This window comes from Dreissena polymorpha, chromosome 13 (genome assembly GCF_020536995.1).
Source record: "Dreissena polymorpha isolate Duluth1 chromosome 13, UMN_Dpol_1.0, whole genome shotgun sequence".
In the NCBI taxonomy this organism is placed as follows: domain Eukaryota; kingdom Metazoa; phylum Mollusca; class Bivalvia; order Myida; family Dreissenidae; genus Dreissena; species Dreissena polymorpha.
In genome coordinates, this window is record NC_068367.1 from 21,783,617 (window position 1) to 21,927,795 (window position 144,179).

At 35.0% G+C, this 144,179-nt stretch overlaps 4 protein-coding genes and 2 long non-coding RNA genes across 15 annotated transcripts; 3 read left to right on the plus strand and 3 right to left on the minus strand.

Moving 5' to 3' along the window:
* Window positions 1-2,639: 2,639 nt before the first annotated feature.
* Window positions 2,640-10,231, minus strand: LOC127855040 (uncharacterized). The gene is made up of 3 exons (XR_008037328.1): window positions 9,764-10,231; window positions 3,408-3,520; window positions 2,640-2,936 (listed from the first exon to the last, which is right to left on the minus strand). It is a non-coding gene; the product is annotated as an uncharacterized LOC127855040 (long non-coding RNA).
* LOC127855038 (protein YAE1 homolog) lies at window positions 9,179-17,016 on the plus strand. Of its 2 annotated transcripts, XM_052390375.1 has the most exons (4): window positions 9,179-9,328; window positions 11,542-11,663; window positions 13,384-13,572; window positions 13,615-17,016. In XM_052390375.1, exons 1-4 carry the CDS (start codon window positions 9,248-9,250, stop codon window positions 13,895-13,897), a joined length of 675 nt encoding a protein of 224 aa, XP_052246335.1. In that variant the 5' UTR covers window positions 9,179-9,247; the 3' UTR covers window positions 13,898-17,016. The 2 variants fall into 2 exon arrangements, with proteins under 2 accessions (XP_052246335.1, XP_052246333.1); XM_052390373.1 differs by having other exon boundaries at window positions 13,384-17,016.
* On the minus strand, window positions 15,843-34,743 carry LOC127855039 (UPF0538 protein C2orf76 homolog). Of its 3 annotated transcripts, none has more exons than XM_052390376.1 (6): window positions 34,596-34,743; window positions 24,352-24,495; window positions 23,633-23,683; window positions 22,405-22,442; window positions 21,218-21,299; window positions 15,843-17,971 (listed from the first exon to the last, which is right to left on the minus strand). In XM_052390376.1, the coding sequence occupies exons 2-6, from the start codon at window positions 24,485-24,487 to the stop codon at window positions 17,895-17,897; spliced, it is 384 nt and encodes a 127-aa protein (XP_052246336.1). In that variant the 5' UTR covers window positions 24,488-24,495; window positions 34,596-34,743; the 3' UTR covers window positions 15,843-17,894. The 3 variants fall into 3 exon arrangements, with proteins under 3 accessions (XP_052246336.1, XP_052246337.1, XP_052246338.1); XM_052390377.1 differs by lacking the exon at window positions 34,596-34,743 and adding an exon at window positions 29,617-29,741; XM_052390378.1 differs by lacking the exon at window positions 34,596-34,743 and adding an exon at window positions 26,943-27,084.
* Window positions 34,744-34,831: 88 nt separating this feature from the next.
* Window positions 34,832-71,564, plus strand: LOC127855037 (transcriptional repressor NF-X1-like). 3 transcript variants are annotated; one of them, XM_052390372.1, is made up of 25 exons: window positions 34,832-34,924; window positions 36,931-37,974; window positions 38,618-38,788; window positions 38,834-38,948; window positions 39,277-39,405; window positions 40,228-40,470; window positions 42,851-42,953; window positions 43,586-43,657; window positions 44,332-44,471; window positions 45,132-45,222; window positions 49,079-49,287; window positions 49,768-49,899; window positions 51,615-51,700; window positions 54,186-54,294; window positions 55,288-55,407; window positions 56,021-56,100; window positions 57,843-57,947; window positions 58,374-58,502; window positions 60,144-60,220; window positions 60,960-61,064; window positions 63,689-63,823; window positions 65,512-65,578; window positions 66,264-66,409; window positions 67,159-67,266; window positions 68,448-71,564. In XM_052390372.1, the coding sequence occupies exons 2-25, from the start codon at window positions 36,943-36,945 to the stop codon at window positions 68,725-68,727; spliced, it is 3,984 nt and encodes a 1,327-aa protein (XP_052246332.1). In that variant the 5' UTR covers window positions 34,832-34,924; window positions 36,931-36,942; the 3' UTR covers window positions 68,728-71,564. The 3 variants fall into 3 exon arrangements, with proteins under 3 accessions (XP_052246332.1, XP_052246331.1, XP_052246330.1); XM_052390371.1 differs by having other exon boundaries at window positions 36,928-37,974; window positions 38,618-38,948; XM_052390370.1 differs by having other exon boundaries at window positions 38,618-38,948.
* A 1,572-nt stretch (window positions 71,565-73,136) lies between these two features.
* On the minus strand, window positions 73,137-73,988 carry LOC127854481 (uncharacterized). The gene is made up of 2 exons (XR_008037086.1): window positions 73,827-73,988; window positions 73,137-73,537 (listed from the first exon to the last, which is right to left on the minus strand). It is a non-coding gene; the product is annotated as an uncharacterized LOC127854481 (long non-coding RNA).
* Window positions 73,989-78,538: 4,550 nt separating this feature from the next.
* On the plus strand, window positions 78,539-117,908 carry LOC127856203 (oocyte zinc finger protein XlCOF7.1-like). 5 transcript variants are annotated; one of them, XM_052392272.1, is made up of 8 exons: window positions 78,547-78,720; window positions 89,013-89,073; window positions 94,176-96,319; window positions 103,448-103,531; window positions 104,153-104,210; window positions 105,426-105,846; window positions 106,162-106,340; window positions 114,004-117,908. In XM_052392272.1, coding segments are annotated over exons 4-8 (2,019 nt in total). In that variant the 5' UTR covers window positions 78,547-78,720; window positions 89,013-89,073; window positions 94,176-96,319; window positions 103,448-103,529; the 3' UTR covers window positions 115,363-117,908. The 5 variants fall into 5 exon arrangements, with proteins under 5 accessions (XP_052248231.1, XP_052248232.1, XP_052248227.1 ...); XM_052392267.1 differs by lacking the exon at window positions 103,448-103,531; XM_052392269.1 differs by lacking the exon at window positions 103,448-103,531 and having other exon boundaries at window positions 114,221-114,378.
* Window positions 117,909-144,179: the final 26,271 nt, after the last annotated feature.

A 144,179-nucleotide genomic window follows, 5' to 3' on the forward strand; every position in this document is an offset into this window, starting at 1 on the left:
TTTCCTCGTCTATAGGCAATGTAGTAGTAGTATCTGTTTGTTCATAAGATGGTACATATAAATGTAAGGAACCTAAGGATAGTGTTGGTAAACAAGAGCACCGCATAACGGGTGCCAACGCTCGGCTGCGGGTGCAGTTTTTATTAAATGAAAGCTTGTCAGAATTTTTTTTTCTAGAGGTCACAGTGACCTTGACCTTTGACCTAGTGAACCAAAAATGGATGTGGGGTGTCCAACTCATCAAGGTGCATCTAATTATGAAGTATCAAAGTTGTAGGTGGAAGTACTTCAATTTTAGAGCAAAATGTCATGGTTTTAGCACGAGGCCGGCGGACGACACGACGAGCTGGCTATGACCACTGGGGGCTGACGAGGTATAAGCGTAGTCCGTTTCGCTACGACGTCGGGTATATGTTTTACTACGAAAACATTTTGTAAATACATATGACATCGAAGAACGGATTAGTGGAAATTTGTGTTTAAAACAGGTAAGATAATGCTTTTGTTATAACAAAACTCTGAATTTAAGCACAATGACATTTCAGAGATCTGTTACATCAAATTATGATTCAACATGTGTCTGGTTTATGCGGTTAAACATTAAATATACCGCTGATTTATCAAACTGAAGTCAAGTTTCACTTAAAAAAAAAATGCAATTAAGGTTTACAACTGTGTTTAATTGACACAGTTTTACAATTTCCATAATGATGTATGTATCGTTAAGCCACTTGCGTGTTTATAAATGTGTAGGCTGATCCAGTTATCAGAAATAAAGGCTAAATAGTATTATTATGCATGATCGTGTCTCTGACAGTATACGTATATGCCTCGCTACGACAACGCTTTTGCGTGTATGCGTTTCTCACAGAAGACGTATTGGTTATCTCTCAAAGGCGAAATAAAGAAAAAATAATAATTCAGAATCATGGAGTGGCTGGATGTTTCCTTTTCGGAAGAGGTAGTAACAACGACAAAAGATGACCCGAAGCGCACAGTCGACATGGTAATGCACATTATTATCGTTTTATTAAATTCATGACTAGGCCAAACGAAACGATCAAAATCGAAAATCCATATTTAAGACGACAGTTGAGAGTCGAGAACCTAATGTCGTCGGTCTCAATAAAAATTACGCATCTTCACCTTGTGACAATGCCTTATACGTTCTTTTGGATAGAGACCGACGATAGGTTTTTAGCATACGGTATTCTTTATCAAATAGCATTCGTTTGATCCTCGTTATGTTTAACTCGCTAATCTCGAAACACTGCTTATGTCAAAGTAAATCCCATGTCCCAACTTCGATCCTTCTTTATCTCATACGGATTTTGATTTTTACATTGTATATATCAAAGCGATTTTCTTGAAAATCTGTTATCGCCAACTAATTTTGAGATGAATTTCATGTTAGTATACATGATTTTAACTGTAAAATCAACACCTGTAACAGCCGTAAGGTGTGGAAAGTAGGACCCCCAATGGCACAAATCCGCAATTGCTTAATCAATGTAATGTTATAAAGGTGTGGCAGTGGCTTTCTGTCACAGGTTATTGTTTACTGCGTACACGACGGCCGGTAAATTTACCTCGTGTTACAAAGCGGTTAAAGCCAACACTCACTATGATGCCGGCGGAGCCCCGGTGCGTGATCAGGAATCTACCTGGATGAACCGGGGCCCTAGCGGGATACCGATGCTCCACCGGGATGAACTGTGGACGACCGGGGACAACCGGGGCTCCACCGGGAAAGTATAAAAATGTTTAATACCTCCGGGATGAACCGGGAGTCACCGGGAACGACCGGAAACGACCGGCGTGGCACTGGGAACAACCTGGACTGCACCGGGAACAACCGGGAACAACCGGGACGGCACCGTAGCTCCATCGGGGCCCAAACAGACCCCGGCAGACCTACGGCGAGCCTGGTGAATGCCGAAAGAGTCCCGGTATAGCTACGGTACATAAGTAAACCGGCGCTCTGACGGTGCCGTTTCGGTTGTTCCCGGTGCAGTCCTGGTTGTTACAGTGCCAAGCCGGTCGTTGCCGGTCCTTACCGGTGACTCCCGGTTCATATCGGAGGTATTGAACATTTTAATACTTTCCCGGCGGAGCCCCGGTTGTCCGCGGTTAAACCGGGGCGTTGCCGAAGCTCTGCCGGTGTATGATGCCGGTATAGCCCCGTTGAGTGCCGGCGTAGTGACGGTATACCGAGGCTCTGCCGGAACGCGGCCGGCTTTCACCGGGGATCAACCGGGGCATTACCGGCGACAACCGGGACTCTGCCAGGGCTTCACCGGGATAAACCAGTCCGGGGTTGACCGGGACTCTGTCGGGCTGTTGACCGGCTTCAATCGGGGCGGCACCGGGAAATAGTGTGACCGCGTAAGAAAATACCTAAGAATCATCCCGGTTCTCGCCTGTCGACCTGCGTTAGCAAATCGGTATGGACCGGGGCTCTACCGGCAATAGTGAGACTTGGGCTTAACTTTCGATTTCCTTTTTCTGTTTTCGTCTGCGGGTTTCGTCGAATGTTTATCTCCAACTCCAGATATCCCCAACTATTTTTTTATGTCGTTACAACTTCGATATAATGAGAATAATATATTAATAATAATAAATAATCTGACAATGGACATATTGTGCTGCTGTGTTGATTCGTGATATCTTTCGCACAGGACTTTCTGTGACTGTAGATTTTTTCGGATTTATCAATTTGCCAGAAACTGGATTGAATGTAATATTTTCAGCATACTTGTTTATGTCGCCACCCATAATATTAAACGTGCGATTTCTGTATTGTACACCTGGTGCAGTGTCACAAGGCATCTCCCACATAAAGGACACCTTTCCGTTTGGATGTGCATGCGCACAATGAAGCAATGCATCTTTTGCACTGGGAAATGGCAGTCTGCAGTAACTGCATGTGATATGTCCTGAAAATGATACAGAAACTTCGTTGAGTAACCTATACATTATATTTGTACTTCGTAGCACAACCAATACATACTCTGTGCGAAACCTATACATAAAGCGACTTGTAATTTCCTTCGAAACAAACCATTTGAATAATTAAAAAAAAATGTTCGTAACCTGTTTTTGTACTTCAAAATGTGTAATGTACTCTGAGTCAAAGGAACATGAAGTTTTATTCAATTTAAGTTACCGTAATTGGCTATTTTAACAGAATAACCACCTTATGCATTGCTTCAAATCAAAATATTTCGATATAAGCTCAAAATAAATGTAAAGGTTGCAACTACGCACAATTGTAATTAGTTTCTTATTGAAAATAAGTACCTACCATTACTGGATATTCCGTTCTCTAATCCATAAATACCACAAAAGATGAAACTCGCCTGATTAAGTAGTGGATTTACACAATGTTTTCGTAGTAAAACATATACCTGACGTCGTAGCGAAACGGACTACGCTTATACCTCGTCAGCCCCCAGTGATGACAATACCTCGGGTTTCCTCCGAAAACAGCCGAGCTTAAAACCAGGTCAGAGAAGGCGTCCTAAAGCAGAACGATCAGCAAATATTAAACATAAATGAACAAATAAAATATTGTTCAACTCCATTTTGTAATTTAAACATAAATGTTACTTAATAATGGTATTTAAATAAGTCTGTGTGATTGTCCAATTTTAAATTGTATCCATCATTGAAAATGTACTTACTTACTTACTTACTTACTCGAAATTATATATTCAGTGTGTAAACGACTTATTGATTCATCGTTTTGTGTTGTACTTTCCAAATACATGTACCATGCTTATGCCTAATAAATCTCATGTTATATTATGTTATGCTATTTAAAATATGCATTTTATTAATATTAATGTGCATTTCACATTTTCATGAACAGCAAATGTGCTATAGTGTTATGTTGTGTTATTCCGTACTTGTTACATCATATGTCGCCATCTTAAATTTGACTGTAATACACCAATTTTATGTTGCTCTCATTGATCTAGAGTCTACTGCAGTAAATAAGCAGATTGTAAAGCGAGTAGTGTTGCAGTCCACAGTGTGCTCTACAAACCCTGGACATATGTAATCACACCGAGTATACAATGACTGTTATTTAATTATTGTCATTTAATTGTTAATTACCTCATAATTACTTTAAATGACAAAACACCATACATTAAAACGCATATACATGATCGTGCGGTTCATAATGTGACAAAAATTGAGTATTTGGGTAAGTCTCAAGCGTATTTGGGTAGGTCTCGAGCGTATTTGGTTAAGAATGTGGGTTATTAAAGTATTTGCTTTAAAATTTTTAATTATCCTCATTATTACTTTGAAAATAACGAAACCCATACATTAAAACGCATATATTAATATATATGATCGTGTGGTTCATAATGTGACAAACACTTGAGTATTTTGGGAAAGTCTCAGGGCGTATTTGGGTCAGGTCTCGACGTATTTTGGTTCAGAATGTGGGTTATGAAATATGTCTCTTCATTTTTATTACATCATACAATTTCTTTAAATGACAGAAACGTCATACAGTTACAAACGGTAGTGATAATATAGATTATATATTATTATAGAAATATATATAGTGAGCATATAGAGATTAAGATAGAGATATATATATTATGAGAAAGATGATAATATATAGATATATATATATATATAATATATATTATATATATATATATATATATATATATATATATATATTATATATATATCTAATAATATATATATATGATGTGTGGTTCATTATGTGACAAAACATTTAGTATTTTGGTAAGTCTCAATTTAAGCGTATTGGCGAAGGTCTCGTGCGTATTTGGTTAAGAATGTGTGTACGTGGGATTGTAAAATTGAAAATAATTAAAAAATATGTATCAGAATATTTTTATAAATATACAACTTTTCCAAATAAATTAATAATTTCTTCTAGACCAACAAAAATTTATTTAAAAACAAACAATTTACCGCGAAATTACCGATGACAGCATTGTTCAAGGTGGCGGCAGGGGTCATAAATTTTGACACTCATTTACAAGCGGTTGTTGTGTTTTGAAACCCAACTTTGATTGTAATTTATGTCCAAAAGTGCATTTTATTAAAAAATATGTAAACAATGTGTAAGGCTGGCAGATTATGCAAAAACATTTTAATTGAGTGTCAATTTCCGCGAGAATAGGGGAGGGGAGATACAGCGACCTACTGATAGAATCAACTAAGCCAGACATAATAATCGGCAAAGAGACATGGTTATCTAATGAAATCCAATCGACCTACTTCTATAACCCAGCACTAGTCTTCAATATATATCGAAGAGATAGATCAAACGACCCTCATGGCGGGTTTTTGTTAGCAGTGAAAAATCACATAGAAGTATTGGACATTCAGCGTGATAATACAGTGGAACTTATAGTGGGCAGCATCAAAGTAGGACAAAAGAAAATGGTCCTGGCAGCATTCTACAGACCCCCAAACCAAGTTGATGTGAAATACCTACAGACAGTTTCTCAGACATTCTGCAACCTGAAACAGACATTTAAGAAAGCCATTTGCATAATCGCGGGAGATTTTAACTAACCTACTATAAACTGGAAAAGTAATACTGTGACCAACAATCACTATGCTCACCGGGTTAGTGAAACATTCCTTAACATAGCCATGGACCTTAGCTTGGAACAAGTTGTAAACTTTCCAACACGCCAACAAAATACACTTGACCTCGTGTTCATGCCACACCCTAACTTTAAAATACGATGCAAACCCTTACCACCAATAGGATCTAAGAGTGACCATGACATTGTACTACTGGACACTGCGTACAAGCCATTTAGAGCAAGATTACCAAGACGAAAGATTTTCCTTTGGAAGAAAGCCGACATACAATGCATCAAACAACATCGCTTGCACATTCTTCGATTCAGAAACAGGTTCTATTGAAAATGAATGATCCAAAGTCAAATCCGCAACAACATCAACAGTCAACAAATTTGTTCCTTCCAAAATGTCAAGCACACGTCAAACACACCCTTGGGTTGACACAAACCTCCGCCGTCTAACAAGAAGGAAACAGCGAGCACACTGGTGAGCCAAGAAACAAGGGGAAATATAGGGATTGGAAACGATATAAACTATAAAGACCTCCAAAGGATTGTCCAAATAGCCTCACGACAACCAGAGACGTCATACTTGCAGAAGGTTGTAAGTGAAGACCTAGACAAGAACCGTCGGCGCTTCTGGTCCTATGTAAAGAGCGGGAAACAAGAAAATGAAGGTGTATCATCTCCTGTATGATCGACCAAGAAGGCGTCCTACAGAGTGAAAGCCAGAAGAAAGCTGAGATACTAAACTAGTTGGCCTACACTAGAGAGAATACTGACCAATTACCATAACAAGGCACAAGCCCACACTCCACGATGGATAATATTGTAGTAACCATCCCAGGCGTTATCAAACTACTGAAGAATTTAAACCCATATAAAGCAGGTGGACCTGATACCATCCCGACATTCATTCTCAAAACAGCTGCAGAAGAACTCGCCCCAATAATAGCAATGAAATCACTCAACACCGGCACAGTACCTGAAGACTGGAGGAAAGCCAACATCATCTCTATCTTTAACAAAGGCGATAAACATCAAGCCAGCAACTATCGGCCAGTCTCCCTAACATCTGTGACCTGCAAGTTCATTGAGCATATTGTACACAGTAGCATCATGAACCACTTCCAGAACAACAACATCCTCTGCGACAACCAGCATGGCTTCAGAAAGCAACGGTCATGCGAGACCCAGCTGATCACCACACTCCATGGAATAACCAGCAAGCTTCGAACTAGACAACACCAAGTAGATGTGATCCTACTGGACTTTTCAAAGCGTTCCCCAAGGTGCCACACGAGCGACTACTGCACAAACTTCATTTTAATGAGTGAGAAACAGCGCTCTTCGCTGGATCAGGGCCTTCCTCAGCTACAGGAAGCAGCAGGTTCTCCTGCTGGATGGTACCACGTCCTCACAAGCGGACGTCCTGTCTGGAGTCCCTCAGGGTACAGTCCTCGGACCCCTATTGTTTCTCGCATTCATCAATGACATGCCAGAAGTAACAGCATCAGAGACACGTCTGTTTGCAGATGATAAACTCCTCTACAGAGAAATCAGGACAGCGGCTGAATCAGCTGAGTTACAGATGGACCTGGATGCCCTTGGAGATTGGGAGACAAGATGGCAGATGCACTTTAACCCCGAGAAATGCCAGGTCCTACATATGTGTACCAACAAGCGGTTCCGCAGAAAACATTCGTACAACCTTCATGGACACATTCTTGAGGACGTTGACAGTGCTACGTACCTGGGAGCGACACTTACTGAAAACCTCTCATGGAAACAGCATGTCGACAACACTGCAACCAAGGCCTCAAAGACACTCGGATTCCTGAGGAGAAACCTGTACAACTGAACCAAAAAGGCTCGAGAACGAACTTACCACTCCCTTGTTGTACCAACCCTCAACTATGCAGCAGCTGCATGGGACCCTTACCAGGCCAGAGACATCAACCAGCTGGAACAAGCCCTGAGAAGAGGTGCTAGGTTTGTTCACAACAATCTCTGGGACAGATCACCAGGCTGTGTGTCACATATGCTCAATGATCTTGGATGACTGCCACTACAGGAGATGAGACAGGACCATCGTCTGACTCTCCTTTACATGATACAACATCACCTTGTAGATGTAGATCCCGGACCTATCCTATCACGGAGCGACACAAAAACTAGAGGAAAATCAAGATTGCAGCAGGCAACCCCACAATCTACTGTCTATAATAGCTCGTTCTATCCAATTACTATAAGTCAATGGAACCAGCTACCGATCCTTGTCACTGACTCCACCTGCCTAGAAGGGTTTAAGACTGCTCTTGTCCAGCTCAGAGCCTCGCCCTCTAGGACAGCGTAACCAGCGAAAGCCTTACATTGTTTAAAATTTGTAATGCTCACATAGTCTTTTAGATTTTAAATTGGTAGAGACCCAGTGGCTGTCTCATCCCTCAGTTAGGTCAACCGTACAGTATATCAAGACTTATGACCTTTACCGGAAGAAGAAGAAGAAGAATAGGGATAAAAAGTATACGTAACCGGCCATTTCTGACTTCTAATCAGCACAAAATAATTATTTGTATGACCCCTTTCGAAGAAAAGGGGGTATATAGTTTTCGCACTGTCCGTCAGTCTGCCAGTCTGTCACACTTTTCGTGTCCGCTCTCTAATTCGAATAGTTTTCATCCGATCTTTACCAAACTTGGTCAGAAGTTGTATCGAGACAGTATCTAAGTCAAGTTCGAATATGGGTCATGCCGGGTCAAAAACTAGGTCACGGGGTCACTTAGTGCATTTCAATAACTTCTATCAAAGCGTTTATCGGGGGCATATGTCATCCAATGGAGACAGCTCTTCTTAATTCTTAAGATACCACGTTTTTCTTAATATTGCTTCACTTGATTAAAACAAGTCATTTGGGTATTTTGAGCGGTTGTATTTGAGTGTATTGGGAAAAATCGTGCCAACCGCGTTCGTGAGAGCAACCGTCAGAACAGCTAAAGTCTTTCTTACCCATTGTTGTTACCCTTAAAACATCATTTGATAGTCCAATTTGATAAAACAATATATATACTGATAATATTCGTTCAATATTCAAGACAAATAACGATATATTTAACTTAATCAGATTTAAACCATACACTACCATGTTTTCTCGTTGTAAACACAGTGACGCAATAACGCTGGATCCCCGCCCCCCTTTCGCAGACATGTTTTACACTTTAAACTATTATTCGGGTTTTATCTTTCGGAGATAATGGTAGGGCATAAATAGGTGTTCACGACCGAATCCCTGAAATATGATAAACTTGGAGACTTTAGTAAAGCCTTGCACTGAAAAAGGTTACATTCCACTAAGAAATGACCGAAAAAAAAGTTGCAAAAACAGTCGATTTTGATTCGTGTCAAGTTCTTTCTTGGATTGAACATGACCTATCTTTTTTATTGCATAAATCGATTCCGCTTAGAATTGCCTTTAAGAAAAGGTATGGTTATTGGGGTCTCTATGTGCAAAATGTTGCATTTATTTTCGCTCAAAGTTGTCGCTTTTACATTGAATTATATAGGAAAACTATTTAGTATAATGTGACCTAAAGTCGAAATCGTGAATATCTGGTGGTAGTGTGTAGCCGAATGTTTGGTGTACTATAACCCCACACAGGATGTGCGACGATTTCGATTCAGATGGTGAAATAACCACAGATGATCTTTTGTGGAATAAAATAACAGCCGATCTAGAAAAGGTTAGAATAAAAAAGTAATGAGCATCTTCCCATATATGTGTTTTTATGATAAACTTACCAGTATTTTTTATTGCGCTGTTGCGTGTGTAATACCACAGGGATCGTTAGGTAAAAAAATACTCTATTATACTATATACATATATACAAGGGATACAACTGTCAAATTTTCTGCACAACATCATGGTCTGAACAATAGCAAAAAAATCGCTTCCAAAAGCAATAATTACACCAAAAAAACTGTATAACAACAGCTCAGACATTTATCTATCAGATAATAACTATGTGTATAGCAGTAAAAGTATTCATAGTTGTGTTTGAAACGAAAGTTTCATGAAAAACGGTAAAATTTTCGAAATGCGACACAGGTGTGCACACCCACTTTGACACATTTTGTTTCATAATTTAATAATTACAGAGAAGTTGAACAAATTTTACCTTGTTTAATTATCCATAGACACTTTATTCATCAAAGTAGACACCTTCCATAATTGCATGTAACTGCATATATGTAAAACACCGTAAATATTAAATTTGTTTACATTTCTACTATCTTCAAGGATTTGTATGCAATTTGTCTGGTAATGTTACGTGGAACGTGAATGGCTGGATTTATTACTGCAGTGGAATTTAAACCAATCAAATCGCATGTTAGAAATACATGTGAACTATCCAAAATGAAAGTAAAACATTGTCATTGTGAAATTGAAGCAGATTGATATGAATTTCTAGCAAAATGTTCTCACTAAATAGTAATTATGTTCTATTTTACTATGAAAAAAACTATCCAAGGAATATGTACCAGCAAAAGAGCTTTATAACAAAGGAATACGAAAATTACTTCTAGAACTCACAGTTTTCAGCTGTGCACACCTGTGTCCAAGTAAGGATTTTTGAGCATTTTGAATGAAACTTTCTCTCTTAGTTCAATGAAAAGCTTGTACTTTATTGCCAAGTGTATTATTTTCTGAAAGATAAATGTCTTGGCTGTTGTAATACAGTTTAATTGGTGTATTTATTGTGTTTGGAAGCAAATTTTTCGCTATTGTTTACACCATGGTTGTGTGCAGGAATTTTCACAGTTGTATCCCTTGTATATATATGTAGTAGAATAGAATATTTTTACTTAACGGTCCCTATGTGTAATACGATGCCATCAAAATTCACAGGTTAAATTACACTAAGATTAACTGCAGTCAATACTGGTTGGTATTGATATGCTGAAGCCCCTCTCGTTTGTAAAGCCAATATTTTGTTTTTATTTATCTTTCCTATTCTGTATTTCTGTTTTATATAATTACATTGATGATGTTTACATACAATAAAACTGTATTTTCATTAAAATGCCTCCTGCTGTTTACATTTTCCTAAGGCAGATTGGAAAGGGACATTATTTTAGACGTACCAATAGATGAATAATAATAATTTTACTGTGCATCTCTTTATTCAATTGTTAACGTCAAACATTTACTTAATGCAGGTATTTCCATTGACTGTTAAGCAAATGAAAGCATTTATTATGCATGACGCAAAAATAACATTATGTTATTGTTTTGTATGTACATAAAGGGTTGTCATTTATAAGGGTAGCAGCATTTATAAGAGAATATATTGCACATGGTTCATAACCATTCTTTCAGACTCAGTGAGTTGGGCCTTCTTTTCAAATGATGTAAATGACACACCCAGGCTTTCAAAATTTATATTGCTTTACAGGGGACCCAAAATCTTGCTCTTAGTAGATATATGCCAGCTTGTCAAATTTTGGTCAAGCAGACACAAGTCCTTTTTACCTGGACTCAATCCTGACATGTGCCAACCTTTCCATATGCCATGCCACTATATAAACTTAATTCATATTGTATCACTTACCAAAGTGTGATCACATAATCCATGGATGTGCTAACTGTAGGGAGGGTGAATATTATGGGCAGTGTTTGTCCAGGGTACTGGTAATGTATGTCCTGGATGACAGATGTTCATCTGTACTAAAAATATCGACAGACCATGTTGAGGAAAGCATTTTCTGGCTCCCATTTTCGAGCTGTCTGTTTTGGAAAGTGTCATTTCACACTTGTCTGTAAAATGATTTTGCGTGGTTATTTAATTTCTAATTGATTTTCAATAATTAATGTTTATTGCAATTCCATTTAATACTGTCAGTTATTCACTTGCTTGTGCATTGATACTATAGGGACTTGCAATATATATTTAAGGAAGGCTACAGAGATGGTTTGGATTATGGACAGGAGGGAAGCCTTCAAGATGGCTTTGATGCTGGGTTTGCCAAGGCAGGGGAGCATGTGTATCCAGTGGCGGCATTGAGGGGAAGAATCAGGTACTGCAAGGACCTGTTGCTACAACAGTTGCACCACCTTTCTGTTTGTGTAAGGTTATTTAAATTGAACAAATATTGATTGGATTCAAAATTGGTTTTCCTAATAAATTATCAAATAAAAATCCATAATTGGCCAACTCATATATTATTGATTGACAATTTGCTCTTGGTAAATAGTTTAAAATTGGAATTGAAAGTAAAGTGCTTTTATTCTGGCTAATTTGCACCAGGTACAAATAAAAATGATCTCAACCTGTTCACTTATTGTGTCAGTGTTGTTAGAATATTTGGCGAGTCAATTTTGTAGCTATCTTTATTTTAATGGAGCAGCAGCTTCATTGCTTATTTTTTGCAAAAATACTGCTCTTGACATTCAAAAAGAATGTATAGCGAAAAAACATATGCATATAGTTAAGTCACCAGTAACTGTTTGAGACTGGATTCTAGGGCTGTCACGATACGCCATGAGCGTACCGCGGTATATCGTGGTACGGCAACACTGTATCGCGGTACGTACCGCGATATTTTACAGAATATGTATCTGTGAAGAAAACAGCAGAATAACAAGTTTCACAAACTTTATTAAGCTCAATAATCAGAAAACACTGGTATCATAGTATGACTAGAAACTGTAAAAGAAACTGTAATAAACTTGATAGAAGTAGTCATTGTTATTGTTATTCGCGTCTTTTTCTAAAATGTCCGCCATGTTGTTTACAATAGCTGTGACTGTGGTCTGTGTAAATCGAACGCTTCAAGGGCATGTTTAAAATGCGGAGTCAGCAGGCCCAGTATTGAAAATCCGTAGCGTTCTGACTCTTCCTCGACTTATTCAGAATCTTAAGATAACATGATTCGGAAGTGCCATGCTTTGAACGATCGATATACTAAAGAAAGAAAATAAGAAATAGAATAAACATTTTTTGGATAATTATGAACTTATTTGCAAAAGGAAATTCCAAATCTGTCCCTAATTCCAAAAAAGGTACGGACCCATACATCGCCGTATTTTAAACGTGAAAGTTAAACATCTACCAGTGGAAGTGCTTGCTTGACCTGGATATTAACGAATTATTTATTTAGCCCTTTTGAATCGCTTCTACAGTTTTCAAAACGATATCTATATCAAAATAATTATGTAATGTATTTATATCTGTGCTAATATAATAATATTAAAAAAAAACGGTGCGGCAACGCCGTACAGCGGTGCGATTTTTTTCACGACATGCACCGCGATATACCGGTATACCGGTGAATCGTGACAGCCCTACTGGATTCCTCATGAAACACCATTGTATATTGAACACTGAGCAGATAACAAAATTAGCACACATATTTAATAACATGCAAAGTATTTTATAACACACAAGCATTTAGATTCAATTCATATACAATTATAAACTGTTAAACATCTGGCAGATATTACTTCAATTTTCCTGAATACAGAACACATACCGGAATAATTTGACTCCTAAAAAATGAAACAATATTGATTTTAGTCAATGCTTGGAGTTTAAGACAGAAATAGCAAGAGCTTGATATCAGTATTAACTTTCAAGCAAGCAATAGGCTGTGTATGTGATTTTATAAATTTAATATACTTAAGTTAAAAAAGTTTTAATCAATAATCACCAACAACATGCTCCATCGACGTTCCTAAGTAAAAGTTTATTTGCATAATTTTGCATTAAAGATGTATGCATTACGTAAATCGTTTCAGCGGGAAGCTGGCATTCAGTCTAATGGTAGGAGGTAACTTAACATCAGAACAGACATCTAAGCTTGAAGAATTACTTGGAGATGTTCTTGATTTGGAAACTGAGCTACTAGACTTTTCATCAGCGTCACATCTTTCAACAGTAGACAAGGCTGAATGCAACATGTCTTCTTCATGTTGTAAACGTTCTGATGGAAGCCATTCAGTTAGTGATAGGGCAAAGGATATCCAGCTTCAAAGATATCCTGCAACAGAACTCATCGACAGTCAAACATTCAAAAATGAAGCAGTTGGGGACAATCTGTGTGATAATGAAAGTGTTGTTGAAAGCGGAAAGACAAGTTACTGTAATGGTGCAAATGGTTTATTGATAGGTTCTGGTTTTCTGGCTCATTCAAATGATGACCTAAATGTAAACTCCAAAACAAATATTCAGGGAATACCAAAATGTGATGTGGTGCTAAAACAAGTGGCATCACTGGAAAACAGGTTTCATGCAATTCTTAGTATGACTTGAGTACAAACTGTTTTTTATCAAGACTTACGATTGGTTGTTGGTTGCATGACATTTCTCAAGAATGTAAACTCTTATAAGGCTTTTTTTCTCACTTTTATTAAATTACTTGTCTTATATTTGTAAAAGATTTTAAATGAATAGCAGAATCTTACTTGAAACAATCACTTTAAGCTAAAAATAAGATTTATCTTGTATTAATTAAATAACACAATGTAAATACCATTAATATCAACAGCAAAACTTATTTAAATGAACTGGGCTGACATAACCACAGGAGTTATCCATGGTCTTGAGCTGTCTATTTCAAGAATTTTGAATGATCTACTACAGAGCTCCAGATAAGGGTCGTATTTTCGTAATTACGAATTATTTTCAAGTCCGATACGTATTTATTTTAAAATCTTGTCGTACCATTAAGAATTACAAAATCAAGTTACGAATATTATTTTTACATCGGTTCGTATCGATTTTATTGAGTTCTTTTCGCGTATTAAAGATCTTTGCGGTGCTTATATAGAATGGTTATCGGGTTTGTTTAACAAAGCGCATTTTTTCCAATAAAAGCGGCGTTTACAGTCTATCTGTCAAAAAACAATGGCGGCGCCCAGAGAGCGTCCTAAAAAACTACAAAGCGTCCAAAGCACGCTTTTAACATATTGTACGCAAATTGAGCCGAAGTTCAATGTTTAGAAAGACATTATAGAAAAGATCTTATACGATGTTGTATGTTCAGTTGCCGACACAGTCGGAAAAGCTTAACAAAAACGCGACACGACGGGTCCAAACTTAAACACACAAAAAAACATTGAACGAGTGGAAGGGACAAGTCCCGTGGCCAATCGTTGAAAGATTGAAGGGGAGACCCGTTTTAATTGTAATATATGTAAAAATTCATCTAAGGCATGCAATCTAAGCACAGTTTGGGCATATGAAGGTATTTGAAAAATAAAATTGTATAATACTGAAAAGACACTGTTGAACTCGTATAAATAAAGTTGCTAGTATGTTTATTTTGATTTTATTTGCATGAAAATAACCATTATTATTTATTTTTAGGTCATTTAGAAAAAATAAGAATTATTTTCCAAAACTTAGTAGTAACGTTAAGAATAAAATTTCAGAGTTAAGAATTCTTTTTGAAAATCTGGTAGTAATTTAAGAATTTCACAAAACCTTATCTTGAGCTCTGTACTACAATATTAATATTAAACCATCAGATAAAAGTAGAATTATTAAAGATTCATATTTACAATGTTCAATATAAATATGCCGTGTTTATAAAAATTGTTAGTACAATACAACTGCTATGTTGTCACTTTTGTACTTTGTTTTAATAAGTGAAGAGATATTTAAGATAATGTGTTTAATATAGTAATCGTATATCAATTATGCTACTAAAAGTATTGAAATTCTTCTGTTTGAATAAATGACAATGAGGACATATCTCCTGAATCATTTGAAGCTATTACAAAGGCGGGAAGGATATGCCCTTGTCAAACAGTCCCTGCACATTTGTGGATTAGTTATGGAGGGTAAATTTCAATGTTGCATAGGCTTAGGGGCCCAAAATGTTCTTACGTAATTGATAATCAAATTTAAGGTGGTAATTCTCTACACAAGACTTATTGATATTGCTGGGAATATGAGAATCCATCCAGCTACAGTAGGATTTTCAGTTATTGATATTGCTGGGAATATGAGAATCCATCCAGCTACAGTAGGATTTTCAGTTATTGATATTGCTGGGAATATGAGAATCCATCCAGCTACAGTAGGATTTTCAGTTATTGATACTCAGAGGTAGAGCAAGGATACTGCACTGTACATTCAATATCAAAGTGTTGTTCTTTGTAACTAGACAAAACATGCTATTGTGCCCTTTTTGTTTTTTTTTAGCAATATTTGCAGTAAAACTGTTGTACAGAAATTGAACATTTAACACAACTTATGTTTATTATCTTTAATGATAAATATCATTCAAATAAATACAAATTTATATTTTACAATAACAATCAAAATAATGGATATCAAAACCACAAAAACAATAGCTTATTCATACATTCATTTTTCATTTAATGATAAAAAATGTTAACTAGAGCTTGTAGTGATGAATACCTCGGCAGTGCAAGTCTTAATATCTTGAAGTTGTAATAATCATCACATTTCAGAAAAATAATAGGGGAATATAATTTATAATTTTTTAAAGTATGATGATAAATATTGTGGACTGCAAACTTGATTTCATATGGCACAATTAATTCAAGTTTTCATGTTTTAGGTTGAAATGTGTTGGATTACTTGGCTGGACAAGTAGTTTGTGTCTATTACAAGACAGCCATCCATAGTGATTCAAGTAGGGATATAATAACCCTGTAATTGTGCCAAATCACACAATACACTAGTACTGGTATATATGCATATACCCCATTTACTCCAAGGTTTCAAACACTTTTTTAGAAAATAACTGACGTCCGAAAATTAAGATTCACAAAAATACCTCCCTTTGTCAGTATCCACAAATTTAGATACACCTTGAAATATCTATTGCATTGACATTTTGATATTCTTGTGTATTATTGTATAACATCAAAAACAGTGTATGCTTGTAAATACCACGTTGTTAAGCATTAAATACTTACAGTAATGTTTGTAATGAAATAAAAACACTTATTTAAGTTGTTTAAATGAAAAATAGTACATGTACGTCTAAATGACAAATAGTACATGTACGTCATGGTTCAACTTTGAACACCAAGTTCAAAGATTGGTATTTATGAACTGTTGTATGAAACTTAAATTAATAAAATTAACACAAATTCTACTAAATATACTTTCCTTAATGTCATAATTTGTTAGTTTATTCACAAATAACAAATATAAAATATACATATATGTCACACTGAAGCCAAAATACTTGATTCCTTTCGACCATCATTTTAACTGAATATCCACATAGAGCTGTAAGGTAAAAATTATCAATATCAAGTACACCCTTGTTATTTACACAAATAAAGCAAATGTAACAGTCACCTGACTTCTTGCATTCATCTGAGAGGTTTTATGACCATAATTCAGTTTTAAATGCACATGTGTGATGTGTCAACAGATAAACCAAAATAGCATTGTCCGAAAAACCATTCATGATCGAGGCAAATCTGAGCATCAGAAAAATTTAAGCTACAAAAAATAATTATTTTGGCTAAAAAGGACGGTGTTAGAAAACTTGTTAGTATCAAAAAACAAAGAGTAATTATGGTACATATATTTACCATGTTTCTTTCAAAGTAAATGCAATGTACTTATTTTTGCATAATCATGATAATGTATTAAATTAAAAACAACAATGGCCCTGTATTGAACAACATTATTCTTGAACTAAAACTCAAAGAAAGAGAAAACTATTGTTATGAATGCTGATAATTTAATTATTGGTATTAAACCACATAAATTACAGTATTCTTTCATAGGATTAATTACCAATGTATTTTTTAATGACCATAGGCTCATTATTGCTCAATACGTGCTCATTATCCCCCCCCAAAGGCGGAGGGATAATTTTTTTGGCGTTGTCCATCCGTACGTCTTTCCGTCCGTGCGGAGCCATATCTTGGAAGTGCTTTGGCGGATTTCATTGAAACTTATTATGAGTATATATATGGATAAGAGGATGATGCATGCCAAATGGCATTGTACACCATCTGTTAATAATGGAGTTATGGCCCTTTGTATCTTGAAAAAATGCTTTTTTTAGTGTCAAATATAACACTTTTGTGTCCAGAAGCATATTGGCGGGGGATATCAATTCAACGAATTAGCTTGTTTTATTTGGAATCGCATTAGTATTTTTAGGAGATGAATGTTCTTAATAATTGCTCGCCAGTCTGAAAATGAGTTAGTGACCGTGAGTGAAGCAATCAGAATGTACATGTAAGGATGAACAGCACAGCTGATGTGCATGTTTTTCACTGGATTTGTCCATCAAGTGTCGCATCAGGGTTCACCACACTAGATGAGGGTTCTTCTGATAGGCCCTATACTCCTCCATGTTGAAGAAGGAGAGCTCTGTTTCATTGACTGAAATAAAGTGAATACTGAGCCAAAGTTGTTCAGGGAAAAATGGGCCTAAAACATGGGGTTGTCCTAGTTTAACCTGTGCAGTTGGCACAGGCTAATCAGGGACTAAATTTTACCCATCACTGGATTTTCACTAAGAAGAGAAATCATTTACCAAAAAAAATCATAAAAGCAGAAACAGTTAAGTCTGTGCAGACTACACTAAAACTAATCTGCGATAACACTTAACACATATTTGAAAGCCAAGTGTTACCAGAACGAGGCTCATTAAAAGGCTCATGACTTGCAGATAAATGTACTTTCAAGTAACAACCACTCAATAAGTGCATATGTTTCATGAGATGAGTATTCATGTATACAAACTGGTGAAAATTAACATTTAACTACCACCAACATGACTCAAAATCTGCCTTCGCTTATGTCAGGAGACATGTACAGGCATGATGGGCATCATCAATATGCAGATTGGAGGTATTAAGGGGTCTACATTAAACAATAGGAAATTACTCTGTAAACTAGTCCAGGTAAATTTATAAATATTTCGCACTGCATTTTCTCTATACAAAATTTGATATTGGTATCTACAAATGAAATAACAGCCAGAATCTTAGTTTTGTCATGCATCTTTACGAAGATGCTCCCTTCTATCAGAAATGTCTCTGTAAATGTTCCTGATGCAGGCATACTTCTCATGCATTACATGTCAAATAATAAAACGAGAATATCAGTAAAACTGATGGATGCTCCATTATGATGCTTTATCGATATATGGGTTAATTGTGTGGAAAAGTGTGACCTTGAGAAAATCCTCAGTGACATTGACCTTGACCCCAGTGACCTCAAACCTCATCAAAAGGTAGAGGTCCATGCAAGGTACCTACATGCCAAATATGTAAGAGATCGGTAAAATAGTGAAGGCGCTATGAGAAACTGTAACAAAAGTGTGACGGAAAATTTATTGTATGCATCTGTGACCTTGACCCCAGTGACGTCAAACCTCATCAAAAGGTAGAGGTCCATGCAAGGTACCTACATGCCAAATATGTAAGAGATCGGTAAAATAGTAAAGGCGCTATGAGAAACTGTAACAAAAGTGTGACAGAAGGAAGTACGGAAGTACAAACTGGCAACTATATGCTCCCCATATATATATATATATATATATATATATGTGGGGAGCATATAAAGTATAACTCGTATGCACAACTTTCTGACTGGCATTAATTTATCCAAATTTGAAGCTTCAATATGATATCTAAAAGGGCTATACATCAGGATAAACAACTTTAAAAAGTACAAGGCGCTCCCCTGAGACCCAAAGGAACTTTACTATTCTGGGAGGGTGGAGTTTACAAGTACTTTGTGAAACATAAATATTTAATTTCAAAGCACTTTTTTATTTCCAAACGCTGAGATATCATTAAAGCAAATGTTTTGACCAAGTTTCAGACAGATTGGAAAAAATTAAGCAACTAAGAGCGTTAAAAGCCTTGTTTTTTAGCTCACCTGAGCACAACGTGCTCATGGTGAGCTTTTGTGATCGCCTTTTGTCTGTCGTGCGTCGTCCAATGTGCGGCGTCAACATTTGCCTTGTTAACTCTCTAGAGGCCACATTTATTGTTGAATCTTCACGAAATTTGGTCAAAAGGTTGGTCTCAATAATATATTGGATGAGTTCGAAAATGGGTACATTTGCTTGAAAAACATGGCTGCCAAAGGGCGGGGCATTTTTCCTTACATGGCTATATATGGCTAAAGTAAAATCTTGTTAACACTCTAGAGGCCACATTTATTGTCTGATCTTCATGAAACTTGGTCAGAAGATTCATCCTAATAATATCTTGGACGAGTTGGAAAATGATGCCGGTAGGTTGAAAAACATGGCTGCCAGGGGGCGGGGCATTTTTCCTTATATGGCTATAGTAAAACCTTGTTAACACTTTACAGGCCAGATTTATTTTCCAATCTTCATGAAACTTGGTCAGAAGATTTGTCCCAAAAATATCTTGTTATCTCAGGTGAGCGACTTTGGGCCTTTCAGGCTCTCTTGTTTATTTGCCCTAGTGATTTATATTTTTACCTCACATGACCTAGTTTTAAACTCAGGCCAGATTTCATGGAGACAAATGCTCGGACCAGTGACCAGGTTACATGAAGATTATACAAAACATGTGGCCTATAAAGCGTTTGCAGGGTAAATGTTGACGACACACGACTCACAGAAAACAACAGACACTAGGCTATCACAAAAGCTTACCATGAGGAAGTTGTGCTTAAAACACAGACAACAAAATTATTGAGCCAGATCACAACCCTACACTTCCGTTGGGTGTATACAATTATATTTCTACAAATATGAAAATGCAACAAGGCCTAAATCTTAACAAAACAGTGGTCTAAACCCTCAACATTTATTCAATCTACCATAATTTAAGCTAGTGTCAAATTAATTTCATATAATTATGAAACTGCTTTGAGGAAATTGTAATCCCATATTGTTCCTACTTTGTGGAAACTTATATTCCCATAAATTTAGCCCTACCTAATTTCCACTACAATCTCATATTATCCAATCTAATGGCAACCATAATCAAATATATAATTAAACCTAATGGCGGTTATATTATAATCATGCATTGCTCAACCTTATGGCAACTTAAATCCCACACCATTATTTTCAACCCTCGGGAAACTATAATCACATAATGTTCAACTTAATCGCAACTTATGTTTAATATTTTTCTATGTATTGGCAACTTTAATCCCATATTGCATAATCTAATCGCACATAAATCTAATATAAAAGTTTTGAATTATGGCAACGATATATCTTTATTGTCCTATCGAATGGCAACTTTATTCCTCATCGCTGTGGTGTAATGGATATGGTGTCCGCCTAGCGACCGGGAGGTCACGGGTTCGATCCCCACAGAGAGAGCATTCTTTAGATCTCCCCCATAGACACCAAGTACTGGTTCTAGGCCCAGGAAACGGACTCGAGAGCGTTTATATAAGCCTTAGGCTTTCGATGCAATTGAGCTAAAATAAATAGGTTTAAACTAACTATATTCCTAGTATATTGAACTTTCGAACAGCAATTCTAATCCTTTATTGTACTAATTAATGGGAATGATATTTGTTGATTGTCCTGTCTAATGGTTATTATAAACCTATATTCATTCTTATGATGCCTAATGGCATTTATAATCCAGTACAGTCCTTAGCTATATAGGACTCTCTTCCTACCTATGTGGGACTCTCTGAGAGTTTTGTCAGGCTGTAACATCAGCCCCTCATCATTGTCTGTGTTGATCACTGGGTCTGAGGTCTGCAATGAACACATGCATAGTATTCACCAGGAAGTTTGTGAAAAGGCTAATAAGTTCTACAAAAGCCATAAATATTAATTCAACCAGAACGTTTTTTTTTTGTTAAAAATTGAGAAAGAAAAATTAGATACATGTCTTACTATAACTGTTTTTAAGTATAATGATGTTGATCATATATTAAGACAGATCATGATAAATCAATATTTTGGGGAAACGGTTTTAACGAGTGTTCTATATTATTGTCATTTTCAAATTAAAAATTTCACAATTCTTGCACACACACAAATGTGCAAGCAGGCAGCTCAAAGTTTAAACTTGCACTATTACTTTCCTAGTCCCTGGTGTTGGATAAGTGTTTTTCTTTAATTAGATGGAATGACACACTTAACATTTCACATTGTCTAATATGCTTTCACCCACTACCATAGCAATCTTTCTGAAAAGTGGTTGTCTTGTTACATAACCAATCTGACTTTGAGTAAGGTTCAGAATGTTCAAAATATAAGTCACATTGCTATCAATGTTCAATCATCTTGTTTCAAATTGTGTTATATGATTTTTAAAATATCTCTTACAGAGAAGCTCTGCACAAGTCATCTATAAATTTTACTCGTTATGATTTCAATAATCAATAATTAATGTAAATGGAACATATGAAATTATGTGAAACACAATCTTGGTAATCAACTATTATATGTCCTTAACAGTTGATATGCACTGGAAAATACAAGTATTAAATAGTTGATATTCAGTTGTATTAATTTAAATACGAGTTGTGCACTGGAAAACCCAGGCTAAATGAATGAGCGTTAAGTATCGTCCCATATTGAAGACTGAACAAGGACGCTATTTTCTGCGACCTAAACTGGATTTTTGTTAAAGTCATTTATAATAAACACATTTCCATAACAGCAGAAAGCATCATCCCTAATTAACCTGTGCAGATGGCACAGGCTGATTTGGGATGACACTTTTACATGCATGCATTAAGCCCTGTTTTCCTAGAGAGTGGCTCATATCTTTTAAGTATCTGTGTGTTCAGTAACAGCCTGCCTTAGAACAGCAATACCTTAATATGCTACTGACTTGTAATCATAACAGTACCTTGGCTCCAAAAGGCTGATGTGAAATTTTCAGAGTATCTGAAAATAAAATAAAAACTTCATGTGCCAGTTCTTTATGAACAGTTAAGTGCCCTCTTGCGCCAAGTCCAATCTGTTATTTTAAAATACCAAATAATCACATTAAAGAAAAAGGGAATATTTTACTAAAGAATGAGTGAAACAAGGGACAAAATTGTAAAAAAACCAGGTTTTCAATTTGAAAAAAAAGTCTGATAAAGGGAGACAACTAAAACTGAACAGATTGTTTATAATTAACCCCCTTTGATTCAAAAAAAATATATTTTTAGTCGTGGCGACCTTGACCTTGGAGATATTGACTGTATTCTTTCATGTGATACACCGTCCAATGATGGTAAACAAATGTGCCAAATGATTTTAAAATGTCACAATGAATGACATAGTTATGGACCGGACAAGCTCATTTATGGCCAATTTTGACCTTTGAACTCAAAGTGTGACCTTGTACTTAGAGATATCGACGTAATTCTTTTGCGCGACACACCGTCTAATGATGGTGAACAAATGTGCCAAATGATTTTAAAATATCACAATGAACGACAAAGTTATTGCCCGGACAAGCTTGTTCCGCCCGCCTGCCAGCCAGCCCGCCCGCCCGCCGACATTCAACAATCTAATAACCAGTTTTTCTTCGGAAAACCTGGTTAAAAACAGCTAATAACGCCATTTATTTATTCTTATAGGGGACATATGGTTATAGCAAATAGTATACAAATTAGTTTTTTATGATAATGTGCCCATTAAAATTATTTCTATTTATACACATGTATGTATATGTAGTCCATTTCAATGCAAACACATGGAAACCAAAATGTTTGTCCACTACTTAAATAAGACAATAACTCCTCTCCTAAAAATTAATTGTGGTTTCATTTTACATAGCTTTCATGAACCTTTTAAAATTTATAAAATTGGAAGTTTTGACAGTATTTTGTGAAAGAAGTCCTTTGCTTTTTAGATTTGATATGAACTTTAAATGCAATGTTTTGTTTAGAGCTTTAATTTGTTGATAAGGTGTCTATGTGCCAAATTTAGAGGTATACATTTAGATGATTAACTGTTTTTATTATCACTTCATCGCTGCAATTACCGGTACAGACGTTGTGCAACAAAAATAAATCATGGCTAAACATCTCCCAAACATCGATCTGGAAACCCTGATAATAATGTGGACATTTATAAATACTCACCAAACTTGTTGTTCTTAAACGGGGGAGGAAGTCCTGGCCTTGTTTTCAAATCTTAAATAAAAATGAATAAGAAAACATAGCATATTGTTTTCTTTTATTTAACACATCGATATTACATTTTTTTGTTAATTTATAAGAATAGTCTCTGTGTATAAGTATGTAGGAGACACTTTTGGAGACTTATATGACAATGTTAGGCCTTATCATTTTAAGCTTTTCTTTAATGTGATTGCATTGAGTCTGTGAGAACAAACTTTGATTGGGGAATTAAAATTCCTTGCTACAAAATAAAAATTTGTGATTGAAACACTATAACTTTAAATTTACTGATACTGTTTGCAAGATATTTTGGACATAGTGGTCTTAGACCTATAAAACTCCAATAACAATAATTACTACATTAATTCAAATGGAGTTATTACGTTGTCAAATATTTATAATAAAGTGCTTTTTAATCATTGCAATACAAACATATTTTTAATTTGAATTTAAACAAATTTTATACATTCTTTTAAATCAAACACCTTGTGTCAGATGGTATGCATACACAGTTCAAAGGTTACTGCAAAATCAACAGTAATGGAAATAATTGGTCAAATACAGATATTTTTTTTACAACAAATCATTACAACCAGCAGTGACAAAGCAACAATTTCAAACAATTATGCAAGATTGTGAAGAAAATCAGCAAAATATTATGAATTCTTTTCAATATTTACCAATTAGCAAAAAGCCAATGAATTCAGCAACTGACTGGTCAAGCCTGATGTCTCGGTAGACCACGTGTTTTATGTTCCTGTGCTCAAAGGATCGTATCAGACGAACAGTGACCACCACAGTGTCTTCAGAACTCATTGCACAAACTGTAAATACAAAATTAACAACATAATATTACATCACAAGAGCTCTACTGAGACAGCCATCTAGACTATTCACCCACCTTGAAAGTATATCTTACTGTTTCTGTCATTTACCCAAAGTAATTCTTTATTCAAATCATTGAATAGACCCAATGAGCTGCAGAAACCATTCTTCTATTTTTAGAGACCATGAATCAGCTGGACCCAAATGCCATCCTAAACTAGGTATGCATGTATGTTACCTACAAACAAGAGATGTGTTTGTCAGAAACACAATGCCCCCTATTGTGCCACTATGAAGCCATATATTTGACCTTTTACCTTGAAGGATGACCTTGACATTTCACCACTCAAAATGTGCAGCTCCATGAGATAGGCATGCATGCAAAAGATGGAGTTGCTATCTTCAATATTGCAAAATTGGCCTTTGACCTTGAAGGATGACCTTGACCTTTCACCACTCAAAAATGTGCAGCGCCATGAGATACACATGCATTTTAAATATCTAGTTGCTATCTTCAATATTGCAAAATTTGACCTTTGACCTTAACCTTGAAGGATGACCTTGACCTTTCACCACTCAAAATGTGCAGCTCCATGAGATACACATGCATGCCAAATATCAAGTTGCTATCTTCAATATTTAAAAAGTTATGGCCAATGTTAAAGTTTTTGGACGGATGGAATATTTGACATTTGACCTTGAAGGATGACCTTGATATTCACCTTTCACCACTCAAAATGCTCAGCTCCAGGAGATACACATGCATGCCAAATATCAAGTTGCTATCTTCAATATTTAAAAAGTTATGGCCAATGTTAAAGTTTTCTGAAGGACAGAATATTTGACATTTGACCTTGAAGGATGACCTTGACCTTCACCTTTAACCACACAAAATGTTCAGCTCCAGGAGATACACATGCATGCCAAATATATAGTTGCTATCTTTAATAGTGAAAAAGTTATGGCCAATGTTAAAGTTTTTGGACGGACAGAATATTTGACATTTGACCTTGAAAGATGACCTTGACCTTCACCTTTCACAACTCAAAATGTTCAGCTCCAGGAGATACACATGCATGCCAAATATCAAGTTGCTATCTTCAATAGTGAAAAAGTTATGGCCAATGTTAAAGTTTTCGGACAGACGGACAGATGCCATATACATGTATTAGACATTTGACCTTGAAGGATGACCTTGACCTACACCTTTTACTACTCATAATGTTCAGCTCCATGAGATGCACATGCATGCCAAATATCAAGTTGCTATGTTAAATATTGAACAAGAGATGTGTTCGTCAGAAACACAATGCCCCCTATTGCGCCGCTTTGAAATTTTTATATTATTTTTTTTACCTTTGACCTTGAAGGATGACCTTGACCTTGAACTTCCACCACTCAAAATGTGCAGCTTCATGTGAACGCCGCTTTGAAAAAAATTAAAATAAAATTGACCTTTGACCTTGAAGGATGACCTAGACGATGAACTTCCACCACTCACAATGTGCAGCTTCATGAGAACGCTGCTTTGATTTTTAATTTTTTTTTACCTTTGACCTTGAAGGATGACCTTGACCTTGAACTTCCGCCACTCAAAATGCGCAGCTTCATGAGATACACATGCATGGCAAATATCAAGTTGCTATCTTCAATATTGAAAAAGTTATGGCCAATGTTAAAGTTTTCGGACGGACAGACGCCATATATTTGACATTTGACCTTGAAGGATGACCTTGACCTTCACCTTTCACCACTCAAAATGTTCAGCTCCAGGAGATACACATGCTAGCCAAATATCAAGTTGCTATCTTCAATAGTGAAAAAGTTATGGCCAATGTTAAAGTTTTAAGACGGACGGACAGACCCCATATATTAGACATTTGACCTTGAAGGATGACCTTGACCTTCACCTGTCACCACTCAAAATATGCAGCTCCGTGAGATGCACATGCATGCCAAATATCAAGTTGCTATCTTCAATATTGAAAAAGTTATGGCCAATGTTAAAAGTTTTCAGACGGAGAGACACCACATATTTGACATTTGACCTTGAAGGATGACCTTGACCTTCACCTTTCACCACTCAAAATGTGCAGCTCCATTAGATACACATGCATGTCAAATATCAAGTTTTTATCTTCAATAATGCAAAAGTTATGGCCAATGTTTAAGGTTTTTTCCCGGACGGACGGACAGACAGACTGACATACACACATACTGACATACACACATACTGACATACTGACTGATGGACAGTTCAACTGCTATATGCCAACCAACCGGGGGCATTTCCTTAGCAAGAATGTAACTTTTTTCAAGGTTACTGTACAGATTTTTTATTTGGATTATTTATATATCAAATGAATGATTTGTCAGTTTTTTTTTAATGATAAAATTATCATTTCTTTACTGTACTAATTTGTGAATGGTAGGGTTTATTACATACCTCTGGACTTATTTCTATAGGTACATGATGAACTCTGGCTATGATCTCTTTGATAAACCACAGGCCTTGGTTGTCAGTGATGTCTGACTTGGTCATTTTGACTGTCTACAGATCCCCCTGGTTGGATTGGACAAAATCCAAGGGAAGTAATAAGCTTTAAAGGGAGATGATTTCTATACCTGCTAAATGATAAATAGAAATTTTATTTCAAAGCGGTGCAGTAGGGGGCATTGTGTTTCTGACGAACACATCTCTTGTTCTATTTTTAATTACAGTGATCTCTCTGGCCCCAAACACAATTGTCTGTATGTACCAGTAAGCTACCTACATGTGTACACAAAATTACTGAAATATGCATCCAGTCAAAGTAAGGTCATCAATCCAAAAAATACTATTTTTGTATTTTTAGCAACTGTTATCTTAACCACACTGGCCCAAAATCCAATCCCTTGGTAGATGCCCAAGTAAGCTTATACCAACACACATCTCCATCAAATGGAAGTTGTTTAGTGCAAACTTTTTAAAAACAAAAAAACTTATCTTGCAGGTCAGAGTTATGGAGACCTCACATGATTATAGACACAGGATCATAACACAGGTGGTTAGCGTGTGGCTATGATATTAATTAGTTAAAACATCATTTTGAATAAAAAATAATCAATTTATAACCAGCAAGGGAAAAATTGTCACAAAACCAGGTTTTCAATTTGAAAAAAAAGTCTGATAAAGGGAGACAACTCAAAATGAACTGATTGTTTATAATTAACCCCTTTGTTTCAAAAAAAATATATATTTAGTCGTGTTGACCTTAACCTTGGAGATATTGACGTAATTCTTTTGTGCGACACACATTTCAATGATGGTGAACAAATGTGCCAAATGATTTTAAAATGTCACAATGAATGACATAGTTATGGCACTGACAAGCTCATTTATGGCCATTTTTGACCTTTGAACTCAAAGTTTGACCTTGACCTTGGAGATATCGATGTAATTCTTTTGCGCGACACACCGTCTAATGATGGTGAACAAATTTGCCAAATGATTTTAAAATCTCACAATGAGCCACAAAGTTATGGCCCGGACAAGCTGTTCCCCCCGCCAGCCCGTCGGCCGACATTCGCCAATCTAATAACCAGTTTCTTGCTTCGGAAAACCTAGTTAAAAATCAACTTCTCTGAAAAAAAAAAAGATTTGATAGTGATTTCTTTTCCAGAGAAGTAGTTTCAGTTCTCATTTTTTATGTTCTCTTACAGATAATGCACTTTTGGAATGAAATTAACTAAATTCCTTCCTTTTTGAATGTTTGCAGACAGAAAATGGGAATTTTGTAGTTTTTCCTCAATTGAGAAAGTCTCTTTAAGGGTACTTAAGCTCGATTGGTCATTTTTGGCTCGGGTACTACTCATATAAACCCCGGGTACACTCATACTTACATGTACCGCAGGTACGGTAAATATACTAAAACCTACCTGAGAATATTTAAGCTAAATCGGTCATTGATGGCTTTTTTTTAAATAAATTAATTATGTTCATATCATCATATGTATGTCCATTTCTGTTAAATGGCCTCTATATTATCGAAACTCGTACTCAAAAAGCATGTTGATGCAGTTTTTTTAAATACAAGTTTGTTTCGAAATTATGGTAATCTGTAGCACGTTTTTACGACATCGAACTTTGGGCTGGAATAAAACTTGGGTACAGTCTAATATCGGCCGGTTACGTTGTTGTATATTTACCGTACCTGGGGTACATGTAAATATACTTACATGTACCTGGGGTACATGTAAGTAGTACCCGAGCCGACAATGGCCCATCTAGCAGTACTTAATAAAGAAAGAAACAAGAGCTGTGTTTGTGAAACACTAATGCCCTCTACTGCGCTGCTTTGAAGCAATATATTTTACCTTTGACCTTCAAGGATGACCTTGACCTTACCCCACTCAAAATGTGCTGCTTCATGAGATACACATGCATGCCGAATATCAAGTTGCTATCTTCAATATTTCAAAAGTTATCGCAAAACCTTAACCAAGGTTAAACTTTTGGGACAGAATGACAGACAGACAGGCCAAAAACAATTAACCCCCGATCATTTGTGTGTCTGGGGGGTGGCGTGAAGTGAAATACGGTCACTGACAACATTCTTGACGCGGTAAGAGTGCCTTACTACCACTCTGTAGGTCTCGGGTTCTATCCCTCACTTGAGCTCAGGATTTTTCACTTTATTTCATCAACAATCGATGATGTATCGTTTGATTTTAATAGAATGTTAAATAGCTCACAATTAGGAAATAATTATTCGAAAGCGGTCTATAATTCAGCATCTGATCAATTAAAAGGACCTTTTCACGTTTTGGTAAATTGGCAAAATTAAAAAAATTAGTTTCAGATTTGCAAATTCTCGTTTTAGTTGTGATGCGTGTGAGGAAATAGTAATACTGAACATTTATCATGCTCTAAAATATCCGTTTATACGGGCAAAAGCCCGCGAAGCGGGCGTTGACCGTTCATACATATGGAAATTTAGACATAAAATTACATAAGAATACCACATATGGATACGTCTCAAAAAAATTTGCCACGCGACATATATTTTCGCGATGCTTTTTATGAACTTGAACAAATCAAAAACACTTTGACATATGCTAAATCACATGTAAATACATACCTTAGAAAAAGTTATATCAATGACATCATAATTGTTTAGCGAATCGCACTAAATATTCTCGCATTATTTGTTTTTCTTCGCAACCGTTCCAGAATTAGGTCATTACTCAATTATCTCCCCTGAATGCTCTTCTTTAGTGGGTATAAGCCGAAGACTGGTTCACTACATATAGTAACAGTCTTCACCGAACACAATTTGGGGGAACATAACCCGTCTTTAATATATTGCCGAATCTCCGATTTCTGTCGAATTTATTTGCTTTGATCTTTTCGATATCTTATTGTTATTATTATCCTGACAAATCACAAACGCTTGTTAAAATGTTATTTGCTTTAAACACTATAGTTGGCATCTCTATTCTTCAAGTATTCTCGCGGTATTTCAATAACGACACCCTACTGTTTATGTATCAGAATTTGTGACGCATTTTCCATTCGCTCTCAGAAAGAAGTTTTACGTTTGATCATGAGCAATATTCTGGTAAGTTGTCGTTGTTACCCAACAGAAACACATTTATTCATAAATTTTTAAGATATTCAGATCTAACTTTTTAGTCTTTTAGCTTTAATTTTTAAAGTATTTTCACCTCGTCTGCTCGCTCTTTACCGATATCCCAAAAGGTTACATATCACTATAAATAGTTTAGGCCTAGAACCACGAAATCCGATACCGTTGGAATTTTCGTACCACAATCTAACGTAAAAAATCTTCCAGATTCGAAATCAACAAAAAACAAGACATTTATAAATTGTCTGCATTATTGATCAAATTTTAAGATATTTGTTGGTTTTCCGTTTTTAGAAGCTGCTCTGCCAAGGCAAGAGCTGGGCATTATACAAGCCATTATATCCAGCAAAACTGACAGTTTTGGTTTACAGAAATCAACAGAGGAGGGATTCCCGAACTATCAAAATTTCCAAGCTATACACACAGTTATTATCTGTGGTGATCTTTATTGGTTCTGATTGATTACTTGGATGGAACATGTGTGAACTTTTATAGAACTTTGAAAAGTCTATATATGTCTATCTATAAACAAAAATCAGCTATGGTATAATAAGATCAGATGTGCAAACAATGTCAAAGGGTTGTTAAATTAACAATTTGAAGGCAATTATGCTGAAAAAATATGAAAAGTTTCCATGCAAATTTTGTCTGTATATCGACAAGTGTCTGCCGATTATTGTCAAACTAGTAATACAAAACTTACCACAAGTATGTAAAAGCACTAAGTACCAGTGATCATTTTTAGTAAGATAGTGTAATTCTTAACAGTAGCATATAGCTTGTTTAGTAAATGCATAATGCAATTAATATGATTTCCGTTCTATTGTGTAATTAATAAATTGGTTGTTACTTGCTAATCCATGATAAATGTTTTATGGCTAGTGCAAAACCAGCAATGTTAATTTTGTAAAAGGTAATACAATAACACCACTTTGTAATTTCATATACGTAAATATTCTTGAAATGTAGGTTGATGAGTTTTACTTATTTTGTAACTATTATTTTATGTGCAAATAAATGATGTGAAGTGTTTTGTATATCCACTCAATACCACATATCTTTTTATATATGTACTGTATTATGTGTTATTTGAATGTTTAAATAAAAAAATATGGATGATATAACATGATGCATTCTAATATTTGCATTCAAATTGTAACTGTAAAGCTAAGTGAATGCAGTTTAGACTGTGATTTTAGAATTGCTACAAAATGGCTAGTTTTTTAGTGGCGACACAATTTAAACTATTCAACAATAGTTTGCGAAAGAAAATTAGAAACCTGCAAGATACCTGTATTTATTAAATATTTTAATTGCGAAACAAGTATGTTGTTATGCTGTTACACATAATTATACATTGATAATAAATAAGAAGACAATTAGTGGTGTTTACGTTTCCCAACAGTAGAAATCATTCTTCTGATGAAGTCAGTGGTATACAGACGAAAGCTCCAGGTATGGCTTTCAATACGTAGTGTGTGTTATTTGGCAGTCTAAAACTTATTGGATTAAAAAAAATCCTGTCAAATTTGTCAATCAAAATTGATTTGACACATCACATGTACTGTATGCTTAATGCAACTGCTTTAGCAAGCTGTCAAGTTGAATTGAGACATTTGATGAAACAAATTGGTTCCTGGGTAGGACCAGTACTTAGTGTCTATACGACGTACCATGACGTCGAAAGTCTACAAGACCTACTAGGTAGAACGAGAAATGTACTTCGACGTACAGTTTTCACCGACCCTTGAGTGTTAGCCAATCAGAAGACACCTTACATCTGTTGCTTTTAGAGATATCTGACATTGAAGTATTATTATTATTTATACCAAATTATGCGACTATCGACCGCTTACTCAAAGATATTGTGCGTATTTATTAAACATTATTATTATTATAATTTATACCATATTATGCGACTATCGACCGCTAACTCATAGATATTGTGCGTATTTATTGACCTGGCGTGGCGGAATTAACCTCTGACTTATGCAAGTTATGGTTATCACAAAATACGACCCACGGAGAGGTCATAATACATTATTTATCCTGTTAATGCTTGGTTACTGTTTGGTTACCGTTGGGAATTTCCTACACAGTAATGCACTGGACGGTCTTGATACTCCGCCCCGCATGATCAATAAATACTCACAATATGCTGAATAATTTTAATTTTAAAAAGGTAACAATTGAATCTTCTTCAAATTTGTATATAATCTATTTCAATGCATTAAATACTTGAAACTTCTATGCGTTGTTTTTTTGCCATTCTGATATTTTTATTCATTTTGTCCTCAATTAAAAAAGAGATTTTAAACATTTATTATGAATAAATCTGAAGGAAAAGCGGCTCAAGAGACTAGTGTTTTGATTGGCTGTTCAAAAAATGTGTACGTCGAAGTACAAACATGTATGTCGAAGTACAAATTGTACTTTGACGTACAAATATATACTTCGAAGTGTATTTTATATTTATGTCGACGTACAATTATTGTACTTTGACGTACATTTCTCTTTTTAACTTGTAGGTCTTCTTGACTTTCAACCCAAAAGGTACGCCATAGTATGTCTTTAGGGTTATCTAAAGAATGCTCCCACTTAAGAGATCAATACAGAGACCTCCCAGTGACTAAGCCAGTTAGCAGACACCCCATCCACTATACTACAGACACCTAACCAGCTATAAATTCCTGTGGCTAGAAAACAAAAAATATATGAGATGCTAGATCTTTAAGCTTGGAACATGTAACTTGTTTTAAGATTGATTTTTTTTTTGGATGCATTAATTAATTATTGCAACAATTATAATATTTTGAACAAAACAAAAAAACTCAAAAAGCTTTTGCCCGTAAATTAGGTAGCACCTATAATCATATTACAGGGCTCGAAATTAACACTCGCACACTCGCAAAATGCCAGTGAAAAATACTGATTAGGAGTTAAGTTTTAAGCCACTAGTATTTTTTTGCGAGTACATAAATAGTGGGAAAAAAACTAGTAATATAAATGCACTCGACGTCATGAACGCTAAACCGTACTACGGTAGGTCAATTTATAGAACGTCTGAATACCTGTATGCGGAAGCGCACACCTTGTATGTAGACTGGTATACTTATAGTACAGATACGAGGATAGTATTGGAACAAAGAACGTGAAACAGTTGACTATTCACATTTGTTCATTGAACTTGAACAGACATGGCGTCGAAGCCAAACATAATTAGTTTCTTTTTGCCTACAGACGGAAAAAAAATACGAAAGATGAAGTAAAGTTAACCGTTGATTTGTATTTTGGTGACGTCGCACTCAACACACGATATCATAGCTGATTTTTTTCAATATTTGAAAAGTTTTAAACCCATTAAAAATATCCCAAACTGACACTTAAACTTTGTTTTCTGAGTGAACACGACACACTTATATTCGAAAACAATGCCCTTATGGTCCAAGGAACTGATATATTTGTATGATTGCAGAAATAAAATGTGTATGTTAAGAACTTTTGATTTTGTTTTAATAGTACTAAATTAATGTCCGAACTTTTTTATGTTTCCTGCAAAATTTGCGAGACTGTTTTTGATTTTGCGAGTTGGTATTAAAGCAGCTCGCAATGTTTTGCAAGTAGAAAAAAAAGTTAATTTCGAGCCCTGTATTATGCATCTTTTAACGATTTGAAAACCTGAAAATTATAAAGCGTTGCAATGCGAAACAATTGAATAATTTGGAAAGTTCTGTTGTTGTTGTTACATTTTGGGAAACTGCGAGGATTGCTTATAAAGGTAAACAAGAGCACCGCATAACGGGTGCCATGCTCGGCTGCGAAAGCTTGGCAGAATTTTATTATTTTAAAGGTCACAGTGACCTTGACCTTTGATCTAGAGAGAACTCATCAAGGTGCAGCTACATGTGAAGTTTCAAAGTTGTAGGTAGAATCACTTTGATTTTAGAGCCAATGTTAAAAACCTTAACAAAATGTTAAGGTTTTAGCACAAAGCGGACGACATGACGACGTACACGGACACGACGAGCTGGCTATGACAATACCTCGGGTTTTCTCCGAAAACAGCAGAGCTAAAATAACATTTGCTCATAACATGAGCACGGATGGTCGAGTGGTCTAAGCGGGAGACTTTTTACTACAGGACTCCAGGGGTTCAATCCCAGTTGAGCCTCAGCTTTAAGGTTAATTTTGTTTCCTTTTTTTAAAATGTGTTCTTGGTTTTTTACTAGAAATGTTTAGGTCCAATGTTAAAATTTATCAATATAAAGCATTTCATGACAAGCTTCAATACTTGCCAAAATCTGTGAAAAGGCCCCTTTAAACTAAAGTAGCTGCACATATGGTCGCGAAATTATATGATAGTCAAGATTTTTTCATCAATATATATAGTGTCACAATCATACATCGATAGCGAGCATATTCAAAAATAAAGTACAACAAATCAAAGTGCTAAAATCCTCGTGGTCACGTACTTTAATAAATTAACTGATAGTTCTTTATTTTAATCCGAAACTTGTTTCATCCGACTTTCTGATTCATTTTTTATGAAAATAATATCTAAGTTAGATATTGCATTTTACATTTTTTATCGTTAGTTTAGTCGATTCAAATATGTTTGTTTCATATGGTGTTCAGAATGTTCCATGTGATCGATATTTAATATGTAGTACATTAAAATTTTAAAATAATTTCGTTTCATTCTGAATGTGTTACTTTCAGTCTGCCATGAAGTGAAGAGTTGAAGTGAAGAAGAAATTGAACAAGTTGCACAACTTGTGTGAGATATTTCACATATTCACCGGTATATATATAAACTGTTATGTTGGCGTTTACATTTTCATTCTCAATATTTCTTTTTGATCAATACGGGTAACATCTTTTGAAAATTCTTGCGATTGATTTTCTAAAAATAAAGCAAAGATCCAAGTCGGACATCATGAACATACTTGTAAGTGAAAACAGAGTGGAAAGATTTTGGGAATTTAAGAAGAAAATGAAAGTTGTATGATTTTATGACATATTGAACAAAACGCATATTTAACTGTACAAAGTTAATATTTTATCTATTTATTTTAGTGTAGTAATCGCCTGGCACGGTTTGATGAAATACCATATTTTATAGAAAAAAAACATGCCATATTTATACCTTACTAGTATGAGAAGCATACAGTAGTGAAAAAAGTGAATGCTTTTTTAATAGAGACACATTTAACTAATGAGACTTGGAAACCCTATCAAGTTTTCATGTTCAAGGTACATGTTTTGATATTATTGTTATCGTATTCTTTTCATATCTGTCATGTACCCACACAATAACACTAACAGAATTCAATAAGGCAGTTCAATAAGTGAGATGAATTTAGCGATACTTTATATATTTTACTAAGTTTGTTGTAATTCTCATTTACTATGTTTTTTATGTTTTTTATTTATTATTTTCAGCTCAAATGTAGCCCCGTTCCCCTTAAGTATATTTTTCGCCAAATTTATTTTACATATTGTAAAGTGCAGTTATTAGATGGAAACCAGACATTTTGAATTTTCATAATTGTTCATCAATTTTGAAAGGGCTCACACAATATGTGAACTTAATTTACTTACTCCAAACCTACCAGTACTGTTAATACATTTGCCTTAAATTACGAATGTCATTGAAACATCTGCGATAGTGTAATCTCTTACAATGATGTACAGGCCACATATTTTTTCTTTAATAGATGTACAGTTAATGTCTTAACTAATTGGGTTATGAATATGATAATAAATGGACTGAATCTTTCATATATGCCAGTGTTTTTTATGTCCCCGGTAGGGTGGCATATAGCAGTTGAACTGCTAGTCAGTCCGTCATTTGGCATGCATGTGTATCTCATGGAGCTGCACATTTTGAGTGTTGCAAGGTCAAGGTCATCCTTCAAGGTAAAAAAAAACAAATCCAAGGGAAGTAACAAGCTTTAAAGGGAGATACTTTCTATTTTTCATTAGGCATGTACAGATCATTTTTACAAGGGAAGTAATATTTTTTATTATATCCCTTTGAAAAGTATTACTTCCCTTGTAAAAATTATCTGTACCTGCCAAATGATAAAAAAATTAAATAAATCAAAGCGGCGCAGTAGGGGGCATAGTGTTTCTGACAAACACATCTCTTGTTTCATTCAAAATGTGGTCCGGTAATGGGACCCAAAAGAATATTTTTTTTTAGATCTCAATATTTTGTTCATCTCCCATCCATATAAGTTCAAGCTTAGTAAATATAATACTGAAAACACTTGTATTCTAAATTTTGAAGCATTTTTTTTTTGCAACAACACTAATTTCCCAATTTTAGTCAAAACACTGCAAATTTTCCAAATCCAAAAGGACTGGGTGCCATTCCCAATTTGGTGAAAAAAACACACTGTATACTGGTAGTTTAAATTGTGTTGTATCTTGCTGATAGTTACTTTAAAAAAAAAAATTTGTGTCAGTTCTATTCAGGTATGTAAATTTATCAAAAACTAGTAAAGAAATGCTTAACATGCTAGTCGGCACGTCAATATGATGACACAAATCTTGTGAACGCTACTCACTAGATAGAGATCAACTCATTCTTTCCACTTACATGTATTTGATTCTTAGGCTTTAGGGTTCCTGAATCACTATCACAATATATATAATAAAATCTTAATATTGTCCACAAAAGCCTTTCTAGTAGTGCTTTCAACAGGGTTTAAACACACCATTTATCAGATGGGGTGTCAGTTAATTAATTCTAGTATGATTATGGTTTCTTATACAGTTTTTAATGGTTTTTATTTCAAGCAGCCGTTACCCCGGATGGAAGGTAGTGATTATTCTGCTGGTAACGGATACGGGTATGATGGCACTGAGATATACTACCCTGACCCCCAATATCACCAGGGTTATGGATATGGGCCGCAAGGCCCCCAGCAATATAATGGTAACTGGTATTGGTCCCAGCAGGCCTATGTACCAGCCCACTTTAATCAGCCTGTATTTGATCCGTATCAGGCACCCCCTATGGGATATGAATACCAATATGGTACCTACAACAATATGGCAGCGGTGAACCAGCCAGTATTTGAATACGCTGGAAATGATGCAAGTGGTGGTGGAAGGAAGAGTAAATATTCTTACTCCCAAAATAGGAATAGAAACAGACAGAAACAAGAGTCGAGACAGAATGGGGACTCTTGGGACGCTCCTGAAAAAGGTCCTATTGTCAGTAAAGAAGGTCAAGCAAAAGATGAAAATCAAAATAATAGCGCTTCAAATGATGTTCCAGATAAAATACCTGATTCAATTTCTGAAGTTTATCATTCCAGTAATGATAGTCAGTATCATGATACAAAAGATAAATCTGACAGACGACAGAACAGGGGTGGACGTTTTCAAGGTACTGATACACGGTCAAGGTATTATGATAAAGATATGAATGCATTTGAAAGGCAAAAGGCATATAACAGGAATTATACAGCAGATAGTATTGAAGTCCAAACTGGTACAAAAACAACAGAAAATGTGATTGCACAGACTGGTGATGAAGTTAATCACAACCCTTCTCAAGGAACCAGGCCTAAAGAAAGGGCTAATGGAAAACCTAGCGGAACTCTCAGAAGCCAAGGACAGGATTCTTCCTATAAGAAAGGTAGAGGAAATGGAAGATCTTTTGACAAACCAGAAGGAAAGTCACAGTCCAGAAGGATTCAAGAGGGCATTGAAAATAATGTAACAAAGGAATCCAAAGAGGCAGACAATGGGAAGGACATTGAGATTATGTCAACTGATGATAGACAAATTTACCAGACAGAAGGTCGTGGTGGAAGAAGAAAGAAAAAGGAATACCAGGTAAGCTGACTAACCATTGAAAATATGACATTTTAAGTTAAGTTATACTTAAACATATTGTGTGTCTATGAATGAAAAAATCTTCACTAGAGAATGTACCAAGTAAATATATGTTACAGACTGTTACCGTGAAATCAATATATATTGGATTTTTAGACAGAATACCTGAGTAACAAGTCAACACAAATCGAAGTGTCAATAAAACACCAGCTACATGGGAAGATAGTCATTATTTTAGGGAAAGCACACCAGATTGGGAAAAAAATGAAAATAGGTCCGTGCTTTATTCCAGTCAATAATTTCATTTTTAGCTTGGCTATTTTCGGAGAAAACCCGAGGTATTGTCATAGCCAGTTCGGGGTCTGCCGTCCGCATTGTGCTAAAACTATGACATTGGCTCTAAAATCAAAGTGCTTCCACCTACAACTTTGAAACTTCATATGTAGGTGCTCCTTGATGAGTTCTACATGCCACACCCATTTTTGGGTCACTAGGTCAAAGGTCAAGGTCACTGTGACAAGCTTTCATTTATTCAGAACTGCACCCACAGCCAAGCGTTGGCATCCGCTATGCGGTGCTATTGTTTAATGTGATACGTTGATTTAAAAAATATAATATTATTTATATTTATCAAACACCACAGATCTTCACCACTAGTCCTCGAGATTGGCAAGGAAAGAATAACCAGTATAGCACTCACCAGGACTCATACGATCGGTACAACTACCGAGGCCAGGACTACAATAAGAGGCACAAGGAGGTGAACCTGTCCAACTTAGAGCGGGGAGGGGATCGCAATAAGAGGCACAAGGAGGTGAACCCGTCCAACTTAGAGCGGGGAGGGGATCGCGCCAAGGAGGTGAACCCGTCCAACTTAGAGCGGGGAGGGGATCGCACCAAGGAGGTGAACCCGTCCAACTTAGAGCGGGGAGGGGATCGCACCAAGCTCTCTGAAGGCTTTGATGTGCCTCAAGGTGAGAAATGTATCCAATACGTGTTGAATATTTTCAGCGCTATCAAGTTTTGCACAAAGTATTTTTGCACACAAGTTTGATGAAATCAACAAATAACTAGAACAATTGTGTAGATAGTCTAATACCCGGTACTTAGTAGTAAACAAAATATAACTGATTGTGTTACAATGTGCAAGTTATTTGGTATTTGCACTGTTGTGATTAAAATTGAATTTGCATTTATGTAAGCCCACACTTGTCTTTTTTGAGAAATTGAAACCATGATGTGTATTGCTTTCAATATCACATATGTTAAATTCAAACATCTAATATGTGTGATTAAAAACAGGCACAGAAAAATCTACCGGCAAAGAGAGTTCAGATCAGGACAGGTCCAGCAGAAATCCAGGCAACTATAGTGGCCAGAACAGAGGTAGCAGGCAGAAAATCAAGGTCAAGATTGACGAGAGTCAGAGAGGTTAGTGTTTGCTTTTTGTTAAACTGCGTAGCATTTCAACCGAAATAACAATTACCATATAACAGGCTATTATTGCATACTTGCTGTTGTGTAAAGACCAAAAAGTGGCATTACTTTTGATATTGATTTGCTCATTGGCTTGTTGCTGCACTTTTAGTATGTTCAATATCACAGTTAATGTGGTTATGAGGCAAACACTAGTTGAAAGCAGAATGATTATTTTCACAGTTGGTAGATCAGTGGAAGAAGTTCAATTTTACAAGTTTGTACAATCATTAATTGATACCTACATACTTTTATTTATGTTTAGGATATTCTCTCCATTTAAATGCTAAACATTGTTTCATAAATCAGTATAAAATAAATTGTATTGGTCTGAAAACAAACTAGGTTGGTTGTTGTTTGAATATATAAATGGATTAACTTAAATTTGTTAAGTGTCATCTTGGAGTAGCCTAGCCTTAGTCTTCACTAGGTGATTTTAACCTTCAGTAGATATATGTTGAGAATAGACTTCCATGACAAAGTAAAATATCAGGGATAAAATGTTGGCCTGGATAATCACAAGCATAATCTCTGCTTCTTCTAATAAGCATGTTTGAACTTAAACTGTTGTTCTCAATCTGTCAATTGTTTATATTCATACCGTGTGGTAAGGAGCTACCCTGACCTGTAATATGATGGCTTAACCCTCTAGACTTTATAGCATACTGCATAGCAATTGCTCAGTAAACTTGTCTGGAGTTAAACTTTCAGCAAAGGTATTAAACCCATTTTGAATGATGCGGCTCAAATATTGTCATTATTTGATTGTTGCTTAAGGAGTCTTGATAGAGCAGCTGACCAAGGGTACCTACGAGTGCATGGTGTGCTGTGACACAGTGCGGGCCCAGAACGCTGTGTGGAGCTGCACCAACTGCTACCACCTGTTCCACCTGGGCTGCATCAAGAAGTGGGCGCGGTCTCCCAACGCCATCGTCACGGGAACGGAGAAAGAGGGCTGGAGATGTCCTGCTTGTCAGAATCTGTCCTTCAGTTTTCCCAATCAATACAAGTGCTTTTGTGGTAAGCTTGTAAGAGTTCTTGTAAGATGGGAACAAAATATAACTGTTTCCTTCAAAATAATTTGGAGGATGAATTCAGTAGCTAAAGTATTTTTTACTGGGTTGGTCTTTATTAATGTATTCGGTATTGATTTATTATCAATTGACATGAATTCACTCTGACTTTTCTAAAACAAACAATTTTATAGTTTGATGCTTTTGAGTATATTTGTCATTTAAAATACAAAATAAAGCATAATGAGTGATCATATGGTATATCTTACTCATTATAAGTGGAATTTATTATTAATTACTCATTTCAGAACATACTATGTATTCCTCGATGATAAACTAATAACTTTATTCCCTAACATTTAATAAATGCAATTCCTAAATACCAAGTGGCAAACGTTTATGTGTTAACAACTTACAAGACACTTTGTAAAACAATATAAGACGACAATTTTATTATTTATGGCTTGTTTTGGAAAATACTGGGCTTAATGAATTTGCAGGTGAATATTTGATTAGGTTCCATTCTTAATAAAAAAAATATTTAAAAACGCAATTAGTGAAGCAGTGTCGACAGACCTTTTATCAGTTTTGTTAATGTCAGACGGACGTCAACCTAAGCTGGGCACGACCTAATGTGACCCAGATCGCGATTATGAAGGCTTATTTGACGCACGTCAAAACCTGTGAAGAGAACACCATTACGGACATAAATACTTGTTTGATTATGTTTTTTTATTTAACTTGATTTAAATGATTTTTTTGCGTTGTTTCATTGTATAAAGTGATCATGAGTGGCTATTACATCAATTCCAAATCGTAAGTGACTTTATCAGAACATAAAGTGCGTAACGGTGTAAATACACATTTTAATTACTTTTTACAACTTTAAGAATTTCTATAAATTGTTTGGGTACATGTTTATATACTAAATTCTTCGTTCATTGGACACCTTTTTGACGACTTTATGATGTTAAAACACGTTTGCAGTTTTTGTTGAATCTTAATGTATATAAAAGTCTTCTTTTTATGCGGTGTAACGGTGTTGTCACAATTGTAACGGTGTGGACAGATTATCTTATACTTTCATATTCTTGTTAATTCGCATTGTGTTTTTTACAATAAATGTATGTCAGATAAGTTCCATGTACAATTTGCAATGTTGTTTGAAAGACAATTGGCGATATGAATACGAACTTTATTCACACCATATTGTGTGTATAAATTTGTCAACACCGTTACGATGTTGTGGACACCTTTTATCATTCAGCGTAACGGTGTGGAACGTAACGGTGATGACATTCAGGAATTCTGACAGAACTGATTCCAATTGTATTCATTCTCCAATTTTGTCTTATAAATTCCATGTAAAATTTGCGATGTTAGTTGAAAGACAATCAGCGATATGAATATAAGTTTATTCACACCATAATGTGTGTATATATTTGTGCACACCGTTACGATGTTGTCAATACCGTAACTCATTCAGCGTCACGGTGTGGAACATAACGGTGATGACATTCAGGCATTTGATCATCCACAAACAGCATGCTACTTGTCGCAAAAACACATGATGCACACATTATTTTGTGGCACCTAATAATACATATTATTTGAAAATCATAAAAGAACAGAAAGTGAATATAGCAAAGAAAATGGAAGAACGGTGTTGACACAGAATAAAAGTACGTTCAATATTTTACTGACTTTTTGATGATCTTCACTTTTTTCGCGCTTTGTTCATGGCTTCATTATGACGTGAAAGGTTAAAAGAATGTTTACTTTTCGGAAGAAGTTGTATCCCCGTATCATTCCCGTGCGGTAGATGAAATTTTCTTCGTAACGGTGTCAACTTAAAAAATTACGGACAGAGCAATAACTGACCATTAAAAATTATTCTGCATATAAAGCTACTTAATGTAACTGTTATTAAGTTAAGTTTAAATATATTTAGCTCCCTATGGTTGGTTTATTTTATTTTCGTTTGACATTTTTTTTATAAAACAATCAAGAAAATTACCTTTTAAGAATTCGGACAACACACTGTTACTAAAATACATGGGGGTTAGTTGCTTCGACAAAGCATAAAACTGCTTTAAGTGTGTGATCTGCTAAGAACTCTTACCTAATATTGTTAACATATTATTTAACATTGTTATTATGTAACTAATCTCTGTTAATGTCTACCATTTAGATAATTGTTGAATATGGACACTAAATGGAACCTAATCAAATATTCACCCGTGCATAAAATGTAAACAAAAACTCCAGTTTAGGCGGAAAGTGTAGTTCCTGATTTGCTAATGTCGGACAACATTTTATGCAAAAAGCCCATTTTTTTAAGAACAAGGCTCATATCATAACTCGCATTGTTCATCTCACGTCCCCAGGCAAGATGAAGGAGCCTACCCCCCACCGCATGGACACACCCCACAGCTGTGGTGACGTGTGTCAGAAAGACCGCGGGGAGGCATGCAAGCACCCCTGCAACATGTGAGTGCTCCTAAACCCTTGCCCAGCTCAGATACACATTTTTACGCTTTTGTAGTCCCTAAGAATACATTAAAGACCTTTTTTTTACTAGATTACAAGTTACTTGCAGGCTGTTCTGGTTTAATGCTGGTTGCATTTAGCCATTTGCACTTTGTGTCTGAGGGGAAACTTCTTAATGTTATTATTATCAGAGCAATAAAATGGTTTTACATTTCCAAACATCTTAAAGCAAACCAACACTTTAACATTTTGATACTGGATTCAGAAAAAACACATTTTCTTCCAGTAGGCATGTTACCAAATAATGTCTATTAAAATAACGAAAAAATCCTTGAAATAAGGAATAGCTAGTCGGGACTGCATTTATCCCAGTTTTCCAGCACTTATTTTTACTGAAGCGATATCAATTTCTTTCTTACAAGTTGCCCTTTTGACTTGGAAGTAATTTAAGCATCTTCTTTTCTAGGCATAACTGATAAGTATATGCCTTAAATACGAACAAACTGCTACACTTTTCCAGCAAAATTGTGAGCAGCCTAAACCATTGTTTTGTGTATGAGTGTAACACTGTTTTATAGGGCATGAAATCATGAACAACATAATTGCAAGTCACATTTACATTTGTGTTACAGTCTGTGCCATCCTGGTCCCTGCCCTGAATGTACTGCCATGGTGACCAGGTCATGTGACTGTGGCAAAACCAAGTAAGTTCAACATTAAAGCTGTATTTAAGAGCACCCTTTAAAAACTTGGAATTATTGTTTTGCGTCAGTAGATTTTCTGACTCATAAATAACTCACAAGTAAATATGAAAAATTACAAATACAGTCTGTAAAAAAATTGTCCAATTTGTTTGTTGGTTTCAACTTTTAAATGTCCTAAAATGGGAATATCTGCAGATCTAGGAAGGTTACAAATAATATTAGAAAATGTGGATGTGATAGTTTTTTGTTTTTTTTTGCGTCAGTTGCCTACACTTTTGTAAGGTGCTTTAATATGGAAAGTCCTTAATATTTTTTAAATCAAGAATACAATTTAAATACAGGTTTAAAGCTTGAATATATTATCATTATTATTAATTCTAAATAATCAAATTAACCCTTTACCACGTAGATACCTATTTTCACTCCTGTGTAGTCCCTTAGAAAATTTAATTTAATTATAGATCTTTCTTACTAGATTAAAATTGTTAAGTCTTGTTTTCTAATCCTTAGATACTGATGAGCAGCAAACAGCATAAAACCTGAACACACTGCGAGTTACTCACAGACTGTTCTGGTTTTATGCTGGTTGCAAAAAACATTTTCACTTTGCTTCTTATAGGGGAAAGGGTTAATATATAACATATTCTCCTGTTTACCCCTTAATGATGTTTCAGACAGACTACAAAATGCAGCAGCACGCTGGCTATCAAGTGTGAGCAAACTTGTGAGAGGCAGTTGAACTGTGGGAAGCACTTTTGTCAGGCCAAGTGTCACTCTGGGTCATGTGAGAAATGTGAAGTGGTCATCAATCAAGGTATATCTAATGATATGTATTATCTGATTAATGTTTGGTTTGGTTTTAATTCTGTCTTAGATTTGTTGAGGGGTTTGTGCTTTCTGTAGATGGGGTCAAATCAAGGCTAATTTTTTGTAACATGATACCATTTACCTTAAATTTCAAGTTAGTAAGGAACATTTTCTCATTTTTCTTAATTTACCAAATGGAAGGCATTGCCTTTTCTCAAAATCAAGAAAAAAAAACATTTGAACACATTTGAAATTTAGTTTGCATTATTGAAAAAAACCACATTGAACTGAGGTTGTGTGGGATTTACGCGTTAGTAATTTTCAACTATGCTACAGCTTCAATCTGGTATGATATAAATCCACTCAACATGAATACAATTGTATTTACATAGATCTGAAATGTCCTGCCACTGAACCAGTTGTGCTGCAGTCAGTAATAATATTGGCAACAGCTGTTAAATTTTGTATCAAGTCAACTCAGTTAATTTAACATTTAATTATGTAGTATTTCTAAATAATTACCCAATATTTGACAAAGTTGCTTGACATTGTGATATTGGTATTGACTTCTTAAGTTAACAGCTTGTGATAGCTGGCTTTGAGCAACTTGGGTAAATATATGCCAGAATAGTGCTTGAAACAGAATTGCTTATTATTTTATTTTCAGAATGTTTTGGCAAGCATGAGTCTAGGACAGTGTCATGTGGAAGTGAAGAGTCCTTCACAGAGTCCTACAGCTGTCAGAAAACATGTGACAGGTAATCACTGTTGATCAATATGTTAATTATTTAAATGTTTATGATAAATGATTTAGAAAAAACTTCTAGTCAAGAGTCATTCACAGAGGCATACAGCTGTCAGAAAATATGTGACATGTAGATGCTGTTAATTGTTCCATGAAATCAGTTCTTTTAATGTTAACTATTTATGAAAATAATGATATCATATAATGAAACAAATTTCTTTCTCTTTCCTGAATGGAGTATAAACAGTGCAATGAACGTTGAATTGCGCTGAATTTGTCTGTTTGCTGAATATGTGAATGGGCTTGTTGGTCAACAAGTTGACTTACTTGTTATCACATGAGAAGTACATTTATTTAAACATAAAAATGATTAAATAAACTAGTCCTGACCAAAAACTGACACAAGTCTAGACCAAAATGTTGGTGTTACACTCAGTTGTGAAAATCTTCGATGAGTGCTCAAAATAAGCTTCTTTTTTTCTAAAATAAATCCCAATAGAGATTTGATTTCAAGTACATCCTAAAATATCATCAACTAAGTAGAATACTAATTGTTACTGCATTGTCTTTGGTATTTACTTTATGTGAGTAATTTTTAGCTCACCTGATTGCTCAGGTGAGCTTTTGTGACCGGTCTTTGTCCGTCGTCCATCTGTCCACATTTGTTCGTAAACACTCTAGAGGCCACATTTATTGTCCGATCTTCATGAAACTTGGTCAGAAGATTTGTCCCATTGATAACTAGATCGAGTTCGAAACCGGGTCATGCTGGGTCAAAAACTAGGTCACTAGGCAGTGTTTTTTTTCACATATAGGGGAATGGTGGCGGGGCCCGTCCAAAGGGGAAAAAATGCGTCGTTTTTTAGGAAAAGGGGAAAATAAAAAATTCACTCTGTTATATGTAATGATATTTATTATATGGATACACATGTTTGTATGAATATAATATTCACAGCAGAATGTCTCTGTCCTTTTTCTGAAATATATATCAAGGATTTTTTCAACATTAGTTTCAAACAGTTCAGCCTTCATGCACAGTCTCAGTTTTCTTAGCCATTTTGAGTCTAATTGAGTTTTTTAAATCAATTAAATGGCAAATTTGAGCATTTTTTATCAATAAAATGGACCAAATTGGAATGTTTTTATCAACAAATATTGACACAATATACATACATCAGGCCTTTTCCTGGCCTTTTGGGAGAAAAATGCAATTCATGTGAAAAGTCCACCGATAATGGGAAAATCATATAAAGTTATTTATGAAATAAATTTGAGATATATTTATCATGATTATGAAACAGTTCTTTCTAAAAAAAAAAAAAAAAAAAAATTTTTTTTTTTTTTTTGAATACATGTATCTGGAGGGGATTTTTTTTACAAAATGGGGGGAAAATATATACTCTTTTTTGAGGGGAATGGGGCCGAATATCGGCCCCGAAATTGCCATAAAAAAAAAACACTGATAGGTAAAAAAAAGAAAAACCTTGTAAACACTGTAGAAGTCACATTTCATGCCCAATCTTCATGTAACTTTTTCAAAATGTTTGCCTTAATGATATGTTGGTCGAGTTCAAAAGTGGTTCCGGTCTGTTGAAAAACATGGCCGCCAGTGGGCGGGGCAGTTTTCCTTATTTGGCTATAGAGAAACTTTGTAAACACTCTTGAAGTCACAATTTTTGCCCAATCATCATGAAAGTTGGTCAAAACATTGGTTTTATTGATATCCCGGACGAGTTCGAAAATGGTCCATATCGGTGAAAACATGGCTGCCAGTGGGTGGGGCATTTTTCTCTAGATGTATATAGTAAAAACATGTGAACACTCTAGAAGTCACATTTTTGGCCCAATTTTCATGAAATTTGGTCAAAATGTTTGCCTTAATGATATGTTGGTTGAGTTCAAAAGTGGTTCCGGTCCGTTGAATAACATTGCCTTGCCGCCAGTGGGCGGGGCAGTTTATCTTATTTGGCTATAGAGAAACCTTGTAAACACTCTAGAATGTCACAATGTTTGCCCAATCATCATGAAAGTTGGTCAAAACATCGGTTTTATTGATATCTTGGACGAGATTGAAAATGGTCCAGATCAGTGAAAAAACATGGACGCCAGTGGGCGGGGCATTTTTCTCTAAATATATAGTGAAAACATTTGAACACTCTTGAAGTCATATTTTTGGCCGAATTTTCATGAAATTTGGTCAGAACATTTGTTTCCTTGATACAAGAGTTGAGTTCGAAAATGGTTCCTGTCAGTTGAATAACATGGCTGCCGGGGGGGGGGGGGGGGGAGGTTTTCTTATAAAAGCTTAAAAAAAAGCTTGTGAACACTCTAGAAGTCACATTATTTTCCCAATCATCATAAAACTTGGTGAAAAGATTGGTTTTATTTATATCTCAGATGAGTTTGCAAATGGTCATGACAAGATTGGTTTTATATATATCTCAGATGAGTTTGCAAATGGTCATGATCAGTCAAAAAACATGGCCGTGAGGGGGTTGGGACAGTTTTCCTTATGTGACTAGAGAGAAACCCTGTGATCGAACACTAGAGAAGTCACATTTTTTGCCTAATCATTGTGAAACTTAGTCAATACATTGGTTTTATTGATTTCTCGGACAATTTCAAAAATGGCTCAGATTGGTGAAACACACTTTTTAGCTCACCTGATTGCTCAGGTGAGGTTTTAGGATTGGTCTTTGTCCGCTGTCCGTCCGTCCACATTTGGTTTGTGAACACTCTAGCATTCACATTTCTCAAGCATTCTTTATCAAAGTTGCTAGAAGATCTCAGTCAAGTGTGATAATGAGTAAAATCACATAATAAATGCCATAATTATTGCCCTTAGATTGTCCAAATTTTCATTATATTATACAAAATCCTTGTAAACACTAGAGGTCACAATTTTGTTTCAGATTTTATGAATCTTGGTCATATTTATTTTTGTAAGCAAAGTTTAATGTTTGGTTAGGGGGGTCAACTCAAAATATAGGTAACCAGGTCAAACCTTACAAAAATAAAAACACTCCATGCGCCAGAGTTTTGGTTCAATAATGATGAAACTTGACCAGGATGTTTGTCTGAACAATATCTAGGTACAGTTTGACATTTGGTAAAGATTGAATGAGCTGACTCATCTCAGGTGAGCGAACTAGGGCCACTTTGGCCCTCTTGTTTGGTGGTCAGGCTTACTTATGCTCCACTTCAAACTGTTTACGATAACTTCAGAACTATTCTGCATGACCATCTTAAGAAGTTTGATATTGGCTGTGAACCGTTGAGTGTGTTGTAGTAAAATGGCATCTGCTAAAATGCAAAAATTAAGAGAACAGAAAAGCAAAGCATGTGTTTAACAAATGATTTTAATGTTTGCTTCTGGAAAAAAGGCAACAGACCACTACCGAAATATTTTGTATATGTTTATCTTAATCTTTTGAAGAAATTACTTGGTAATCATTACAGAAGTAATAAAATTATGAACTCAACTTGGTAATATTTCAAATTCATTTTATATTTTTATTAGAAAACAAATTGAGGGTAAATTATGGAAGGACAAAACTATTTTGGCATACAATTGTGGAAACTAGTTGCATGAAGAATTATCTGGAGCACTCATTTAGAGGCTGAGCAGAATGGTGACACTAAGCAACATCAAACTAAACAATAGCTCTACACTGGTAATGTTGAACTTGGTGTTCTCATTTAAGGACTTTAAGGTTTTTGCTCCGCATTCTCAGTTTCACATCTATCTGCCTTCTTGCAGCATTTCTTTTGCTTGGATGATCAAATTTTAAGCATTAAGCCCTCTATCCTCATTATTGCCAATATCTACATCTGATTCAAATGATCTGAATGAGAAAACGTTATTTCAGCTGCCTAGACTGTGGAAACCACAAGTGTGAGCGCCCCTGTCACAATGGTAACTGCTCCAGTTGCCAGCGCCTACCAACCAACCTGACCCGGTGTCCCTGTGGGGCTGAAACCCTGGACTCACTAAGCAGTGAGCCTCGCAAATCCTGCCTGGACCCTATACCCACCTGTGGTTCCACCTGTAACAAGATCCTTAAATGTGGACCTCCAGGTAAGATGTGCTTGGGGTTGTTTTTGTACCCCCTGTAATGAAGTAAAGGTGGTCATATTGTAATTACCATCGAGATTTGTCTGTCTTGTCTATAAGGTCATAAAGTCTGGTTTGATGTTCTCCTTCACTTTTTAAGATACAACTATCAAATTTTCAGACCTTGTTACTTATGATCTGAAGCCTCTCGTGGGGAGGGGGGGGGCAAAGAGATCTTCCTAGTTGTAGTTGGCTTCAGATTTGAGTATTTAAACAGATACCCCAGTTTTAAATGCACACCATATCCATTTCCTCATATTCACTTTAGAAATATATGCTGGCAAATGTAAATATAAAATTTGGCCCAATTATGGATCATTATGTAAAATATAACTTTTTTCTAAACTGATATACATACATCAAAAATGTACTGAAATTACTGACCAAGTTATTCCAAAATAAATTTGGCATATGATTTCAAAACCTTTATTTTATTTTTTTCAGAGAAGCCCCATCGTTGTGATCGAGCCTGTCATGAGGGAGAGTGTGGTACATGTAGCGGTTACACTACACTTTCTTGTCGATGTTTACTCAAGGAACAGGAATTCAAGTGCTCAGAAATTGCTGAAAAAACTGGTGGGCTGCTTGTGTGGACTGGTTCTTAAATTGTGCTTAAAACAAATTTTGTGCACAAATATCATCAAAGTTTTTAATTAGAGATGGCAACGAATACCGATATTGGTATTCGGATATTCGGTCATCCTTCCGAACGAATATTCGGATATTCGGTCAACATCTGTTATAAAAAAATCAACTATGTTTACCGTACCATTACTCCATGAATTCTACTTTCGTTTTTACCGGAAGTTCCCCGGAAGTGACTAAATATTGACACAGCATTGCCGTCGCTAATTGTTAAAATTGAATGACGAAAACTGTTTTAAACTTTTAATATTGTAAATCAACAATAGAACGAGAAACATAATATTTACATGACGACAAAACAATTACATAACAAAACAGTTAGATCTATAAATATTTTAAGCTGAACTTAAACGTAGTATTTACATAGAGAACACGTGCTTTAATATTGTACATCAACAATAGAACGAGAAACATAATATTTACATGACGACAAAATAATTACATGACAAAACAGTTAGATCTATAAATAATTTAAACTGAACTTAAACGTATTATTTACAAAGCGAACACATGCAAACAAAACACCGTTGCCACATTTAAAAGTCACTCGGATCGGCGTCACTGGGCACATGGACATTGTTCTTATTTAAAAACACGATTGCGTCGACCAGATCACTGGCGAGTCTATTTCTTAGTTTATTGATGAGCAATCCAGTGGTTGAGAATATGCGCTCAGATGGCATAGAAGTTGCAGGTACATATAGAACACTCCTAGCAACATACGCGACTTCCGGAAATTCGCTCTCGTGACGTTTCCACCAGTCAAGAGGTTTAGCGTTTGGCTCCATTTTCACAAGCAAATATCTCTGAAGTTCGTCAGAATTCTCTTGCTCGGTTAGAGGTTGAGTAAATTATTTTCTAAAAGCTTTTTTGATTGGACAACGTGATTATAACCATACGATCTTTTTTGTTTTTCACACCAAGTCGGCACTTCCTTTACTTATTTAATCTTTTATCATGTTAAATGTAATTCGAGTTATTAGATCAAGACGGGTCGGTGTTTTAATTGCCATACGGTCTTATTTGTTTTTTTACACCAAGTCGGCTTTTCCTTTACTCATTTAATCTTTGATAATTTTAAATGTAATTCGAGTCATTGGATCAAGTGCAGGTCGGTGTTTTGATTGCCGATGCGATTTGAACCTATCATAATTTTGACACAAAGTGACTGTCTTTGTTAGGCAATTAGCGGGATTTATGACCGGTATACTGTCATCACCATAGCGACGAATTATCCGGACTAAACATTATGACACGAGGAACAATTTTTTGTACAATGTTTGAAGCAAATTTCACGAATACAAAGTCTTTGAAATTACTCGATTTTTTTTTATTTTTTTCTTCCGAATATTCGATTCGGAAAATAGTATCCGAATATTCGGTCCGGGACCGAATATTCGGATATTCGGATATTCGTTGACATCCCTATTTTTAATTAATTGAACAATAACATAACTTTGATATCATGTAGTCAATTAAATCAACATTGCCACTATTTAACCACTCAAGTAATTTGATAATGACACCAGCCACACTTGAGGAAAGCATTATCTTGAAGTCATTAATTAATCCACACAAACCTTTTGCAAGTCAATCATTATTGGTTTCAATCAGGACGTGGAGTTCTGTATATCTTGGTATTACAGGTGCTGATCATATCTTCCTCTGTGATAAACGCTGTAACCGCAAGAAGGCATGTGGTCGTCACAAGTGTGGGCTGCCTTGCTGTGTGGTGAGTACTGGGGCTTTATAAGTGTGGGCTGCCTTGCTGTGTGGTGAGTACTGGGGCTTCATAAGTGTGGGCTGCCTTGCTGTGTGGTGAGTACTGGGGCTTAATAAGTGTGGGCTGCCTTGCTGTGTGGTGAGTACTGGGGCTTTATAAGTGTGGGCTGCCTTGCTGTGTGGTGAGTACTGGGGCTTCATAAGTGTGGACTGCCTAGCTGTGTGGTGAGTACTGGGGCTTCATAAGTGTGGGCTGCCTTGCTGTGTGGTAAGTACTGGGGCTTCATAAGTGTGGGCTGCCGTGCTGTGTGGTGAGTACTGGGGCTTCATAAGTGTGGGCTGCCTTGCTGTGTGGTGAGTACTGGGGCTTTATAAGTGTGGGCTGCCGTGCTGTGTGGTGAGTACTGGGGCTTTATAAGTGTGGGCTGCCTTGCTGTGTGGAGAGTACTGGGGCTTTATAAGTGTGGGCTGCCTTGCTGTGTGGTGAGTACTGGGGCTTCATAAGTGTCGGCTGCCTTGCTGTGTGGTGAGTACTGGGGCTTCATTAGTGTGGGCTGCCTTGCTGTGTGGTGAGTACTGGGGCTTCATAAGTGTGGGCTGCCTTGCTGTGTGGTGAGTACTGGGGCCACAAGTGTGGGCTGCCTTGCTGTGTGGTGAGTACTGGGGCTTCATAAGTGTGGGCTGCCTTGCTGTGTGGTGAGTACTGGGGCTTCATAAGTGTGGGCTGCCTTGCTGTGTGGTGATTACTGGGGCTTCATAAGTGTGGGCTGCCTTGCTGTGTGGTGAGCACTGGGGCTTTATAAGTGTGGGCTGCCGTGCTGTGTGGTGAGTACTGGGGCTTTATAAGTGTGGGCTGCCTTGCTGTGTGGTGAGTACTGGGGCTTTATAAGTGTGGGCTGCCTTGCTGTGTGTTGAGTACTGGGGCTTCATAAGTGTGGGCTGCCTTGCTGTGTGGTGAGTACTGGGGCTTCATAAGTGTGGGCTGCCTTGCTGTGTGGTGAGTACTGGGGCTTCATAAGTGTGGGCTGCCTTGCTGTGTGGTGAGTACTGGGGCTTCATAAGTGTGGGCTGCTTTGCTGTGTGGTGAGTACTGGGGCTTTATAAGTGTGGGCTGCCTTGCTGTGTGGTGAGTACTGGGGCTTCATAAGTGTGGGCTGCCTTGCTGTGTGGTGAGTACTGGGGCTTCATAAGTGTGGGCTGCCTTGCTGTGTGGTGAGTACTGGGGCTTTATAAGTGTGGGCTGCCGTGCTGTGTGGTGAGTACTGGGGCTTTATAAGTGTGGGCTGCCTTGCTGTGTGGTGAGTACTGGGGCTTTATAAGTGTGTGCTGCCGTGCTGTGTGGTGAGTACTGGGGCTTCATAAGTGTGGGCTGCCTTGCTGTGTGGAAAGTACTGGGGCTATAACTGGCTCATTCACATGCAGCATTCTGGCTATATTTAAATGATTAATTTCTTTATAATATAGCTTCATTATATTATAAGGGTCATTCTGACCTTAATATGATTTTCTTTTCCATGCCAAACTGGTTTTATATTATACTTTGCTGGATCTATTTAAAGGTGAAGACTTTGGGTGTAAGATGGATTGGGTATTTTCCTTCTCTGAGGTGTTTCGGAAATGGCACTTTATAACTTTTAAACAATTTTAATCCAGTCCAATTGGAACAATCAGTGTACATAAAAGAGGAGGGTTCAACATACTTGTATGCCAACCATCTTCCACTAGCTAAGATGTATAAGCTGAATCTCCACAAGTTTGGAAAACCCATCTAATCTGTTGGTACAAACAACGCTGAGCTGTAAAATGTATCAATGTTAGTTGAATTTAGTTTTCTTTATTGATTTTAATGTCCTCCACCACTATAGTTGGGGACATATTGTTTTTGCCCTGTCTGTTGGTTGGTTGGTGTGTTTGTTTGTTTGCTCCAACTTTAACATTTTGCCATAACTTTTGCAATATTGAAGTTAACAACTTCATATTCGGCATGCATGTGTATCTCATGGAGCTGCACATTTTTAGTGATGAAAGGTCAAGGTCAAAGTCATCCTTCAAGTCCAAAGGTAAAAAAAAGCAAATCCAAGGGAAGTAATAAGCTTTAAAGGGAGATACTTATCTGAACCTGCCAAATGATAATTTTTTTATAATAAATGAAAGCGGCGCAGAAGAGGACATAGTGTTTCTGACAAACACATTTCTTGTTTATTGTGATTTTCAAAAGATCTTAAATAGGTCAGGCACAAGGAATCTAATTTTGTCTTACCCATTAATAGTAAAGCAATTATTTAGTATAAGTACATCAATTATAGAGCATAAGTAAAGCATTTATCTTTCAGCTTTTGTCAAATTTTCATTTTATTAACGTTTGTAAATTAATACAACAGGGACAGTACAACCAATTTGCCATCTCTGCATTCAGCTGTGTTTTTTACCCCCAGATAATTGGGTTTCTCCATCATCTTGCAAACTATATAGGAAGTCTATTACAACAATTTTAGAAAGAGGAGCATCCTTGTGACCTGCTGTGCAACAAGAAGCTCAGCTGTGGTCTCCACAGATGTACGGAGCCATGTCATAAGACAAACTGTCCACCATGCCTTATGGCTAGTGAGTACTGTATAAGTCTCTAAACCTTTTTCCACTCTGAAGCAAAGAGGACATTGCTATATGCAACCAGCTTAAAACCAGAACAGTCTGCGAGGCATTCACAGTGTGTTCAGGTTTTATGCTGTTTGCTGCTTGTCAGTATCATAGGTTTGTTAATGAAGGCTTTATAACTTGAATCTTGTATGAAAGGTCTTAAATTTAATGTTATTTTCTAAGGGACTACCAACCTGAAAAAATGTGTATCTGTGTGTTAAAGGGTTAGCTTCTTATGCACATGTTATGTTACAGTCATTCTGGGAAAAATTGTGGATGAAAACAGAAAGTGAATACTGGAGAATTTGTTCATTTAAATGAAGTGTGCATAAACAGAAGTGTAACATTCAAACTGTTGCTAAATTATTTATTGCAATAAAAATCCACATATTATATAAATGCTTTATATTATTTTATAACGATAAGGCATGCTGATAATCAAAATGTCACTGAAAAGCATACACAAATGTGCTGTGATGTAAGGTTTATTGTATTGATAAAACAAGTCCCCATTTAATACCTTTAATTTAATTTAAGTTTATGTTATCAAATAATTGATGGGAAAGTGCTGGTTATTGTGGAAATAACTGTTGCCTGTTTCAAGGCTATGAAGCCACATGTGATTGTGATTTATGTAATGCACGTTGAACTCCAAACTGTTGGTAATTTCTCTGATAACCAACAAACTTTTATTAATTTATTAACTACCACTATAGTAGCACCCTTATTTACCCCTAATGATGTACTTGCAGGTTTTGATGAGCTGACATGCATCAAATTAATTTAATAAAAAGTGTTGGTTATTGTGGAAAGAACCCCTTTCTATTTTCAATGCTGGTAAGCTACTATGGCATGTGATTGAATTCCTAGACATTGGTTCTCCAAACTGTTGGTTATTTCTGTGATAATTAACTACTACTGCAGTAGAACTCTTCTTTACTCCATGTGCTGTACTTGCAGGTTTTGATGAGCTCACATGCTATTGTGGTGTGGAGGTCATGTACCCGCCCATCCCATGCGGCACCAAACCCCCGGAATGTATCCGACCATGCACACGCCAACACGGTTGTGATCACGAAGGTAACAGACGTGTTTTCAGAGATAGAGTTGTATTGATGGTGTACCGTAGTTACTCTTGAGTTTGCAGATTCTCTTAATTGTCTGACACACCCATTTTTAGCCCAAAAACGTTTTGGGACTTACAAGTTTTCATCCATAAATAATTACTCTAAATTTTTTAACAGTTTATTTTACAGTGCTATTCCTCCAGAATTCAGCTCTGTTTATGCTTATCTGGTTATACCTTGATCATGCGTTTATTTTAACCAGATTAAGGTCATAAAACCTAGTAGAGCAATGTCATAAGGCAAAAGACCATCGCCATTTGCAGATTGGTTAAATAACTATGTATACTGGTTATAGACAATTGTTTCACCCAACAGCTTAAAGTGAAACATATATTTAGGTATTTTTTATAATATATGGTGTGGTATATTACAAGCACTTGCAATTATTTGTCTAAACAATTGATGCTATGCACATTTCATACTCGTATCTGATTGTCAATGCAATCTTTTTAGAGTGTCTCTCAATGTTTGAACACGTATTTTTATGTCCCCCAGTCTATACTAGATATTAAATAAACACATACTATTATAACGTAGGTATGATTTCACATGTGTGTACTTTCCAGTGAGACACATCTGTCACAGTGAGGAGGTGTGTCCGCCATGTACAGAGCTCACCAAGAAGATGTGTATGGGCAACCATGTGGTGAGTGGGACATGTCATGTAGAGTTCACACTCATAAAGTATAAATTACTCTGACCTGCAATTTAGTAGACTTTGGCCTTTGTTGTATGGAGAAAATTGGTTAAGGTTTATTTCGGATTGCCACATATTATCATTTATACTTCAGGTATTCAATTTTAATTTAATGCCTTTTTGGGGTTATTGTGTGAGGTTGGTGATAAGGTTCCATAACTCTGACTTGCAAATTGCCAGCATTATGCCCATTGTTTGTATGTAGAAAACTTGTTAAGGTTGATTTTCAACATCTACATATCACTTTTTCTTCCACAGGTATATAATTTGAACTTAATACATGTGATTAGAGTCAATATGTGATGTCACGGATCAAGAACCAAAACTGTGACCTGCAATTAAGAATTATCATGAACAATTTTTGTAGTAAGAAAATTGGTAAAGTTTAACATCCAATATCCCACTGTTTCGAGTACAGGTATTCAATCAAAACTTCACACATGGTTTTTGGAAAATCATGCAATGTCATTGACCAATGCCCATAATTCTGAACTGCAATTAAGCAGAAGTATGCAGTATTAATTTGTCAATTTTTAGCTCGGCTGTTTTTGGAGAAAACCCAAGGTATTGTCATAGCCAGCTCGGCGTCCGCAGTCCGGCGTCTGCTGTTCTTAAATCTTTACATGGGCTCTAAAATCAAAGTGCTTCCGCCTACAACTTTAAAACTTCATATGTAGATGCACCTTGACACGCCACTTCCATTTTTGGGTCACTTTGTCAAAGGTCAAGGTCAATGTGACCCCTTAAAAAAAAATTTGACTAGCATTCATTTATTTAAAAATGCACCCGCAGCCGAGCGTTGGCATTTGTTATGCGGTGCTCTTGTTCATGCAAACATTTGCCTTGACCAACATGTAGACCTTTTATATTGTTGCATTTGGGGCAAGTTTGGACAAGGTCGCTTGCTGAATGCAATGTATGTATATATATATATATATATATATAACAAGTTTTGTTCAGTTACTTCAATAAGGATGTATATAGTGTGCTGAAGATGTGCATGTAGGTGGGTTATATGCCTGATTTAGTAAAGGGATTTGGATTTGGGGCAATTGGGGTGAAGGTCCTAAAATAAAAACAGCTTCCAACCAATAACTTAAGTATACAATGTAGATGGAGGTAGTGTGCTCTAACTTTGTATAGCTTATATGCAGACCTTGCTTGCAAACTTACTTAAATACACCTTAATTTATTGATAACAATTTGAATTGCTTAGTTTATCATAATGGAAGCATTTCTTGTTTCAGTTTATAAGTTATCTTTTAGTTTAAATATACTCTGTGACTATTGCAGATATTCAATTTCAAAATATTCTTTGTGGACATTATATTAAATGACTGAAAGAAAAGCATACATTATACCATTAAAGCAGGAAAATAGTCCAGGGCTGCCTTGGGATAGCTCTTTTTCCTAAAATTGTTTTAAGATTGAAGTCAAATTGGTACCCAGTACACTTGCCAACTTTAAGTTTTTCTTGTTTTTAAATTTTTAAGTTCTTTTTCAATCTTAATAATGATAATTAATTTGGTAGATAGGCCATCTGTTACAGTTACTTCTCATTAAATATTGGGTTACCCTCTTCCTTGTAACAAGACAATAACAATTCAAGTTTTTAAACCTTAGTTGAATGTGTCACAATTTCACTTTATTTAAGTATATTGTTCTCAAATTCGTGTCTGTTTGTTTTTAAGATGCTTACCAACATTGCCTGCCACCTGACAGACTTATCCTGTGGTATGAACTGCAACAAACCCCTGCCCTGCGGTAACCACACTTGTAACAGAATCTGTCATAAGGTGTGTATGCATTAGATCTTACCTGGATGAAATCATGTGAAGACATCATTTCAAAAGAATGCTTCTTTCTTGATAACAATTAAATATAATTATGTTGTTAATTATTGTGAAAATTTGAAATCTAGTGTCTCTTCACTGCTTTTCAGTGTGTTTACCAAATGATTCCAAATATTTAGCCGTAATTATGCTAATGAAATATTGTACTCACTATGTATTGAGACAAGAGTCAAGCGTTTAATGTCCTGACAATTTTCTTGTGCAGTTTATGTACTTAATAACAATAGTGACTATCAAAACTGACTTAACAGGAAGAGGAAGAGAGACTCATGTTAGCACCTCTGTGCTGCCCTTGTGATTGTTCTTCAAACTGTATATATTGTCCAATCAGCCATCACCTTTTTTCTTTCTCTTGCTTGTGCTGCACAGGGGCCCTGTGTAGAGGAAGGCCAGACCTGCACCCAGCCGTGTAAGAGGAAGAGAGACTCCTGTGAACACCCCTGTGCTGCCCCATGCCATGGGGAGCAACCCTGCCCTAACTCACCCTGCAAGGCCAAGGTGAAAACTTGAAGTTGTGTTGCAATTACATGGCATTGTTTTTTTGCTACTAAGTCCTCATCTGGAAAAGATGAAATGTTTATCGGTTTAGTGATAATCACGTTTTAAACATTTTTTCTATAAAACAGACAGTCTACACAATAAATAGTAAGACACATAACTATGGAATTTCATGCATTTGAAGAAATTTCCTCATTTTTTCCCCAACTTTTCTTTATGAATACGTATCTTGGCCTAATTCAGTTATATGATGATGTGTTTGTTGCCCCCAGGTTGGTTCCTAGCCTCTTCAGTTATATGATGATGTGTTTGTTGCCCCAAGGTTCTGGTTCATGGCCTCATTCAGTTATATGATTGGTTTGTTTTGCCCAGGTTCTGGTTCCTAGCCTCTTAAGTTTTATCATGATGTGTTTGTTGCCCCCAGGTTCTGGTTTCTAGCCTTTTCAGTTGTATGATGTGTTTGTTGCCCCAGGTGTTGGTTCCTAGCCTCTTCAGTTGTATGATGATGTGTTTGTTGCCCCCAAGTTCTGGGTCCTATCCTCTTCAGTTGTATGATGATGTGTTTGTTACCCCCAAGTTCTGGTTCCTAGCCTCTTCAGTTATATGATGATGTGTTTGTTGGCGCCAAGTTCTGGGTCTTAGCCTCTTCAGTTGTATGATGATGTGTTTGTTGCCCCAGGTGTTGGTTCCTAACCTCTTCAGTTGTATGATGATGTGTTTGTTGCCCCCATGTTTTGGTTCCCAGGTGTTTTTTTTAGACAAAGGGGAAGACGCTGGACGCTGGGTGAAAGGGGAAAATAGAGGGAACAAATAAAAACTGTTTTAATCGATGTCTATAACTCATCCACTCTGATTTCAGAGGTTTTTCACCACTGTCAGCGTCTTTGGAATATGGAGGCATTCCCAAAGCAAAAAAAATGGCCCCATTCCCTACCAAATCTAGATGAAATTTTTCCAAATTACAATAAAGAAGTTTTCTGTCAAAATCATTAAAAAAAACTTTAACAAACACAAATGACATTTAGAGTGACTAACCTTTATCCATTACATTATATAGCATGCCCTTAACGACTCAGATGTAAGCACGTTTAGTTTGAGGATTCTTCTACCAACATTGACAGCGATAAAGTGCGAAATGTTCCGCATGACTTTGCAAAAATTAACAGGAACCGCAAACTACACATTCTAATCCAACTCTGTAGACGCTTATTTCTATTTTAACGTGTTTCAGCGACTACAGCAAATGAGCTAGTATTGTGATGGATAATTAAGCAATCAAAATTATCAATAATTGGTTTAAAACTGAAATAAATGCTTAACAACGATATGTTTTGGTGAAAAATGATATTATTTGAGGGGATATTGTATTTTGTGGGGGAAAAATTCTGGTAGGGGAAGACGCCGACTATCGGCGTCACTTTATTAGTAAAAAAAACCCTGATTCCTGACCTCTTCAGTTGTATGATGTGTTTGTTGCCCCCAGGTTCTGGGTCCTAGCCTCTTCAGTTATATGATGATGTGTTTGTTGCCCCCAGGTTCTGGTTCCTGGCCTCATTCAGTTATATAGTGTGTGTTTGTTTCCCCAGGTGTTGGTTCCTAGCCTCTTCAGTTATATGATGATGATGTGTTTGTTTTGCCCAGGTCCTGGTGAAGTGTGCCTGTGGTCACAGGGAGACTATGACGGCCTGCTTTAACCCAGACTCATCAGACTTCCAAAGGTAAGCAGATTTGCCACACATTGCAATGTACATGTACATTGACATTTCAGTAATTTAGACTCAAAGTAAGGTAAATTTGCCACACTATGAATGATTTACTAGTATCATCACTTACACAAAAGACATTTTGTAACTTTATATATAAGCTTATTCAACTGGAAAGGTTGAGCTTGTAGTTGTCAATGTAGTTGAGCTCAAGCAGGACAAACCTTATATATTTTTTGTTGCCCTTTAGAAGAAGATATCAATTGATAAATACTGTTCTCACAATTGTTAATTCAGCTTTGTGTTATGCAGGTTTTTATAAAGACATACCTAAAATCTATTGCATGCTTGCAGTGCTTGTTCAACTCTCTAGCTGGCCTGTCAGATATTCAGTGTTGATGATTTTTGTCATTTATTTGCTAAAATAAGTCTTCATTTCTAATCTCAAAAATAATATATATTTGTCCCAAATGACTGCCTATAAATCCAATTTATTTCCAAAGAGTTTTTTTTATTCACTGTTAATGTCAGGAAGACTCCCTACCCCTCTATCAGTTTAACCTTAGAAAATATAATTTGACAACGCTTAAAACTCTTTAATGCCTTTTTTAATTGAAAAAATGAAAATAATACATTTAACAATTTTTGTCCATTTGACATGGCTTTTCCAAATCCAAAAGGCTAGCTATCACCCCACACATCAAAAAGGGAGGGACAAAAATATGTATTTTTAAATATTCTATTATGATTTTAGGATGACCATGCAGTCGTTGAAGGACTCCATTCAAGGCATAATGGGAGCCTCTTCCTCTGTGAACATAGGAAAATATAACCAGTCCAAGATGGGACTCACAAGATAGTAAGAGATTGCTATATTATATTAACCTGCTAAGTTGGTGATGACATTTTATGTCTTCTGATTGATAGTGTGTAAAAAGAAGTGAATGCAAAACATATATTTCATGGATGTTTAGGAACATTGAAATGGATTTCCTGGGATACAGAGTGCAATTTTTCCCTTGATGCGTAGAGAAATCATGTGACAGACTGTTCCACAATGTCTATGTGATATCTGTTATATTTTCTCTTCATATAAAAAATAAACGCCATTTTGTATGATAGTGATATTAATAACAATAATTATAATAACTATTATTATATTTATTATAATTGTTATGATTGTATTACTTTCATGAACACCATATGATATATCAAAACCATGCAACATCACTTAGTTTACAGGGATCATCATACCATGCAACATCACTTGGTTTACAGGGATCATCAAACCATGCAACATCACTTAGCTTACAGGGATCATCAAACCATGCAACATCACTTAGTTTACAGGGATCATCATTGATATATCAAAACCATGCAACATCACTTAGTTTACAGGGATCATCATTGATATATCAAAACCATGCAACATCACTTAGTTTACAGGGATCATCATTGATGTTTTTCTCTGTGTCAATCTGTTGTGTCTATCTGTCTGAATGTATTACACAACATGTCAGGAGGTGGTTCTCAACACTTTTCAATGAAAAAAACATGAAAACTTGCAGGCGTTGTTCCTTGTGATATTTAGTTTGCATTTGTGATTTGTATCATTCTTTTTTTTTTTTATTACAAAAGTTATGCCCCTGTCTCAATTTAGATACTGTATACACTTGTGTTTTTTTGTTTCCCGGAGAATATCTCACAGACTTAATAAGGTGTAAATTTGAAACTTAATAGGATCTCATTTGGTGTAAAAGCAGCGCATGATAACTGTAACTCTTGCTTCTATATATATTTAGAGTTAGTGACCTTTGTTTTTTCTGTATTGAAATTTTGTCTGGAGAATATCTCAAAAACTATGAGAGTTAGCAACTTGAAACTTGATACATGTTGGTTGGTATATCTAATTAAAGGATGTGAAGTTAGCAAAGCCATAACTCTTGCTTACATATATGTAGAGTTATTGCCTTTTATTGTCCCCTACCGGTTTCACCGGAGGGGACTTATGGTTTGCGCTCTGTGTGTCCGTCAGTCCGTCAGTCTGTCACACTTTTCTGGATCCTGCAATAACTTTAAAAGTTCTTTATATGTTTTCATGAAACTTTAAACATAGATAGATGGCAATATGGATGTTATGCACGTCATTTCATTTTGTTCCTACGTCAAAAATTCTGGTCGCTATGGCAACAAATAAAAAAAAATATTTCTGACAATGGTGGAGCCGGTAGGGGACATATATTGCTTCGCAATAGTCTTGTTAAATATAAACTTAATTTTGACCACAGCATATCATAAACATTCCAAGATGTGTCAGCTTTAAACTTTACATGTAGGTAGATCTCAATGAAGGGAAGTGCAGTCCAAAAGAATCATAACTCCTGCTTTCATAATTTCTCAGTTAATGGCCTTTTAGATGTTTATGCTGACATTTTGTCCAGGGCATATATTGACTATAATATCGATCAAGATGAAACTTCAAAGGTATGATGTTTGCATTTTAGGAAAAACAATTTCTTAAAACTGTCAATGCCTTGTCATAAAGTGACATAATTATGTGGGGCTTTGTAGAACCATTAGTGACTGTTCTTGTTATGCTCCCCCAAATTTTTTTGGGGGAGCATATAGTCGCCGCTTTGTCTGTCCGTGTGTCCATCCGTCCGTGCACAATTTTTGTCCGGGGCTATTTCTCTGCAATTAATGACCGTAATTCAATGAAACTTTATGGGAAGCTTCACTACCAACAGGAGATGTGCATATTATCAGCCGGTTATGGGTGGATGATTTTTCACAGAGTTATGGCCCTTTGAAATTTTCTATAAACTGTACATATAGTGCAATTCTTGTCCCCCCAACTACTGACTGGAATTCAATGAAGCTTTAAGGGAAGCTTAACTACCTTGAGGAGATGCGCATGTTATTTGTGGGGTCTGGTTAGTTGATTTATTTAGAGAGTTATGGCCCCTTGAAATTTTTCAGTTGCTAAACCATCCAACGACTATTTTGTCCAAAGTTATGCCCCTCAAGACGTTTCCTTTTACCTGAATATATAGTGCAATATTGTGACAAAAAAAACTTTGGGGAGCATCACCTGTCTCCGACAGTTTCTTATTACAATTGTTTTGGTAATTTATTCTATGTTGTTGTTTCTTTACAGTGAATGATCCATTCTTTTAATGTTTCACACTGGGAATTTATTAAATTAAATCATTTTCTAAATATTTTATATTATGATGCATATTTTATAAAACAGTGTGCAGTTATTTTTACAAATATTATGAATACAAATTGTTTCTCACATTTATGATATTGATAATCCAGTAAATGTGAATGGTAACAATTTGAAATACTTCCGGAGCAGATCATCATTACCGAGTTAGTTTGTGCTACAAAATGAATTGTAGTTAATGTATTGTTGCAGGATATGTTCATTCATCAGACATTCATGGTACTTTATATGTTATATTCTTGAAATGCTTTCAGCCTAGACTGTAATGAGGAATGCAGTTTGGTGGAACGTAATCGTCGTATAGCCCTGGCCTTAGAAATCCAGAACCCTGACTTGTCATCCAAACTGGGCAACCCGTCTTACAGTGATTACCTCAAGGAGTTTGCAAGGTAAACACTAAACAAGTTGTATGCTTGTTGCATGGCGTTTTCATGACTCTTGAAAGCGGCCTAATCTTTAAATATGGAAAAGTAAGCAAATGAAAAACAAATTTGGGAATAACTTTTATGAATGTTATTGATAGGAGAATGAAATTTCAAGGAGGGAGTTACATTTTTGTGGAAAACTGCATGAATATGTTGGGATGAAGCCTGTATTTGGCTGCAGCTAAAAGTATAATGAAAAAAAGTTCTGGAGTGCTAATGTTCAATTTAGAAATTATTATTTAAAAACGTTTGCATGGTAAATAATGTAAAGGTATTTTTATTTGAAAGAGTTGTTCAGGTAAATTACTTAGCTGTAAGGTTATTGGAGCTTCTGAAAGCTTCACTTCTGAATATTTAAGTTTTCTTGGTCAAAAATACTTAGGAGTGTGGAAATACAAAAAAAAATTATTGGTCTAAAGCTTAAGTATTGCTTGATTACTTTTTGGACTGCCATGATTAATTTTTTTAGCGATTTGAACGCAAGCTCAGGCAGTTTGCAATTTGAGGAATGACATTATATCATGTGGTACAGAAAATGTGTAATTCTATTGTTCTAACAATTTAATTCGAGGCAGTCCGTACTACATATCGTTACATAACAAAACCGAAAAAAAATATTCTGTAATTATATCTATAGAAACCAGTAAACAACAATCGTTTTCGCGAAAATAAATATGATTTATTTATATTCAGAAATTAAGTCTTATTTTACAAGTCAGGATTGGTTTTCTACCTCTGTTAATTACATATTGGTCACTTAAACATGGTTGGTTGTAGCAGTGATTGCCACCCAGTTTAATAAGTTAAAAATGTTAAAAAAATCACAAGTATTGATTTTTATGTCCCCCACTATAGTAGTGGGGGACATATTGTTTTTGCCCTGTCTGTTGGTTGGTTTGTTGGTTGGTTGGTTTGCGCCAACTTTAACATTTTGCAATAACTTTTGCTATATTGAGTATAGCAACTTGATATTTGGCATGCATGTGTATCTCATGGAGCTGCACATTTTGAGTATTGAAAGGTCAAGGTCATCCTTCAAGGTCAGAGGTCAAATATTTGGCATGCATGTGTATCTCATGGAGCTGCACATTTTGAGTGGTGAAAGGTCAAGGTCAGAGGTCAAATATATGTGACCCAAATCGCTTATTTTATGAATACTTTTGAAATATTGAAGATAGCAACTTGATATTTGGCATGCATGTGTATCTCATGGAGCTGCACAATTTGAGTGGTGAAAGGTCAAGGTCATCCTTCAAGGTCAGAGGTCAAATATATGTGGCCCAAATCGCTTATTTTATGAATACTTTTGCAATATTGAAGATAGCAACTTGATATTTGGCATGCATGTGTATCTCATGGAGCTGCACATTTTGAGTGGTGAAAGGTCAAGGTCATCCTTCAAGGTCAAATATATGGGTCAAAATTGCTCATGTAATGTCACTTCTGCAATATTGAAGCTAGCAATTTTATATTTGAAATGCATGTGTATCTCATGGAGCTGCACATTTTTTAGTGGTGAAGGGTCAAGGTCAAGGTCATCCTTTAAGGTCAAACGTCATATAGGGGGACATTGTGTTTCACAAACGCATCTTGTTCAAAATTGTAAACATCTTGTGGTTGACATTATGGTGTAAAATTTATTGTGTTTTCAGGAAGGATGCCACATTTGTTGCCAGTGTTGAAAAGGCCTTAAGTGAGCTAGTACAATCAGCACACAAGGTCAGTAATAATGAAGGTAGAAATGGAACAAACATTTGACAGACTTACACACAGATTTGTATTTTTTGTAAATTAACATCTGTTTACAAGTAATTTTCAAGTACATTTAAGACTATTTATACCTCCCCCTACTCCAACATGGTCCCATCACAGGGATGTGTGTGTGTGTGGATGTGTGTACCGAACAAATCCAGTATTTCACAAGCGATTGAATAGAAACTTAAAATATATCATCAATATAACATGGAAATGTGCAATAAACTATAAATCCTGTGTGAGCCACTTATTATGTTTTATTTGCCCTTAGATATAGCTGATAATGCAGTGCATGGGTATTAGTTACGGTTTTGACAAAGATCTGATTTAACCGTACTTCGTCAAGATATTTCACAAGGCACACTTACTGTAAAATATTTTGTTTATGACAAAGTTCTTTTTTTTACAGAATTTGGAACAGGATATAACTCTAAATAGGTCACAGTGGTGTAATGGATACAATGTTCGTCTAGCGACAGGGAGGTCATGGGTTCGATCCCCTAAGGGATCATTCTTAAGTACTGGTTCTACCCAAGAAATAGGCTCTAAAGCGTTTCAATAAGCCTTAGGCTTTTGATTCTATAAATAGAAATAAATAAATATAAAGTAATAAGGTTTATTAACTTAACTCTATGCCTGTACATTTCAGTCGAAGCAGCCTTCTCGCAGCCATTCCTTCCCCAGTATGAACATGAACCAGCGCAGGCTAGTGCACGAGCTGGCTGAATTCTACGGATGTACAACACAGAGCTATGACTACGAACCAAAGAAGAATGTTGTGGCAACCGCTAATAAGTAAGTGTCCCATTCAATGCTGGCCCCTGCTCATAACACTCTATAGCCTTATTCTTTCATTACATCAGACTGCCCTCTTCTCATTTTATGATATTGTAAGTCAGAATACTCTTTTCAATTTGTGATATTGTAAGTCAGAATACTCTTCAATTTGTGATATTGTAAGTCAGAGTACTCTTCAATTTATGATATTGTAAGCCAGAATACTCTTCTCAATTTGGGATATTGTAAGTCAGAATACTCTTCTCAATTTGGGATATTGTAAGTCAGAATACTCTTCTCATTGTGTGATATTGTAAGTCAGAATTCTCTTCTCAATTTGGGATATTGTAAGCCAGAATACTCTTCTCAATTTGGGATATTGTAAGTCAGAATACTCTTCTTATTGTGTGATATTGTAAGCCAGAATTCTCTTCTTATTTTGTGATATTGTAAGCAAGAATTCTCTTTTCATTTTATAAAATTTTATTTTGTTTTTGGAGGGATTTGGTAGTTAAGAAAAAACTGTAATGAAATTAAAGTTTTTTAGCCCAATTGCTCCCTATGTAGCCATTAACTGATTAAGCTATTGACCGAGCAAGGACTGGTATTTCATTGTCATTTCTTGATGAAACAATGTCGAGTTACTTTGCAGAATGACAAGAATCCTGATGTGACACATATTGTCGGAATTTAAACTTGAAGTCATTTAAACATGAAATGCATGTTACATTCCTTAGTTTATCTGTTAATGTGTACCTGCCTTGCAGGGACCGTTGCTGGTTGCCGTCTATCACCCTGACAGCCCTGGTACAGAGAGAGCTCCACCCCTGGGCCCCACCTCCCATACCTCACGTACACAAGGAGGAGGCACTCAGGTTAGCAGCTAGGCCATTTTACTCTCACATTTTGCTAAGTTATGCCATTTTACTCTCACATTTTGCTAAGTTTTGTCACTTTACTCGCACATTTTAATTTTTTGCTAAGTTATGCCATTTTACTCTCACATTTTGCTAAGTTATGCCATTTTACTCAACATTTGCTAAGTTATGCCATTTTACTCTCACATTTTGCTAAGCTACGCCATATTACTCTCACAGTTTGCTTAGTTATGCCATTTTACTCTAAAATTTTGCAAAGTTATGCCATTTTACTCTCACATTTTGCTAACTTATGCCATTTTACTCTCACATTTTGCTAAGTTATGCCATTTTACTCGCACATTTTGCTAAGTTATGCCATTTTACTCGCATCATATTACTTAGTTATGGCATTTTACTCTCGCATTATGCTAAGTTATGCCATTTTACTCGGGTCATGTTACTTAGTTATGTCATTTTACTCTCACATTTTGCTTAGTTATGCCATTTTACTTTCGCATTTTGCTAAGTTATGCCATTTTACTCTCATATTTTGCAAAGTAATACCAGCTGTAATTTTGTGACCCGCAAAGAAAGTTTGCTGTGAGTGAGTCAAGATAAAGAGCAAATATTATTACGATATAAATAAACGCTAATCACTTTCTTACTGATATGGCTGGAAAGTTAGCAGCAATTAAACAATTATTCAAAGTAATCAAGGGTATAAAACGGAGAAAAATTGCTGTCTCTGCATGGACTTCGCCATCTTGTTTGTCAATACTCATGTAAATACCCCCTTGTGATATATACCAGTTATACTTTTCAGTGTCCAAAAAGTCACAGGAAACATACACATTAAAGACTGGCCTAAAAACTTAAAAATTGAGGAAATTGATATTATGCCTTTTGCTATTTTCTTTAATAGGTTATATTTGAGTTATATTTGAGTCACACACTTAGAAAACAAAGTTTTAAGCATTGTCGTCCCAGTTTAGCCTGTGCAGTCGTTACAGGCTTACCAGGGACGACACTTTCGTCTTTTATTGTATTTTTCGTTCTAATGAAAATTCTTCTTGAGAGAAATTTAGTTTAGGAAAAAAGTGATGTTCCTTGTTACCTAAACAGGCTAATCTGGATCGACACTTCACGCAAATGACTTTCTTTTCACAGAGCAATGCTCATTTGTTTTTATTTTACAGAATCAACAACATGGCTGCAAAGCAGTCTACCCTGTTGCCAGGGGAACGAGACACAGCCTCCAAACTACCGGAAGGCTGGCAAGTCATTGGAAAGAAGACCAAGAAAATCTCCACAGCTTCCACTGCCAAGTCTGGCATTGGAACTATTGATAAGTTTGAGTCCAATCTGGCGGACATCTGCTCTACTGGGACAATTGATTACGCTTTGCTAAGTAACGCGAGTAAAGAAGCCCTGAAGTCAGAACCTGTGGTTGATTATTTTGACTTCACGGTGAATTGAAAGCTTCATCATGACTGCCTATTGGTTATTATGTATGGAAAGTGGAGCATCAATGAGCTGTATCTGCCTTAGCTTCTTTAAAAGATACCCTACAGTCATGCCCTTCTTTCAAAATATGCTGGACAATACAGCATTTTGTATAATGTGAATGGGAAGTTAAAAATATACATCCGAGTGTGGTTGTGGTTTTTAAAATTAAACTTTTGTGTCATTTTCATATAAGTTGTGGAACCTTAGCATTCATGTTCCGCATTGATTGTAATATTTAGGGGTCTTGAATTTATAATTATCTGATGTAGTTTAAAGTTAAGTAACTAAAAATGTTAATAATTTCATGCTGGATAGCCAAAGCGCACAGATTTAAGTACACATATAAACATCTATAAAGCTTATTTGAAAATAAAAATGGCAGTAAATTACTGACATTTTCATCCATTTTTGATGAAACAAGCTTAGAATGTTTACCTTGAACATTTAAAAGATGAGATTGAAGCTGGGGCATGTGTGTCTGAAAACAAGGTCACAATCTTGAATAGTAGGAAAACCTAGTAGAGACCAAAAGTGTAAATCTTGTTGAAACTTGGTCAGAATGTAAATCTTGACACTATATAGGCCAAGTTGTAATCTGGGCTGTGGCATTCAAAAAGTAGGTCACCAGGTCAAATTTTACTCAAGAGGCCACATTTATGACTCAATATTTATGAAACTCTGTTCAAATGTTTATCATGACAAGCTAGGCTTATTTCAAAGTTGGGTCACTTGTATCCAAAAACTAAGTAACCAGTCAAATCTTAGAAAAGCATTGTTATTACTGTTAACTCCAAATTTAAGACTCAATTTTGATGAAAATTGTTCAGAATGTTTATCTTGACAATATCCTGACTGAGTTCAAATCTTGATCACATGCTACCAAAAACTAGTTCCACTCTTAGATAAATCAATCAATCTTGATGGATTTTTTATCTATATCTAGGACGAGTTCCAATCAGGGTCGTTTGCTTCCTAAAACAAGGTTATGAGGTCAAATCTTATGAGAACCTTGCTATCAATGACAATTGGTAATTATGTTTGCTCCGACAATATCAATGCTGGGTCAAATGCATCCAAAACAAGGTCACCAGATCAAATCTTAGAAAAATCTTGTAACCATAGTAGAAGCAACATTTATATTCAAACATGAAGAAACTTGCCCAGAATGTTAATCATCGCAATATCTAGGCTGATTTAGAATCTGGATCATTTTCTTCTTCTTATAGCAAATGTTATTGAATATTTTTCATTATAGAACTGCAATATTTGGAATAGTTTTACATGATTGCAAAATAAAAGTAAAAAAGATAAACTAAAAAGATGTGCTTTCCTTGGGTTCAATCCTGGTCTTTAGAAGCAAAACCTAATATGTAAGCTGTACAGCACGTTGTCTCTACAATAAGGTTGTTGTTTTAATGATTTGCTGGTAATACACCTTGTAAAATTATCAATAAAAACATTGTTACAGGTAAATATTTTGATCATTTTTATTTATCAGAATTAAGTTTAATCATTTGAATATAATTCAAACATTGTTTGTTTAATTGATTTGAAACTGTGAACAAGTCCTATCGAAACATCTCTTTCTCTTAAACGGCCCACAGGTTAGGTATTCGGAATGTTATGTATCTTATGATGGTCTTGTACCAAATTTGTTTAAATCATGTTTCAGGGGTCAAAACGGCCCTGCCACTTGGATTTTGTTTCATTTTTATGTATAAAGTAAACGTTAATTGTTCTTTTTGAGCTGAAAAGTTTTAATGTGAGTAAAAAGTTGCGTTTTTCTTTCACACAGGTTCTAGTAAGATAATGCTTGTGTTGTTAATTTTGAATCGTCAGGTTTTACAGATTTAAATCCATATCATATGGATCGAATCTTGGTATAATGTTTGTTGGTTTTGTTGAGCTTTTAATTGAAAATATGAATACAGTAATGAAAACATTTGTACTTGTATAACATTGCATGATTTTTATTAATCTATTTGCTTTGTTTTTTATAAACTTATATTTAATACAAATTGTTGTTGATGAGTCCCCAATCGAAATCAAACCTGTCCCCAGCATACAAGCTTCTATGGTTCATACAGATCCTTGGAAAGAAATAAATCTAAGAGAGAAAAAGTGAAAAGTGCTTATTTGGAGAAAAGTTAAATGGATGATTATTTACACAATTTCCTTGTAAAATCATTCTGAGTACCTTGAATTGAAGGCTGCTTATTGAAATACAAATTACCATTATTGTAAGAAAATTGCTGACATGATTGAAGAGGAGTACACATTATTACTGGTGAACCATCTCAAGAAATTCTTATAATAGTCTTGAATTAAAAAAAATATATTTGCATTATAATTGTCCTATTTTGTGTTTGTGTCAGAATCAATGCTCACATTTATTAAATTCGTCTTGGGAATTGGAATATTTTATTGTGGAAACGGTTATTTGAATTTGTAGCTTGATTTTTTATAGTTGATTACGTGTATAGATATGGCTGCCTTTTTTGTTGCAGTACCAGCTGATATTTTGTAGGTTATCATATGATTTGAGTTGTTGTTCCTGTTCAAATGGTGTTTGTTGCCATGTATATGTTAATTAATACAGAAACAATGTATATTAGAGCTGGTTACGTAGACTAAAAATTGTATGGAGGAAAATACATTGATAATCAATTATTTTTCAATTGGCCACCAATACATTTGCAACTGAGCAGAAAGTTGTAAATAAAATCTGGTTATAATTAAAAGCATGAAGTTATCTATTGACACTTGAATGTGTTTTATTTTATTTCTATTATTAATAGAATGAATCACCATTTGTTTGTTCTTATCTTGGAAAATAGCAAGAGTGGAAAACTGATTTTACCATTTTATGTTGCATCTACTACAAAACAAGAAACATGCGTTATCATATGTGGCGAAATGTAGAAGCAATAGGATGAGTTTCAATAAGTATTTTGCGGTTGTTGTTTTCCCCGGATTTCAAATAATTTTAATCAATTACACCGTCCAAGAACGATACCGGACTCGATATAAAATATGCCAAATGACGTTCTTTAATTAAATAATATGCTGCCGTAGGTTAAAGCCTCTATAACGCTAAAATGTATTTCGTAAAATAAAGTTTACACATAAACAATCAGTGTTCCTTATAGCAGTAGCCACAATTTCAACGCTAGATGTGGTATGATTACATAGATTTTTGTAGATACGAAATGCTCGTTTTTATTTATTTGTGACACAATTAATTCCATTTTAATTTCCCGCGAATATATCTATTCATACGACACACAACACTAAAATGGTACCATGTATACATTCCTGTAAATGCTCTCTCAGGATGATAATTATACATAAAAACTCGTGTTATAAAACGGATAAATAATATAATACTAAAGTTCGTTACTGTGGAATCGTTTATTTTTACTTGTCATAACGGTTGTTATACAGTTCGAACTTTTTGTGCAGTCAAAAAAAAACTGTAGCAGCAGGAAATGTTTTACGACTCGAAACACTGCTATGAACCAAGAGTGTTATTTATTTGTCCAGGATTCTGCCAATCAATCAGGTAATTTTTGGTTGTAGTACATTTCTGTTTTATTTCTATAAATACAAACGGACTTTCGTGGATAACACATGTGTTGTATCCCACCAAAAGTGTGTTTAGCTTGGCTGCACAGCTCTCGATCTTGTTATGTCAAGTGAATATTTAAATTAACAAGAAGAGAAGAGCCTGGTTCTTTAATATAAACGCAATATACGATATGTACTTAATACCATCGGACTCGCCTAGCTTTCTGCGCATTGGGGCTTAAAGTAACATCTGGACAAATATTTTTTTTTGTACCAAGAAACACTCCACGCGCCGAGGCATATGGAGGATTACCGATCAGGGCATTCATTAAGTTGGTCTTGTTAATTATGATGACAGCTGTTCTTGAACACTATTTTCGTGTCCTTGATTATCTGCCTTAACACATTATTTATCATTAAACACTGCTGCGAAAGGAACATAATCGCGAATACATAGCGGCTTACAACTCTTTATAATATAGTATTTCCTTACGGCGCTTATATATTTAAGACATCACTGCGACCGTCCATTGGTTCGTACATCTGAGTCACTTGGTGATGGCGGAATCAATGTCATATGTAAATATTGTCATCAAGATCTTTGATTTAAGGGCCGATGAACAGTGCGTTTACTATAATTATCTACATAGATCTTGAACAATAACACAATAATGTTTAATTATTGAGCAGTACCAAGAGTACAAACTAATATTACATGTTTAGCAGTAACCAATAACCAGTTGGTAAATTAGCTATGCTAACTTAAGTGTTTAGCATAAATCAATTTCAATTGCGTTAACAAGAACCTGAGATTAAACTTTTAGTTTTATTCGAAATACAATATTTTCGAACAAAACTGTACCAAACAAAATAGATTAATATTATATTGCATTTTCTGAGATTATGTTATTGTGGTGTTTGCCATTAACAAATAAGTAATAACATATTCTTAGAATATTGAACAATACAACAGTCTTCTGTTGCTGGTTTCTTTTCAATCAATGCCTTGCCATCCACCCATTATGTCGCATGATCCAAGCCATCTATTACTTGGGGCTCGCACCCAGGCATTCCATGCAGCAACCACCTACGCTACGGGCCTGTACATCGGCGGGGCAGTCCACTGCCGGGCACTCGATGTTACTGCAGGCATAGTGGCCCCCTAGCAGGCACTGGCACGTGCGGCAAGGGTTCGCCGGGTCCATGAAGGGGCCTTCAGAGCAAATAGTAGGAAGTTACGTGCAATGTATTTTATACGTGCTCTATGTTTCAATTTTTATCACGGAATTCCACTTGTGTAAATCTGTGGTTTAAGTTTCAATTACTTATTTTGATTTTGTTAAAGAATTATTTTAGATTCCAATATGGAGCATGTCAATAGCAATCATAGTTTAATAAAACAATATTATCCATCAGTTGAACCGTGAGCTGCATTAAATCAATAGATACTTTAGAAACACATGTTTGCTGATGTTGTTTAAAAATAAATAAAATTTGCCTACCCAACGGAAAGTCATGTCCATCTTTTTGACAACGGTCAAAGGCTATCTCCGTTGCCTCGAAACAGGCGGGGACCACGATTGTCATGACGACGAGAGATATTAAATACATGGCTGGCAATGGTACGCAGTGTAACACTATGTTAGCAACGTTCTAGACTAGATGATACCGTAAATGTGTTGGTCACGTTAAGCAACGAATCAGTTTTTATAGAACTTTGGATGCTATCAATTATTTATTCAGTCCGCAATTTTTCAAAAGTGAATATTTCGATAAGTTTGTGTAAAAGTAAAGGTTTTCGAATATTTTAGAAACAAACTGATTTGCTGTGCTGACGTATAGAATTGTATGTCCCGTACAGAATGTTCGTGCTTACAAGCAAAATATAGCTCTGTGTGGGTCATTGTAGTTGAAATGGTCTGATCAACATTATAAAAATTAGTTATAATAACATTACGCGGTGTATTACATTTGTATCGTTAATTGTGTAATAATGTTCGTGTACAAAAGAAGTGAAGACACAAATGGTAACTTCAACAACAGAACGAAACATCTTTTTGAATTACGTAGTTAAATCATTATCGTAGCGCAAACCTTTTTGATCGCAGATACATCTGTTCAATAGCAGGTTATTTTTAATTAATCTTACGCGAGCAGCACACCGAGAACATCTGATAACATACAAATTGCATTCACATACACGTGTTTTTCTCCAAGTTGAACAGCAATCGTTAACTGCGCTGATTAAACTCAGCATAGAAAGGACCGGCTTAATGTGACAACACTAGGATGTCAATACACAATAGTCAGGGCCGTACGCAGGATTTTTTTACTGGGGGGACCAGGGAGGGTGCAGGAGGGGTCTTCCCGTGCGGTAATGGTCTTCCCTTCCTATTTTATTTTAATTTTGCACTTTTTCAAGGTGAATTTTAAGGCTTAAAACAAAACTTATTTTGTAATATAAATTTATGGAATATAACAATTAAATCAGCACCTTTCTGGAGTCTAAAGCTTTAAATATTGGTGTAAACAGCATTTTCAGAAATGTATGATATTTGATGAAGAAGGAAAGCATACTTTGAAAATAAAAAACCTTTATAAAGAAATTTATCATAAAAGTGACTATATAGACGCATCTAATCGTATGTGCTATGTTTATAGATGTCTTTCGCAACCGTTGTTTATTTTTTGTCTTTTCGCTTCATATACACTTATATTTGTTAATGCAGCATCACCATACTAAAACAATATCCCGAAAAGAGATAAAATACTGCATTTGAATATCAACCGTACTTTCGTTTGACAACTGACGACAGAAATGAATCTAAATTTAGTTTTAGTGCAGATTTGTTCATACGACACAAAGACACAATTTTGTTTTACGGATCATTTTAATTTCCTGCAACGCTATCTATTCATACAATACTAACTCCGATTCTACTAAAAAGACAGTTCCGCTCGGCTTAGAGGACTGGGATAGTCATGTAAAATATCGAATATAATATATGTATTTTTATAAACAACTGGTAGCAAGATGCGTTGCAGATAATTGGTCAGTTACCACAGTTTAACTAAATCTTTTGACATGTTAATTCTTTTCAGCTCAATTCAACAGTGAAAAATGCCCATAATGTCACTTAAAGTATGACTGGCACATTACCATAATACTATTTTCTCTTTGAATTCAAGCCTGCTTTAAAGTTTCAAAGTAAATTCCTAATAAAATGTTTATCATCTTCAACAGTATTACTTTCCAACCATCAACACAGATAAACCATCACAAACTTTTTCTATAATAACCGTTTTCCGTAGGTCTTTTTACGGAGCTATATCAGATATTGAGCTGATTTTTGGTATGTGAGTCTACCTACATAACCGAAAGAAAAAGTGTGAAATTCGTTCCGACCAATTGGTATTTGGCGAAGTGATGGGCATTGGACATAAACTTTCACTATAATAACCGTTTTCCTGAGGTTTGTTTCGCAACTCTTTCTGATATTAAGCAGATTATTATGCCCCCGGTAGGGTGGCATATGGCAGTTGGAGTGTCCGTCCGTTTACAAGTCCGGCATTTCATTATCCAGACTTCTTTCAAAACGCTTTAAGATATTGACCTAATATTTGGCGTGTGAGTCTTCCTTCAAGACTTTCGGATGAAGTATGACTTTCGTTCCGGTCCATTGATGTTTGGCGAAGTTATGGACCTTGGACTTTTACAAAGAAACTTGCCGGTTCAAAGTAAATTATCGTGTTATTTCTTAAAAGTTGACCCAGCATTTGTAAAAATATTGGAAGACATATACATTTCCAGAAAGGAAATTCATTTCTGTGTTGAATAAGACCAAGATCGTGAAAATCGCTGCACAATTGATGAAGATATGGCTGTTCAAAGCGATGCACCCCGTTTTGGGCTGATTTTGAGTTGCATACCTTGTTATATATATATTTGATAGTGAAATATTTTTTTTCAGAAAAGTTAATTTTTCGTTAAAATATGATTATTTATCATTCAAAATGATGTTTTCACTAATTAATATCATAGCCACACGCTAACCACCTGTGGTAATCAACTAGTAATCTAGAGCCCATCTGAACATCTAATGATATTTTTCGGAGGGGGGGGAGGCGGGATTGAATTAAATTTTATGTATTTTGCTAAAATAATACAAAGGCCTAACTGGAAATGAACACACCGATTTAATCTTTTACAACTTTGTGAACTGATATGAGTGATATGTGATGACATGCGTAATCCGTTATACGTTTGCCATTACCATGTGTGAACTCGTTTATTTAATGTGACGCTAATATTAATGTAACATCAGCCTACGGTATTATTCTAATAAAGTGCAGCTTCCTGTAACATTTCACATACACATAGTCGCGTGCAATTAAAAGCTTATACATGAATCAAGTCACAATATGATAACCACAAAACGTAATCTTATCACGTTGATAAAATATGTATGAGGTCAGTGTAAATAGTATCAAACTGGCATGCTACACGTATAATAGCGCCCTCGAACAAACGAAAATGGCTAAAACAAGCAATGTACCTCAACATGGCAAACAAACTTAGTGAAACAAAGTAGATACCGTAAATTAATGGCGTTAACATGATTGTTTTAAAGACATCGGTGAATTATTATTAATGCTGATTAATTTAGTGAATGAAGGCATATACATCCTATGTAAAGTAATTGTGACTGAAGTGAAAATAAGTTGTTGACTATACTTATAAGTTAAACATTCCACAGTCTAACATTTTTGTTCTTTATTCACTAGTAAAGTTTCGCCAATCTCTGACGGTTATCAATAAGATCGAGCTCGAAAACTAAAGCTTTAATCGGCCTTTTAACATGAAAAGGCGGGTAAACATTGTCAAGTATGCGTCCTTAAACATGCAAAGATTATTTCATGACACTAATACATATACATGTATATATGTTTGTTTTCTTTACGTACATCTGTTTGTTCTCAATAGATATGTTTCTTCTGTATAAGTATTTCTGTTAATATTCGTAAGTCAGAATGGCACGTACAAATCCATTTATTAATATCGCGACACAACAAAACCGTACCGATATAAGATACAACGTTTGACTTTCCCGTGGTTAACCGATATACCGATATACCTTTGTACCCCATACATAAAAGTCACGAGAACGTCATCCTTATTGAATTCTGTGTAATTTAACTTCCTCCTGTCCAAATATGGTATTAAGTGGAGGACTGTGTTAAATAGACCAATCAAATGTGGTTTAACGATCGAGTTTAGGGCAAATTATTCATTTCTGTGCGACTAAACTTCCGGTTTTCCATATATGGAATTATATTGAGTAATTAATTTAATTAGCCACTCAAAATTAGTCTTCAAATCACGTGTTTTTGCAATCAGGGGACATGCGACACAGTGAATAAACAATTTGAACATCATAAGGTTATTGTTATCAAATAAATATATTGTACATTGCGTCTCCTGAAATGTTAGAAATAGCTTATTTTAAAATCAACGAGCATTTCCTACGTGTGAAATCAATCACATCGCATTTAAGAAAACAATACCAACCATCTATTTTACAACAATATGTTGATATTCAAATATTTTGTAAAAGTAGTTTTTTATTTCAATCGGGTTATGAGTTTGAACCAATCATTCGACGCTGTTCGTTTTGATAGAAGGTTTACTTCGATGACCTGCATGTCCACTTCAAGGTCCACACCCCAAGGAACTATTAATTGAGCCTTTATGCCAATGCACTCCTTAATTGTTCTGGAGAGATGAAAGAAGTCACATTTGAACATCATACAAGTTTACACTGAAGAAACTGAAGCAATATGATACTGAATATTGGTGGTATCATCAACATAATCAGTTAATAGTTGTGTAAATCAATTAAAATGTGAGCATAATAAACTTGTACAGTATAAATGTGCAAGCTTGATGTACAATTGCTAAGTTAATTTTACGAAGGATCAGATTTTTCAACATGATGACAATATGAACGGTATGTGTTAATAACAAATCCTTCTTAATAATCTAAACAACCAATACACAGACCATTACTTAACCGATGATAACAAAATACACCAACCCTCGTTTAGTATATATCCTTGAATCATGCAATTTCTTGACGTTACAACAATCGCAATCATAATACAAGTATACGATTGACGTTCAAATCGTTTTTACACCGTGTGCGCTTTGGACCTTCAAAGTTGCTGATATCTTGTGGATCAAGCAAACCCTGAGTTCGTCTTTGTTTTGATAAAGAGCAATGTAGTGAATACAATTAATATGTATCCACGAACGTCGATACAACGATGTAACGGAGGATAAAGTGTTTTTTATCATCGTTGATAAAATATCAAGGCAGAAATACATGTTCACGACGGGTGAGTTATGTAAATTATATTTACATTTTTAAGGGATTCAACTATATTTTCCTGAGTTTAATCTACACGAGCTTACCATCGTGCGTGTTGTTCGAAGATTAGCAATGCTAAATAGTAACCGATTAGTGTTGTCATCCTTGGTCAATTTACCTACCATGGTCAAAATTGTAATCGATTAATGACATGGCCGCCAATGGGGAGGGGTCGGCTAGATAACACGATTAAAATTGAAACTCATCTTGAAGTTCAAAACCGCTACCAAGATCAACAATATTTGGCAAAAAATAATTATCGGGCGGTAATTTCCCGAATTTCTTCGGATTGTTTTCGATTTGTTTAAACGTTATTTGCGTGAGAGAGACAGATACCATTTATAATGTACGTAGAACAATACAAACTAATTGTCTGATATAACATACTGTATTTCAAAATAATTTTATGCAATGGTTAACCATCTACCAAATTAATTAAAATTATCATCATTTATTATAAACATGGTCACCGAGGTTCCTAATGAGGTTGTATTATATATCAAGGAAATATCTATTAAAACGATATACGTTCGGCTTAAGTAATAAATAATAATTTCCAAAAAGACCAGTCGTTCTAACAAAATTATAAAAAACTATTGTACTTTATTAACTTAACAACTCTTACTTATTCATGTTCGAAGAGCGCGTGATTCTTAATAAAACATTGACACTATCTACGGATATATCTTTTACATTGATTTTAAAAGGATACATTGAATTAGGATTTAATATTGGATAAATTATAGTTTCGCATCAAGTCCTTTGTAATTTCACAACGTTAGTTGGACCCTATGAAGTCTTGTCGAGAGCAAGTGAATGGTTATTCGCTTCCAATATACATAGTTACAATCCCTCTATGAGATTTGAATGATATTATTAAAAATGTATTGAAAATCGATCTTCTAAGACTATAATGATTACACTTCACAAGAGGTTTGCTTTCGATTGAGTTCGAAAATACAAATTTAAACCAATAAAGCCAATACTTTTTGATAGATTTTATTCAGTTGTATATTGAATTGTTTATTGTTTATTTCGACTTTTGACGTATACAACAAGGTTTCTGGCATAACTCGCATGTAATTCGTATTCCGCCCTCGTCCATTTTTGTACCTCATGACTAATTTACGTTAACTTTTCTCTCGCCATCATCATGTGTCAAATCGTCATACTTGGCACGAGTATGTTACTTTATAGTGATATGTTTAAAAGCTCCATTGTCAGTGGGCAGAGCAGGGGCGTATCCAGAAGTTTTTTAAGTGAGGGGGGGGGGGCGGGGCTCAATAGGGGAGGGTGCTGGAGGGGTGTCCTCTACCGCGGTCGAACTTTTTTTGAAATGTCGCATTGAAATGGTGCAATTTCCTACTATCTAATCAGCATTTTTCATGATAAAAGTGCATATAAAACAAACACTAACTTGAGTTCCGACATCAAATGTGACAGACACTCAGACAGACAGACACACATGGGTAAATCAAATGTCTCTCAAACCACTGAAGTGGTGGGAGATATAATCATAATTACCAGATTTCTTTAAACAGTGTTAGATGGGTGGACCTCCTATTTAACCTTGTTGGATATCCTACTAGTTCACCCTGTTGGATGCGTGGATATTTATCAAACTTGGTTGTAATCAGATTATGTATACATTGTTATGTGTTGTGGTGCAAAAAACTGTCAAATAAGACAAAGTCATTGATGAACCTTTTTACAAATTATAAAAATAACATTTTTAGCAACACTCTTTATTTCAAGTTCTTACAACTATTCAACTAATGTTATGATATTTGTACTTTCTCAGAAATAATCACTTAGATAAATCATATAACTTTTAGTGCTATCACTGGTTACAATCTACTACTCAGACATGATGTCAGGAAGAACCATCCGCCTTGAATGCTTCCGATGAAACTCACGTACAACATTGCAAATGTTAATGTCCATATCCCTATGAATGGAAAGCAGATAACAAGCGGACAACCTGTCCTGACCCATTGATGATCTTAGTTTTGCCTTAACAAGTCCTAGGGCACTGATATTCCTCTCACACTCGCATGATGTGACAGAGAACACACGTGATATGGACAAGACAGTGTACATGTTGGGGTACAGCTGGGAATCACAATCGAAAAATTTGATTAGTTGAATGTTTCTCCTTCAGCAAATCAAATAGCACAGTTTATCACTTACACTCAATGAAGCGTGCAGTTTAGCTGGAGAAGGTTAGATCTTCTGGACACATGCCTGGGGGCTAAATCACACTTATCGACAGCTGTTTATGGCTTAGTAGGGGCATATAACATGAAATACACAAGCGGATATGTTTGAAACTTTAAGGGGCTCATTATTTTGTAATCGTTTCTAGCCAGCCAGTTGAGGGGGGGGGGGCTTCAGCCTCCTAGCCCACCACCTAAATACGCCCCTGCAGAGAGTTTCATTACCTTTTTTGCGTGTGGATTTTTTTTAATTCTTGTCGCAATCTCTTGTTCAAATTTGAAATTAATTGCTGTTTTTTGATGGTCTTAGATTAATTTATATTTTAATTGTTAGTGGCACACATATACCTCAATATTATATCAATGGGCAAGGTTATTTTTTGTAAACGTTTTAATAGTGTAAATGCCGGTAACGTAGTCATAATCAGAATATCACGTACAACAAAAACATTAAATCATGCTTTTAAAATTGCGCAATTTAATATATTTTGTTTTAGAAACAAAGACCTAGTTAATTGATTTACATTTAAGTATAAAATTAAATAAATCGTACAAACACGTCACTGTTTATTTAAATGTTTCTGGTACTAAACATGTTTCGGCCGTAGCCTTCATCAGTAGTACATTAATATAAACAAATACAAAGGAAGTGACGTCAACGTCATACAATAACGTAACGTCGTTTGGCGGAAAAATATATAGTTCATAATATTACATAATACATAATACAGAGATGGATCATTGCTGATACAACAGTCTATTAGTAATAATATAATTTATAAAAAAACATAGTAATAGACAAACATCAAATGTATATGTAAATTATGTTTATGTTCTATATGTCATACAGCAGTTTATTATTTAGACCGTTAGGAATCATAGTTTTTAATTTGTGTATCCAATATGTTTCTTCACATAAACGGTCTAGATTGTTTTGAACAACATCAATTGGTACAAAGGAGAAATCTGATAAAGTGCAATCATTGTCAGTAGATCCAAAATGTGTAGCAACATGTGAAATAGGATTTATTGAACAATTTCTGATATCAAATCTATGGCTATTCATTCTACGGGAAACATTCTGATTAGTTTGTCCAACGTATTGTTTATTACAATTTTTACATGTAATAAGATATATAACATTGCGCGAAGTACAATCAACATCATAGCGTAAATCATACGATAAACCAGTAACACTACTATTGAAACTTGAACACATGTTTATATTATTGCAATGTGTACATCTTGGTCGGTTACATTGACCCGATAAATGAATATCAGTACTGTTATAAGACACCGAACATCTTACAAGGCTGTTACGTATATTCTTAGGTCTTTTATAGGCCAAAATAGGTTTAAATGAATGTAAAGACTTAACACTTTCCTTGTTTGATAATCTGAACAAATCCCAGTATTTGTGTAAAATTTTAGCAATATGAGGAAGTGATGTATTAAAACATACAGTAAATGGTATTATTGAATCAGTATTTCTCTGAGTAACACATAATGCACTTTCCTGTGTCATATTTTTCACTTGAGAAAATCCATTTTCAATAACATTTGTTGGATAATTTCTACTTTTAAAATACTTCAATAAACTAGATAAGGACTGATTGAATACATCATCATCAGAAATAATACGTCTGTAGCGCTTTGCCTGACTGTATGGAATACTCCGCTTACAGGACATGGGGTGAGATGACGTAAAATCTAAGTATAAATGCATATTAGTGGGTTTACAAAAAATATTTGTAACCACAGTGTCTAGTTCACTTTTTGATATAGAAACATCAAGGAAAGATACACACTGTTGAGATATATGAGAGGTAAATTTTATGGTTGAATGGAAGTTATTTAAATTATTAATAAAAGTGTTTAAATCTTCTAAAGAGCCATTCCATATCATAAAAATGTCATCAAAAAATCTAAGCCAAATATATGGTTTAATAGAGGTATTGTTAAGAAAATCTTCCTCAAATTTACCCATAAAAAGGGAAGCATAAGACGGTGCCATAGGACTTCCCATAGCAGTACCCATAGTTTGTAAATAAGTATCATTATTGAAATCAAAACAGTTATTTTCAAGAACAACTTGCAAAAGTTTGCCAACATCATCAACGTTTACATGGTTATTTATAGTTTCTTTTCTTAAAAAATATTTACAAGCATCTATTCCCTCACTATGGGGAATGTTAGTGTATAAAGAAGATACATCAAAGGTTACAAAGTAGCAATCTTTTTTCAATTTAATATTTTTTATCTTGTTAATAAAGTCTGTTGTATCTTTAACACACGATGGTAAAAATCTTATGATCTTATTACATGTAAAAATTGTAATAAACAATACGTTGGACAAACTAATCAGAATGTTTCCCGTAGAATGAATAGCCATAGATTTGATATCAGAAATTGTTCAATAAATCCTATTTCACATGTTGCTACACATTTTGGATCTACTGACATTTAAGTATGACATTCGTAATCATATGTTAGCTTTCTTTCTAGATGTGTTATCTTTTTTGTTCAAAGCTGAATATCTTTGAACTTATATAACGTTACGCTTTAGAAACCTCTGTGCCCCGAGCCGTATATAAAGGTGTCTATATGAACAACAAACGGTAGTTTCTAATAATTTGCAAAGATAAATAAGAGACGGAGTGTAAGCGTTCGAGTTTATCAAGATTGTTTTGCTTTGCAGTTTCCAAAATGGCTCTGTCATTACTGAGTTTGGACTTTATTTTCTTTGTTGCATGACCAATCAACAAGTCATTGTGTTGCCTTGCATATCTTTTAATTATTATTTGGCCGTAATTAGTAAATTAATTAAATCACATAAACTGTCTGAAAATGTGCGTGGTTTAAGTATAGACGATATCTTTTTGATTGGTTATAAAATTTTGTACTTGCAAAAATTCATCATAAAATTGTAAACATTATATTGTTGAAATATGTTGCTGAAGACGCTTAAAACTTGAATTAAGCTTTAACGTATGGGACCGAAAGTCATCAATGAACAACACTTAATCAAACATCACAATCCTTACATTCAGCTCGCTCAAAAACCTCTGCATGAAACGATGAAACGTGGCGATGATAATTTCGAACCAAACAATATACGATTGGTGTTTAAGAAACCAAAGGGATCCACAGTAATTGTCGTTTTGGCCTTGTCCGATCATGAAAACCTGCTAATACTCTGTTTGATGTCCAATGAATGAAATACATTTATAAATATTATCACTATAAAGAGTAATTTCCATTTAATGACTACAATATACATCTGGCAGAGTCTCCTATTTCATTATTGGTATCCTTATCAACACCAAACAGAGCCATCCTTCTTTATTAAAATACCAAAGTTAGACGAATACGGGCTATTAGATTCCCCTGAGGCCCACAAGGCAGCATATTTTTCAAGTTTTTTCTTACTTCATCGTGTTAATCCGTGGCAATACGACGTGTATGTCTTTTATTTGCGGCATTGTCAATTAAATGAATTCAATCTGTGTCAAAGAATAGTCACTTCGAGGGAAGTGTAACACGTTTGTTAACTTTCAGTTTCAGTTTGATAGTTAGTTTTAGTCGTTACTTTCAGATATTGCATCCCTAAGAAGCTTCAACTCCATTAATTGACATATTTCGTTACTGGTTTCTTTTACATGTCATTAACTCGTTTAACATTATCTTGTTGTTGTTTTTACTGGACCGATTTATTAATCTGTTATATACTTAAAGCAGTGACCCTTGCACACGGGGAAATATTCTGCACTCGACCCAATATATAAATGGCTCATAACAAAATTCCGACATGGTAGCAACCGATGATTATGTGTCAAACACTTTCGCCAAAATTTCATCTTGTTGAAATATTGTATGGTATATATCCAGACCTACTCTAATGTTTTCTATGAAAACTTCTATTGCGGTACTTTTGTATGATCTGGGAACTCCGGGCGTCGATAAAACTGTCATGTACGCTCAACATTTCGTTACGTACGTTTTTCTGTTTATTTCCACGACGGAAATCTGAAATGCCTGTGGTGATTTCGTTTTATTTCATCTAATAAACGAGCACGTTGATCTTGTATGTGTAGTGCATTAATAGTTCAACCTCAGTAGCCGTACGTTTATTCACTCTCCATTTTTTCTATAATAGCTGCGTCATGATAACCTTTACCAGTAAACTTCAACCCACTACTTAAACATAACAACTAAGATCTATTGAGATCTTAAGTTCTTAAACCATGCAATATGAGACCCGTTTTGATGTCTTCGTGTTTCGTATATAATCAGCCGTACTGATAATGTGCTTTTGTATGCCTTTGATTTTCTTTCCATAAAAAATAACTGGAGGGAAATCGTTTTTGAGACTTCAAGTCAATAAGGTGCTATGTTTTTCTCTGGGAACCAATGTGACCGTTATTTTGGTAAAAGTGGGTTACCGTTCAAAACAATTTGCACATGGTATATTCAGTTAAGAATATCATTTAATTTGTACATTTCTATACCATAGCCTGTTTGGCTGCATAGTGGTCAGTCTAAAAATATTCAAAGACTTAACTGATATCATGCAAAACGAAAAATATATTGTTTAACATGGGCGCAGTCATTACATTTTACTTAACGTGATCAATATGTGGTTACTCGCAAAGATAACGAATACTTTTTTCTGAATTCTAATGATGGGCACTTAAATGCATGCACAGCGTAAGTAATATTTGATTGTTGTTACATCATTTGATAGTTATTCTCTTTAAAGACTCACGCCACGATGATTCATTTACACCCACGTGAGCTTTTAACCGATTTTCTCAACAACCATGAATCATTTTTATCAAGTCATATGTTTTAAACTCGCTAGTGTACTCCGAAGAGTAACATAGTTATTAAATAGAGTTTGAAATTGCTATCACATGTCCATCGAATCAATTTGTTTTTTGTGATTTTATAAATCAAACGAAAACACAACTTTAAAAACACATCTGCCTGTGCCTATTTAAGAAATTATTTTACTTTGACTTAATATATAACATAAAGGTGATAAGTATTTGTCATTTTGTTTAATGTAAATAATGATATGTTTTGTTTTTATTCTCTTATATTTTAAAGTGGATATAATAGTTCATGTTTTTTGTATATAATGATATTGAAGGGGCCATCCAACGGATTTTGGCATGTCATTAAATGCTTTATATTGATAAATTTAAACATTTGACCTAAAAATCTCCAGTAGAAAAGCAAGAATACAATTAAAAAAAGAAACAAACTAACCCTCAAGAGGGCTCGAACCACTGACCCCTGGAGTCCTGGAGTAAAAAGTCGTCCACCTAGACCACTCGACCATCCATGCTCCTGCTGAGAGCGGATGTATTTTTTATCTATATAAGCAATCCTCGTAGTTTCCCAAAATATAACTACAACAAAACCTTCCAAATTAGTCAATCGTTTCGCGTCGCACGACGCATTATAATTTTCAGGTTTTCAAATCGTCAAAAAATGTGTATAATGGATATTTAAGAGCATAAAAATGGTCAGTTTTACTATTTTCTCAAAAATATCATAACAAAAACAAAAATTTGCGAATCTGAAACAACTTTTTTTAATTTTGTCAATTTACCAATCTGTTGGACGGCCCCTTTAAACTGATTTTGTTTTCCCGAATCGTACTTTCAAACTGTGTTTTTGGCTTACAAGTTATATGTTCTCAGTGGGCATGAACCGTTTTACGAACGTTGCTGAAACGTAATATTTAGGTCGCAACGTCGGCAACCATTACCGAACGTTGCCATAACGTTGCATACAAAACAATACCAGGACGTTTCATCATAACGTTGCAAGGACGATTCAGAAACGTTGCATTCTGATCGCGACATTAGTAACCACTTCCGAACGTTTCTGCAACGTTGCAACGTTTGAGAAGTATGTTGCAACAACGTTGTTTCTGGGTAATTGTGCACTCTTTTAGCGTCTGCTATTTTTCTGCAGTGTTCTTTCTTAAATTCAGTATTAAATTCATAGTTTTTTCCCTTGAATTCAGTATCACCGCTAGGTTGAATGTATACTTTCTTATTTTTTTCAAATAATTATTTTGCTTCAAGAAACGAATGGTAAGTTTACAGTACTTTAAATAATACAGTTCCAATGAAAATATGATCTCTTGTAAATTTTAGAAATTCATTTTTTTTTATTTTACAGATCAGTAGCTTAAACTTAAAGATGCTTAAGATGAACTTTTACTCAACATCGCTGGATAAAATATATTATTTAAGTTGTGTTATGCATTAAAATGGTAGAATTTAGTTTCAACCAAAAGTGAATAGTCAACAAAATTTGCTGAAACGTTCAAATGTCGCAGAGGTTTAGTGGATGAGGTGTCCGCCTAGCGATCGAGAGTTGGTTGATTCGATGACTTCTCGGGGAGCGTTTCATTATCTCCTCTATAGACACCAAGTACTGTTTTTTTCTAGGAAACGAACTCGACAGTGTTCATATCTGCCGATAATACTCGAAAGAGCGGTAGGCAGTTTTGTTTTTTTTTTAATTTTTATATAATTAAAAACAAAGAATTTAAAAATACTGCGTTTGAATGAAACCTAAATACAACGTTGCAGCAACGTTTGGAAAAAAACGTCAGGAAAACTTTCATATACACCATTGTGACAAACAAACTGCAACGTTTGAATGCAACCTAAATACAACGTTACAGCAACGTTGGGTGCCCACTGGGTTGCTTAGATAATTGTCATCTATAAACACGCGTTGTATTGATAGTAACAACACCCTTGTACACTGCTTTTTTCTCTCACAATTACACGTTGCTTAGATAATGATCTTCAGCTATCACCCAAAAATATGTTTTATTAATAATATAAACGAATCGTCAATTAACAAAATGCATATTAGTACATTTGTACATGTTATGGACATTTTATAAAATAAGTTTAATTGGTATTTACATGTTGTTCTATAGCGAGCATCTTCGATTTAGAATTTTCATATTGTGTTATTTTTAATTAAATTGTCAAATTGCTTTCTTTTTTGTTATTTATGTTATGCTGAACATTGTTTTTAAATGTAGCCGTTGCATGGCAGAAAGAATTAAAATATACTCTTTCATTGAGACAAAAGTCAATGTTATCCACTATAATTAAATGTTTGTTTTTGTAAACTTATGCAATATGATAAAACATCACCGATTCGATTGACAAAAAACAAAACATTTCTTACAATTTTCTTACAATCAATGTCAATCAGTCGTATAGAAATGTACGTAGAAATGTATGTAACAATCATAGTAGGTCTATCAAATATTTCCAGTAAGTCAAATAACATATGTAATTGCATCGTCTCTAAGATTCGAGCTTTTACAAAAAATACATTTTGGAAGAAGTTTGTTAGGTAAACACGAAGGAATGTCTTTTATTAAAAAAGAAACTGTGTGAAAGATCTGTTTTAATAAGAAACATCACTGTTTAATAATCCGCTCCAAATTTATTATTATTAACTGGCCGCTGATCATATGCTTTTCTCTCTAAAATATGTCATACACATTTGTATATTTTTTCAATTAAATGACAATACTTTCTACAAAAGTATTATATTGCTATATATGAGCCGTCTTTAAATAAACATTATTAAACATACGATTTATTGAAGCCAGCATGGTTTTGATGTTACCATCAAGTATTAGCTCTTGAAAGAAAGTACCAAGAATCACCAAACAAAATAAGACTCGATGGTAAAGTGTTAACTGTTGTATCGGTTTAACAGAACAGAACATATATTTTATTTAGACTTATACATAAGTACTTCGTCTTAATACATACAATATAGAAGTAAGTATGTCACGTGTTCAATACATTTAATTTGAATACAAATAACAGAAAAATATTCATTTAGTAAACTGTAAAAACATACAGACTTTAAATGACAGAAAGATTCTGAAAGTGATACCGGTTATATGGTATTATTGATCAATGAATTGCAAATTACAAATGCTTCTTTTATATATTTACACAACTTTACAAGTTCGTTTTTTTTTCAGATGAAGTCTGAAGATGGTGATACTTAAACACAGATGGATTAACATACACATAACGTTTAAGGTATTTTTGTCTTAAAACATTATAACATGGACACATACAAACGAAGTGAAACCCATCATTAATAGCTCTTCTTATGCAACATAAACAATATCTTTAATTGGGTGGAATACCATTGCGGACATACCTCCCTGTTTGGATTTTAAATGGATGTACACAAATTCTTCCTTGGTAACACATCCCAATAAGCTTCGTAAAATATTTTAGATTTAAACACTCTATACATGTCCAATATAGAACACATAATATAACATACCATTCTTGATAAATCTTTCTATAAGTCTGTTTTAAAGCTGGCATTTAAAAGAAGTTACAACACAAAGCTAGGGTTATTAAAACATTTCCATAACAAGAAATGGCGCGGCAGAGGCCGACGCGTATCCCCACGCCGCATGTTTGACACAGAGCGCCCCAGAATGGGGCCATGCATAGTTGTGATTGACCGTATTGTCATAAGTGATGCTCAGTATCAGTTTGAAGTAAATAGGTGTAGAAATGAAGAAGTTAATGTAAAATAACCTAAAAAAGTGTAAATCTCTGACCCTGCCCACCCAAACCCCCATCGCTTTTGACCCAGGGGTCATATCGAAATGCCAAATAGTGCACTGTCGCACATATGCTCATAGCTACCATGTGTGAGTTTCAATGTTCTAGTGCTAATAGTGTAGGAGGAGATAGTGGCCAGGACGGACGGACAGACGGTGAAGATAACCACAAAATAGATTTCAATATCTAAACGCGGACCCTAATTTCAAGGCCAAGGTCACTGTGGTAAATTTTTGTATGCGCATGGAAAGGTCTTGTCCAGATACACATGAGTACCAAATATGAAAGCAATATCTGAAGGGACACAGACGTTATGAGCTTTTTTGAATCGCGGTCGCAGATTTCGAAACCTGAACGCGGACACCAAGTTCAAGAGTTTCATGCGCATGGAAAGGTGTTGTCTCGATACACATGCGTATCAAATATGAAAGCAATATCTGAAGGGACACAGTAGGTATGAGACTATTTCGAATCGCCAGTCGCAGATTTCGAAACCTGAACGCTGACCTCCAGTTCAATGTCAAGATCACATGGGTCAAAAACATTTTGCACATTGAAAGGAGTTGTCCAGATACACGTGCAAATCAAATATGAAAGCAATATCTGAAGGGACACAGTAGTTATGAGCCTTTTTCGAATCGCGGTCGCCGATTTCGAAACCTGGACGCTGACCTCAAATTCAAGGTCAATGTCACAGGAATTAAAAAGTGTATGCACATGGAGAGGTGTTGTCTAGATACACATGGATACCAAATATGAAAGCAATATATTAAGGGACACAGTAGTTAGGAGCCTTTTTTCGAATCGCGGTCGCAGGAACATTTCTGACCCGTCCCCACCTCAACGCCTATAACTTTCGACCCAGGTGTCAGATCAAAATTCCAAATAGTGCACCGTCGCATATATTCTCTTAGCTACCAAGTGTGTAAGTTTCAAGGTTCTAGTGCTAATAGTGTAGGAGGAGATAGTGGCCAGGACGGACGGACAGACGGCGGAGATAACCACATAATCCCCACTTTCACTCTTCAACATTCATATTACACATTGTATGGAGAACAATATTAGCACTCAATCTTATTTTAAACAAATAATTAAAATAATATAAAACGATTAGAGTTAAGTGGGTATCTACCCAACTCTCCATTAACACATGCCCTACAACTGTTGAGTATTGCTTCAGCATACATTTACAGCCATTTAAATGATACGTTTTGTTTCTTAAGACTTTTTTTTAAATATCATATTTTTGAGGCATAATAAAGAATCGAATAAATAAAAGTATTTTAGAATTTAGATACTACATTTTACACTGGCACAATATAGTATTTATAGCCTTAAGTGCTTTACCTAAACAATGTTCTTGGTTTAACTAGCGAGCAGTGAAACTAGCTGTATAATGTATAACAGTAGTTAGGTAAGTAAAACTATTAACTGTTTCGATGGTATGGTCATAATATGTCAATCTCTCATTTTGGTTTAAACTGCCATTCTTACGGAAAACCATAATGCTTGTTTGAAATGTTTACTTTAAGACCCCAATATCAAACTAGAAATGGCGCGGCAGAGGCCGACGCGTATCCCCACGCCGCATATTGTCCCAGGGGCGCCCCAGGGTTGGCAATGGTCGCAGACTTTGAAACCTGAAAGCTGACCACAAGTTCAAGGTCAGAGTCACAGGGGTAAAACATTGTATGCGCATGGAAAGGTGTTGTCTAGATACATAATGCATACCAAATATGAAAGCAATATCTGAAGGGACACAGTAGGCATGAGCCTTTTCCGAATCGCGGTCGCAGATTTCGAAACCTGAAAGCTGACCTTAAATTCAAGGTCAAGGTCACAGGTTTCAAACATTTTATGCGCATGGAAAGGTCTTGTCCAGATACACATGCATACCAAATATGAAAGCAATGTCTGAAGGGACACAATAGTTAAGAGCCTTTTCCGAATCGCGGTCACAGATTTCGAAACCTGAAAACTGACCTCAAATTCAAGGTCAAGGTCACAGGGGTCAAAACATGTATGCACAAGGAAAGGTCTTGTCCAGATACAAATACATACCAAATATGAAAGCAATATATGTAGGGACACAGTAGTTATGAGCCTTTTTTGAATCGCGGTCGCAGGAAAATCTCTAATCCGGCCCCACCCCAACCCCCATAACTTTTGACCGAGGGATCAGATCAAAATTCCAAATAGTTCACGGTCGCACATATGCTCATAGCTACATGTGTGTTAGTTTCAAGGTTCTAGTGCTAATAGTGTAGGAGGAGCAGGTGGTCTGTACGGACGGACAAACGGACGGACGAAAGACGGAGATCAATACAATATCCCCACTGTTTCTCCGTAAAGCGTGGAGATAAAAACAAAAAAAGATTATCCAAATGGGTTTTGACTTTTTCATGACTTATTTTGAGACCATATCATCAGCGGAAAGGAGTAATATACGTTAAATATGGTATATAATTAAAACAGACTCTATATTATGTTGTAATTACATCTCTAGGTCCTCTAGAAACAGAGAAAAGAGCGAAGGGAACATTGCATCCCCTTAGCGTAGACCAACGGAGTAACGAAAGTAGTCAGAATAAGTAGAACATGATTTAACATTGTCATATATATCCTTAATAAATTGAAATATTTTAACACTTATACCAGTTTTATGAAGTTTTAACCACAATTCATTTCTATATAAACTATCAAAACATTTCAATATATCTACGTGTATTACACAGAGTCTTTTATTTGTATTAATAAATTTGTGTACAATAAACATAAATATGTATATAGCATCTATTGATGACTTACCTTTACGAAATCAGAATTGTGCTTCCGAAATACTATTATTATTTTCACAAAATCATTTGATGCGCTTATTCATAATTGAAGCCTGGTGATACCATGTATCGGTGTATTAAGCATCTGTATTCATTTTTTTTAAATCGTAAAGAATAAATAAAAAACATCAGTTCGTTGTTTTGTATCCTTTTGTGAAGAAATTAAATTCCATTATGAACAATGATACATTTTATATCGATATAAGCTGGGTTCTGCATACGGTCGAACGACATATTGTTTGTTATGAACTGTACTGCGTGTCGGTGTATTAACGGTTTAACGCTTTGTAAATTATTTTGCAACAAGTTCGAAACTGTCAATTTTGTGCTATATAAGAGTAATTAGTTAGTAGTTAATTAAAACAATACATACAATTTTACCATTGATTTCATTAGTTTGCATATTGTTATTTATAATATTTAAAATATATGCGCACTTTATTAAAAAATAACAAAATAATATAACCATTAATACAGATTTCCAAAAACAAAAACTTGGCAATAACTTTCGAATTTATAGTCCTCTAATGTTAATTTAGTGTTAGCAATTTTAAATCGAACTTTCTTCAGGCAAAATTTGGTGATGTTGGGACTGAACATAAAAACATATTAATTGGAAACACCAAGATTAAATATCAAAGACAAAAAACATTTTATTTAAATTGTCTGGTATGAAGTTTGAGCAAGATATCGTTATCGTAGTAGCATGATCATATACAGAAAAAAATACAGCACCATCTAACGCGCGCATTGCCGCGTGACATCATTTACTACGGCATGTTTTTTTCGGAAAAATAACTGACGAAAATCGTAATATACACTCTCAAGCCTTAAAAACTTATGCAACTGTGCATGACTTTGTGAACGACATCGTATTTTGTTGAAAAAGAGATCTTACTTACCAGAAGATAGGCTTTTTACCGGGTAATTTTATTTACATTACCGTGGAAAAAACTTGTAAACCGGTCCTCAGAAGTTATTGGGCAGAAATTTTACATGTTTCGGATTATATCGATACGTCGAACTCACCGATATGCAGTACTCGAAGTTTTGTAATAAATAGATTGTAGAAACACCTCATCATGCGATGAAAAGTTTTACGTTCAACTCGCATTCGCAAAAAAATGTTGTTGTTTTTTTAATTTTTAACTGCATTAACGATTGATTCTAAAATCTTGCCAACAAGAAGGGATTTATCTGATAGTGTTTGTTTTCTATTTCATCGTGACTAAGAACGTTTTTTCTACTATTGTGACTAGTAAGACCATTGAGCTTTAAAATGCAATAAAGTAGTCGCTATTCTTCTTTGTTGCTTTTTATGTACATCGCGATGATCTATGCTATTCGTTATTGCCAAAAATTTGTTTTTTTATTTACTAAGCTTTTCTACCAAAGAAGTGACCAATGACTAAATACATTGATCGTCAAAAGGCATGTATTTGTAATAATTTCGCTCCTGATAATGTGTCTGAAGTACAATTCTTCCAGTGTATGTCTTGTTTAATTTTCAGTCCATCGTTCACGACATACCAAGTTCATGATATAAAACTATATAAATTCATATCAAATCTTGGAGACATTAAATAAATTAAATCATGTTTGCATTGATTTTTCATCAACACAGTCCGATATTTATACAATACCAATATGAACATTTCAGATTGTATATTCCCCTCTATGAAAACCATTTTAATAAAATAAATATGCAATCATTTGTTTTAGAAATACGCATTGTAAACAATGGAAAAAGATATTGAAAAACGTAAAACAAAATCATATGAACCACAAACATTTGATGACATCTTGAAATCATCAGATTTTGAGGCGGATTTTGGCAACAAAACTGACCAGAACAAAAGAACAGAGCACACATTTCAGTGCTGTGCTCCTTGTGGTGCTAAGAATGTCAAGAAAGAAGCAAGAAACGTATGCCAGCAATGCGAAAACGAATTTCTATGCCCTGAATGCTCTGAAAACCACACAGTTGGCAAGTTAACTAGAAATCACGCACTCATCAGTGTTGAAATGTTCATCGATACTTTAAACAAAGTTATCCTATTCTGCGACCCGTGTAATGCTAAAAATTTAAAAAAAGAAGCTAAAAACGTTTGTCGGAAATGTGGAAACGAATTTCTTTGCGCTGAATGTTCTGAAAATCATAAAGTCGGGATGTTAACTGGAACTCATGTTCTTTTCAGTGCTGAAAGGTTTGTCGGAATTTTACAGAAAGACACCAAATGTTGTGAACCTTGTGATGCCAAGAATATAAAAACAGAAGCTCTTAACGTATGTCAGCAATGCGAAAACGAATTTTTATGCGCTGGATGCTCCGAAAACCATAAAGTCGGGAAGTTAACTAGCTCTCACGTTCTTATGAAGGCTGACAAATTCATCAAGACTTCAAAGAAAAACATCAAATTATGTGACCCTTGTGGTGCCAAGAATATAAAGAAAGAAGCAAGAAACGTATGCCAGCAGTGTGAAAACGAATTTCTATGCGCCGAATGCTCTGAAAACCATAAAGTTGGGAGGTTATCTAACACTCACATTCTTGTGAGTGCTCAAACATTTGTAGAGACTTCAAAGACAGACACCAAATTATGTGACCCTTGTGTTGCCAGGAATGTCAAGAAAGACGCACAAAATGTATGTAAGGAGTGTGGAAACGAATTTCTATGCGCCGAATGCTCTGACAATCATAAAGTCGGGAAGATAACAAGCAGTCACCTTCTTGTCACTGCTAAAATGTTTGTTGAATCATTAAAGGAAGAAAGCAAATTTTGCGATCCTTGCGATGCCAAAAATGTCAAGAAAGAAGCACGGGACGTATGTCAGCAGTGCGACAACGAATTTTTATGTGCCGAATGCTCTGAAAACCATAAAGTTGGGAGGTTATCTAGCACTCACATTCTTGTGAGTGCTCAAACATTTGTAGAGACTTCAAAGAAAGGCACCAAATTATGTGACCCTTGTGTTGCCAGGAATGTCAAGAAAGACGCACACAATGTATGTAAGGAGTGTGGAAACGAATTTCTATGCGCCGAATGCTCTGACAATCATAAAGTCGGGAAGATAACAAGCAGTCATCTTCTTGTCACTGCTAAAATGTTTGTTGAATCATTAAAGGAAGAAACCAAATTTTGCGATCCTTGCGATGCCAAAAATGTCAAGAAAGAAGCACGGGACGTATGTCAGCAGTGCGACAACGAATTTTTATGTGCCGAATGTTCTGAAAACCATAGAGTCGGAAAGTTAACTCGCACTCACGATCTTATGAGTGCTGAAAAGTTCGGCGAGACATCAAAGAAAGAAACTAAATTATGTGACCCATGTGGGTCCAAGAACGTAAAAAAAGTAGCCATAAACGTATGTCAGCAGTGTGAAAACGAATATCTTTGTGATGAATGCTCTGAAAACCATAAAGTTGGAAAATTAACTAGCACTCACGCTCTTGTGAGTGCCAAAAAGTTCGTGGATACTTCAAAGAAAGAAACCAAATTGTGTAACCCTTGTGGTGCAATGAATGTCAAGAAAGAAGCACGGGACGTATGTAAGCAGTGCGACAACGAATTTTTATGTGCCGATTGCTCTGAAACCCATAAAGTCGGAAAGTTAACTCGCACTCACGATCTCACGAGTGCTCAAAAGTTCGTCGAGACTTCAAAGAAAGAAACCAAATTATGTGATCCTTGTATGGCCATGAACTATAAGAAAGAAGCTCGAAACGTATGTCAGCAGTGCGAAAACGAATTTCTATGCGATGAATGCTCTGAAATTCATAAAATGTTAAGGTCAACACGCACTCACGTTCTTCTGAAAGCTGAATCTTACAAAACAAGTGTACAACAAGAAGAGTCTGTTAACATGTAAGTATATATTATGATTATAACTATGTTTACATAAAAGTCACTTATATTGTAAAACTCTCTGGGTAGCAAAAACCATACTTTCCTTCGAAATATGCCCCTTTCTGCCGTTACGATACTGAGACAACCCGAGCGTTAAATTGACTTGTTCCTTGCGAATGTCGACCAAGACACATATGTTTGGTATGGTCTATGAAATTTGATAAGTTTAATTATATCAGCTATGAAAAGGCCGATTTCAAGTTCGGCATCATGTCACCATTTCAAGTATTGCGTAACATGAATATATATGCGTAAAACGAGCAAATGGTTCAAAGTTAAGCATTTAGATTTCAAAGTATAAATATATCTATTGAACTAAATAAACTATTAAAAATGTGTAGGCACTTTTCCTTCAACTACGCAGCATATAGTAGTTACATTGTCTATCTGAACGTCTTACCGTTTGTTTGTCTGTGTGGAGCTTCCTATCTCAGCCATTAAACCGACTATTAAGGCACAATTATACCTTTCACACATGGACACCACCACAAGACGACGTTCGTTTTAAACATTTGTATCCCTCATACAAAGATCAAGTGCACACTTATAGGTCAAAGGTATATTTTGTCAAAACAAAAGTTTCAAATTCCTGTTTTAGCCAAAACTTGGCTATATATTGATTAGTACTCACCACAAAAATCACCATCAGCACATACAACGTGTTTCATGAAACACATATCATCCACTTTCAAAGGTCAATGTCACACTAAAAAGTTAAACCTTACCATAAAGCAGCTTAAACAGTTCTGTCTTAGAAATAACTTCGCCATATGTTAATGGATTATGAAATAACTAACCACCAATGTTATTCGACAAAGCGGCATATATTACGTCTGTATGAAGCTTCCTATCTCTGCCATAAAATAAATTGACACACAAATGTAAACCACCATTTAATGTCGCGCGTATCACCCTTCTCCCAATCTTAAAGGTCAATGTCTTACTTAGAGAGTAAACACAACATTTTGCCATAAATCTGCTTGATTATTCCTGTCTAAGCCATAAATTTGAAATTTATCCATTGAGTTTTAAATAACTTTCTATAAATATCCACTATCATAAGACGCCATCTCGCGTGTAGCGCCGTCTCCCTACCTATTAGAACAACGTCACCTTTAGAGGGAAAACATCTAATGTCGACCATACAAATCCCTGTTTTTGCTATAACTTTGCCATGTATTCATGGGCTTTGAGATAACTTCGCAAAATTATCAACTTTTTAAGAACGGCGTTTCTCGCGAAAAACCTTTGACCTTACCTTTAAGGTCAAGGTTTCACTATGTAGTAAACGTTTAAATTTTGCAACAAACATTATTGTATTTCCTCTAAATTTGCCTTTTTTGGAGTTTAACAAAATTGGCAATACATGCATACCATCATAAGTCGACATATCTTGTTATAAACGTGTCTCACTATCTTTAAGATCAAGGTAACGTATGATGGCCAAAGGTGACCCTAAAGCTTCTTTTGTTGACATTAGGGGAGGTTTGATACAAATGTGTTATTGCAATGTGGGGCATATTTGCTCTATTCACAAAGGTGTCTTGCTAGATAATGTAGTTATATGCTTTTTTTATTGAGTTTGTTGCCGTGTTGCTATGTACTTTTGTACATATTGCTATTTATTTTAAAGATGCAAAGTTACAGGCTGTGAACATGTGAGAAAAAGAAAAATATATATTGTTTGACATTAAGAAAAAAATATGTCGTTTAATACAACAGTTTGAAAAAAAACTTTGTTTACAAATTACCAAAGTTTTTCAAACTCACTGCTTAAATCATTTCAACGCATTCTTTGAGGTCAGTGTCAATTGACGACTCTTTTCAACTATTTATAATGCCCTTGGTATTGTTGTGTTAATTCCACGTGAGCAAAACTAACCAATCTATTTCACTTCAAGCTTCCCCTTGCTAGCATTTCAATATATTGTATAGAACAGAGAAATCAATCATGAAACATAAATTAATTACAATAATTACAAATGCTTATACCCTTACGTTCTATAACCTATGGAAATTACATTTTGTATTAACGGCTAAATTTTAAAAGTACACAATCAGATCGCGAAAGATCTAGCTTAGGGCTATCAAAACAAATCGACCTTGTTAAGTTAGATGTAATTTGTAAGTGAATTATACATTTTAAACGATGTTTTACTGACATAAATGCCGTTTTCTTGAGATTGCTAACATTTGTTGGCTTCATTTGCCTTACAATTTGTGATTTAGCAGCTTTTAAGCGACTTTATATTATTTTTAATGTAAACATAATATTGTACAAATTTTTAACCAACACATTCATCTGAACGAAATGTTAAACTTAACAGCTATTTTATATGTAAAAAAGGAGCGTTGCTTTTCAAGTTTCGAATGATATATATAAACAAGGACTAATAATACATGATTTGAAGGTAAGTAGTGTAAATTGCCAAAGAACAAGCCATCGGTGACGTCCGTAGGCCTCTGTGATAAAAGAAGAGAGCTGAGGTATGAGAAGTACACCAGCCATGATTGTAGGGCAGTGAAGATGATAAAAGAGACCAAGGAGTGGTTGGATTTAGCAGCGATGTAACAACAATTAAACACCAAATTTCTGGTCATCCCCCGACCGAAATATGGCAACCTTAAGATGTGCCAAATGACAACACTATCTGGCTTACCATCCATCCCAGCAAAACATGTAAATCATCATCCTTAACCAATTGAAAAATAAGGGCGAGGAACTGCTGGCAAAATAACAGGCTGGATTAAGAGCTGGGCGGAGCATATTCGAACAAATCTTCAACTACAGAGTCATCATTGAGAAACACATGCAACAACAACGTGATCTTTTAAAAAAAACTTTATCGATTTTTATCTTCTGCGTGTGGCATAATGGCCTATTGCAGTCTCTAAGAGGGTTCAACATAACATTGAAGAATGGCTGATTCAAGTAATCTAAGAACTCTACGGAAACTTCAGCAGCGCAGTATATCTTAATGGAAAGTTGACTGACTTCCGGACATCAGTAAGCTTCTTTCAGGAATATCTGCTCTCCCAAGTCCTGTTCAACATTTTTGTGTGTGAAGATTACGAAGTAGATCCTTCAAGACCTTCGCAACGCCATCGGCGAAAGTCTCATCTCAAAATTGGGATTCGCTAATATTGCCCTCATTGGTTTCACCATCAGTGAATTCCAATACCTTAACAAGAAACTGCAAGAGCTGTAAAATACGGGATTGAGGTCAGCACAGAGAAGTAGAGAATGAAGACCACCGGTACAGACATGACCATGAACGGCAAGAAACTGGAAAAGATGGGCAGCTTCAAGTGCTTGGAAGCAAACTTGTCCGATTTGCTCATGTTCCGTTGAGGTTCGTGAGGTCCGAATAAAAATTGCCATGGACAACGCAGTGATGACATGAGCAGGTTGTGGACAAGCTGTACAGCTGAAAGACTAGGACGCTTAACTCGGACACAGAACACAGTCAACGAAGAAAGATGGATTGGTTTGGACGCGTCACCAGGCATGACTAACCGTATAAAAATGCGCTCCATTACTCGGTAGAGGGATGTCGCTTTAGAGGCCGATAGAAGAAAAGCTGAATAAAGTATGTAAATCAGTGGACACTTTTTCCCAAGGATGACTTACACATATCAGCCCTAGGAAACAGTGATAAATTATGACCAAAAAGTATACGCCGATACGGATATTTGTCCGGAACCAAATAAGGGATGTATCACAGTCACAGACACAACATAAGTTCCAACGCAGACAAAACACTTTACATTCTGCAGAGGGCATCATATAAAAGGACAGAGTTCGTAAAAGAGCATTTTCAAAGTGAGGTCATTAGATTGTTAAAGTTTTCACGGTATTCGCATTTTGGTTTTACTGTAGTCAAAACGATGACCAATACGGAAATGTTCTTCAGTAGGAAGCATACAAAAGATTAAAGCTCGTAGCTCCCAAAACTACTACTACTACTACTACTACTACAACAACTACTACTACTACTACTACTACTACTACTACTGCTGCTGCTGCTGCTGCTGCTGCTGCTACTTCTACTACTACTACTACTACTACTACTTCTACTACTACTACTATAACTACTACTTCTATTGCTGCTGCTGCTGCTGCTGCTTGTGCTGCTGCTGCTTCTTCTACTACAACAACAACTACTACTAATATTATTACTATTACTACTTCTGTTACTACTACTACTACTACTACTATTACTACTACTACTACTACTACTACTACTACTACTACTACTCCAACTACTACTACTACTACTACTATTACAACAATTACTACTACTACTACTACTACTACTACTACTACTACTACTACTTCTACTACTACTACTACTACTACTTCTTCTTCTACTACTACTACTACTACTACTACTACTACTACTACTACTACTACTACTACTACTACTACTACTGCTGCTGCAACTACTACTACTACTTCTTCTACTACGGATTTGACATAATTATCTATTGCAACATATGTTTATCTATGAAAAATCATATTTTAATAGCCTTATGGGTAGATATCAATCAAAGTGTCCATTAGCATCACTTTTAATGACGAGAATGATGTCCTGCCAATTTAAAGTTTAAGCATCAGACAATTTTGACCGGTCGCCCGCGTTTTATCATGCTCCCACTCGTCGAGTGTTTTTTTCTTAGAGACTTAACCATCATACAATTGATTGCATTCGAGTAATTGATTACGCCATGCAGGTATTTACGAGATCAAAAATTGCAATCGAACCAGCCGTTCCGCTTGACCTTGCCGACACAAATACTATATTTATTCACGAATATTCAAGTGACTTAAGTAATTAAATTAAACAAATACAATAGATGATAATCCTTTACGATTATATTCATACATGCTCAAAATATAGAGGATATTTTTCCCTTTCGCTGAAAAGGTGCCCTTTCTCCCGTGGCGTTCCTCAATACATTTCAATACACAAAATGACTTCATTAGTGTTTGTTATACAAGCGAAATTCTCCAGTTAAACTCTTTTATAATGTAAATAAACGGTGAAAAAAAGCATAAAATTAAAAGAAATTTTGTTGGATTCGATGGAATGTCGATTTGAACAAGCAAGTACTTGTTAAGTGTGTCAAACAAGGGAAGTAAATCTTGATATGATAATCTAAAAATAGAAAAAGTAGTTCCGAATTTGTTTTATTTTCACTGGTGAAAATAACAATTTGTTTATTTTCCCTGCTGTTATTTCACTGGAGAAATGGCATATTTTGTCATTAGATATACAAGAAAACATGTATATTTATCTGATTAATCCGTTGAAAATTCAGGACCGTTAATCACGGGCGCCATTTTTTTTCAGATGCATTAATAAATTAGCAAATGCTACTTCCGAGGTGGCGCTAAGGACCGGATTTTTTTAAATTTCACGGATAATTCTTCAGAGTAAATTGGTATTACTTTTTTAACCAAAATAACTACGCATACATTTTTAAATCGGGCAATGCAGTGCGATTCAGCGGATATTAATTTATCCGCACATGTACAGAAACATACACTTACAAGCCATTTGGAAACGTGCGGACCTTTATAAGTTTCGGCATGGTGGAGTTTTTTTAAAGCACATTTCCACCCGATTAATTCGCGAACGACATCAAACGATTGCGTTCAACAATAGTATAATATAGTAGTAGCTGCACGTACAACCACATTGGCTTCTTGCAGATCTTATAAATAATCAAAATCTATACAGAGCATATACAACTTCCATAAAAAGGATGTAAATATATAAATAACCAACTAAATTAAGAAGTCAATTACCTGAAATAAAAACATATTGTACGTTATAAATATAACATAATTATGTAATAGTCAATAAATCCAGTAAACTAACTAAATTCTCAAGATATTTTTTTATACAACAAATGTGTTTATACAGTAACATAATTAACGAAATAATTAAAAAAAGATATTGCTTCTGCTTGGACCGATGAGTTTTGTCCCTTATTACAATTGCTAAATTCACTAAAAGGCAAAGGTCAACAAACCTTAAATACGTTAAAATATTTGTTTTGTTCCTACAAATATCTGCACAAAATTATGATATATCCGGCTTTCTTGTTTACCGTTTTATTATTTTCAAGTTTCCTTCCAGTTGTATGGTAAATTCAATGAAAAAAATCTTCAAAATCTCTTTGAAACAAATTTTTCTTCATACTTATGTAGGCTTCAATGTTTTGATTTTATTACATTATGATCGAATTAAGAAAAAAAGATCAAACACTCAAAAAGTGTTTGGTCGGCACCGAAAATTAAAACAGTTGAAAATGTGCATTGGCGCAACCTCGTGTTATTATCGCCACGTCCTTGGGATTTGCTCCATCTCGTTTGGAAAAATTCCAAATTATCTATAAGATTGATTAGAAGCCATATATATTTGTGCGTGGAACAATTAAAACATGTTCAATTCAATGGTTTGATGTTGTTAGCGATTTCATTGGGTGGATATTGGCTAGTCACACAGGCAAAATCGATTTTCCGTAAAAAAAACTACTCCTTACCACAACTTATAAAGATTATGACGTTTCCTAATTGGTTGTAAAAAAATGTTTCTGAACATGTGTGGATGAATAAATCTTCGCTGAATCGCACTAAATTGTCCGATTTTTTTTTAAATAATGATAAATATGTAGAAAAAAAACCTACTTACTCTGTAGAATTATCCGTGACATTTCAAAACACCCGGTCCTAAGCGCAATATCGGTAGTATCATTGTCTCATGTATCAATTCATCGCAAAAAGAGGTGGCGCCCGTGATAAACGGCCGTTAACTTACACCGTCTTGCGCCTTTCTATGACAATTCCATAGTTAAATGAGCGTATAGTTTTTGTTTCTGTATTAAGTATCTACGAATTGCCCACAAAAATATAAATAATGCATTCAATTTACATTATTGCATAAGCTCTATCTATAATGCCCTCTCGCGGTTGCAGAAAATTGGCAAAAGGAGGGCTTGAACGGGAGAAATCGTGTATTAACAAGGCGATTCATGTGCCGCTCAAGTTCTGTTATGTGTTTTTCATATCCATGACAGTCCAGCTTGACAACAGCTTTATTTATTGGCAACTTCAATGACGTTAAGGTTATTTACTCAACGCTTTCAAAAGACGGTGTAAATGTAAGTGTATATGTTCTTTCAACGTTTCTGCTGTATGCTTGAAATAATTCAGTGACAATAATGTTGGCAGTATTATGTTTTAGAAAATTTAGTTGGAACGAAATAAGATAGACCTGTACGAAAGAAACATCTATGAAAATAATGACTTATTCTGACGATATATTTATACGTCACGACCAGTAAATTCCAAAATAATTTCTCATTTCTTACTTTGCGCGGCTGCATTTCAACTTTGCATTAATCCACTGTTTAAACACATTTTAAATCGAAAGCTGCCTATACGAAGGTAAAGCCTCGTCATTTGTGATGATGACAGAGTAAGGCATATGTAAAACACAACCTTGAACTGTATGACGTCATATGAAATAATCGAATTATTTTGTCGATGTCGAATGAACAAGACATATTTTTTCAATGTTACTTTAATTTATTTTGGTTTGTGTTATTTGTTTATGCAATAATAGCGAAAAAAAACAGTACGAGGGCAGGAACGGATTTTTCGAGCACCCGCAGATGATCATGCCTTCGAAAACGTGTCTTATCCCTATATTATATATTATTATTATCCCTCGTGATTAAAACAAATATATTTAACCCGTATGGTATTTGCTTTAATTGTAGGAAGTTAGATGAAAACACAGCAAGCGTCTCCGATGTCCAGAACGAGAAACAACATGCGGTATATACATGCTTTATAACATTTAAATAATTATTTGACCGTTTTGAATACACTAAGAGGGAATCATTCTTAGTTCCTGAAATGTATTGCACAATATATATTCACACGATTTTAAAACAGAAAAAAAATCAGTACAATCATAACTAACAATAAGTTAGAGCTGTAAGGTTAATATCATCAAAATCTTTTTAATAGGCATGGGTAGTAAATTCTAATTTGTTTCTAAAATCTGACCACGTGTTTCCCCGCATTGTGCTTGAAAGGCCATAACTTTGTACAAAGTCTCAATTATGTCACATAATATTACAGCTTATAGAAATTGTGAATTAGTTATTATAATACTTATATATTTTTTAATTTAAGTAAGTGAATGAATTTGCTGGAATAAAATACTTCTATGTGAATGCATTAACGCCGACGATGTTTATGCGAATCTGGCTGAACTTTCCCGAAAGTTCATACATGTATAAAATGGCGAAAAGAAATGCTATGCAGTTTTTAAGTTATTTTGTGAACCTAAATACTTTGGTGCGGTTGATTTCTACAAATACGGAAATTTTGGACATGCTGCTACAGAGATACAACTTTACAGGCGATTGAACTTGCGTACCTCAATATGTTGATTCAGACTTGTTTTCTGTATAACCGTTGCGACCCTTTCTGCGAGTTTTGAATTATATTAAACTTTGTTGAGTGATAATAAAAAAACGTATTGATGCTAGATTTATTATACTGTACATTATTACCAGAGAAATGGTCTTTGCTAGTGAATACATGATATGTTTTACTATCTTGCGTGTCACTAAAAAAGTATTGCGTCGACATAGATAAACCTTTACACAAACATTAACTAGCATATGAACTTGAACTTGATTTTGTTTTCAACAATAGTAGAATTTTTAGGCAAATGTGAGAAATGGGGTCATAAATATCATACGGACACACATCTATTGTGTTTCTTTGGTACCATTAGTGTGTCTACGAACATAGACTTGTATTGCTTAATCTTTAACATTATTAAAAGGCCTTCCAATAACAAACATGCACATATTGCCGTTCATAACATATAACAAAACTAATATGATTACAAAACAACTTCCAATTATATTCCGTGTTCACAGCATATAGAAAACTTTAAATGTTACTGTTTATCCACATCCAAAATACGACCTGTCGGCAATTACATGTATACATACACTACACTAATGTTTCCAGAAGACTCCTGGCCGACCAAGTGCCAGCAATATTGGACAAGACAACATCACACTCGCATGGACTAAGCCATATTTCCACAAAGAATGCGACTTTTACCAAGTTAGTTTCAAGAAAAATTATGAAGGATGCAAATGGCGAATCTACGAAGAGGACTTTAAAAGGAGCACTGTGGAACTTTCTAATTTAGACACTGAGTGTGCCTACTTGTTCCGCGTTCGCGGTGTTTACGGAGATAATGAAGGGCCTTATAGTGAAATCAGTGATGTAGTTATAACATTGAAATCGCAAGCGTCTAAATTATTGCAATTTTCTCAACCCCATGAACACAAAAAAGGTGTATCGCCTACAAAATATGCCTTACCGACCACGCAAGTTCAGAGAGCAAGAAATGGCAAACTTAAAATCAGGAAATTGGAAATAGGTATAATTGATTGCTCGGTTGATAACACTTTATGTTCATAATTAATAAATAAATAACTTTCAATCGTTCGGATTAAGTTACAAAAAGTATGTGCACATTCCGGGAATATTGTTAAATATGACACACGCTGGCATGTTTTGAAATTATGAACAGAACATACATTTTACAGTACTGATAATCACGTTATAATAATATATTATAAGTCAATTGCATTAGTATTTAGAAACTGCTTTTTTAATTGAAGCAAATATTTTCTATAGTAATTAAACGAATTCACTTAAAATAATATACATACTTATATTATAATGATTTAAGGAGCATGTGTCAGACATCATACAGAGAAAACAATCATGATGATAGGCGAAACAGGAACTGGCAAGAGTACCATGATCGATGGAATGGTTAATTACATACTCGGCGTGAAATGGACCGATCACTTTCGATATACAGTCGTCAGATTAGAAGATGAAGAAATCCCGCATAGGTCTAATCAGGTACGATTCGAACGTAATTTCTGCATAACTATTATTTGAATTTTCGAGTTTAAATAAATTTGTTTTAGTTGAAATAAGCTTGATATCGCGGCATGGCTAGTTGGAATACGTTCAGCTAGATTTTTTGCTCTGTTATTAAAACCTGAAATCATACAACACATATGAATCACGGTAGGATTATTTCATTATTACATTTATAAGTTGTCCAGTAACTGTCAGCAGTATGTTATGTGCTCAAATACACTTTAAGTTGTTATAAATACCACTGTTGTTGAACCTTCATATGAAGGTGATCATAAAGATAGATTATTTGACTGGGCAAAAATGAAGCATAATTTCGACAATTGTAATAATTTTTAATGTATAATTTACTTCTTATTAAATTTGGTGTGCTCAATCCTCCATTTATTCTCCATAAGATTTCCGTTGTCTGGTGTGAAGCAACATGTTTCCTATACCGGTCAGCACAGGCTATTTGGTAACTACGTTAGTTGTGACCATGCGAATAAAAATAATTAAGAAGAGATTGAGAGGCTTATTACAAGTACTTAAAAACAAAACTAAATCATTTGATACATCACCTATGAATTTCTATGCAAAAGTAGATGAATATTAACATCGTGTACTGTATGAACAGTTCAACACAAAAATACATGTGCTCATGTATGTAGGCATTGATGGTAAATATGACAATATAATAATAATAATTGTTGATTGATTTATGCATAAACTATTATATAGGCTGTTTAGAGGCATTGTAAATATTGCTCTCGAGAAGTTATGTCTACGGAGGCTGAAGGCCGTTGGCATGCTCTTCGAAGGAGTAATAACTACTATACAAGAGCTATGCCCATTATTTTCATATTATTGTACCAACACATAAGTTGTAGTTGAATAACAAACTAGTCATAAGTGTAAACGATTTAAACGGCGCTCTTCAACATTGATTTGTTTTATAAATTTTATAAACGACAGCTCATAGTTAGCTTTGATGCAATTTTCGTACAACCCATGTAACTATTTTAAAGCCAACACGAAGGTGATGTTATAAAGCTTTTCGCAATTGAGATATATACGATCCAACGTACTTTAAGATTAACAAGAGAATCATTTGTAAAAATAAGTTCAATAATTATTGTTTATCTCATAAACGAGACATGTTTGCTTCAGTCTATTAACTGTCGACAGTCATTTTTAATAATTAAGTTCTTCAACAGTCATCTTTCTGTAACACAAGCGATCACACAGCACAAATCTCATTTGGTTCAGTCGTCTGGAAATGGTAAACAATTACCAACATGAATCTCAAACTTGTATTTTGCGAAAGTGTTCTCCATTTACCGTCCCGTTGTCTAAATATTTAAATGTATTTGTACTGCCTTAGGTTTTGACAAAGACGTTGCATCTGATCTCAAACTTTGGGTTATACCGTAATTGTTTTGTTGTCAATATAAATACGTGTCATAACAACTTTAATCCGGCTAAAGAATAGTTAGGACAATGTCTGACATGATTCGCTAGTATTTCAATGCAAGTGACCAATTGCAAAAATAAAACAAGACAATAGAGACAACACCTTATAAATCCATGTTTGTGTATCGCGATCGATCGACCACAGGAAAGATTTTAAGTTTCATATTCAATGACAGTTTAACAATATGTTGTTTTCCACGTTAGAAAACCCATGCGAAATGTAGCCTTGAATAGGTTGTGGATCTTCTTCATCGAAGCAATAATATTTAGGTACCTGCTTTAAAAGTATCTGCTTTATGTCCGAATTCCTCTATCTAAACGACTGTTAATAACATAAACATTTCCAAACCACGATTTCATTTTCTGATTATATGTATACAAAACACCCATACGCTTTACCATATTAACGCCTTAGTTTTATAATTCTCAATAGTTAAATTTTGCATAATCAACAAGTTGAAAAAAAATAGAACAATGCGAACGTTAACCTATGCAACGCAGATGATATAAATGATTTGTTGTACCTTTGTATTCGTATATTTCCTATTGTGTAATAAAGTTGTTATTAAATAATAACCAACCATATAATGAATCCAGCGCGTACAGAACATACAGGGGTTCGATAAATCGTATGTATGTTACTGGCATGGCAAACAGCAATCGGCTGTGTGCGTGTGTGTGTGTGTGCGCGCGCGCACACACATGTGTGCGTGCGAGCGTGCTAATGTGTAAGTGTGTAAAACAAATCAATTCATTATCATCCACATTTTCAAAAATCGCATCGCGTTTACCCATATAATAAAGTCGATTATGCTTTGATATAGAGTTACACACACTTCTAGTACCATTTTTAATGTAATTAATAATGCCACTACATGGTCATTCAGGGCGGCGATTTTAGTATTTTCAAGACGAATGATTAGGGTTTGATAGTCATAAATATCAAAGTAAGCGTTTATGTTTGTCCATGATTCACTAAGGCATACAATATCATTCTCACAAAGCAAATTAACGAAACCGGTTGACTGTTTTGTTTTATCGGATATAAGTCCGTCTACTTTCCATGAAAGGCATTTTAAATCATTTGACCTAGTATAATACACAGTAGAGTTGTTTCTTAATGTAGAGTTTGTCCACCTTGTCATGTTTACTGTGGAATGTTAGGTCTTGAAATTCATTTTTTAAGTCGTTGACAATTTCTGATTGATCGTGTCAATTTTTGTATTTGTGTTTACTGTTTAATTCTGACATGGTTTGGCTGCCGAATACGCAACCCTAGTCAATGTCATGCACTTGAGTTGTAAGGTGAATGGTCGTTTGTTTATGTTTTGCATGCGGTAATTTATATTGTATCATGTCAAAGATTTACATGTTGATGATTAAGATGATGGTCGTTACTGTGGTGATTATAATATTAACAGTAATTATGCTGATTATAAAGTTAGGCACGTGGTGATATTAGAAGTAATCGGTTTTTTAGTGTTGGTGGAGGTGATGACTATTAAGATGATGATGATGATGATGATGATGATGACGATGATGATGATGATGATGATGATGATGATGATGATGATGATGATGATGATGATGATGATGATGATGATGATGATGATGATGATGGTGAATGTGGTGTTGTTGATGTTGCTACAAAACGCTGAAAGTGTTAGTTCAGTAAAACTGAGTTGCCGAATATGATACATTTGACAAGTATATTTTTTAAGAATGACTATATCACAGACGGATTACATATACTAACCGAGACACAATCGGTGCAAAATATTAGCAAATATAAGACCGGCTTGTAGCTTGCATACCATTTTGGACGACCGATTGGCGAGCGCAATACGAATATGTTTGTTGAATATAAAATGTTTCTTTGTAAATATTTATTTTAAGTAATTGTTCAACACACCTTAACGTTTGATTTATTATTTTACCACTCTCTTACGACGACTTGCAATGAAGATTCTATTTATTTTGGAGGAAAGATACTTTTGGAGTAGTCTGGGACTTTATCGTTTGATTAAACTATGAACGTCCAATATGATATATATGTTATGCATAAGAATGCGGTCAGGTGGTACGAATAACACTAGCTGATTTGATAAGATAAATATGTATAAAATGATATACTACATATCTTATATGTATTTACGTAAACTAAATATATACAAATCTGGGGCTGAACTGAGTCCATGGTAACTGAAAGGGTCCACGTAAATGTTTGCAAAAAACTACTTGGAAACAATCAAACACAGCATAATTTTGTATATGGGGAACTTGGGAAAACATCTTTGATAACGTGGTATTATTCTGTGTATAACTACGATGTCGAAGGTTATCATTATTATATGCTCAGTAGAACTATGCATCTTAAGGGAACTTAACGGGCTAGTGTTGGATTAATGATTTATATAAGAGAATTGTATTATGTGGATAAGACTTAAATATCCATTGCTTGAAAACGGGCTTGATGTTTTACTTCGTTTGGTGTAATGTGCCACATGGAAGCAAAAGGGAAACGTGTATTTACGAAAGTTTATTTTATCAAGTTTTAAACGATATAATACAGTTTGAAAATACTTTTCATAATAACTGCAGATTTTGATTTTGTGGAGATTTTAATTCAAGAATTGACATAAACGCCAATTGACATGACGCCTTATCAGTGATCGCTCCGCCCACTTAATCACGTGGCTCAGCGGGAAGAAAACCTAGACAACCTAACACCAAAATGGCTTCTTTGCCTATAGACTGCATATAGATTTACGCGATATTCCGGATGATTTTATGGACTTGTTTAACACCATATTTCACTAGTTAAGGGGTTGATGCCATTTAGTTATTCTGCAAATACTAAAAATATACGATTAAAGAGAACATCAGCTATTTATAACGGGTAAATCGGTACATTAAACACGCTCTCAAACGCTTGCGCGCTTACCGAAATCGAACCCGTTATTACGTGTAATGGTGGTATTTGCAATAAATTAACACTTCACCGGTATTTTCCCGTGTTATTAACAAAATTATTACCGAAACATTGCCCTCTACCCGTGTATTTGACACGAAATAGCGCTTAATAACTGGGAATTCGGTGAAGTTTTACGCGCTTTCTGACGCCGGGTTGGTACCTCAATCCCACATGTTATTGCGTATAAAAGTGATATCAATCATATTAAACATTGCTTGTGGGACATTTATCAATCACTATAATTTAAAGCGCAAAAACAACACAGTAAGTTTGGACATTGTCTGATATACATTAGCGTTGTACGAAATGGAATACGGTCAGGCTATTATAAATTAATAAGGCTACCAATATCAGACGCTCGCGCAGGTACCGACTTCCCCGAAGTTACCGCATTTATTGGTTAACTAATATCAGTAATAATAACTCTTTTACAATAGCATTCATCGATACGTCTTTATTAAAATAATAACCTATTGTTATTATTTTAATAAAGACGTATCGATAAATGCTATTGATTTAGTCTATGGTTTTCACTTGTTTCTGACACACAGAAACGCGATTTTTAAATTAGCGTTGTACGAAATAACACAGAAACGCGATTTTTAAATTAGCGTTGTACGAAATGGAATACGGTCAGGCTGTTATAAATTAATAAGGCTACCAATATCAGACGCTCGCGCAGGTACCGACTTCCCCGAAGTTACCGCATTTATTGGTTAACTAATATCAGTAATAATAACTCTTTTACAATAGCATTTATCTATACGTCTTTATTAAAATAATAACAATCTAATGTACAAATGGTTTTCAATTGTTTCTGACACATAGAAACGCGATTTTTAACGGGGATTTCGTAAAGTTACACGAATTGGGTACCAAAATTCTCAATTATTTTACATGCACACGTGACATAATACATACTTAATAATGCTTAGTTATTGCTAATATGACATTTCAAGTTTGTGAAATAAATGAATGTTCTATAAAGGGGATCTCGGTAATTCTTGAAGCTTCCACTCGCTCTTGTCAAGACCGCATTGCCGCGTTGGAAATGGTATAAATTTAATTCATCTAACTTATCTTTCTGGATACCAAATGTCAGAGTTGCATAACCCTTTTTACACCGTTTTTGCCATATTTCATTTCCGTTTTTTAATCCGAACAAAATAAATGAAACTCGTTTAAAAATGAGATCTAGGCATTCGAGCTCCTAATGTGGATTAAAAGCGTTTATTGGTGACACCACATGACTGCAAATGTGTAGATACCGTTAATAAGATAATAAATCACATGTCACCTTCAAATAACATGTATGATGTCAATTAAGTGCATTACTATCAGAGTAATAAAACACAGCACGAATTAAGCTTCATGCTGGGTTTTATTTCTCTTTAAGTAATGCAGATGAACCTCGCTTCTGTATATTAATGACCTAGTAACTGATAAAACTATTTTTTTTAAACATGAAATATTATGTGATAATCAAATCGATAACATAAACTATTTAAACCTGCTAGTATATCCGATAAAAATATATTATAATTGTCTTTGACAGTGTTGACGTTCAGTTGTTCGTGGTGACAACCGCATGCATTTATACATCTCTTACACTTCTCAAGATATCTTTTCGGCTTTGGAAACGATATAAATTCAATGTCACCAACTAATCTTTCAAGATATCGATTGTCCGAGTAACATAATCCCCATTGACACCGTTTAACCATTTTTAATCGTTTTTTTAAAGAGGAAAACAAAAGAAACTCGTTGGAATAAAAGTGAACCTAAACATGTAGCTTGTCTAGAAAATGGCGGACAGGTCGTTGCTAACGAGTTCGCCCGATTAATCGATCGCTGATTGGTGGATCAATTCTAGTGAGCGGAGCGATCATAGATAAGGCGTCATGTCAATTGTATAAAAAAAAAGATTTACAACGATTTAAATTATTACCAGAAGATTATATCGCAGATAGTTGTTAAGCAAGATTTAGTCAAGATAAAGTTGTAAATGAGCATGGTAAATGTTTACTTGAGTTTTGCAAAATGACTGGGTTAAACGTGTTGAATGGTAGAGTTGGTGTAGATAGTACAATTGAAAAATTCACTTGTGTAACTAGTGAAGGGTATTGTGTTATAGATCTTGTTATGTGTTCACCTTCTTTATGCACATGTGTTGATCAGTTTAAGTATATAAATAAATTATATAAGACCATATAGATTAAATGTATTAAATGAAAGCAATCTGATAATACAAGTACCAACAGAAAGTCAGCAATATGTGTACAAAAAGCATTAAGTCAAAGAAACCTGTATAACTATTATTATGATTAATTGTGTATAATTTATTACTCAAACTTGACTCCTCGCTCTCTTGTAGATTCGCCTGTGTAGTCTTTTTTGTGTTATCGTTATAATATTGTTAAAAAGATTCTCAAAGCTCGAATCAAATTATTCTACACATTTCCTTGTATTGATACTTTATTTAACAAGTTATGCAATTCAATACTGATCACACTTTATAAATGTTAATATGTTTTAACATGTATACTCATGAACTGTATGTCTATTGTGTATTGAATAAACCATTATTATAAATTTAGTAGATGTTACGAAAAGGGATCGCGAATTAATACGCATTATGTATATGCATACAACGGTCTGATATGAAGCTTTTCTGATTAAAAAAATCATGAAACAAATGCACACAAAAATATAGATCAGCGATTTTCAACGGTAAAAAATAAGAGGGTTAAACCGGTTTGATGGAGATCCTTAGCGTACATAACAATTGTTTTTTCTTTCTAAATTACTGAGGAACAGAGTTAAATATTTTAACTTTAATAAATAAACGTTAACACCTTACTTTGAAAAATTTATATTGCAAATATAATTTATTCAGCAATGTCAGTACCAAAACTCAACATAAAACCATGTTATGTTCATTCTAATGCAAATAAAAGTTAATATTGTTTGGATTAATCCTCGGTAAACAAAATTATGCACAAGAATATCAAAATGTGTCAAATTAAAATAAGATAAGTTAGAAAACGCGAGATCGTAGCGTGGCCATGTTTCTATCTTAATAATTTAAGTCCGTTCTTTTTAAGAACTACTCTAGAAACTATTGATGGTGTGGATTTCTATAGTTTTGTTTCAGTCCTATAACCACGATTATCAAGCTCGCTGAAAATATTTGTTTAATTTGTGTTTGTACTTCAGGCAGTGTCTCAAACAGAATGGATCACAACTTATACAATACACTACAATGATGGAAGTAGAATTCCATACAAAATTAATATAATTGACACACCAGGATTTGGGGATACTCGTGGGCTCGATAGAGACCAGGCAATCGTTGAACAGATACGCGAATTGTTTTCTAAACCACCACCCATAGGCATATTAACCATCGATGCTGTTTGCTTTTTGATTAAAGCACCAGATGCCCGGCTGACTGCAATGCAGCGTTACATTTTCGAATCAATCATGTCAATATTTGGAAAAGATATTGGGAACAACATATGTGCCCTTATAACATTCGCCGATGGGAGATCACCCCCAGTTATAGCAGCTCTTGAAGAATCCAAACTACCCTTTGGCGAGAGATTTAAATTCAATAATTCAGGTTTGTATGAGTCGAATAATGAGCGAGAAAGAAACTCTTTGTCAAAAATATTCTGGGAAATGGGTATTGCAAGTTTTAAAAGCTTGTTTGATCATTTAGACACACTTACGCAAAGGAGTCTTCAGTTGACAACTTCTGTCTTAAATGAAAGAATGCGGCTTGAAGGTACTGTACAAAATCTGCAACCAAAATTGGACGCAGGTCTTATGAAACTTGATCAACTCAATAATGTCATAACAATATTTGAAGCAAACGAAACGATTATAGCGGCCAACAAAAATTTTACTTACAAAGAGAAGAAAATAAAAATGAAACAATATGATCTTCCGCATGGTCAACATGTAACAAATTGTATTGATTGTACCTTCACATGTCACGAAAATTGTCGCTACGCTGATAATGAAAAGAAGCGCAAATGTAAGACTATGGATACAAATGGAAATTGCAAGGTGTGTCCTGATAAATGTTTCTGGGATAGACATGCTAACACTCCCCATATATTTAAGTTAGAGGAAGTTGAAGTAACAGGTACATACAATGAGATGAAACAGAAATTTGAATCCGCCGCAAAGGAAAAATTGACTCATGAGCAACTATTAGACAACATGCGTGACGAGATAGAAATCATGGCTGATGCCATTGTAGATATGATGCTGGTTATAGTTGACTGTAATGAAAAGCTTGCACAAATCGCATTACAACCGAGTCCACTTACCATGACTGACTACATAGACCTTATGATAGAGGACGAAAAGCAACAAAAGAAATCTGGATATATGGCAAGAATTGAATCACTTAACGTTATGAAAAAACGTTCACGTGTGTTAGTAGAGGGTAAATCATTTCTTGAACAATCTTGTATAGTCGATCCAAAGAAAGAAGGTTTGGTTACGAAAGCAGTAAAGTCAGCAAAAGAAGTAGTTAAAAATTTCAGAAAAGTTTTTGGGTTCTGAAAGTCCGCATTTTCTGCGAGTTCATATGTTTAAGACAAGCTAAATGTTCATTTATTTAATTTTAAAGGGGGGGGGAATTGGATTGTAGTTTTTAAACAAGGCGCATATGCTTACACACACAATGTAAACATATATAATCAAATCAAAATAAAACAGTTTAATCCACGTTGAAACATGAGTTTTTTTCTATTGCAAAAATGTTTATAAAAAACCATAACACACTTTATTTCACATGGACTTGTTTGCATGTATTATCCAGATGCGGGATATAGTATAGGTTTTTCCTTTTCGTATAGGATATTTTTTGTACCAGCATATATTACTTTTTACAGCAATTATTTTAAATTGTTCTATTTTATTGTTGATACATAGTTGATTAAGTGAAGCATGCTTTTTGTTTAAATTAGGCAATCATGTGTTATATATTCATATATGTGTGTTATATATCCATCAATTTAGCAGAATATAGAAAATAGCGATGGCTCACCAATACATATTTTTACCAAAACCCCTTTTTCTTAGATATAGTATTGCATTCACGTTTGTAAAATTTCTTTCTTCAAAATGTATATATTTGACACATCGTATGTGTTAATTTTCTTTTTGTCTTAGTCAGTAACTATTTAAGCATGTTATCTGTATGTGTATGTATAAAGTGTTCTTATCGCATCTTTGTGTGGATAAAAAAAATTAGTGTACTACTAAATGTATATGTGTTATTATGACATGTCCCCATATGTAGACATGTTGTTAAAATTAGGAAGCGCGTAACTCAACATGTAAAATTAAACTATTATATTTGTGTTCTTATTTTCGAAGAAAACTAAGATTTTGAAATCAATGCAATTAACGACGTAATTTTATAGACATGCATTGGGTAAGGACATATAGTTGTTTTCATTTAGGCAAACGACGATGATAATTTCGCGTCTTACCTGATAAAACACATATTTTGCATAAGTGATGAGAACGTATTTGTTTTAACAACCATATTTTGTATGTGTCTTTATCTAATTAGATGTTGAATCTTAGTACTTTTTTCTATTATTTTACTCTGTAAAAAAGATCGAATATTGTCAATCCCTCTTAAAACGAATCTATTTTCAAAATGTTGATATTTCTTGGCCTAGTTTGGTATTACTTTCTGTGTGTATTGTATTGCTCTTATACTGATTGAAATGAATTTAATGTAAATATGTGAATCAATGAATATGTATTCATCAGCATCCGCTAAATTTGTATGAATTAAATCAACGTACTATATCGTTTTGTTACGGTTAGATGACGTGAGTGATAAGGGTGAATGTAATTTTAAAAGATTTTTTGTAGGGTATATTAAATTTATATATTTCAGTGCATTATCTTAAAAATACAGACTAAGAAATATTAGAATGCTATAATCTTAGTAATGTTTTGATAACATGATTTGTGGTCGAGTAACGCACGGTCTTAATATAATCGATCAAATCTGTTTGGTTCCAAACACAAACGGGAGCAAATATCCTTTGGATATATCATACTGTCGACCTAAAGTTTAATCGTTATAAAATGTGAAAAGAGAGTTATGTCGGAATGTGCTTCTGCTAAATTGACAATTAATAGTAACTATATTTGAACGAGTTCACTTGTTTATTTTATTCAAGGGTGTCGATAATACCGACAACATATCGTGTTATGGGTAAATTTTTTGTTAGAAAAACCAATAGATTCTCATTATGTAAAAAATACGAAAACAATATCGACACTAAACAGTATTTCTTAATGTATCGATTACCTCCGACTCTTTAGTCCTGCTCGTGGATTATGAGAAAATAAACAATAATAGAAAACTTGTTTCTCTAAATTATGAATTGGGTCATTAAATGCGATGTATGACGACAACGCGATATGGCTGCAATTATGTAGGCACACATGCATTTATAACTAGTTGTCTAAAATAATACTAACACGAGTGATTGCAAGGTGAAATTTGTTGTGTAAATGTTGGTTTAAAAAAATTTAGAGTATATTTGTTTGTGTGTGAAAATCAATATTAATGACATTGAATTAATATTATTAAATCAATATTGTTAGAAAGTTTAAGGGAATGTAATAGTATATTACTAAGCATATTGATTATAAGTGTGATTTTACACATTAAATTGATTTTTTTATTTTGTAAGCAAATAAAACGTGTTATTCTTATGTTATGTATTAATATATTATTATTTTTATTATGTTGATTATTGAATATCCTAGTTGTTTTTTAGCAGGAATATTTTAATCGGTCACAGGGTTGGAGACAAAATAGAAATACGAACCGATTAGAAACTTCGATTTTGAAAGCAGATCGCGTTGCTGGTCTGTAAGATTTATTAGCACAAACTTTGAAGCGATCGCGGTTAAGTGCAAATGATTGACTGAAACATAATTGCCGTTATGTGATGGTGAATATTAGTTAAATGCGAAAATGGGCACACAGTTATCATGATATGATCACCTGCCTGCTGTTAAGGTCACTTGTAATCTATAATTGCTGCTTGTTCAACTGTTTTAATACGTCTTGATTGTGGTTATATATATATATATATATATATATATATATATATATATATATATATATATATATATATATATATATATATATATATATATATATATATATATATTATTTAATTGAGTTATTAATATGGTACTTTCTATGCATGTATCGTTGTATTAATTTCTGGAATTTCTAACGCCGGTAAAGGGCCTGCAACATAACTTTTGGTCTACGTAGAAAGCGGGCACGCGAAGTACACTGACACTTTGTCCGATTGTCTGTCCGAAGAACTAGACGGAAGGCGTTTGCATACGCTAGTAAACGCACAAAATTCAAACTTGCTGGCATTGTCCTTTTTATGAATGTGACCATACGATTGTCGATTTAAGCATCCTGCGTTTAAAATTACCATCTTATAACTCATTCTTCAACTGAGATATTCTATAACATTATTTTTAGAAACTAACATTATGACCTAAATAAATGTTCTGAATTGAGATGACATATTAGTTTCTCGAAGTATGCCCCTGTGGTAAAACAAGAAACGCCTTAGATGTTACAATGTTAATAGAAACTGTTATAGCATATTACCTTAAACTATATTTTCCTCGCCAACTATAAAACCAAAATGATTAATATTTGGTATGTTACTCCTTAAGCTGAAATATTGTTACTATTATACCACAGAATTGTATCAAGATGGATTGAAGTAGTATCGTACACCACTACTTACATTATTATTGTTTATTCTTTTAATTGCTGCTATAAGTTCAAGTTGTATCATGTGTAGTAAATGAACATATTTTAATATAACATGTCTGTATCATATCAGTTTGTGAACACTTTATTGATGAATGTATGTTGGAGTTGTTTTTGTTGTAGTTGTTGTTGTACACAGCTGCATTTTTAATGCAATATCAAATAAATGTCTCCCAAATTTACTTTTATAATAATATTATTAAATTGTTTGTGTTCATGTATCGCTCATATTAACACAATTTAACAATCGTTTTGCTACATTATACGACATCATATAATATATTTTTTAATTTACTCTTATACCTTGTGCTTGTTTTAAAAAATACACAAAACTAAAAAATTTATGTTCAAATACTAATTTGAAAACATTTTTAGTTTCAGTGGTAATTCAAAACACAATCAAAAGATGAAGAAAATATGAGATACAATTAAGAATGTTTAACCAAACGTTAAAACACTGTATGCATCATTATGTTGGTTCGTACAACAGGTTTGCTTAATCATAAGTTCATACTTTCTTATTTATTTGCATGGGTTGCTTAAATATTTATTTGCCTATACATTAAAGTTACATACTTTGTGTTATTTGTATTTAGTAGAATCAAAATCTAGCTGTTTCGTTTTTTGTACGAGAGACAACGATTATTTATCATTTAAACCTGTTCATAATGTATATCTTTATCGATAAAAACAAATGATGAATGTTTGTGGAATCCGATAAAATGTTAGTTGAACGAGTCAAATCATGGGAAAACCATATTAACACTCGTATGACCACATTTTGGCTCAATCTTGTTATACATATAACTATACACTTATAATCACAGTAGATGATTCATTTTGGACCTAATTACGATGGAAATGGTTTTAAAACAGGGTCAAATGAAAAAAGTCACTATGTCAAATCATGAACAACTGCTGGTGTATCACTTGGACTCGTCTCAGCGTTGTATAGCCTTTGTAGTCCTCTTCTTTTTTATGATAATGTACGTTTTAGCTGGAATATAATTTAAATATACAATTTTTTTGTTTGGCATGGATTGTTTACTTATGGTTTCATTTCGTATACGCAAACATGGATCCGATCGTAGAAAGTATTAAAAAACATATGCAATAAACATGCTTTATTATGTAGCTAGCTAATATTAATCTGATGATCATATACGGAAACATGGATCCGATTGTAATAAGTATTTGAATGAATATGCCATGAACACACTTTCTTATGTAGCGTCCAAATATTAATATGAATATCATAAGCTCAATAGCATAAATTGCATTCTTAAAATATGTTCTAGTGTTTGGCTAGGTTTATAACAAACTAATTGTAATTTATTAAGCAAGAAAAGTGTGTGTCTCTTTAAACTTTTGACGTATGTCTTACTAACGCTAATGCATATGATTTGTCTATTTACTGACTGAAATCGATTAACATGTTAATAAAGTGTGTATAATATATCACAATGCTTATCTTAGAAATTGTTAATAGAGTTCGATGTTTGAAAGTATTATAGCTACTTATTTTCTACAGAAGCGACCATTTGAAAAACTCAAAATACTATTTTATTAAAAGTTCTAAACAGCATTACAGCATTTTCAAAAGTATTTTGTTTCAACTCTGCTAATCATAATTAAAAGCATATTGTTTCAAACACCTGGCATGTGAAGTATTTTAATTCATTTTTATGTTGAGTAAATAACAATGCATGATTTAAACATGAACAGTTCATTTTAACACATTTAAATTTACGACGTCCTGAGTAAGTTAAACATACAAGCACCAACATTGCGTACTGACCAAAGGTTTCTTTGTAGTCGGTTGTGTTGTGAGGATTCAAACTGTTAAGTTTAATGATGAGATACGTAATTGTCATAAAACCAGACAAAAAAAACATGCCTTAGCAGAATTTTATTAATAAAGGGACAAATAGTGTTTATCCAAAAACAATTTGGACGAAGTCAATTAGTGCCAAAATATCAGGTGTCTAATGCTGTAATAAAAATATAAGTGTTATGTTAATATCTACGCATATTTGCCAATAATATAACTATTAAGAATTGTGCTGTCACTTAATCTTTACTTTTAACCATGTTCTTATAGCTTACTTATGTGTGTTATTGTGTATGCAGTGAAATAAAAATAATATATTTCTCTATAAATTGTTGTTTTCACATATTTATTCGATTTTCAGTATACGAGGTTGACATTACACTGTAATGGTATGCTTTAATTCAAAGGTAATATTAAGATGTTTTATCCACGCATATATACGTATACAGGCTTGCTTGTATAAAATCTCCAGCTGTAACATATGCTTGTAAACCATTGATCGCTTATGTGTTCCATATCGATCGGGCGTAATAGACCGTAATATTGGGATACCACAGCACGCTGAAAGAATGTTAGTCGCAATAAATTTATTTTTCTTCCGGTTCAGTATGGTTGAATGAAACCATAATGCTACATCAATTTGATTGCATTACAAGCTTTCGAAACAGAAGTAACGTACATTAATTAAGCGGCCGTTGAACGATCTCCTAAATCCATTGGGCTCCCGTGGTGCCACAGTTTAATCAATCAATGTATTTGGTTTATTATACAGCATTGTGACAAGCCAAGCCAAATACGTATGTGACAGTGACAAATGAAACTACGATTCATTCTGATTACATTGCTTCGATTTACATGATCGCTGTGAGGACTCGATGTATGTGCTTTTCTTCCATGCATCGCCGCCATTTATTACCTTTTAAGCGTTGAAGGTAAACTAGCACAACTTAAAATCAATTTTCTTATAGGGTATAGGACGATATAAAAATCATCGTGATGACTCTTAAATAACATAATAATGAAGCTCTATGGATGTTGTTTAAGCGAAAATTATTACCAATTATAAATGATGACACACTGTTTAATATTAAGAACGCCCGGAAAGCGCTGTGTCAACACCGTCCTTAGTGACTTTCCCTTTTACTTTAAAATGAACATCCCAATGTGATCTGAATTAAATCGACTAAGAACCAAATATTTTGCATTAGTGCCATAGCTACTTAATTAAAATATGGCTCGTCTTTCCAGATGAGCACATCACCATTGATCATGTGATATATTAAGTCCGTTGTGCTGAAATAAATGCACAGTATTATTGTTCCCTGTCCAATCTGTGCGGTTGTTGTACCTATATAAGGTGGCAAAGATTTTTAAGCCTGAACAATAACAAGATTTAACATACGAGCATTGAAATAAACAACAGCATTCCATACAACTAATATATTTCTCTCTACAAAATGGGTACAGCGTTCAATCGTGTGGACAAAAGGCTTGTACCGTTGTTCAGGTTTAGACGTCAATATTTAAGGTGTCAGGGGCGTGTAAATTAAAATGTGTTTTTCTGTTAATGAACAATATAGATGAACACTCGTGAAACGCATTTTAGTAGGTCACAGCGACTAATCTATGAAAATCATACAGTTGAGAAATTTACAATTACTCAAGTTTTGTCGAAAAGTACAAAGAGAGCTTTAGGAAGAAAAACAAATAAAAACAAGGGCTGTTTGTAAAACATGCATCCCCCATATGGGCTGTCAATTGTAGTGGCAGCCATTGTGTGAATACGGTTCTTGGCACTGTGACCTTGACCTGTGACCTGAAAATCAATAGGGGTCATCTGCGAGTCATGATCAATGTACCTATGAAATTTCATGATCCTAGGCTTAAGCTTTCTTGAGTTATCATCCGGAAACCATTTTACTGTGTCAAGTCACCGTTACCTTGACCTTCGACCTAGTGACCTGAAAATCAATAGGGGTCATTGGCGAGTCATGATCAATGTGCCTATGAAGTTTCATGATTCTAGGCATAAGCGTTCTTGAGTTATCATCCGGAAACTATTTGACTATTTCGGGTCACCGTGACCTTGACCTTTGACCTAGTGACCTGAAAATCGATAGGGGTCATCTGCGAGTCATGATCAATGTACCTATGAAGTTTCATGATCCTTGGCATAAGCGTTCTTCAGTTATCATCCGGATACCATTTTACTATTTCGGGTCAACGTGACCCTGACCTTTGACCTGAAAATCAATAGGGGTCATCTGCGAGTCATGATCAATGTACCTATGAAGTTTCATGATCCTTTGCATAAGCGTCCTTGAGTTATCATCCAAAAACCATTTTACTATTTCGGGTCACCGTGACCTTGATCTTTGACCTAGTGACCTCAAAATCAATAGGGGTCATCTGCGAATCATGATCAATGTACCTATGGAGTTTCATGATCCTATGCCTAAGCGTTCTTGAGTTATCATCCAGAAACCATCTGGTGGACGGACGGACATACGGACGGACTGACATGTGCAAAACAATATACCCCTTCTTCTTCGAAGGTGGGCATAATAAGATATATTGTGCTAAAGGTAAAACATCTTATAAGCAGGGTGGCTTTTAAAAATTATAAATTGTGTTCATTTCTTACTCCATACTCTATTTTGGCTTAAGAATTATGCCCCTTTAAATTGCAAAATTCTGAAAGGAGACACCATTTTATCCATCCAGGAACCTGGGTTGTTATAACATGTGATTTTAGCAGAATAAACTTATAAACAGAACTCCACCAATTTAGATTTATTTATTGTCCACACAACATATATTACACAACGTACCACACCATGTAACACATGATATATTACCACTTCAATAGTATGTAAAATACGCCAATGCAAAAATATAAAAATAAGTAAAATGGGAAGATGTTTTTTTAAAAACGAAATGACAACAAATCTTACCGAATACAACACAAAGCACTAGTTAGCTATTAAAACCTATTATCTACTCTTTCCATTAAATAAAAAAGTGAAGACAAAATGGGGATTTTTGTTACAATATTGACATATCTGGTCACAATGTTATAGTCATTATGACATAATTGCGAATGTACTAAACAACATTGTAAAAACAATCTTTGGTACAATATATGATTTGGAATTTCACTGCTAGTAAGACTTGTACAATATTGTTTTTTGGCAATAACATGATCAAATATTTTGTGAAGAGACTGCATGTGGTGAAGTCAAATCGATTGCATTTCCAACACTTGATGTTATTAGATCTTTAGACGGTGGTGGACGCTATAATCATGTTATGCAAATATACATACCACATGTTTGTTAATGGTATTATTAGACCAATTAATGCTTTTAAGTTTAATGTGCTATCTTAATAAATAATTGTTTGAAATAAGGTGAAATCGAAAATTTGAAACAGCCTGTACTTGTGTTTGTACATAATTTCAGATACCATACAATATATAAGCAGTTAATTTGGAACATGTATTATAAAAGAAATTACTGGCTAAATGGTCACACATGATTATCCCAAAGCTATTGCTACATACTCTTTTGCTGAGCAAAACTGTTTGGCCATAGGCACACATGCACACAAATGTAACTGGATGTATTGGAGAACAAATACAACCATGGAAAAACAACAACAACATAATGACTACAGACAAATCTAAATACATTATTTTATTCATATCCAAATAGATAAATATCTTAAATATATTTTGTGCAAATATTGGGAAAAAGAGGCTTCTGTATATCTTGCACCAACCTGGATAATCATTTCAATGATGCTCAGTTACTTTTGATAAAAAATCAAATGCTAATTGTTGGTATTTACAAGCAAATTTAAAGCACATGTCCGTCATTCAGCCATGATGTCTATATTTGAAACAAGGCATCTGACATCTGTATAAGGACTTGTCAATTCAATCTTGTTAAGAAACCATGGCCGCTCAAGACAATGTGCCTGCCCGTATTTGTGTTTTATACACTTTTTTCTGATGTAAAAACCATGTCACATGGCAATCCGTACTGAATCCCTTGCCAATCATAACCGCCTAAAATAAAAGACGAGTGTGTGTCATTTGGTACTGTTACTGTGTTTTTAAAAATAAAACATCCAGCAAAGTAAAATTCTGAGTAGTAAATACTTTAAAAAGAAACGAAATCCAAGTAACAATCACTAGCATTAACACATAACTGAATGAATAAAAACATACACTTAGAAAAAATAAAAACCACAATCAAATACTTGATGGCGCTTGTTCCATGAATCTGTCATTCAGGCTAACTATGTTGGCCACAAGATGTCAAATCACTGTATAATATTAATAATACGACACCTCAGTTACCACAAAGTTATTGGGCACCCATTCAAGATGCTGAAACCACCGATAATACAGGTACATTAGCAAAGATAGCGACTCACATATGCCACACTGATAAACAAAATGTTTGAAAAATTAACTAATATTGTCCCCGTTTTCATTCTATGTGTAAACAACAAGTACTGTATGAAAATGAATATCTTAAATTTATGAGAAAAAAGATAAAAGTTCGCCTGAGATTAACATATTTGATTACATACATATAATAAGCACACATATATATATACACACAAATTAAAATCTTAAACTAGTGCATATGTAATGCATTAAGCAACATTTGCAAAACATACAAAAAAACAAACACAATTCTAATAAAGTTATTTTGTTGCAGCTTTTTGGTTTGACATGATTGACCGATGTTGTGATATAAAGAAAGTATTTGATAAGGAACTCATTTTCATGATTACCATTCAAAAAGAAAGTGTTAAAATCAGGGTTTGCATTTATTAGCTTAATGGCTAATCTTGAGTTAAGATAAGGATTAGTGAAAACAATATATTATGTGTAACCATTAAATGACATTGTTAGCCACTAATAATATAGCTTGGATGTAGTCACTTAACATAATGTATCAATATAAATGTATAGGACCAAAACTGATGTAATTAATATATTTGCGTCAAATCAATAAACAGTATCAAACAAGAAGTTAAATGTTGGTATCAATATTCAATTGTAAATAATAGAGATGGTCACAATTCTTTCATAAGGCCCTTAGTGGAGTTTTTAATGTCTTAAATAGTCAAAAGGTTTCTGGTTATTGTGTCCCAGACACTATTTACAGTCATATCGCTATGGCATTTGCTCATTTGATACTAAAAAGAACACAATTAACAGAGACACAGACTAAAACATTAATAATTGGGAAACATTCACAAAAATTGTTTTACATGTAAGCATTTAAAATAAAAAAACTTTTACTACACAAAACACCAAACTACATTGTAATTAAAAGATTAATTGGGATACTTACAAAACAATGTTTTCTATTATTATTGATTATTCAGTCTTAAATAGCAAACATAATAAGCAATAACTTTTGATTTTTACGTGATGACAAGGCTTAAATAGTAATTAAATAAAAACATTTCAGCAATCAAATTTTTGTTGACTTTCTACAAACCTTTTTACGAAATTTGTTTACATAAATAAATGCAACAAAAAACAAATAACATTAATATTTGCAATTAACATTTGGTTATAGTTAATGGTTTTTCAACTTTAAGATGTCACATGGTTTCACAATCTACGTTAACTAAATGCCCCTGATATTTTGGATTTGTTCAGATTGCTTCAGGTCGATCTGGCAAGATAAAGCTGATATTGCAAACTTTTGATAGTCACATAAGAGTCAAACTGTTTTGTTATCTCTGCAAGAACAACTAGTCCTCCTGTGTTTACTGTAACAGAAAAGCAAATGCCTGTAAAGATCATAAATGAATAATATTCAAATTAATTATTTTCCATAAAATGTATTATTTTTAACATAACTAAAGTACTGAAAAAAATATGTTGAAGACAAATATTTTAAGTCCATTTTGACATCTTAATGCTTGTTTTTTTAGTAGCAGTTTTGCTATTTTTACTAAATCTTTTATACATAGGCAGATTTGTTATTTCTACTTAAACTTTTATAAATAGGCAGATTCTTTGCAGCTACAAACATAAAATATTTACAGAATGAAACAACAAGCACAACTTTTACAAGCTATACCATTTCCAAATTGTTCTGCCTGATCAAATATGGCGTTATCCCTCAGCTAGTGGTTGAAATTAAAACCTATCCATTACCTCGACGAAGATAAATGAGCTGCTCTCTCAAAAAAGGGGGTTTAATGCATGTGCGTTAAAAGTTGCCCCAGATTAGCCTGTGCAATCCGCATATGCTAATCAGGGACGGCACTTTTCACTCTCATAGTTTATTTGTATGTTTCAATGATGTCTCCTCTTTACAAAAATCAAGTTAAGGGGAAAAATGTGGTCCTTGATTAGCCTGTGCACACTGCACAGGCTCATCTTGGATGACATTTCATGCATGTGCATAAAACCCCCTTTTAACAAGGAGGGGTTCAATTGCTTACCTCAACCAGTTCAATGTCCTTCTCAGAGAATGATGGTACAGGCATCTTGGAGTAGCGTAGGCGGATCAGATCCCAAACTTCTTTTATGATCTTCAAGGCCTGTGTCATAACAATTTTTTGGATACAATATCTAGGATACTACAAAATGTAGTTTGGTTATAATCTGACATAGTAGTTAAATGAATGTATAGGGATCATATTATTTGAAACATCCCATTCATTTGGTGTTAATTTATTATGAAAAATACTCTTAATTTGTTGCACAATAATGTGGAAAATGTTAGATGTTGGGCATAATTTTTGATGCATTTGTTAACTTATTTTTTCATAACAAACACACTTCGTAAAATATATTAAGTTCATCATAATTGATTAAGGTAGCCAACATAGCTGATAAATGATGAATACAGGTTTTTATTTTGGGAACACCTTAAAAGATCTAAACAGCATGCCATGCTAACAAAATTAACCAAAACTTTTCAATTTTAAAATTAAACAGATCCACCAAATCTTTGAATTATGTGTACAACTATTTTGGCATTTTAAGGGAGAAAATCAGCTAAATAGAGAAAAATCACACCATTGAACGTAACAAGAAGAAGAGTTCTCATGACTGCCCATGCTTACCTCATCAATGTCCGCCTTAGTGTGTGCAGCGGACAGACAGAACCATCTTCGTGATGGGGGTCGCGGGAAAGCCAACCACAACCACACCAAGACCACGCCTCACACACTCACGACTGAACACTCTGTGGTAATTTAATATAAAAAATCAGACTCTAAATGTTGCTTTCAGCATATCATAGCATTCTAAAAATAATGTAATGTATGCACTTACTGAACATTTGAAAATATATGCAGTTTCAGGAATGCCAGGTAAACAAAAATGTGCGTGATTAGCAAACAAAACTTAAGTCTGTGCACCCATAACTTATCAAAAGTTTAAGAAAAGAAAACAAGATATGTGTTTGTCGGAAACACTATGTCCCCTTCTGAACCGCTTTGAAGCTATATATTTGACCTTTGACCTTGAAGGAATACCTTGACCTTTCACTAAATGTGCAGCTCCATGAGATACACATGCATGTTAAATATGAAGTTGCTATCTTCAATAATGCCAAAGTTATAGCAAAATGTTAAAGTTGGGGCAAACAAACACACCAAATGACAGGGCAAAAACAATATGTCCCCCACTATAGTGGGTAAAGGACATAAAATATTAGATCACTGAATAAGTAAATGCACGGTAGGGTTACCGATTTTACAGCGACAAGCGCTATAAGCCTGAAGTTCTTACACTAGTTTGGTTGGCATAAACAGCAGCAGTGGCACAACTGGCGAGTTCTTGTTGCCATAGATTATGTAGCCCCGCTCGTGAAGATGGCGCCGGAAATAGCGGCAGTTCCACTTAAACTGTTGAATCCTCTTCTTGCCTGGACACAACAAAGACACAGGATTTGAACGCATGTTCATAAACAGTGTCATCCCATGTTTTTCCTTTGCAGTCCACACAGGCTAATCAGGGACAAAACTTTCCGCTTTTATGGAATATTCCATTTAATTAAAGCCTCTTCTAAAATAAAATCTACTCAACTTGATAAGTGTCCTCCCTGATTGGCCTGTGCAACATGCACAGGCTAATCTGGGGACAATTGACACACAAGCATAAAGCCAATAACTTGTGAGGATTGCGGCGGAAATAGCAGCAGCAATTCAACTTAAACTGCTGGATTTTCTTCTTTCCTGGACACAAACATAATTAGCAATAACTTTTGATTTTTACGTGATGACAAGGCTTAAATAGTAATTAAATAAAACATTTCAGCAATCAAATTTTTGTTGACTTTCTACAAACCTTTTTACGAAATTTGTTTACATAAATAAATGCAACAAAAAACAAATAACATTAATATTTGCAATTAACATTTGGTTATAATTAATGGTTTTTCAACTTTAAGATGTCACGTGGTTTCACAATCTACGTTAACTAAAAACCCCTGATATTTTGGATTTGTTCAGATTGCTTCAGGTCGATCTGGCAAGATAAAAGCTGATATTGCAAACTTTTGATAGTCACATAAGAGTCAAACTGTTTTGTTATCTCTGCAAGAACAACTAGTCCTCTTGTGTTAACTGTAACAGAAAAGCAAATGCCTGTAAAGATCATAAATGAATAATATTCAAATTAATTATTTTCCATAAAATGTATTATTTTTAACATAACTAAAGTACTGAAAAAAATATGTTGAAGACAAATATTTTAAGTCCATTTTGACATCTTAATGCTTGTTTTTTTAGTAGCAGTTTTGCTATTTTTACTAAATCTTTTATACATAGGCAGATTTGTTATTTCTACTTAAACTTTTATAAATAGGCAGATTCTTTGCAGCTACAAACATAAAATATTTACAGAATGAAACAACAAGCACAACTTTTACAAGCTATACCATTTCCAAATTGTTCTGCCTGATCAAATATGGCGTTATCCCTCAGCTAGTGGTTGAAATTAAAACCTATCCATTACCTCGACGAAGATAAATGAGCTGCTCTCTCAAAAAAGGGGGTTTAATGCATGTGCGTTAAAAGTTGCCCCAGATTAGCCTGTGCAATCCGCATATGCTAATCAGGGACGGCACTTTTCACTCTCATAGTTTATTTGTATGTTTCAATGATGTATCCTCTTTACAAAAATCAAGTTAAGGGGAAAAATGTGGTCCTTGATTAGCCTGTGCACACTGCACAGGCTCATCTTGGATGACATTTCATGCATGTGCATAAAACCCCCTTTTAACAAGGAGGGGTTCAATTGCTTACCTCAACCAGTTCAATGTCCTTCTCAGAGAATGATGGTACAGGCATCTTGGAGTAGCGTAGGCGGATCAGATCCCCAACTTCTTTTATGATCTTCAAGGCCTGTGTCATAACAATTTTTTGGATACAATATCTAGGATACTAAAAATGTAGTTTGGTTATAATCTGACATAGTAGTTAAATGAATGTATGGGGATCATATTATTTGAAACATCCCATTCATTTGGTGTTAATTTCATTATGAAAAATACCCTTAATTTGTTGCACAATAATGGGGAAAATGTTAGATGTTGGGCATAATTGTTGATGCATTTGTTAACTTATTTTTTCATAACAAACACACTTCGTAAAACACATTAAGTTCATCACAATTGATTAAGGTAGCCAACATAGCTGATAAATGATGAATACAGGTTTTTATTTTGGGAACACCTTAAAAGATCTAAACAGCATGCCATGCTAACAAAATTAACCAAAACTTTTCAATTTTAAAATTAAACAGATCCACTAAATCTTTTAATTATGTGTACAACTATTTTGGCATTTTAAGGGAGAAAATCAGCTAAATAGAGAAAAATCACACCATTGAACGTAACAAGAAGAAGAGTTCTCATGACTGCCCATGCTTACCTCATCAATGTCCGCCTTAGTGTGTGCAGCGGACAGACAGAACCATCTTCGTGATGGGGGTCGCGGGAAAGCCAACCACAACCACACCAAGACCACGCCTCACACACTCACGACTGAACACTCTGTGGTAATTTAATATAAAAAATCAGACTCTAAATGATGCTTTCAGCATATCATAGCATTCTAAAAATAATGTAATGTATGCACTTACTGAACATATTGAAAATATATGCAGTTTCAGGAATGCCAGGTAAACACAAATGTGCGTGATAAGCAAACAAAACTTAAGTCTGTGCACCCATAACTTATCAAAAGTTTAAGAAAAGAAAACAAGATATGTGTTTGTCGGAAACACTATGTCCCCTTCTGAACCGCTTTGAAGCTATATATTTGACCTTTGACCTTGAAGGAATACCTTGACCTTTCACTAAATGTGCAGCTCCATGAGATACACATGCATGTTAAATATGAAGTTGCTATCTTCAATAATGCCAAAGTTATAGCAAAATGTTAAAGTTGGGGCAAACAAACACACCAAATGACAGGGCAAAAACAATGTCCCCAACTATAGTGGGTAAAGGACATAAAATATTAGATCACTAAATAAGTAAATGCAAGGTAGGGTTACCGATTTTACAGCGACAAGCGCTATAAGCCTGCAGTTCTTACACTAGTTTGGTTGGCATAAACAGCAGCAGTGGCACACCTGGCGAGTCCTTGTTGCCATAGATTATGTAGCCCCGCTCGTGAAGATTGCGCCGGAAATAGCGGCAGTTCCACTTAAACTGTTGAATCCTCTTCTTGCCTGGACACAACAAAGACACAGGATTTGAACGCATGTTCATAAACAGTGTCATCCCATGTTTTTGCCTTTGCAGTCCACACAGGCTAATCAGGGACAAAACTTTCCGCTTTTATGGAATATTCCATTTAATTAAAGCCTCTTCTAAAATAAAATCTACTCAACTTGATAAGTGTCCTCCCTGATTGGCCTGTGCAACATGCACAGGCTAATCTGGGGACAATTGACACACAAGCATAAAGCCAAGAAACTTGTGAGGATAGCGGCGGAAATAGCAGCAATTCAACTTAAACTGCTGGATTTTCTTCTTTCCTGGACACAAGAAAGATACATGCATTAACCCTTTCCCACCCAAGGTTTTATGGTGTTTGCTGCTCATCAGTGAGTGACAGATATTTGGTGATGAAGTCTTTAACACTTGAATCTAATAAAAAGGTCTTTCATTTAATTTCATTTTCTTATGTACAACAAACGCTTTGAAATGCTTTAATCAGCGGAAAAGTGTTGATGTACAACAGTACTGTTGCTGATCAAAAAGAAACCTCAGAACTGATCTTAATTTGAACCTACTTTATTCAGCCTTATTCAGGGTAAACTGGGCTTAATGCAAATCCTTAAAAAGTCATCCCAGATAAGTCTGTGCAATCTGTACAGGCTTATCAGGGACGACATTTACCACTTCAAATATTTTTTCTTTTAAATGCTCTTCTTAAAGAAATTCAAGTCTACGTGGAAAGTGTAGTCCCTGATTAGCATGTGCAGACTGGGATAAATTCTGGGAACAAAGACTTGATGTATTTTATAATGATTCTAACCATGCTTCTTGAGTGATGATAAAAATGAAAACTTTTTAAGAAAATGTGCATGAACTGGCAGAGGTAAGCTTTGATATATAGTGTACCTTCTGGAAAAACTGGGCTCCATGCTAGTGTGTTAAGTGTCGTACAATATTTGCCTTTGCAGTCTGTGCATGCTTATCAGGGACCACACTTTTTTTTTATTTTTTGTTTAACTCAGTCCATACTACAGCCTTTTCTCTAGGCAGCCCCTATAAGTAGTAGCCTTATCTACCCCTAGCTAATCAGGACCCTCATCAGCTCTGAATGCCTGACAGATTATCTGATTATTGTTACTTTTAGTGGTGTGAAATGGTATATAGTGTTTTTAAGTATTGTTACTTTGTTGACGGTTTATGTGATAGATGTTTTATTATTACATTTCCAATTAAAAAACGAATAGAGTAATATATGAAAATTTTGAAATCTTGCATAACTTATCAAATAAAAAAACATTGATTATATCCAAATAAATTATCCAATACCATTATTATCTATGTATACCCTTTTTACAAATAGAAAATGTTATAATGAATAAAAACAATCTTTTAAAATTATTTTAAAATAAAACTTGTGACCTGAAAAATCAATAGGGGTCATCTGCGAGTCATGATCAATGTACCTATGAAGTTTCATGATCCTAGCCATAAGCTTTCTTGAGTTATCATCGGGAAACCAATTTACTATTTCGGGTCACTGTGACCTTGACCTTTAGACCTAGTGACCTGAAAATCAATAGGGGTCATCTGCCAGTCATGATCAATGTACCTATCAAGTTTCATGATCCTAGGCATAAGCGTTCTTGAGTTATCATCCGGAAACCAATTTACTATTTCGGGTCACCGTGACCTTGACCTTTGACCGAGTGACCTGAAAATCAAGAGGGGTCATCTGCGAGTAATGATCAATCTACCTATCAAGTTTCATGATCCTAGGCATAAGCATTCTTGAGTTATCATCCAGAAACCATTTTACTACTTCGGGTCACCGTGACCTTGACCTTTGACCTGAAAATCAATAGCGGTCATCTGCCAGTCATGATTAATGTACCTATGACGTTTCCGTGATCCTAGGCATAAGCGTTCTTGAGTTATCATCCGGAAACCGTTTTATTATTTCAGATCACCGTGACCTTGACCTTGGATCTAGTGACCTGAAAATCAATAGGGGTCATCTGCGAGTCATGGTCAATCTACCTATCAAGTTTCATGAAAATAGGCATATGCGTTCTTGAGTTATCATCCGGAAACCATTTTACTATTTCGGGTCACCGTGACCTTGACCTTCGACCTAGTGTACTGTTAATCATTAGGGGTCATCTGCGAGTCATGATTAATGTACCTTTGAAGTTACATGATCCTAGGCATAAGCGTTCTTGAGTTATCATCCGGAAACCATTTTACTATTTCGGGTCACCGTAACCTTGACCTTTGACCTAGTGACCTCAAAATCAATAGGTGTCATCTGCGAGTCATGATAAATGTACCTATCAAGTTTCATGATCCTAGGTGTAAGCGTTCTTGAGTTATCATCCGGATACCATTTTACTATTTCGGGTCACCATGACCTTGACCTTTGATCTAGTAACCTGAAAATCAATAGGGGTCATCTGCGAGTCATGATCAATCTACCTATCAAGTTTCATGATCCTATGCATAAGCGTTCTTAAATTATCATCCGGAAACCATTTTACTATTTCGGATCACATTGACCTTGACCTTTGACCTAGTGACCTCAAAATCAATAGGGGTCATCTGCGAGTCATGATCAATGTACCTATGAAGTTTCATGATCCTAGGCCTAAGCGTTCTTGAGTAATCATCCGGAAACCACCTGGTGGACGGACCGACAGACCGACAGACCGACAGACCGACAGACCGACAGACCGACAGACAGACCGACAGACCGACAGACCGCCAGACCGACCGACATGTGCAAAGCAGTATACCCCCTCTTCTTTGAAGAGGGGCATAATAACCGTGAACTGTCAAGACTTTTGACACCCGCGCCCACTAATGTTAATGACAAACTAAAATTTATGATGATCTGCGTCATATACACGGGAAAATTCAACAAAAGTGTGGCTTCTTATAGCTCCCCTAAACAGCGTATGCAAGACTGTATTGTGTTCTCTTTGGAATAGTGAATGAAGTAGAAACATGTTCAAATATTTTCATGATCAATTCCTCATATGTATTTTAATGTTGCTTGCTTCAAAAAATTTACCTCGACCGTCACTTACTTATACAGCCTCATTCTTTGAAAGCAGAAGTATTCGTCTCATATCCTAAAGGATAAAAATGCATCCCAAAACGGCTTTTTCACATCCTTACTTGTGTACGCAATGCAATAAATTTGCTTAATACACGTTATACACATTTGTTTAACAAATACGCAATTGACCGAGATACATTTGGTTTCAGTCGCTCGCTAGATGACTGTTGGCAATATGTTCAGTCGATTGCTAATAATTCATAGATGATATTTGTTGGTGTCGGTAGCATATCGAATTTAATTAACGAGTGGTCAAAGAACTTTATATTTTCACGAGTGAATTTTTTCTCTATTATCACGAGTGGATTAAATTCGATATGCTACCGAACCCAACAAAATTTCTTTTTATTTTATGCCTATTTTTGAAATTTTGTTAATTTTCTCAATTTTCCTCATAAATTTTCCCGTGGGTTGCCCCAATTTTAAGAACGCGCAAAGAACTTACTACACAAGAAAATTGTTCACATCTGAAAGAATTGTATAAGTGTATTAACATCAATGCTTTTTCAACATACATCTATTTCAAATTAAATACTTTATACATTCACTATAAGAACAAACAATAATTTAATTTAAATTATTATGAAATTAATAATGTTACATATACTGGCGTAGTAATGTGTGTATTCAAATAAATTCAAAGTTACGAAAGTGCTCGCCATGTTGAACATGACTTCTACGAATTGTTGCATAAATAACACATAACTGGATTGAACTAGGAACGTAAACATATTACAACAGTGTTCTTTTGCTAAATGGTTTCGATATCAATCACTGTTACAGTCTGAAATTAGACGGATTCGCTTGTATTGTCGCTGTACAAGGGAATCTACGGTTACCGCCGGTGTACGGGGTGGAGATTGCGTCTAGTGATTGACTACGTTCTGTGTCTGGGAAGGGCCCATGTAAGATTCAGAGTTGTGCAAATTAATTGTTACATTTCCCTGGAAGTGTGAGTTGACAAAAAATTATCGGGTCATCGGAAAATCACTTGATGCAGGTGTGGCTGACGCAGTGGCAGTGCGATTGTGCTTTTCAACTGATTGGTTTACATGAGAAAGTATTTTTGAAATATTGTTTGATTGTTCCTTGTTCAAACTGCTGTACTTATTTACCATGCTAATATTTATGTGCCCTGAAGTCTTTATTTTTTTTATGAGCATGAACATTCTCGCCATTCAGCTTCCGAATCAAGTGCTTTCTTGCACTGAAAAAGGGTAAGTCTATGGTAAAAATAAAATCACATTTCAACCGTACACATGACATATTACACAGAATATAAGTTGTAATTGTTGCGTGTGCTTTTGAAACGCTTCAATAAATACACTGTGATCTGTCAAGTACTGGATGTAATGGAACCGGAGAGTAGAGGAGTAGTAGAGTACAGGGAGTTTTATGAATTAATATTTTGAGAGTTTTGTAGCATGTAAGTTGGAAAAACAAAACCTATTTAATAAAATCGATATGGAAGGTAAGTGACTTGTATTATATATTTAACTTTTCTTATGTCAGTCGTATATAGGGTTTTGACCTGTATGGGGTGAGTCTTGGCTCTTGAATACCAGCATCTGTTTTCATCTCGTTCATTATGCTGTACAACTTGTTTATTCCCATGGCTGACTTCCTGAACAAGCATTGCCGTGTCTTGTTGCCAGGAGTTAAGAAGAAGGGGCTGTCTTCTGTCGTCATGTCAACAGGGCGTTTGTCGGCATATAGCTTGTAGAGATGCACCGGGTCTCTGTCAGGTTGGTCTGGAACTGCATATGGCCTTTGCTTGACTTTCCTACGAATAATAAAAAATGTGTGTTGCATGACATGTTTTGTTAATATTAAATAACATTCCACCAAGTGTGAAGTCTACTGTGGATTAATACTAATAAGAATAACATTGTAAAATACCCTCTATTAATTAACTCGTGATCATAGAAATCATATATTTTCACTCGGGCTTCTATTTGTATGATCACCCGTGAAATAAATCGAGATTCTTCCGAAACCAATAAATATCCTCCATGATTGAAATATTTTTACTCAAGAAAAATTCCATTTATATTTTTTATAAACGGTACCAGTTTTTATATAAATGAATAACTTAGATTTTTGTATTCAACGATATTAAAGTAGGAAAATCACCTTATATCCTTAGGATTTTCATCAGTACACGTCTGACGCTCAGTGTCGATGGTGATGAAATGTTCACCAGTTTCAAAATCCAATCAAAGGCTGACATTACCCCCAGCAGAAGGTAAAACTTTCCTTGCCGGTTCTCATCCCAAAATGGCTTTACATATAAGCCACAGTGAGTGTAATAGAGCTTTTGCGCTCGATTCACCTAAAGTTTTAGCTGCGTACATAGCTTCGATATGTTCATTTGTTAATGCCTGGGCTTGATGCGGTTTATTTCAATAACCTTGTTGTTTCAGATGTCAGAGCTTTTTATGCTCCCCGAAAAATATAGTTGCCAGTTTGTTCTTCCTTCCTTACTTTCTTACTTCCGTAACAGTTTTGTTACAGTTTCTCATTGCACCTTCAATACTTTACGGATCTCTTTCATATTTGGCATGTAGGTGCCTTGCACAGACCTCTACCTTTTGATGAGGATTGAGGTCACTGGGGTCAAGGTCAAGGTCACGGAGGCAGATAATATTATTATACCGGATTTATATAGCGCCCTTTTCATGCAAGAGTGCACGTTCAAATGCGCTTGAGTAATAGATTTGTCCGTCACACTTTTGTTACAGTTTCTCATAGCACATTCAAACCTTTACCCATTTCTTTCATTTTTGGCAATTAGGTACCTTGCATGGATCTCTACCTTTTGATGAGGTTTGAGGTCACTGGGGTCAAGGTCACCGATGCTAATAATAGATTGCTCCCCGAAAAAGAATGGGAGCATATAGTTGCCAGTTTGTCCTTTCTTCCTTACTTCCTTACTTCCGTCGCACTTTTGTTACAGTTTCTCATAGCACCTTCAAATCTTTACCGATCTCTTTCATATTTGGCATGTAAGTGCCTTGCATGGACCTCTATATCTTGATGAGGTTTGAGGTCACTGGGATCAAGGTCAAGGTTACGGAGGCTAATAATAGATTTTCATCATCGGGGAGCATCCATCAGTTTCACTGATACTCTTGTGGCTTACGTTTTAATACTTCCCTCTCTTTTGCAAATGTAGGGTCATTTATCAAAGATATATTTGCCTTACATGCCTGTCGATTGGGCTTAAAAATGCCCTCAAAGATGTAGGTTCATACTCTGATCCATCTTGTTTAATAACGCCGAACAAAAACTCGAAGACCAGAGGGCTCAATGCCTAGGGAGGTATATTCTCAATATTTCTTGCCTCATTGTTGTGATTGTTTAGGAAAGTTTTGACAAGTCTGATGTCATTGTCGGTTTTCTTTCTTGTATTATATTTCTATTTGAAGCAGAAAGCTATCCACACTTACAGATCTGAAATTTCTTGTTGGTTTTAATGTTGGGTTTTGTACTTTTTCTTCCTGTGTTGATGCTGGTGCCAGTGGTGGTATTGCTGATGTTCCTGATTCTGGTGGTGGTGCTGATCATGTGATTTCTTGTGATTTGAAAGCGCTGTCATTATCTTGTTTATTATTCGCATGAAAAAATCATCTAAGTCAAAAATATTTGAGAAAAGATGATTGATTTCATTGTTTTCCAATTAATCCATTGTTGTTATTAAGAGTTAAACAGACGAATCAATTATATTTAAGAGAGTTAAATGTGTGTTTCAGGTTCAAGTAAAGGAGTTTCCCTTGAATGAAAATTTAAAATTTAGGCTTACCATGGGCTCATTGAGGAAGTAATTCCAGTATCGTACTGAAACACTGAATAATATATCAATATTTATCACTTTTTCACTCCATCGTATCATCGCATTGTCGTCATCGTTCTATCGCGTTATCGTACTGTCGTCAGCGTATTATCGTATTGTCGCCATCGTTGTATCGCACTGTGTCTATCGTATTGTCGCACTGTCGTTATCGTTTTATTGCATTGTCTCCGTCGTTCTATCGCACTATCGCATTGTCGCCATCGTACTATCGCTCTGTCGCCATCGTATTGTCACACTGTCCTCATCGTATTATCGCACTATCGCAATGTCGCATTGTCGCCTTCGTACTATCGCAATGTCGCCATCGTACTATAGCGTGATCGGACTGTCGTCATCGTATTGTCGCACGGTATTCCGTACTTTTGCGACCCGTTGAAAAATTTCGAATCGAATAACGTCGTGAAAAAGAGCGAATATTAATACAATATTGAGGCTCATTACTTTCTTGCCGAATCAAACGTCAACAAATTTAAATTGTAATGCTAGATAACGATACCAGATAACTTTGGAAAAATCGCGTTTGAGCATAGCGTGTTCGCATATTTTATCTTTAAACATACTCGCATGAAATTTTATTTTATATTTCCTACAACGTGGATCACTAAGTTGTATTCTTATATGCCGTGATATTGGGATAAAGCTCAATAATAAGGCCAATATTAATTCAACTTCTTCACCTGCCTTATATAAGTCAACGTGTTCGTTCGTCAATGTTCGGATATCGTCGCGAGAAATTCACAAAAAAACACACGAACATTTAGTATCTTCTTAAAGATATGCTACCAGTCCACATCTAGCGGTTAAATTTAGGATATTGCTATAATGAATACTGATTGTTTAAGTGTACACTTTATTTTATCGATTTTTTAATGAAATATTCGTTGATTTTAAGTGTTGTGGGGATGTACTTTTTGTGTTAGGATTGCATCTTGGCGATAAGGGAGTTTTTTTTGTGCACAGCGTTGTTTCATTTTAGCTTAAGCTTCAGTACGAGCTGTTAATCTTTTGGTACGATGTATAGAGATGTTAATCATATTCAATTGATGGTGTCGCTATATGTATTAATTAATTTTTTTTATATTAAAACTGGTTTATAAGACTGAAACTAGAATGGATTTATGCAAAAACAATGTAAATTAAAGCTGGCGTATAAGACTAAAATTAGAATGGAAGAAAAATTCCTCTTGAAAATGAAATATTCATCCATATACGAATATAAATTTGGAAACGAGAAGAAATTTGTAAAAAAAATCTTTTAGTAAATTATAGTGTGAATGTACTAAGAGAAGCCACATACCAGACAAAATTATAAATACAGGATACAGCGCACAACATTTTTATATTCTTTTTTGCGTGGTATCGAATACACAACAACTCAACTGTATAGAAATGCAGAATCAATAAAGTGAGATTAATTGTGCATTAATGTTTTATAAGGAATGATAACATGAACTCCGTCGATGTGGAATCGTGTCTCATTATAATTGTTAAAACAACGGTGTAAATCTCGAACGTAAAGTGCAGTAAAAACTACACCTTAGCAGGGCGAACAGTTTTACTCTTGGGGTCGTAAGTCAACAAGACCTAGTAGGTTAAAAGATAAATGTAATTTTATGTACAATATGTACGTCGAAGTACATTTTTGTTCAGTCTTTACTGACTCATGAGTGTAAGCCAATCAGAAGACGCCTTACATCTCTTGTTTTTAGAGATATTTGATAATGAACATTATTATTATTATTGTTATGCCCCCCTTCGAAGAAGAGGGGGTATTTTGTTTTGCACATGTCGGTCGGTCTGTCGGTCGGTCGGTCCACCAGATGGTTTCCGGATGATAACTCAAGAACGCTTACGCCTTGGATCATGAAAAGGTACATTGATCATCACTTGCAGATGACCCCTATTGATTTTCAGGTCACTAGGTCAAAGGTCAAGGTCACAGTGACTCAAAATTGTAAAATGGTTTCCGGATGATAACTCAAGAATGCATATGTCTAGGATCATGAAACTTTATAGGTACATTTATCGTGACTGGCAGATGACCTCTATTGATTTTCAGGTCACTCGGTCAATGTCACAATGACTTGAAACTGTAAAATGGTTTTCTGATGATAACTCAAGTATTTTTTCGCCTAGGATCATGAAACTTCATAGGTATATTGATCATGACTGGCAGATGACCCCTATTGATTGTAATGTCAATAGGTCAAAGGTAACAGTGACTCGATATAGTAAAGTGGTTTCCAGATGATAACTTAAGAATGATTACGCCTAGGATCATGAAACTTGATAGGTACATTGATCATGACTGGCAGATGACCCCTATTGATTTTAAGGTCACTAGGTCAAAGTCATAGTGATTCGAAACAGTAAAATGATTTCCTGATGATAACTCAAGAATTCTTATGCTTAAAATCATGAAACTTCATGGGTATATTGATCATGACTGGCAGATGACCCCTATAGATTTTCAGGTCACTAGGTCAAAGGTCAAGGTCACATTGACAAAAAACGTATTCACACATTTGCTTCCACTACAACCGACAGCCCATATGGGGGGCATGCGTGTTTTACAAACAGCCCTTATTAATTATACCAAATTATGTGACTATCGACCGCTAACTAATAGATATTGAGCGTATTTATTGAACATTATTATAATTATTTATACCAAATTATGCAACTATCGACCGCTTATTCATAGATAGTGTGCGTATTTATTGACCTGGCGTGGCGGAATTAACCTCTGACTTATGCAAATAATGGTTAACACAAAATACAACTAAACCAGGGAGATTATTACACATTTTTAATCCCGTAATCGTTTGGTTACCGTTGGGAATTTCCTACACAGTAATGCGCTGGACATTAATATTCCGCCCCGCATGGTCAATAAATACTAACAATATGCTTGAAAATTTTAATTTTAAAAAGGTAACCTTGAATCTTCTTCAAATGGGTATTTTATCTATTTCTATGCATAAAATACTAAAAACTTCTTTGTAATTTTTTTTTCAATTTTGATATTTTTATATATTTTGTCCTGAATTAAAAGAGATTTTAAACATTTATTATGAATAAATCTGAAGGAAAAGCAGCTCATGAGACAAGTGTGTTGATCGGCTGTTAAGAAAAAATGTACTTCGATGTACAAATATATACTTCGAAAGTGTATTTCATTTTGTATTTGAAATACATATTGTACGTCAAAGTGCATTTCTCTTGTCATCAAGTAGGACTTGTTGAATTTCGACCCAAATGGTACGCCATACACATTTCGTAAGCGGCAATGCGGTCCTACCAATGCACGTCAAAATGTAAGCGAAATATGTAAACAAAGTGGAAGCTTGTCAGGAATATTTAAATTGAATGATATTAAGGCTGCATACTGTGTCGTTGTAAGGTTAAATCGGATATAGGGCATTTTAGCTGGGTACGTACTGGCCAATTTGGTTTAGAGGCATGTGATTCCTGTTTAGATGGCATTTGGTTATTCTATGGAAAAGACACAAGGCGCAAGTTTGCGGCAGTTGGTCATGCTTCTATTTAAGCAGTTCGTTCACAAGCTGTCATTGCACCACTACAAGTGGGACTTGTTGTTTAAATCAATCATCTACTTCGTCCGAAAGTAATTATGGAATGCCGCGGGGTTAGTGAAACCTGATATCCTGGGCAGTGATATTAATTTGTTGGAGATGTCTGTTCTCCATGCCGCCGATAATGTTGATCACAATACTATCATTATTGACGGAAAATGTACTTTTCATGGAATGGGTGTCAGTACATCTATTACCCCACCCCATCACGGACGAATTTACTGATTCCGCAAAAACAGCCTACAGAGCTGCTCGACACTAGAAATAAGACAAAATTCCTATCTTGAAGTATCGGTTGACAAGGAATGCTTGTATTGAGTAAGTATTCGAGGACCTGACGCGATTTCTGGTTTCAGCCTCAGGCAGGAAACATCGAATTTGCAGGGAATGATGCATATTTTGCCTAAAAATAGCCAGCACCCTGAGCAGTCGTCAGTCAAATGCTTGCTTATAATAATTTGCATTCTGGGGATAAATCGTGCATTATGTCAACATTAGACTATGTTCGTAACCTAGCCATAAAGCACAACCTTCCCACCATGTTAACGTTTGTCAAACCCTTGTATTGGAAGGCTGCCGAAATCATCATCGATGTGACCAAAGTAGTTGCCTGATAAGTATTGTTCAGATATTGGGGTGTTTTCACACACTTATAAACTTGCTGGGGCCATAGGATTCATCATTGAAGGAACCGGTAGAAAACATACTTAAGCTTGTGGGGAAAATGCCATTGTGCACATTATGACAGGAAAATATGTTCAGACGGCTTTGCGGGGCCATTTTCGTGTTGTTAAGTGCCTACAAAGCAAGCTCATATAAGGAAGATCCCGAGATCAGATACTGCTTAATCAGGCAGAGGAATTAAATATTTTCATTATTATTGGCGAGGCGATGCAGATGCTTCATGATCTGACATTTATATTAAACCCGAAACGGCTACAGAGAAGAATAAACAAGAACTTTCCAAAACCACAAACACAGAACAATTATTGCTTAATTAAAACCTTATGGTAAGAAAGGTAAGGGTGTTGATCAAGTTGGGTTTTACTGACTATTGGATGATGCATTTACAGGCAACATCCAATTGTCTTTCCGTCTTTTCTACAGCTGGATACTTAAATTACCTGCGATCCGCTTATAACTATCTTCAGCCAATGAGCAGTCTTTATGAAACGTACCCAGAAATTAATCAAAAGTTCGTTGATGGTTTTCACGTTTTTCGTAAGAGCAATCAGTGCTTGGCTCAGCTAGTGATCTTGCCATTGAGCCAACATTGATGAGGTCGCTAAAGAAAACATGTTTTCTCAGTCGCCACAGTGGGTACAACGAGGTCATGCAAAACCGTTGGACCCTTTCGGCACCTGTAACATCCGAGTACAACAGCGCGATGCAGGATTTCACAGAACTGGCCTATACTACAAGTCCACAACACAAAGACTCATCTGAGGTGGGCATCAAAAGAAATGCTTCTGTTCCGAGAAAATGCAGCCACAGATTACAACCTTATCACAGCTGATCCTCTTTGAAAAACATTGTCAATTGGATAGTGGCTGGATGAGATGTGAATGCTCATGTATTTAAGGTGGTTGGGAACAAGGTCATAAGATATATCATAGGAAAGTTGACATTAGTTTTATAAATCTATGTGAAAAAACCGATACCAAAGTCTTGTGAATAGCTCTGCTATTGAGATTGCTAAAAATCGTGCTATTTATCATGCCTTTCTGTTTCAGCGTTTCCTGGTAGGGTTAAAGTCTGGAGATCTTTTCCTTGAAGACATAGTGTCGTATGGCCACCCTGCTGCCCTTTTTGAAGCCAAGAAAATACTTCGTAAAGCAGACACGCCTCAGATCATTCAGTAAAATAAGAGATCAAGCTGTAAAAGTTTCAAGTGAGGCTGTAATGAATTGTATTCCTGAACCAGATTGTTATGTGCTTGATAGTGGCTCTTTGCTTCATCGCTTACCATGAAAAAAAGGCCACTGATACAAAGCAATGACCGAGTCTTTTGCAGATTTCACGGATAAGCAATAGTGGAGTTCGATGGTTAAGAAGACGAGCCTTATATCAAATGTATCATTCACCAGAGACGAGGACAAACATGTGAACCCGAGTATGAGCTTCAACAAAGAGCAGAATGATTTCGCAAAAATGAGAACTTTGATTATCGTGATATTAACAAGGCAGGAAGTCAGGCATGATTGTTCTGATCAGCACAGCTCTGACCAAAAGTGGATGTTATAGTGTCACCAGAGAATGTAGACGTTGATATTGTTAAAGCAACAGAATGATCCCGTCCATAGCCTCACAACGTTAATCGGCGAAGATACATATTGTGATAGTGGACAGCTGAATATCATCAATTGGATTTTAAGATGAATCAACTGCTACGTTTTATCATCAATTCAATCAAAATGTTATTTG

What these genes read in the sequence shown, in the direction of transcription:
- LOC127855038 (XM_052390373.1), top strand. Translation starts at nt 9,248, where the DNA reads ATGTGCGACGATTTCGATTCAGATGGTGAAATAACCACAGATGATCTT. An exon ending in TAACAGCCGATCTAGAAAAG is followed by an intron (nt 9,329 to 11,541) that starts GTTAGAATAAAA and finishes TATATATTTAAG; the next exon opens with GAAGGCTACAGAGATGGTTT. An exon ending in GCATTGAGGGGAAGAATCAG is followed by an intron (nt 11,664 to 13,383) that starts GTACTGCAAGGA and finishes AAATCGTTTCAG; the next exon opens with CGGGAAGCTGGCATTCAGTC.
- LOC127856203 (XM_052392267.1), top strand. Translation starts at nt 94,194, where the DNA reads ATGGAAAAAGATATTGAAAAACGTAAAACAAAATCATATGAACCACAA. An exon ending in CAAGAAGAGTCTGTTAACAT is followed by an intron (nt 96,320 to 104,152) that starts GTAAGTATATAT and finishes CTTTAATTGTAG; the next exon opens with GAAGTTAGATGAAAACACAG. An exon ending in AATCAGGAAATTGGAAATAG is followed by an intron (nt 105,847 to 106,161) that starts GTATAATTGATT and finishes TAATGATTTAAG; the next exon opens with GAGCATGTGTCAGACATCAT.
- LOC127855037 (XM_052390371.1), top strand. Translation starts at nt 36,943, where the DNA reads ATGGAAGGTAGTGATTATTCTGCTGGTAACGGATACGGGTATGATGGC. An exon ending in TCCACCATGCCTTATGGCTA is followed by an intron (nt 54,295 to 55,287) that starts GTGAGTACTGTA and finishes CTGTACTTGCAG; the next exon opens with GTTTTGATGAGCTCACATGC. An exon ending in TAGTACAATCAGCACACAAG is followed by an intron (nt 65,579 to 66,263) that starts GTCAGTAATAAT and finishes TGTACATTTCAG; the next exon opens with TCGAAGCAGCCTTCTCGCAG.
- LOC127855039 (XM_052390376.1), bottom strand. Translation starts at nt 24,487, where the DNA reads ATGAGTTCTGAAGACACTGTGGTGGTCACTGTTCGTCTGATACGATCC. An exon ending in ATCAGCCTTTTGGAGCCAAG is followed by an intron (nt 21,300 to 22,404) that starts GTACTGTTATGA and finishes TGTTCATTGCAG; the next exon opens with ACCTCAGACCCAGTGATCAA. An exon ending in TCTCAGAGAGTCCCACATAG is followed by an intron (nt 17,972 to 21,217) that starts GTAGGAAGAGAG and finishes ACTTTATTTCAG; the next exon opens with TCAATGAAACAGAGCTCTCC.